This window comes from Muntiacus reevesi, chromosome 1 (genome assembly GCF_963930625.1).
Source record: "Muntiacus reevesi chromosome 1, mMunRee1.1, whole genome shotgun sequence".
In the NCBI taxonomy this organism is placed as follows: Eukaryota; Metazoa; Chordata; class Mammalia; order Artiodactyla; family Cervidae; genus Muntiacus; species Muntiacus reevesi.
This window is the reverse complement of record NC_089249.1, coordinates 66,227,049-66,348,944: the sequence shown is the minus strand read 5'-3', so window position 1 is coordinate 66,348,944 and position 121,896 is coordinate 66,227,049. Positions and strand designations below refer to the sequence as shown.

At 45.1% G+C, this 121,896-nt stretch overlaps 1 protein-coding gene across 3 annotated transcripts; it reads left to right on the top strand.

Annotated features, from left to right (window-relative positions):
- Nucleotides 1-4,849: 4,849 nt before the first annotated feature.
- On the top strand, nucleotides 4,850-78,755 carry UCK2 (uridine-cytidine kinase 2). Of its 3 annotated transcripts, none has more exons than XM_065946467.1 (7): nucleotides 4,850-5,200; nucleotides 57,207-57,366; nucleotides 58,169-58,265; nucleotides 65,625-65,767; nucleotides 71,501-71,598; nucleotides 73,347-73,395; nucleotides 74,725-78,755. In XM_065946467.1, the coding sequence occupies exons 1-7, from the start codon at nucleotides 5,102-5,104 to the stop codon at nucleotides 74,862-74,864; spliced, it is 786 nt and encodes a 261-aa protein (XP_065802539.1). In that variant the 5' UTR covers nucleotides 4,850-5,101; the 3' UTR covers nucleotides 74,865-78,755. The 3 variants fall into 3 exon arrangements, with proteins under 3 accessions (XP_065802539.1, XP_065802519.1, XP_065802529.1); XM_065946447.1 differs by lacking the exon at nucleotides 4,850-5,200 and adding an exon at nucleotides 5,624-5,798; XM_065946457.1 differs by lacking the exon at nucleotides 4,850-5,200 and adding an exon at nucleotides 34,144-34,199.
- Nucleotides 78,756-121,896: the final 43,141 nt, after the last annotated feature.

Below are 121,896 nucleotides of genomic sequence, written 5' to 3'. Positions count from 1 at the left end.
ACTGGGCACAGAATAAAGGTACATGGCTTAGAACACGGAGTGTGAACAAAACAGGGATGCTGGAAGCTTGCTGGGCAAGACAACTGAACTCCTGACTTTATTTTCATAGAATCACACTAACAAATCATGTTATAAGGTAGGGAAAGAAAATAAATTGCTATAGGACTAAAATCTGTATGTTAACTTTTTCAAAGTCTGGGAAGAGTTCTGGGGGCATGTGGGATTTCTGAAGTTGGGCCAACTAAAGTTTAAGGGCCCTTGTATGACTATTATCTTTCTGAGGAAGGGGAAGGGCATATGTGCAAAAATCAGTATACTGAATATAAAAAAATTAATGACTTGCATTTGGGCACTGTTTTAAAGGTTACAAAATCCCCTAACATTGTCTTTTTAGCTCTGTCTTTTTTTTCCCTGTGCCTTTGTCATTTCTGCTACCAATTCTGAAAAACCTCTTTCCCCTCCTAGACTGCAGGTTGAGACCTATTTTTTGAAACTGCTCTACTAAGATATAACTTACATACCATATAATCCACTAACTTATGTGATTTAAAGGTTCTTATGCAAAAGTTGCAGAACCACCAGACAATTTCAGAACATTTCCTTTGCTCTAAAACTGGACCCATTAGCCGCCACTCTCCATTTAGCCCCGACTTCTCTAAATGCAGGCAAGTGCTACGTGTAGAGTTACCTATGTTGGACATTATCTTTTTCATTTTAGTTTAAAGTGTCCATAGGGATTAGAAGTCCTTACCTTTGGAACTCCTAATCTCTAATGGTGCAATAGTTAGAGACTTGTGACAGAAATAGGAGGGAAAGAGAAATGATACCTATGTAACAACCATTATATGTATACTGATAATATCTTCATTATTTTTTACAACCATCCTATGAGCCAGGTACCATTTAACAGTTAAAGAAACTGAGGTTTATAGACAGTAACTTGCTAAAGGTTATAATGTGAGTAAGTAACAAAGCAAGGATGTAAACTGTGCTTTTCTAACTAGAGCTCACACTGTCCTCTTTCCACCAAGTCAGTAGTGCTCAAACTTGGTAAGCACTTGAGTCATGTGTAGTTTATGAAAGACAAATTTCCTGGCCCACGAAGTTTCAGGTTTACTACTTCTGGGGAGGGGACCATGGATTTGCCTGCTATGTCCTGCTGCCTAACAGCATCTGAGAATGTGACTGATTAAGATCACAGACCATGAGATGGTTGGATGGCATCACTGACTTGATGGCCATGAGTTTGAGCAAGCTCTCGGAGTTGGTGATGGACAGGGAAGCCTAGCGTGCTGCAGTCCATGGGGTCGCAAAGAGTCAGACACGACTGAGCGACTGAACGGAACCAAAGGTCACAGAGCCAGATGTTGAAGGAGCTTTCATGTCATCCGGTCACCTTCTCAGAACAGAACGTATGACCTGTCAAGGTAACTGCTGGTTAGTAAAAGACAGGAGGTAAATGGAAATGCATAACAGGGAACTAACATGCTGCAGAAGACATACTGAAGTGTGAGAACGTGTTTTTCTGGTTGGGAAATGTGATAAGCAGTTAGAGAATTAGCTACGGTGTGTGAAGCACGTGTTGGTAGCATTTGTCAATTGGAGGCAAAATGTAAGGCTGCTTGTCTAGCTCAGAACTGTAGCTACTTTAAGGGTAGAAGGGAGGCAGAGGACTGTCAGGAGCAAGTTCTTTTCTTCTTTGGCTACAGCTGTAGTTGCACATTCATGCTGACTTTATTCCCAAATGTTAACTAGGCCAGAACTTGATCAGACTGAAATCTCTGTACGTATGAGAAAATTCTCACAGATACCAAGAAAATGTATTCCTGTGCATCTGTTCTAGCTCTGGATTTTATTGAAAACATTTGACTTTTTTTTTTTTTTTCTCCTTAGTGGGAGGGGAAGGAGGGCATCTGGAAATCACTTAATTCAGAATCTGCAGTGTAATTGCTGCAGGAGGCTCAAACGTGGTTTGAACATCCTAAGCTGTGGGGTTTGGTGACCAGGCTCCCAAGAGGGGATGATACAGCACTGGGAATAGCACAGACAGCCTGCCTTGCTTTATAGAAAGCAAGGATGCAGACGTCCTTGCTGAGGTCACCAGTGCTGAGAATATTTTCAATAATTTAAATGAACAGGGGTACTTCCTTCTGTGTAGGTGAGCCTGCCCTAGGGAAAATAGGAAAAAAGAAAACAGCAAAGTGAAAACAGGGAGTGCAGAGAGCAGCTGGATTAGGCCTTATAGATAGCTTTTGTTTTTTTCAGAGCACTTTTATGTATATTAATTCATGTCAAATATTATTATTATTAAACAGGGTGCAGATAAGTGTAATGAGTTAGCTCAGTTAATGAGTTAGTTCAACTAGTTAACAGATACACATACTAGGATTAGAGGTAGACAGTTACTTGGAATGACAGGAAAAGAAAACATTCAGAAATAATAGTAACCACATCAATGCAATCTAGGGAAAACCACATTTTCTTCCAAAATGGTGGAAGTGATATTTACTTGTTGATATTTGGGCTTCCCTGGTAGCTCAGCTGGTAGCCCTGCCTGCAACGTGGGAGACCTCGGTTCCATCCCTGGGTTGGGAAGATCCCCTGGAGGAGGGCATGGCAATCCACTCCAGTATTCTTGTCTGGAGAATCCCCATGGACAGAGGAGCCTGGCAGGCCACAGGCCATGGGGTCACAAAGAGTTGGACACAACTGAGCGACAAAGCACAGCACAGCACATTTTCTTACCTCTTTCATATTTGTTCATTCATTCATCCAATATTCAACAAACATGTATTGTGTGAGTGCCTCCTACCTCCAGTTATTCTGTTCTGTGGGCCTTAAGAATGTAGAAATGAGATATGGTGTCTCTTTACTCCCTAAGGCTATGTGTCAGAAACTGTTTTAGGTGCTAGGGATAGAAAACAAACAGACAAAGCAAGAAATGTGTAAACCAGTTTGTAGTAAGTCACTTTAAGAAAGGGGTACAACATTGTACCTTTAACAAAAGGTACAATGTATAGATGTGATAAAGCAAGTATAATACAATGTTAACAGCAGAATCTAGGTGTGGCTATAGCAGTGTTTACTGTAAAATCTTTCAACATTAAGTCTGAAAATTTTTATGATTAAAATGTTGTAGAAAAAAGTTATTGGAATGATAAAGAAGATGGGAATTTGGGAAAAGTTCGTGGAGGATGTGGCATTATTTTATTATTCTTCTTCCTATCAATTACCTAATATCCCCTTAGCTATGAGTCCACCAAGTTCCAAATTCCAGTTGGCGTTTTATTGGCTCTGAAAAGCTCTGCCATAACCCTAAAAGATCGTTATCTTTTCACTGGGGGAAAAACTTGTAGGAGAAGAAGCCGCCTTATGAATCAGCCTGAAACCCAGCCACCCCTCAGCAATCTGATAAGGCTTCTCCCTGAAAGAAAAGAAAGAAAGTGAAGTCGCTCAGTTGTGTCCGACTCTTTGCTACCCCGTGGAGTGTAGCCCACCAGGCTCCTCTGTCCATGGGATTTTCCAGGCAAGAATACAGGAGTGGGTTGCCATTTCCTCACTAACCTCTCCCAAATGCCTGCCTCTGGGTTCCAGGAAGCTACTCTCCCCAGCTTCGTTTCTTGTCTGAGCTTCTGTGGAGTTTGGTTGGGGATGGTAACCTGAACTATTTAAAAAGTGAAAAGAATATCTGTTTTTTCTAATACTCTTCATTTTCTTTAGTAATTTTTTCAAAGTAATTCAGAATTTAAGATAATTTACTAAGTTTTGAAAGAGAATGCAATAGACTTAAGTTCTCCTTTAGATGGTAGGGCCTAAAGCTCATTGGTACCAGTCCTGGGTTCACAGGAGCAGAGGTTGGAAGTGACTAGTCTAGTCCTCCCTCTATTTCCTGTGCTTCAACAAAGGTTCCTTTTCCAGCTTGAGCCCTTTAGGGGCCTTTTCTCACAGCACCTTTATATAAAGCCTTGCACTTGTGTCAGGCACTCTGTTAATACTTTAAATAAAAGTTCATTTTAATACAATAATCCTAGCATGTAATTGCCACTATTCCCATTTAACAGATGAGAACATTGAACAAGGGAGCTTGAGTAACTTGCCCAGGGAACTGCAGCGAATACAGAAATCTGGTTCCAGAGGTGACTCCACTCTTGGTCACCAGCAGCTACTGTCTTTTGTAACCAAGTGCCTAACTGCCCACCTAAACCAGTTCACTTAAAGGTATTAATAAATCAACATGTATTGTTTTAACGTTTCCACGCTTAACTCCGCAGGAACCTCCGGGTTTGGGATTTCAGACTATCCTTAGAAAGGGCGTTGATGTTGGGAGGGAGGGCGTTCTTCAGAGCCCCCTCAAATTTTCTTTCTTTCGGAAGAAGGGCTCCAGAAAGTCGCCTGTTAAGTTAGAGGATGGTGTTTGGAGATTTCCAAAAGAGGAATTATTTAAAGCCAGAGGCTGAAATATTATTTTGGCAAACGGGAGGGGGAAAAAATTTCATTTTCGGAGCACAAGTTTTTAGTCTGGATAATGGATAAACGATATTAACTCTTTGTTTCATCTTACTCTTTCAAGCTTGTTCTTATTTTGCTTCTCAAACCTGAGGCATGCCCTCTATTATTTGATCTGCCCTTTTAGCTTTTTGTCCCTTTTGAAATAGGTGGGGGCATACCCAATTAAAACGTGCAGAAGGCTCCTTTCTTCTCCCTTGGTCCTGGCAGGCCGTAGTCGCTGATAGGGTTAAGCGGGTGGGTAGGGAGGAGGGTCGGGCTCACACCTTTCCCTGAGCCCTGGGGCGGAGGCGGGGGCCAGACGCCTCGCCGCCGCCGCCTCGGCGAATAGCAGTGCGCTGCCCGCCCGGATTGGAGCAGCAGCATCACGCTGACCTCTGCCTGGGATGTAAACCGGGACGGCCGCAGCGGGCAGAGGAAAGCTCTGCGCTCCTCAGGGAAAGGCAGCAGCGGGCTCCGAGCTGTACGCAGGGAGCGGCGGCAGCCTCGGCCTGGGCAGCGCCCAGTGGCGGCTGCGGGAAGCAGAGGGAGCCCGGCGCGGGCGGGGAGCGTGCGTCGGTTCGCACAGGCAGCGGGAGGAGGGGCCGCGCGAGCCATGGCCGGGGACAGCGAGCAGACCCTGCAGAACCACCAGCAGCCCAACGGCGGCGAGCCCTTCCTGATCGGCGTCAGCGGGGGCACGGCCAGCGGCAAGGTACGGCGGGGCCCCGGGGCCGCGCTCTCTTCCCCTCCTGGGTCCCGGCCCCGCGGCGGCGCATGTGGCCGGCGGCCGCGGGCCGTGTCAGTTACTGCAGCCACCGCGTGGCCCGCGCGCCTCCGCTCCTGGCAGCGCTCCAGTACCGAGCCCTCCCTGCGCGGACTACGGGCGCCGCGGCGGGGGACGGGCGGGCGAGGACGCGGGCCACCCGAGGTTCCAGAGGTACCCCGGCTACCGATCGCAGGGCTGGCACGCTCCCCGGGCGGCCGTGACTCGTGGCCGGGGTCCTGTGGGGGAGGGGCAGAGAAAACGGATGCTTATTGTTTTGCAAGTCAGACGTGGGGTCCAGGGCTTTAATCAGGGTCCTCTACGAACCCCCGGTACACCCGTCTTCCCCTGTCCTGGCGTTGATGCGCTCGCTCGGCGGCGCAGCCCGGGTGCCAAGGGCGGAGCGAGCCGCGTAGCCCTACTGGGACGGCTGCGAGAAAGCACGAGGCGGCGTCCAGGGGAAGAAGAGGAGCCCCGCTTGGACTGGATGCCGGGGCCGGGGATTGCAGGGGTTTCCGGGGAAAATCCTGAGAGCCAAATAAGCGAGGTGACATCAATGTAATGATCATAGCCGCGGCTTTTCTCTCTCTCTCCCTCTCCGGTTTTAAGAGGAAACGGGGTCAGCCTCAATGAGAAAGTTGTACTGGCCCCGTGCTCTTAAGATGTCTGGGGCCGTAGGCGTATCCGCGGAAAGTGGTCATCCTCTGGGTGTCTGACCCCTCTCGCAGCCTGCTTTCTTTGTTTTTTCAGCAAAGCTAGGGATCTGCGTTCCTAGCTTTACCCCCGGCTCCTTCTGCAGGTGGAGAAGGGTGGAGTCCTCACAGATGTTTCTTTCTTTGCTCCCCTTTAAGATGTGGCTACTTGTTTCCCCTACTGTTTAACAATCTCCAAGTTGATTCGGCGCACGGGCTCAAGGGGAGCCTGCGAGGCGTGGGTGCTGCGCGCCGGCTCTGGCGAGGCGAGATGATGCCTCCTAGGGTTGGGGAGAGCGGAGTAGGAAGGCTGGTTGGCGCCATGAGAGGAGAGCCACGAGGTTTTCGCTCCGGATCTGACTCCGCCGGAGCCCCTCCTCCATTTTGGTTTTACACGTTTCCCTCCAGGTCTGGACTGCTTTGGCGCGTGGGGCCCAGACGCGGCAGCTGGCGCTGTGGAACTTCTTTTATTGATTAGTTAATCTCGTCCGTAGCTCCCAGGGTTAGGAAATCTGCCTGCTTTAGGGCCCAGAAGTTTATGTTGAATTTGCCCCTGGTTGAATGCCTTTTTTCAATTTTGAAATTTTTTCCATATTAAGCCAAAGCCAAACCAGGATGCCAGTTCTTTTAGGAAGTTAACTGTTACATTAGAACCAGCACCCCCCACCCCCACCCCCACCCCGAGCACATTCGTGTCGCTCGCCTTCTTTTTTGTTGATGATGGCTGTATTCCCGGCGCTCCCAGCACAATACCTGGCGTGTGTGTGTGTGTGAGTCGCTCACTCGTGTCCGACTCTTTGCGACTCCATGGACTGGAGCCCATCAGGCTCCTCTGTCCATGGAACTCTGCAGGCAAGAATACTGGAGTGGGTTAGCATTCCGTTCTCCAGGGATTTTCCCAACCCAGGGATCGAACCCGGGTCTCCTGCATTGAAGGCAGATTCTTTACTGTCTGAGCCACCAGGGAAGCCGTCGTGGCGTATAGCTGGACTCTAATATTGACCTGAGATCCAGCCCTCCTAGGGGTAGGGAGACAAACTGACATATGAGTGTCGAGTTTTAGAAACAAAATGACCTTGGTAATCAGCTAAATAATTTAGTTATTACAGAGGTAGAAGTTGAGATCCTAACAGGTGAAGTGACTCCTTCTGGTTTTTGTGTTCCTCAGTGATCACCCGTTCTCAGGTACCTGTAAGTGTTACTTTGGTAATGTGTCCAGTAGGAGCTAGTAAAGAGCTCTGGAGGAAACTCTCTCATCCCTGCTTCTAATCAAGGAAGAAGATACTCCCGAAAAAGGGTCTGCTTTCACACAGTTTTAAATCTTCGGCTGTGTTGAGTGGCATGTGGCATTTTTGGTCCCTCAGTAGAGATCAGACATGCACTCCCTCCATCTGCAGCATGTGGAGTCTTAACCATTGGACTGCCAGGAAAGTCCCTCATGCAGTTTTTAGAGCATATTGTACCTTTTGGGCATTGACAAATAGTTTGTCATTGTTCAGAGTTATTTTGTAATTTTTTTGTTACTGAAAAAGCCCCAAGGAGCGTTGGACTTTGAGAATTTTGTGTTGTAGTCAGTTTGAGGCAATTATGTCATGATTCTATATTCCAGTCCTTACCATCTTTCTTTGAGGACTTTGAATTTTTGTGTTTTTTGGGGAGTTGTTTTTGTTTAAAGAATGGTCCCCATTAACAGATGGGACCTCCTTTGGGAGTCTCAAGCCTGAACATTTTAGTACAGGGGGCTCTGGAAGCAAGGTTGACACTCTGCTTCCTGGGTATTTGCTGTGGGCTTGTTAGAGGAATTTGGGAGAAGGCAAAGGGTCCAAGGGCATCAACAGAAAATGACAGTTTTAGAGCTAGCAGAAATCTCAGAGGTCCTGGAGTCCAGCACTTCATCTCATCACTGATGGATGAAGAAAATGAGTTCAGGTCATGTATTTAGTGGTGGAGCCAGAACTAGATAGGGATTGCTCTGTCCTAGCCGTTGTTCTGGTTTAAGAAGACTTGACTAAGGCACGCCTGGAGAACACAAATTTACACCTTCAACCGGGAAAGGGGCTACTTGGAAATGGCTACAGAATGGTTTCAGAGGTACTTGACCCTAAAGGAAATGGAAATGCATGTTGGCCCCATAGTATAGATCTTCACTGCTCTCTCCCCTGCTTGATAAGAGAAGACAACTCTTTGTTTAGCTTCTCTGGAGAGCTCTAATTTGCCTAAGTGTTGTGGCTGCCCTGAGTTGCAAGTATTTTATCTTAGCCTAAATTATTTTGGTTGTGGAAGGCAAAAATAGTGATTGCTGCTCTATATATCATATTTCAAAAGTTTGTTTTACAAATGAAGATGAATTAGAACTCTAGAGTAAGCTTTACTAGGCTGACATGACAAATCACTGCTAAAAATTCATCTAAAATTGTGGTGGGTTGAGAAAGTAATCTGGATGTTTGTTAAAGCTGATTCTCCTATTTCCTCTTAAAGGACAGGTCTGCTAGAGAGAGCAACAAGTAACCGTGGTTGGTGGGAAAGATGACAGTTTAAATTTCTTTACTGCATACATACCCTTGACTTTAGCTGCTGTTCCCTGTCCTCTTCAGTTTTGCCGTTTACTGCCCTGGGGCTTCTTCCTCGGCCGGTTAAAATAGTTTCTTTCTCTGCACTGTCCTCAGAGGTCTTCTTCAGCTTGGTGCTGACTGGGTCACTCTTCTTTTGGGAAACCTTGGATGCGTCTCCATCTCCCAGACTACTAGTCAGGTGTTTCAGCACACTGCACAGTTCCCTGCCCCCAAGATGTGGCCCCAGACTGTTTATCTTTCTACCGTTGTCCTGCTTCTGCACACCCAAATATACGCCACACATCTGTGGAACTGCTTTCAGCTATACTTTTAAAAAAAATTCATTATTTATTTATTGGGGGATAATTGCTTTACAGAGTTTTGCTGTTTTCTGTCAAAGCCCAACGTGAATCAGCCACAGGCACACACATGTCCTCTCCCTTTGGAAGCCCTTGCTTTCAGTTCTACTTTTGCTCCTGCTCTTTTCTCTGGAATGGCCTGTAGCCCTTTTAAGTCTTCAGTTAGGTTAATACTTCCCCCAGGGAACCTTGTTATCCACATCCTTAATCAGAATTACTTTTTATCTCTAATGCTTCCGCAGTTTCACCACATTTTGCCTTTGTTGTTTAGTTGCTAAGTCTTGACTTGACTTGCTTGACTCTCTGAGACCCTGTGGACTGTAGCCTGGTAGGCTCCTCTGTCCCTGGAATTCTCCAGGCAAGAATACTGGAGGGGGTTGCCATTCCCTTTTTCAGGGGATCTTCCTGACCCAGGGATCAAACTCTTGTCTTTTATGTCTACTGCATTGTCAGGTGGCTTCTTTACCACTAGCACCACTTGGAAAGCCCAAGAATACTGGAGTGGGTTGCCATTTCTTTTTCCACCAGATCTTCCAAAGTCAGGAATCTAACCCATATCTCCTGCATGAGCAGGCAGATTCTTTACCATTGAGCTTCCAGGGAAGCCTCCAATTGCTGGCGTTATTTGTTGACTGCTTCTCTCACTATAATAAAAGTTCTGTAAGAGCAACTCATTTATTTTTGCTTTAATGCCCGTTACAGTGTTTTATACAGCACTGTCATTCACATTTGTTGGACTGAGTTAGGCAAACCATAATTTATAATTACCCTTTTATTCTTTTCATTCATGACTATTTGAATTAGGCTTTTGAAGCCACAGTTGAAACCATTTTTAATTGTCCTATTTGTGTTGCAATGACTAGACAATAAAAAGCCCACCTGAACCCTAACTCATTGGTATTGCTTATTCAGAGTCTAGTATTTATTTAATGTGTACTAAATGGATATTTGCTGAATGTCATTGTGCAGAATACTCTATCAAGTGCTTGGACTTGAGAGGAAGTTAGGAAATAAGAAAATATGAGAGAAAGTCTCTGTCAGTATAGTTTAAAACTGCTTAAGCAGTTTTTACCAGCCAGCCAATTTGGCATTAAAGCATTTGATTGTCTCTTCCCTTTGAAGTGGGGCAGGTACCTTCCCCATTGATGGGTAACAATGGGAGACGTCATGTAGCTAGTCAGTGACACAAGCTGGATAGGAATCCAGGTTTTTCCTTTACTTAACCTGTTCCTGTTTTGGACTTTCTCTGCCAGCAGAGACTAGCCCTCAGAGGTATTTTAAGGCAGGTCAGTTGGACAGCGTATGAATAATACAGCCCAAGAGAGGACATTGCAGTCCCTTCAGAGGTGGGAGCTGTCAGCTTGGCTTGACCATGAGTCAGCATCTGCTTTTGGAGCGCCCTGGAATGCTCCCCGGACCTGGGTCTTGGAACCTCAGCAGCCATCCCCATCCAGCCAGATCACTTATTCCATACCGTCCCTTCATCAGGTGCTTCCAGAACCATGGGACTGCTTCAGTCCTGCCGTGAGAAATGGAGGTGACATTGCTTTGTACTGCCCCAAGCTGCTGCCAGAGAGGCCCTGCTGATCTCCTGCCACTCTTCTCTCTGCTCTGCATTCTGGCCACACTCCTGGCTTGGTCCTTCAGCCTCCCTGCCACCCCGACACCCGGGGCTCTTCACACTTGCTGTTTGCTCTGAACAAGTTCTCCTCTTGTTCATTGCACTAGCGCGCCTAGCACGTGCCTACTAGAACGAAGCCCAGACAGCAGGTCGTGCTGCTTGCTGTTGCCTTCTTTGTTTCTTGTTGGAAAGTCTTTGAAGTGTGTTTCTGGTGCACACTGTCTGGTCACCTAGCTCCAGCTCACCATACCTATAGCATTTGCTTAGGTCTTCTGCCTGATACTATTTTAAATTTTTTTTTTTAAGTTCCCACCAATAATGTAGGAGGGTTCCCCTTTCCCCATGCCCTCCCCAGCGCTTGTTATTTGTAGACTGTTTTATGATGGCCATTTTGATTTACATTTCTCTGATAATTAGCAATGTTGAACATCTTTTCACGTGTCTTGTTGGCGCTTTCTGTATCTTTGGAGAAATGTCTGTTTAGGTTTTCTACCTTTTTTTTTTTGTCTCAGACATTTTTGTAATACTTTATCTTTTTCTTCTACCCATTTTTTGATTGTGTCTTTTCACTGATACTGTTTCGTCATTGAGTCTTGTTCTCAAGATATCTTGTGATAGAGACAGGTTGTAGAGATGGTGCTGTTGGATTTGCTTAAGATCCCTAAGATTTTTTAAACATGTGTTTCAACTTTTTAGTTTGAGGGTGTAATCCGTGTGTGTGTTTGTGTGTGTGTATGTATGTATGTATGTATATGCTTTCTTGTCCAGCAAACTTTTTATCACTAAACTGATTTATCAGTAAAGCATTTGATTATGTTGTTGTAAAGTATCATGTACCTGTATATGTAAATTATATCAGTATAATTAACATAATTCAAAACAAAAATAGGGATTATGGAATGATAAGAAAGATGAGATATACACTTAAAAATGTGGCTTCTTTAACAGTATAAAGCCTTTTGGTTCTTACTGAATGTTTGATTTTTAAAAACCTTACTTAAATGGGATGATCACGATCTTGGTGATACTACTCTTAATGATAATATAAGGCTGAAGGTTTGGTTCTGTTAATAAGTCTCTCAAATCTTGATTTAATGACTGTATTTGGAAAAAGTTATTGCCCAAAATGATCCAGGTACAAGAAACTCATCATTTGTAGTATTTATCCACTCATGAGAGTCCCATCCCCCAACTATAGCAAGGAAATTTTCATCTTCTTTGTTGTCCACCAGCTGTTCTTGCAAACCAAGGTGCTCTGTTTATTTTTTTTTAACTAGGGGATTCAAAACCCACTGAAAGCCCTCATTTGGAGTTATTTACAGGTTTTTACAAGTTTCTATTTATGAGATTTATAGCTGCACACATAGTTTTTGACAACTAAGTTGCTTAACAATGGAAACATTTTCAAAGTATTACTTTTAACATTTAATTTGTTAATTTGATTTTAATACATGTATTCATTTTCCTTCAGCAAATCAAAAACTTCTTTTGAAAGTGGAATATTTCCAAATGCACTGAAAAATTTACATGAAGATAATAAAGAAAAGACAGACTTTTTAAAAAAATATTTATTTTTATTTATTTATTTGGCTGCACAGTGTCTTAGTTGTGGCATGTGGGATCTAGTTCCCCAACCAGGGATCAAACCCAGGGCCCCACCATTGAGAGATCAGAGTTTTAGCCACTGGACCACCAGGGGAGTCCCAAAAGACAGACTTTCTAAAAGACAAAGTAAGAGGTATAAAAATTGTCAGGTGTTCATGATAATCCAAGCCCTATGCCCCAACAGGTAACACTGAAGAAGCTGAAGTTAAACAGTTCTATGAAGACCTACAATACCTTTTGGAACTAACACCCGAAAAAGATGTCCTTTTCATTATAGGGGACTGGAATGCAAAAGTAGGAAGTCAAGAAACACCTGGAGTAACAGGCAAATTTGGCCTTGGAGTACGGAATAAAGCAGGGCAAAGGCTAATAGAGTTTTGCCAAGAGAAATGCACTGGTTATAGCAAACACCTTCTTCCAACAACACAAGGGAATACTCTACACATGGACATCACCCGATGGTCAACACCAAAATCAGATTGTTTATATTCTTTGCAGCCAAAGATGGAGAAGCTCTATACAGTCAACAAAAACAAGACCGGGAGCTGACTGTGGCTCAGATCATGAACTCCTTATTGCCAAATTCAGACTTAAATTGAAGAAAGTAGGAAAAACCATTAGACCATTCAGGTATGACCTAAATCAAATCGTTGATGATTATACAGTGGAAGTGAGAAATAAATTTAAGGGACTAGATCTGACAGAGTGCCTGATGAACTATGGATGGAGCTTTGTGACATTGTACAGGAGACAGGGATCAAGACCATCCCCATGGAAAAGAAATTCAAAAAAGCAAAATGGCTGTCTGAGGAGGCCTTACAAATAGCTGTGAAAAGAAGAGAAGCAAAAAGTAAAGGAGAAAAGGAAAGATATTCCCATCTGAATGCAGACTTCCAAAGAATAGCAAGGAGAGATTTAAAAAAGCCTTCCTCAGTGATCAGTGCAAAGAAATAGAGGAAAACAACCGAATGGGAAAGACTAGAGATCTCTTCAAGAAAATTAGAGATACCAAGGGAACATTTCATGTAAAGATGGGTTCGATAAAGGACAGAAATGGTATGGACCTAACAGAAGCAGAAGATATTAAGAAGAGGTGGCAAGAATACACAGAAGAACTGTACAAAAAAGATCTTCACGACCCAGATAATCACAATGGTGTGATCACTCACCTAGAGCCAGACATCCTGGAATGTGAAGTCAAATGGGCCTTAGAAAGCATCAGTACGAACAAAGCTAGTGGAAGGGATGGAATTCCAGTTGAGCTATTTCAAATCCAGAAAGATGATGCTGTGAAAGTGCTGCACTCAATATGCCAGCAAATTTGGAAAACTCAGCAGTGGCCACAGGACTGGAAAAGGTCAGTTTTCATTCCAATCCCAAAGAAAGGCAATCCCAAAGAATGCTGAAACTGCTGCACAATTACACTCATCTCACACGCTAGTAAAGTAATGCTCAAAATTCTTCAAGCAGTCTTCAGCAATACATGAACCATGAACTTCCAAATGATTTTATAAAAGGCAGAGGAACCAGAGGTCAAATTGCCAACATCCACTGGATCATTGAAAAAGCAAGAGAGTTCCAGAAAAACATCTATTTCTGCTTTATTGACTATGCCAAAGAATTTGACTGTGTGGATCACAATAAACTAAGAAAAATTCTGAAGGAGATGGGAATACCAGACCACCTGACCTGCCTCTTGAAAAACCTGTATGCAGGTCAGGAAGCAACAGTTGGAACTGGACATGGAACAACAGACTGGTTCCAAAGAGGAAAAGGAGAATGTCAAGGCTGTATATTGTCACCCTACTTATTTAACTTCTATGCAGAGTACATCATGAGAAATGCTGGGCTGGAGGAAGCCCAAGCTGGAATCAAGATTACCGGGAGAAATATCAATAACCTCAGATATGTAGATGATACCACCCTTATGGCAGAAAGTGAAGAAGAACTAAAGAGCCTCTTGATGAAAGTGAAAGAGGAGAGTGAAAAAGTTGGCTTAAAGCTCAACATTCAGAAAACTAAGATCATGGCATCTGGTCCCATCACTTCATGGGAAATTGATGGGGAAACAGTGTCAGGTTTTATTTTGGGGGCTCCAGAATCACTGCACATGGTGATTGCAACCATGAAATTAAAAGTTGCTTACTCCTTGGAAGGAAAATTATGACCAACCTAGATAGCATATTAAAAAGCAAAGACATTACTTTGCCAACAAAGGTCCGTCTAGTTAAGGCTGTGGTTTTTCCATTGGTCATGTATGCTTGTGAGAGTTGGACTGTGAAGAAGCTGAGCACTGAGGAATTGATGCTTTTGAACTGTGGTGTTGGAGAAGACTCTTGAGAGTCCCTTGGACTGCAAGGAGATCCAACCAGTCCATCCTGAAGGAGATCTGTCCTGGGTGTTCATTGGAAGGACTGATGCTGAAGCCTAAACTCCAAAACTTTGGCCACCTCATGTGAAGAGTTGACTCATTTGCAAAGAGACTGATGCTGGGAGGGATTGGGGGCAGGAGGAGAAGAGGATGACAGAGGATGAGATGGCTGGATGGCATCACCGACTCGATGGGCATGAGTTTGAGTAAGCTCTGGGAGTTGGTGATGGACAGGGAGGCCTGGCGTGCTGTGATTCATGGGGTCACAAAGAGTCGGACACGACTGAGCGACTGAACTGAGCTGAACCGAACAGACTCATCAACATTCAGTAAAGTCTAATAGGAGAGTTGACTCAGAAAACAAATTATTTACAGTCACAGAAGTACCATCAGTACAATATTTAGCCTGAGAACTATAAAGAATCCTATGAAATGGTGGACTTTTAGGCCTCATATAAGCAGTTCTTTCATTAGGTATGAGGGCACTGTTTCTATTTTTTCTTTCATCCAATCTGTGCAGCCTGTGGGATCTTAGGTCCCCCGCCAGGGAATGGACTCAGGCCCCCTACAGGGGAAGAACAGAGTCCCAACAGGGGACATTGGTTCTAAAATGAGTCATATATGCTTGGAGAGTTTTGAATGATGATGGAAGAGGATGATAACACTAAAAAAGATAAATTTGCATTGGTACCTGGCTATTAAAAATGATCTTTTCAGAGCATAGCGTTCTTTTAAAAAAAAATTTTTTTTTTTAATTTATTTATTTGACTGCCTTGGGTCTTAGTTGCAGCATATAAGATCTTCTTTGGGGTGCATAGGGATGCGCGGACTGAGCTGTTCAAAGAGAGAGAGAGTGAAGTTGCTCAGTTGTGTCAGCCTCTTTGCGACCCTATGGACTGTAGCCCACCAGACTCCTCCATCCATGGGATTTTCCAGGCAGGAATACTGGAGTGGGTTGCCATTTCCTTCTCCAGGGGACTTTTCTGACCCAGGGGTTGAAGTTGAGTCTCCCACATTGCAGGCAGGCTGTTCACCATCTGAGCCACCAGGGTTTGTTCAGAGGCAAGTGGAATCTTAGTTTCTGACTAGAGATCAAGCCCGCATCCCTTGCATTGCAAGGCAGATTCTTAGTCACTGGACCACCAGGGAAGTCCGGCATAGGGTTCTTTTATTAATAAAAAGCAGTTATTTTCACATGGACACCTCGTGTGAAACTGCAGGAAAAGTGTCAAGAGTATCTCTGAACCACTCATACTTGCTATAGCAACCTTGAGTGCCTACATAGTAGCCTTGAGTGCCCTAGGGTGTCCAGCAGTGCCTTTTATTCCCATCCTGTGTGGTCCCACATTCATTTTGGTTGAGCATTCATTTTCACAATAATGGTGACAGAAGATTCTACCACTTGGCCTGTTGTATGACTTGTAGAGCTTCAGTAAGGTGAGACTTTTTGTCTAGTACACACATGGAAGCATAAGAATATTTGTATGTGTCCTTGAAGTTGAGCTGTGCTTCTCTATTTCTTTAATCACTTTAATCAGTCTGTAAGTATGCTGTCTGGTCTGATATCTCCCCTCCCTTCCCCTCCTCTTCCCTCCCCTCAGCTGAAGAGCTGTTGCATCATAGTTCAGCAAACATCCTCTGTTTGCCTGCCTGTCCTGAAGGAAGTCCAGAGTTCTGCAGGTGTCTCCAGAGTCCTCTCTTCCTCGATGGCGGAGGGTGAGCTCTGTGCATGGTGGCATAGGGAGCGTGTAGCGTACTGGGTGCTAAGAGTGCTGACCTGCGATTTTGGACTATGACCTTTGAATGTTTGCATACATTTCTGCTAAGAGAATTTTGGAGAATTCTTTATCCCCATCACATGGTTTTTCATCACATAAGTAGAATAGCAAATCATGTAATTTTTGATATGTTGTAAATGTTGATGTTTTAAAATAACAATTATTTCATTCTTTTAAAATGAATCTAGTGGGCTCTAAATACTGTTATGAGTTGACCTATTGTCATCCATTTACAAAATACATGACTAAGCTTTTCATTGAATCAGAAATGTTAATTTTTCATTTTTTTCTCCTTGAAATGATATTTCAGTTCCACTTCCTCCACAAAATGTTAATTTATTTTTATACTTGAAAATCTTTTATTGATCATTCTGTCATCCTTCTGCAACAAAAATATGAAGTGATGGGAATGATTTTTTATTTTCTATCCTCATAAGTCTCTTCAGTGTTAATTTCTTTTTGTTTGTATCAGTATGGTTATTAACATAAATTAATCAGAACAAGTAGGTGTACATTTTGGATAAGTAATGAAACATGAAAAGTAGAATTATGTTGGAAAGCAGCTTGAGACAATTGGAGCCCCAGCACCGAATTATTTCATGTATTGAGGAATGATTACTCCTTAATGCGAGAATAAGGTTTTTGCTTTGCATAGATGTAAAATTTGAGAAGCCTTGTTGACAGAAGTAGAAAGGATCAGAAGAACTTTTGTTGTATCAGGTTCACTCATTTTTATTTTTAACTGGAGTATAGTTGCTTTACAATGTTGTGTCAGCTTCTGCTATAAAACCACATAAATCCCCTACATGTATACATATATTCCCTTCCTCTTGAGCCGCCTCCTTGCTCTCCCCCTAGCACCCCAGCCTTTTGGCTCATCACGGAATACAGAACTGAGCTGCCCATGCTATACGGCGGCTTCCTATTAGCTGTGCATTGTACATGTGGTGGTGTGTACATGTCAGTGCTGCTCTCGGTTCATCCCCCCCCGCCCCCGTCCACAGACCCATTCTCTGCATCTGTGACTTTATTCCTCCCCTGGTCACTTAGTTTTTAATCTTTTAAATTATATGTCGAAACCTGATGTGTCTTTGTGAATCAACCAACTCAACACTTACCTCCCTTTAATTTTGTCGAAAGGGGAAAACTGGAAACCTCCAGAATTGTAAAAGGGTTTGTTACTCCCTAATTAGGTCATTCAATTTATAGTGTCAGCACTAGTATTTCAAATCACCCCTCTTGGCCACTGATTTAGGAAACTTGGGCTCCAGTCCAGCTTTGCCAGTTACTTATTAGGTATGTTCGAGGGTCCTGTCAGACCGTAGCATTTCACAATTCTGCAACTTGCCTTGAGTGTCCTATAGTTGTTTTCTCACCACTGATCACCCAGATGAGGTACTTCTCCAATTCTCAACTCCGAACCTGCATGAGCACTTGTAATCTTTTGATGGCGTTCTGAAAGACTGATTGATGTCTCTTGCCACTTGCCAGCATCCACCTGAAACTGGATTTTTCCAGTTCAGTAGGTCCTGGGGCCATGTGTATTTTCCACCTGAACTGGATTTTTCCAGTCCATTGCTCAGTTTTCGCTTCTAATGCTAGTTTTCAGCCCTAAACCCAGTTGCTTTGGCTATTGCTAGGAGATCATTCCTTTGCTGGTGACATTTGTGCTTCCTCTCCTTGAGCATCTCTTCACTAGGATTGGATTATAGGCACATTGCTCAGTTCAGCATCCTTGTTCATGGTAGATGGCTTAGGTGCCTGTTTAAGAAGGAAGGAAGGAAGGATGGAAGGAAAGTTGCTCAATCATGTGCAACTCTTTGCGGCCCCATGGACTATACCAGCTTATAGTTAACTCTTTGCGGCCCCATGGACTATACCAGCTTATAGTTTGATCTCCTTGCAGTCCAAGGGACTCTCAAGAGTCTTCTCCAACACCACAGTTCAAAAGCATCAATTCTTCAGTGCTCAACTTTCTTTATGGTCCAACTCTCACATCCATACGTGACTACTGGGAAAACCATAGCTTTGACTAGACAGACCTTTGTAGGCAAAGTGTCTCTGCTTTTTCATATGCTATCTAGGTTTGTCATAGCTTTTCTTCCAAGTTGCAGGCGTCTTTTAATTTCATGGCTGCAGTCACCATCTGCAGTGATTTTGGAGTCCCCCAAAATAAAGTCCGTCCCTGTTTCCACTGTTTCCCCATCTATTTGTCATGAAGTGATGGGACCGTATGCCATGATCTTAATTCTCTGAATGTTTAGTTTTAAATCAGCTTTTTCACTCTCCTCTTTCACTTTCATCAAGAGGCTCTTTAGTTCTTCTTCACTTTCTGCCATAAGGGTGCTGTCATCTGTGTATCTGAGGTTTTTGATCTGTCACTCTTGATTCCAGCTTGTGCTTCCTCCAGCCTGGCATTTTGCACGTGGGACTCATGCTGGTCAGTCCCCCACAATGCTTCGCGGCTCTCCTCCGCCTCCAGGCTTGCTGCCAGGACTGCCTCCCACCTGGGCTTGTGGCTCAGTCTCTCCAGCCGCACTCTGTGTCCCCCCGTGGACTGTGCCTGTCCTTTCCTACCCCGTCATCAGCTTCCAGTTCCCAGATCTCAGAGAGCTCGCCTCCATGTTTCCGTATGTGTGCCTGCTTCTGTTGGCCCCTCCACTCTTGTCTGTTCTCTTCAAAAGCAGGTGTTCTCTGTCAGCTGTGCTCTGAATTGAGGTTCCTATCCTGCGTTCTTCTCCCTCTAGCGTGGTGTTCGCTGTCCCCCGTCCTATGGAAAACCGGTAATCAAGTCCCACTGGCCTCCAAAGTCACGGTCTCTGGGGTTCCTAGTCCCTCTGCCGGATCCCCAGGCTCAGAGCCTTCACAACAGTGGGAGAACTTCTTAGGTATTATTGTTCCCCAGTTTGTGGGTCACCTACCTGCTGTGTATGGGATTTGATTTTATTGTGACTGTACCCCTCCTACCGTCTTGTTGTGGCTGCTTCTTCGTCTTTGGACTTGGGGTATCTTTTTTTGTGGGTTCCAGCATCCTCCTGTTGATGGTTGGTTGTTCAACGGCTAGTTGCAATTTTGGTGTGCTCGAAGAATAAGATGAGCACATGTTCTTCTGCTCCGTCATCTTGAGCCACCAGCCACCAGCAGGCTGAGCAGTGTCTTCTATCTCTGTTTATCTACCTGTGCCTAGGAGATCATAGGTACTCAAAAGCTGAGTGAAAATAATGAGTTGGGTTTTTTTTGGCCATGAGTATAACATTAACTTATGTATGGATTTATCTGGGTAAATTTTTTTTCATTCTAACATCACAATTTGAGGTCTGAAAAGTTAATCTTACATATATATATAATTCTTGGTTGATCTTCATGGTAGTTGTTCTCTGCAGAGCTGAATGTTAGACTAATGTTGGTAGGACCTGTACTAGCAGGAGCCATGCTTACTGATACTGCATATGGTTGACCCCCTGCTCCGCCTGCCACATGAGTGTTTAGCCGTGTGGAGGGAGAAAGGCAGGCATTAGGATGGCAGATGGACTGTGCACTGATGTTTTGGAACATAGGACTAGTGTGCAAAACTTTGATCTCATGAGTTTAAGAACTACTAGTGCATGTCAAAAGTTACTACACATGACCGTGGAAAAGAAAGTCAGCTTTAAATGAACTCTGTATTTATAGGAAAAAACCATTACTCTTCTCTGTGCTCTTAGGTAGATATTTCAGTTTCAAGTTGTTGGGCTCAAGTATTTTGAGGGTGGCACAGTCTTTTAATTTGTTAGAAAGAACAAACTTATCTTTTGCTACTTCTTTTTTTCTTAATCAAAAGTAGCACATGTTCTTGTAAGACATTCACATGACCTGTTGGAGTGCCTGCAATCACTCTATTCTACTACCTTATTTTATTTTCCTTGTATTACTTAGTACTATCTGAAATTATTTGCATGTGTGTTTCTTACTATTTCTTTTCAAAACACTTTTACAAATAATAGGGAATATTTTTCTGAGCACTGACTATGTGTGTTCCAAGTGTCATATATGTATTAACTCCTTTAATCCTTTTAAGAGCCCTGAAAGATAAATTACTGTAATTATCCCTGATTTCCAGGTGAGGAGCTTATAGTACAGAGTAGTTAAGAAAGTCTTAAGTGCATAAGCAGTATATGGTGGGAATGGAATTTAAATCCAAGCAGCCTGTCTGGTGGCTCAGTGGTAAAGACACCTCCTGCCGATGCAGGAGGTGCAAGACATGAAGGTTTGATCCCTGGGTTGGGAAGATTCCTACTAGAGCTGGAAATGGCAACCCACTCCAGTATTCTCGCCTGGAAAATTCCTAGACAGAGGAGCCTGGTGGGCTGCAGTTTATGGGGTCGCAAAGAGTCAGACACGACTGACCGTGTGCACATGTGCACACATGCACCCCGACTCCAGTGTCTGTCTCTCTCACACACGGACACCCCGACTCCAGTGTCTCCTTCACACACACACACAAACACACATAATCACACCCCTGATTCCAGTGTCTCTTACACACACGCACACCCCGACTCCAGTGTCTCTCTCACACACACACACGCCTGACTCCAGTGTCTCCTTCACACACACACACACACACACACACACACACACACATAATCACACCCCTGGCTCCAGTATCTCACACACACACACACACACACACACACACACACACACACACACCCCTGACTGCAATGTCTCTCTGACACACATACACACACACTCACACACACACCCGACTCCAGTATCTCTCTCACACACACACACACGCACACCCCGACTCCAGTGTCTCCTTCACACACACATACACAAACACACACATAATCACACCCCTGGCTCTAGTATCTCACACTCACACACACACACACACACCCCTGACTGCAATGTCTCTCTGACACACATACACACACACTCACACACACACCCGACTCCAATATCTCTCACACACACTCACACACACACCCTGATTCCAGTATCTCTCTCTCCCTCTCACACACACTCACACACACACTCACATGCACATATACACACACCCCCGACTCCAGTGTCTCTCTCTCTCTCTCACACACACACACTCACACATACACACCCTGACTCCAATATCTCTCTCACACACACACACTCACACACACTCACACACACCCCGACTCCAGTATCTCTCTCTCTCTCTCTCACACACACACACACACACACACATCCCTGACTCCAGTGTCTCTGTCTCATACACACACACTCACACACACCCTGACTCCAGTATCTCTCTCTCTCTCACACACACACACACACACACACGCACCCACACACACCCCTGACTCCAGTGTCCCAAACCCTACTCTGCTCTGCTGAGTCTCAGTATAAGCTCTATAGGACAGGCGGCTGCAGCTCCCAGCATGATGCTCTGCACTGGTGCATGGAATGAACATGAAATATACCAAACAAAAAGTAAGAATGAAGTATTTTTTCAGCACCCTTCTACAGTGCAGTTTGGTTGTTTTCCTCACAAAGCGTTTTCTTTTTAATTATAAGCATACACTTACTCACAGATAAAGTCCTTTTACATAAACATTGGGAAACATTTCTATTCCTCCACAACCACTTGGAGACTATGTCCCTTGAAATGTGACATTGTCTTAGCTATGCAAGAATGGACAGGACTGAGATTATTTTATGTTACCTGAATATTAGTCTCCTTGAGACGTGGGGGGCAGTTTAGCCTCATCAGCAATATCCTGGGGAGAGGAGTGCTCCTCCAGATGGCTGCTGTCACCTTTTTTCTGTTGATTCTCACTGGGAGTTGTCATCCCTGTAAAGAAAATTAATGGTGCTAAATTCTGAGGGTATACCTACTTGGAAGGGGCTTCCCAGGTGGCGCTAGTGGTAAAGAACCCCTGCCAGTGCAGGAGAGATAAGAGATGTGGGTTTGATACCTGGGTCGGGAAGATCCCCTGGAGAAGGGCAAGGCAACCCATTCCCGTATTCTTGCCTGGAAAATCCCATGGACAGGAGCCTGGAGGGCTATAGTCCATGGGATCGCAAAGAGTTGGACACAACTGAAGCGACTCAGCATGCGTACGTACTTGGAGGTTTGAGTGTTGGTTACTGACTCTGATCTTTTCCCAGTTCTTATAGTTGTGCTGATGAAAAAAAAAGACGGCTTAAAATTTTCTTTTGGGGACTTCCCTAGTGGTCCAGTAGCTAAGACTCCACTCCCAAAGGTGGGGGCCAGTGTTGGATTCCTGCTCAGGGAACTAGATTCCACATGCCACAGCTAAGAGCGTGCGTGCTGCAACAGATTGAAGAGCTTGCATGCTGCAGCTAAGACCCAAAACAGCCAAATAAATTTTTAAAAAATTAAAATTATTTTTCCTTTGTGTTAATAATGTTTTATGATAATGTTTGCGAAGTGATTCTTATCTTTCCTTCTGTTCCCCTCTAGTGGGAGCAGAGGGTTTCCCTGTGGGACAGGGACTCTTTAGGTTAGCATGGGGTCAGTTGCCAGAAGACCATCAATTTCTTAAACTATGTAGCATCTTGTTAAGTGTGCATGTTTTGCTGGAGGAGCTTTCTATCCCAGAATCAAGCGTGAGGACACAAAAAGCCCCTTTTGATAGGGGTATTAACACACTCCCATTCTCTGGCTACGAAGATCCTGGAGGCTGACTTCATTTAGATTGGAAGTACATTTCCTAGTCTGAGAAAATGAGGTGTGTATGAGTAAAACTTCAGAGAGGGTAGTTTGGACTTTTCCTCATTAGGACACAGAGGTTCTCACTGATGGAGGGAATATGTGGGCTCAGCCTGAGTACAGGGGGCACCTGTTCAGATTAAATGACCATTTTGGTGTGAGAGCAGTGTCATGCCTGCTCTTGTCCCCATCTGAGCCTTCCGTCATATAGATGGAAGTAGCGCACACCCTCACATTTAACTGGCTATTTTTATTTCCAAATGCTGCTGCTTGTGTGCGGGCATCTGACTGAAAATTTAACCTGTATATTGCTATGGTAAAAGTTAAAGAAATGTGTTTGATACAAAAGACAATTAGTCCTGCCTTAGCTACGCTACTACCTAGTCTTGGGCAAAGTTGCTTGCTCTGCCTCATTTTCCTCATCTGTAAAGTGGGCACCAAAATGGTCCCTCTCAAAAGAGGTGAAATAATACGTGCAGTAATGATACAGACTGAAATGTTACCTGATGTATAGTAAACAGCCAATAAATGTTAGCTCTTAGGAAGAGGACGATGACAATGAGGATAACTACCCCTTCAGCATAGCTTATAACCCCTAGTAAGGAGTCCTTCCTCCCCTACGCCATCCTTTTCCCCAGAGATAAACACTTTCAATTCTTTTGATTATTTTGCTATTTTAGAAAATCACATGTTCACTGATATTTTTCTGCTTTTCTCCCCTCCCAATATTAAGCGTGCTTTATTGACTTCCTCCTGTAGATGGTGGGGTTTTAGCTAGCACTTAACCTTTTTCTCTCCTAATATAGTTACGTGTATCATTTTGGTTAGAGCAACATTTAGAGTTTCATATTATTATGATCATATAGACTTTGTTCATACTGAGTTGTGGGATCCTGTTTGAGAGTGTTGGGTGTTACCAGATTTTTCAAGTGCTATGCTGAGTTGAAAACAAATGAGTAGGTTATTGTCAATTTGCTGTTGCTTATGAAGTTAAGGGTTGTCATATGGTTGCTGGCTGTTTTAGAATTATTTTGTGACTTGCTTGTTTTTCTCCTCAGCTGTTTAGTTTTACGTTATTTGTTTGTATGACCATACTACAAATCTGAGAAAGAATTGGTAGAGGTTAAACTTTGAGAAGAAATGTTGGGCTTTAGATAGACTGGGAATTTGGAGCAGACATGGATGTATGTGAGTCTGTCAGCGCTTGTTGCTCGCTGCCTTATCCTTAGGCTTCAGAAAATACAGCAGTCACAAGGGAGTAGAAGTTGGGACTGCCCAGGTGGATGTAGACCGAAATGAGCCCAGTGTGGGAAAAGACAGACAAGTAACAGGATTATGAGAAGGAAGTACAAGTGATGGTGGGGAAACGCTGAGTCTTCAAAGTGCACTCAATAGAATGACTGGGCAGATTCTCATGGATGGAATGTCTGTGTTGATTTACTTCTACTTGGTACAGTTGGCCCAGCGTGGGGGGAGGGCGGAGGGTAAGGACAAAGCTGGAGTTGTGGTCTTGTGGATCTCAAGTGTTTACCAGCAAAGCAGGCCCAGGAGGTCAGGCACTGTGGTGCCTCTCTGCAGAATCCCGGCTGGAGACAAAGTATTGTCTTTGTCTCACATGGTGAAATTGTGGGTTCTGGATCTAGGAGAGGATTGGGGGAAAACTACAACCAAAGCAGAATTTCTCTCTGGAGTTGCAGTTAATCAAGTAGTCCTAAAGGGATCCTGGCCTCTGAGATGTAGAGGGGAAGGGGCAGGGCCATGGGGGTGGTAAGGTGGAGAGAGGAGGAAGCCAGTGGTCTGGTACTAATTACTGTTTTATGTAGAATGGTCAGATCTAGCATTGAGTCTGCTTTTCTCATCTTTAGCTCTAACCTTTTTGTGTTGGAGGTTAGTGACCAGTTTTATTCGGTGATTGTAGTGAGGGTTTGTAAACACAGGAAAAGCTGTTTTTAGCTGGAAAAGCATGTCTCTTGGAGTGAGTAGCAGAGGGCTACACAGTAGGCGTGGGTTCACAGTAGGAGTTCTGTTCTTGGGGGGATGCCTTCCTCCACATTTTTCATCCAGCCTTTGCCAGGTTTTTCTGAATAGTTACTAGTAAGTCATAAGCATCTGTAAGTTGGTCGGTCATTTTTTATATCGTGGTGGTAGTGGTGCTGGTGATTTAGTTGTTAAGTTGCGTCTGAGTCCTGGTGATCCCATGGAATATAGCCCACCACACTAATGTCCATGGGATTTCCCAGGCAAGAATACTGGAGTGGGTTGCTGTTTCCTTCCCCAGGGGATCTTCCCGATCCAATGATTGAATCTCATCTCCATTGCAGGCAGATTTTTTAACGATTGAGCCACCAGGGAAGCCCTCTTCCATATCAAACAGGTATAATTACGAACACTCATTATTCAGAGAGATGGACTGAATTAACAGGTGAGAGGTGTGACTGCCATGACCCAGAAGCAGTATGGAAAGCCAGGAAAAGAATCTGCGATTGCTCCGTATCCCAAACAGACACCTTGCTTCCTTAGGAATTTAGCCCTAAAAGTCCCTTCCAGGTCACATAGTACCACGTTGTCGGGAAGGTGAGCCCACGATTCTCTTCCCTCTCTGATGTGTCTCATTTTTGGAGCTGACCGAGTACACCTGTATCTGCGATTAGGTCATCCTGTCAACCCCTGGGGGGAGCATTGTGAGTGAGGATGGTTCTCTCTGGTTTGTTTTTTTGTCTCCTGACTTCACAAGCACGCAGATTCTCAGGCTCTTTCCTTTGTCTTAGTTTCCTTTTGAATGTTTGGAAGGAAGCTTTTGTTTTGTGGCCCTGGTTTTTGTTTTCCTGGATCTGAGTGGTTTTTAGGGCCGACTTCAGTGCCCAGACTGGATGCCTGGTACAGTCTGGCTTAATAAGTGGGACATTCTGAAAAGTCCTCTTAGAGAATGCTGAGAGTCAAACTCAAGCTGGTGCAGCTCTTGTTGTGATTTTGAGTCAGACATCTCTCAAATATCGAAGCGAGGTCTCCCTCTTGAAGACTCTTGTTCCCCAGGCTGTGCCCCTCCCAGGGCCCCGACTCTAGCTTCTTTTCTCTCAAGTTGCCCCTTCCGCTGTGTGAGTTACATGTCGTGTGAATATCTGGGTCCCAGTCCTGAGTCTGGGAGCTCCAGGGGCCACCAGAGAACTGACAGGTCTATGAAGCCCTAGGGCTGTCCCAGCTGGTGTAGCTGTGTGCCCCCTCCGCCAGCCCCCACCCTGCCTCTTAAACTGTACGTTGCTAACTCAGCCTCCTTTTTGAATCTTTATAGATTAAAAAAAAAGAAATCTGTCTTATGCTTTGTTGATGTCCTGATTTTTGTTCAGCTCTTCACCCTGAAGCAGCTCCCTGCATCCATAGCTCTTACTTCACCATATTTTTTTCTTTTTTTTTGGCTGTGCCATATCTTTTTGAGTCTATAAATAATACCTTACTTGCTTTATTTTAGCCCCCAAATTCTTTTCTTTATACTTCTGTTTTTCCTACAGATCCTCAGCACTTATTGGAGCCTCCTTTCGAAAGACATAGGTAAAAAGGTTTTATCTGCATTTGAAAAGTTATGTAAGTCTCTTCTGAAGGTGAAATTAATAGTTTGCTAGGTCTTTATCCCTGGAATGATGTAGGGTCTAGCTAGCTCTCTTCAGGACCTCTTTCCATGAATCATGGGCCTTAGCATGTAAAGGTGAGTTCCAGTGAGTCAGGCTTTCTGAATTCATTCCATAGATACCTGTTTCTAGTCTCTTTGAATCTCCCATTTATTTTGCAGCAAAGATGTCCTCCTGTAAGGCACTTATATATAGCAGCAGATCCTACTTCCTTGCATCTTGTTTCAGAACAGCTCACAGTTGAATACATTTCAGCCAGCACAGAATCCACTTGGTAGGAAGTAAAACTGTGCTCGCGTATGGGTTCAGTCACTTCCCAGTTTCTGCATTTTCTGTCACAAGCGCCTTCTGTCCTGACTGGGACCCACGTGACCTCTGTCAGCTGAATTGCACACCCCAGGATTTCTGTAGATGCCTGAACACCTGCGGGGTGGTAGAAGATGTGCTGTTTGAGACTTGCTTTGGGTGATGTGCTGGGGCCTGAGACTGGTGTGTGGAGGCGGCCCCCGTGATGTAGACCATGAAAAGTGGTGAGAGCAGAGTGGGTCAGCGGGCTGGGAGAGGGCCTCGTGCAGCCTCCCAGAGCCAGCCTGCTTGGGAGAGGCTTGGAACGTTGCTTCCTGGGAAGAGCCACAGAGCAGAGACGTCGAAATGCTCTGAATCTGCACTCTGCTCAGCCTCTGGTATGCTGCAGTGCAAGTTGACTGAATTCCCAGATGTTTGATCATCTCTGTAAAGTGGAAAGGAATCCACTCTGAGTATAGCACCCAGGAGTCAATGAAAATAAAATGTGAAATGTGAAAATGTTTTTAAACCCGAAAGAACTCTCCATGATAAAGCAATAGGTGTTTTTCAGTGTAGAGGGTGTTATATATTGTATGTTCTGCATGCATGGTGAGTCACTTCAGTTGTGTTCTACTCTTTGTGACTCTATGGACTGTGTAGCCTGCCAGGCTCCTCATCCATGGCAAGAATACTGACCCAGGGATGGTGTCTCATGTCTCCTGCATTGGCAGGCGGATTTTTTTTTTTCACCACTAGCGCCACCTGGGAAGCCCCATTAGGTGTTCTAGACAGTATGTTAAAACTAAGGCTCAGAAATAAAAATGTCTTCCCTAAGCTTGTTCAGCTAGTAAATGGCATAGCTAGCACTTGAATCTTGCCTTTGGAACCTGGTTTCTACTAAGCTAATCAGGGTCCATAAGAGGAGTAGGCAACTTACAGTACTAGGTGCCGTCTGATACTTTTTTCCAGCAATGTGTTGTATCACTAATACCTGGCATTTTAGGTGTTAGGTGAGTTTCGTTGCCTTTTTTCAATTTTTTCCCCTGTGTAACTTGTCATGATCTTTAAAGACACTGAGTTTAAAAAAATTCTTCTTCTTTTTAACCATTCCACTGTTGATTTAATTGCCCAGGTGATGATTTAACTGTTAACCTTCCTGACTCTCAAGCTTTGGGCTTAGGGATTTATTTTTTTAATGGAAGGATTATTTATAGAATTTTGTTTTCTATCAGATATCAACATGAATCAGCCATAGGTATACATATGTTCCCCTACTCTTAAACCTCCCTCCCATCTCCCTACCCTAGACTTTCTTTTTTAACATCTGGCAACGTGTCAACAGAGATGAGACTGAGGTCTCACACATGGACTGTGCGTCTGTTCTGTGGAGAGAATGTTGTCAGGGGCTTGGGAAAGCATCTGGACTTTAGAGTGCATGAACACTTCCAAGAGTTTTTTCATATCTGCTTTCTTGAAATACTGAGGTCAGTTGCAGTCATGGTAGGTAGATGGTATTATTCATCCCTCCTTTTTTCCCTGTTCATTTCATTTATTTTTTTTTTATTGGAGTGTAATAGTTTTCATTCCAATCCCAAAGAAACGCAATGCCAAAGAATGCCCAAACTACCACACAATTGCACTTATCTCTCACACTAGTAAAGTAATGCTCAGAATTTCTCCAAGCCAGGCTTCAGCAATACGTGAAATGTGAACTTCCAGATGTTCAAGCTGGTTTTAGAAAAGACAGAGGAACCAGAGATCAAATTGTCAACATCCGCTGGATCATTGAAAAAGCAAGAGAGTTCCAGAAAAACATTTATTTCTGCTTTATTGACTATGCCAAAGCATTTGACTGTGTGGATCACAATAAACTGTGGAAAATTCTGAAAGAGATGGGAATACCAGACCACCTGACCTGCCTCTTGAGAAACCTGTATGCAGGTCAGGAAGCAACAGTTAGAACTGAACATGGAACAACAGACCAGTTCCAAATAGGAAAAGGAATATGTCAAGGCTGTATATTGTCACCCTGCTTATTTAACTTATATGAGTACATCATGAGAAACGCTGGACTGGATGAAGCACAAGTTGGAATCAAGATTTCCGGGAGAAATATCAATAACCTCAGATATGCAGATGACACCACCCTTATGGCAGAAAGTGAAGAGGAGCTAAGGAGCCTTTTGATGGAAGTGAAAGAGGAGAGTGAAAAAGTTGGCTTAAAGCTCAACATTCAGAAAACTAAGATCATGTCATCCGGTCCCATCACTTCATGGCAAATATTTGGGGTAACAGTGGAAACAGTGAGAGACTATTTTGGGGGGCTCCAAAATCACTGCAGATGGTGACTGCAGCCATGAAATTAAAAGACACTTACTCCTTGGAAGGAAAGTTATGACCAACCTAGACAGCATATTAAAGAGCAGAGACATTACTTTGTCAACAAAGGCCCATCTAGTCAAGGCTATGGTTTTTCCAGTGGTCATGTATGGATGTGAGAGTTGGACTATAAAGAAAGCTGAGCCCAGAAGAATGGATGCTTTTGAATTGTGGTGTTGGAGAAGACTCTTGAGAGTGCCTTGGACTGCGAGGAGGTCCAACCAGTCCATCCTAAAGGAGATCAGTCCTGGGTGTTCATTGGAAGGACTGATGCTGAAGCTGAAGCTCCAGTGCTTTGGCTGACTCATTTGAAAAGAGCCTGATGCTGGGAGGGATTTGGGGCAGGAGGAGAAGAGGATGACAGAGGATGAGATGGCTGGATGGCATCACCAACTTGATGGACATGAGTTTGGGTAGACTCTGGGGGTTGGTGATGGATAGGGAGCCCTGGCATGCTGCGGTTCATGGGGTCGCACAGAGTCGGACACGACTGAGTGACTGAACTGACCTGACTGCTTTACAATGTTGTGTTGGTTTCTGCCATAGAACAAAGAGAATCAGCTGTGTGTGTGTATATATATATCCCTTCTTCCACCTCCTTCTTTTAATATATGGAAAACTGAGTTTCAGGAACGAGTGTCTCTCCAAGTGTCTTCCCTGGTCACACACATACAGCTAACAGATGATAGAGCTGGTGCTTGAACCCTCTTCTTGCTGAATCCTGGTTTCCAGTAAGCTGATGAGGCTCCATCAGAGCAGGAGGTAAGCTATGATACTGAGTCATCAGTTTATTCAGCCAATGTTGAGAGCCTGTTGAGTCCCTTGTATCTGGCCAACAAAGATGAGTAAGGGAACAGGAGAAGACAGATAAAATGCAAGTGACGACAGACTGTGCAGTTGGGTAAGTGACACGGTGTGGAGCGCAGAGTACGTTGGAAACACCCAGAGGGAGACGTCAGCGCAGGGCTGGAGAGTTGGAGAAGGCGGGGACGACGGCGGAGCTGAAGTAGGAAAGATGAGCAAGGGCTTGCCAGAGTGGAAAGATGGGGGACACCTGCAGGGTGGTGTTCCAGACAGAACCGCAGGGCTGGGATCAGCAGAGTGTGCTTAGGCCCGGTACGTGGCGGGAGCGAGCGGCAGGGGCAGCTGGTAGGCGCAGCTTGGCCGCTCTGCTCCAGGCAGAGGCGCACAGTGATGTCCCGTTGCCAGGGTACCCCACATGTCCTTCACCTGCTGCTCTGGCTGCTGTCTGTCACTCTGTCTCCCTTTCCTTTCTCCTTTTTTAATCCTCCTCTCCCAGCCCTTTTCTTGGACTGTCAGCGTCAGTCTCCCACAGTAAAGGGTTACACCGGGGCTTTCCTGGTGACTCAGATGGTAAAGAATCTGCCTGCAATCCAGGAGACCCAGGTTTCATCCATGGGTTGGGAAGATTCCCTGTTGAAGGGCATGGCAACCCACTCCAGTACTCTTGCCTGGAGAATTCCGTGGACAGAGGAGCCTGGCGGGCCACAGTCCCTGGGGTCACAGAGTCAGATGGGACTGAGCGACTAACGCACTGGACACCCTCTCACCAGGCCAGCTCTCTCCCTGCGTGTGTACCCTGGGGGTTAGAGACAGCGGTTCAGGAGGAGTTCTGAGGATCTTGGCCTCTAGAATCAGCACTCTGAGAAAGTGAGGAAGTGAAAGGTAGGGGGACTGGAGAAAGGTTTGCTTTCCAAACCATTGCAAACAAATCTTACGTTAGGGTAGGTACGTGAGGTGTGTGCATGAGGTTGGTGTGGGAGCTCAGCCACCAGCATCGCTGAGCTTTCGAGGCAACATGCAGGGTGCACCTAAAGATGAAAAGTTGCCCGTTTGTTTTTATCCTGAGATGTGAGGTTCTGGTCCTCTGTTTCAGCGGAGGGAGTGGAGACACAGAGAGGTTAAGTAACTGCCTGACGTTGCTCAGCCAATACGGGGTGGACCCAGGCATACAGCTCTCCCGCAGGCCCTGTGCCTGCCGCAGGTGTCGGCGGGCCTGGCAGCTGCCCTGCGTGTCCTGAGAAGGCAGCTGCGGTTCCTCAGTCTGCCCCCTTGGCGGCCTTGCCTACGTTAGCTAGATTTTGCTGACAGATGAACAAGCCAGCAGCAGCTGCTCTGGTAGGCCTGGGAACTTGTCCCTGGAGGGACAGGCCGAATCCAGGAAGGTTATACCAGGCCTTCAAGCAGAAGTGTCTGGACGCATCACAGAATCTGCTGAACTAGCAGTGTCCGTTGCAAATCCCATTCTACAAGTTTACAGGTGATGCTGGCGCTAACTCCCTGCCTTTTGGTTTGAAGACTGAGAAAGAGAAGGCAGTTCATTGTGTTGTGACATTTATGACACAGTGATTGGAGGACTGTAATGAACTCTATACAAATTTCTACATACAAACCTCCCCTTGCATTTCAGACCCAAACTGCACCTGTTGGCAGGATCATCTGGAGTGAAGGAGAAAGTCCTTTCCAGACTCAAACCTGGGGGGAGGCCCCTCACCCCCTCCTGTGCACACTGCCCTCCCCACCCGCCTTGCCTAGCCTGGGACAGTGGCTGTCTCCTTCCCCGCCCCTAGCCTCCGTGGAGGCTGCTGTGTGGGGCCAGGCTGTCTGGATTCATCACTCCCAGGTTTGGGTCAGCTCACTTCACCATCACACTGGTGGTAGGACAGACCTCACCAGTTCCACGGGAGCACTGAACTTTCATCTGAAGCCTTTCTGTACCTTAACTCCAAGTTTGCTGTGCTGGCAGAATTGAGATGTTTGCCCTGGGCCACTGTCTGCTGTGTTTACCACCTGCCTTTCGGGATCCACACCTTCGTTGTTCTTTCCCCCTCCTTTTGTGCCCCTCCTTCCTGAAGTTAAGGCTGTGATACCACCGCCGTTGAGCTGTCTTCTCTATTAAAGTCTTCTCAGTGTTACTACATGGAGGACTATGACCAGAGGTCTCTAGCTCACCTCCCTACAATTACACATGATGTTTATGTACAGTAAATTCTTAATCTTATCTAAAATCTAATCTTATCCAATATTCCTTGTTAATACCCTTGGGATTGTGATGATAAGCTCTACATGATTTTCCATAAATGCCCATACTTTACCAGGAAGAGTAAGTGCTTAAAACTCCTTTTGCTTAAAAAAAAAGAAAAGAACTTGTCAAGTATAGTTTGTGTCTTAGCACCAGTAAAATGAATTAGCTCTGGCTTATTTAATGCTTATATGTTCATATAAGATAGGTGTCTCCTACCTGGCCATCTGGTGGATGAAGAAACTGAGGCTAAAGAAGGCAAATGCTTTTGCTCAAGGTCAGCCATCCACATCCAGATTCAGACTCAGATCTGTGAGCAAGCCTGTTTTGTCCTCACTGTGCTCTTCTGCCTCCAAGGAAATACATCCCAATTTCCTGAAGCCACTTGTAAATTTCAGTAAATTATGTTATCCTTTTCATTAAACTGATTGATAATTATTAATGGCCCTCGAGAGAGGAGTTCTGATAAAGACCCTCATCATTTTTTTTTATTCTTTAATGGTTCCCCCCCTTGAAAGCTCTTGGTTATAGAAAAGAAAGCCATAAAGTCCTCTTTTCAGCCTTGGTAGAGATCCTTACTAAACACTGGGGGTTGTGCTATTCTTGGTCTCTATTCTTATGCGTAGTCTCTTAGTCTGTCTTGCCTTCCTATTGAGTGATCTCTGATGGTATAATTCTCAGACGGTCGTCCTGCCACCTGTCTCTGCAGTGCCTCTTCTCGCTGCCCCACAAATGCTCAGGGAAGCTCGAGGTTTCCCGTGTTAAGGCAGCCTGGGCCAGGAGGGATGCGTCCGCATCCGATGGCCCCTGTAGGGCTGAGACTTTCCTGCTGGCCAGTGGCTAGTACTGTGCTCTCAGAGCAGGGGGACCGTGTTCGATCCCTGGTCAGGAAACTAGACCCCCTATGCCACAGCTAAAGATCTCATGTGCCATAGGGAAGATTGCAGATTAGCATGCTGCAACTACGAGCGGGTGCGGCCGAGTCTGGCCACTTCACCGCTGCTCCGGGAATGGTGCCTTATGCTGCCTAGTAGGAGTATGGGGTCCTTTGGAGTAAAAACCCCGACACCCCCGCCCCCAAACCTGGAGGCTGGCACATTTCAGAGAAACCCGGGTAAGTACCAACACTTTGGGAAAACTTAATTTTAGGGAGAAATGAGTTAAAAAAAAAAAAAAAGAAACTCCCAAGCACCCTCTGTTTGCATAAGGAGCAGTTAGTGAATGGGCTGCTGCAGTCTGAGACTTGTGTCAGCTTTTTTTTTTAACTACCTTACCAGTGCACTCAGCTGGCTGCTGCCTCCTGGCACCGACTGCCTCCTCGGACTTGAGCCACCAGATGGGGTCGAGTTTCAGGTCATGGGCCCTATGTCATTGCCGAGTGGCCTTGACAAGACACTTAAAGGCTTAAGTGAGAATAAAATAGTGCCACACAGGGGCACTCAGCAATTGTTACTGTCCCTTTGAACTGAAATCTGGAAGGGAAGCTTCTTAGTTTTGTGGGTAAAAAGAAAGAGTAAATAACTATAATTGAGGATTTCCCTGTGTAGAGAAAGCAGAGTTTTATCTAAATCTGGGACCTTGCTAGGCATTTGGCTGCTTAGAGATAATTTTACTGTCTGGTTCTCAGCTGCCCTCAGCCAGATCTGAAACTTGGGAAACATGTAATTATGTGTGAGCCTTTGGGCCCCGAGGAAAGAACTGTGCAGCTATTGGCGCCTCCACCTAGAGGGCGCTCCCTCCCGTGCTAGAGATGTGTTTTGCAGATTGGCCCTGAGAGGGGTTTATGCACTTGCGGGCTCATCTCTGGGGACGCACAGAAAACTGGTGAGACAGTGAGGTTTGGCGTAGGGACCCCTGGAGAGATGTGGCCAGACTGTGTATTGGAGAGCCAGTCCCGCTGGCCGTTTTCTGTGAGTGGCATGAAGAACAAAGCTTCCGAAGCACAGGTTTGTGCCCTCAGGCACCAGCAGGCACTCAGCTGTTTCAGCTGTGCTGGTGTTCTTCACCTGAAGTTTAGACTTGCAGCGGTATTGCTTTTTCTGATTTGTGGACAGATCATCATTACGGGTTAAATGACAGTAGAAACGATGCTGGGAACGGAGTCCTCACTCATTTATATGGAAAAATGTGTTTTACTTTTGCACAGCCATTTAGGTGGCAGTGTGTGTGTGTGTGTGTGTGTGTGTGTGTGTGTGTGTGTGTGTGTGTGTGTGTGTGTGTGTTTAAGTTTGGGGATTGCTTGTAGGATATTTTGTAAAGAAGGAAAGATTCTTTTCAAGCCAGGACCTTTTGTGGGTTAAAGGGAAGTCATTGGAACCAGATGCTAAAAAAGCATGCTTGAAATTAGTTTTGGACTCGATTGTAGTATGGTTGAGCCTGAACGACTTCCAACAGAGTGTTTAGAAATTCAGAGTATTAGTAGTAGGATCATAGAGATCATCTTGTGCTTCCTAATTGCTGGTTTGCAAACCAGTTTGGTCTGCAATAAAGACTAAGTTCTGAGTGTCTGAAAGCTTATATGGTGTGCATCAGTTACTTTATGTATTTGTGAAATACAGCAATCACCTTACATTATACTATAAAAAATTGTCTTTTATTTTTTTAATAGTTTCTCCTTTATTTTTCCAACAACAGGTAAGTGACCCCTCATATCAGGGTCCTGGATCTGTCTCCTGTTTTTGTGCATTCTTTGGCTTTTTTAAAGGTCAGATACAGGGTGCCAAACGAGAATAGGAAACCGTAGGATTTTTTCCATCTCTCCCTTTCCTAGTGATCATGGATTGTGAACCTTACCAGAGTGTACAACTTTTCCTTTTAGCAATCTTTCCAAAATAAATAGACTAAATTTTAAAGTGGCATTTCAGAAACAAATGTCATTTTATGTTTATGCTTGAACTTTATCATTTAGTGTATAAAAAGAAGTAAAAATTGTATAAGGAAGAAGAAAAGTGTTTTGTATTTGGCTTCACCCACACCTAACCATTGTTAAAACTATTAAATTTCTTTCTGAATTTAATATATACATCCATAGAACTTATTTTGGTTTTGGACAAAATTGAGAAAAACATAGCTTTTTAAAACTTATCCTGAGAATTTTCCCATATTACCAAATTTATTTTTTGCAGACATGGCTTGGTACTTGTATTATATTGTGTGTGCAATATTCCAGGATTTATTTAATAAACCCACCCCCCTCATTGTTGACTAAGTAGGTTGTCATCAACTTTTTTGCAGTGATGAACATCTTTATATAAGTTTTGCGTTCCACTTTGATTATTTCCTTAGGATAAATTCCTTAAAGTTGAATTATAGGTTAAAAGGATGAACATTTTTCATACTCTTGCCAAAGTGGGAGCGGAATCCTTCGTGTTTGCTGTTGGCACCACTGTGAGTAGACCCAGGACAGCTGGGTCCCAGATGCAGTGTGTTGCTGGCACAGCAATGTAGTAAGCTAGTTCCTGGGCAGGCATGGTGAGCGCAGCAGTGAGCACCGCAGAAGAAAGAGCTAGAAAAAACTCTTGCTTCTAGCATTTTTTGCTCTTACATTTTTTTGGGATGGAGTGGGGTAAGTTCTTTCTTAAAAACAGCCTCAATTTATATATTCCTTATTTTTTCATGTGAAAAGAGAGACCTGTATTGTTTTATTTACTTATTATACATACATGCATCTATTCTTTTTCAAATTCTTTCCCCATTTAGGTTGTTATAGAATATTGAGCAGAGTTTCCTGATTAACAGTAGGTCCTTGCTTGTTATCTACTCTAAATATAGCAGGATTATCATATCAAGTGGAGTAAGTCAGACAAAGAAAGACATATAATATCGCTTATATGCAGAATGAAAAGAATGATACAAATGAACTTATTTACAAAGCAGAAAGCAGACTCAGGAGGACAGGGGAGATTTGAGTTTGTGACTGACATGTACACACTATATTGTCTTTTTTAAAAACCTCTCTTGAACATGAAAAAGCGAGCCGCTGACTATACATTCCATTTCTGTAGGAAGCTCTGTAGGACGTTTCCACCATGAGAGGACAGTAGAGGTGATCCGAAAGGAACCAACCTCCCATCGTAACCAAGGACCCTGTGAAAGAACTGGGAAAAGCAAGTGGGTGGTTAACTCTGGTGATAGCGGCCATAACTAACTATAGAACACGCATCTCTTCAGACTCTACTTCCACCAGTGGTGGCAGGACTCAGTGCCAAGATTTTTGCTTTTATATAGGTCTGAGACCAAGCCTGCCGCTTCCCACCTCCTTAGCAGAAAGATCTAATCCTTTTTCAGTAATCCGGGCATTGTTCATAGGAGTTGGTGTGTGGCTGGAAACTGAGGAAGGGTTGCAGAAAACTGGTTAGCTAGTATGGGGAGTATGGGGAGGGAGAAAAGGAGGAGGAGGGAGGAAGGGCACTTTCTAGGTGCAATCTTTCAAGTCTTCCTGGAAGAGGAAGTTAACTCTGGAAGATTAGAGTATACGCTGTGTTTTTAGGATGTACTGGGAATTAAGTGGGCTTCCCAAGTGGTGCTAGCGGTAAAGAACCATCTGCCAATGCAAGAGGCATGAGACAGGGCTTTGATCCCTGGGTCCGGGAGATCCCCTGGAGGAGGCATGGCAACCTATTCCAGTATTCTTGCCTGGAGAATTCCATGGTCAGAGGAGCCTGGCGGACTGTGGTCCATAGGGTCACAAAGAGGCAGACACTGAAGTGACCCAGCACGCATGCTTTAAGTTGATAAATAGCAATGCCAGCTGTTGATTTTTATTTTATTTTTTTGTTAAATATTTGTTAGTGAGAGAATTGATGTCTATAACTGATATGGTGTGTATGTGTGTGTATTTCCACATCAAGGTTTCAGGGGCTACCTTTCAGTACTCTGAACCTGGAAAACATCTTGGTTTTAGAATCTGCTTGAGAAATGTGACTTTGACTTAGTATACTTTTATTGAGGGCTTGGCACTTGGATAGGTGTACAAAGATGAATGAGATCAGACCCTTGCCCATAATTGATGTAGTTTGGTGATAAGAGATTAGTAATGTAAATAGATAAGTTTTTACTGTGGTAAAATATATGTAACATAGTATTTGCATTTTGAACCATTTTAAAGTGAACAGTTCTGTGGCATTAAATACATTCACATTGTTGAATGCCATTACCACCATTCATCTCCAGAACTCTTTCACCTTCTCCAGCTTGAAATTCTACCTGTTTAACAGTACCTCCTCATTCCCCTTTCCCTCCAGCCCATGGAAACCACCATTCTACTACTGCTAAGTATGTCATAAGTGAATCATATGGTATTTGTCTTTTGTGGTTGGTTTGTTTCATTTGGCTTAATTCCTCCAGGAATTAAGGTTCATCCATGTTGTAGCATGTGTCATAATTTCCTTCCTTCTTCAGGGTAAACAGAGACTCCATTGTATAGTTTTATAGCATCACATTTTGTTTATCCATTCATCCATCGATAGATACTTTGATTGCTTCTACTTTTTGGCTATTGTGAATAATGCTGCTTTGAACATGAATGTACAAATATCTGCTCCTTGCTTTTGGTTCTTTTGGGTATATGTTTAGAACTGGAATGCTGGGTCTTATGGTAATTCTGTGTTTAGTTTTTTGAGAAGTTACTGTACTGTCTTCCACAGTGCTTGCGCTATTTTACAGTCCTTTGCTACATTTTACAGCAGTGCCCAGGGTACCAGTGCCTCCATATCCTTGTCAACACTTGTTATTTTCTTCTGCTAATCGCCTTCCTGATGGGTGTGAAGAGGTGTCACTGTGATGTTGGTCTGCATTCCCCTAATGATGAGTCATGTTGAACATCTTTCCTGTGCTTATTAAGCACTCATATAGTCTTAGGAGAAGTGTCTGTTCGATTCTTGATCATTTTTTTTTAATGAAAATTTTTGTTGATATCTCAGTTTTTCCACCCCCCCTGCCACCCCCCCCCCCCAGTTTTATTTATTTGTTTATTATTTGGCTGAGCTGGGTCTTCACTGCTGTGTGCGAACCTTCTCTAACTGCGGTGAGCAGGGGCTGTCCTTACTGGGGTGTGCAGGATTCTCACTGCGGTGGCTCTTGTCATGGCCTTGGACCCTAGGGCGTGTGGGCTTCTGTCGTTGTACTTCAGCATGTGGCTTCTTCCTGGACCAGGTGAAACCCATGTCCCTTGAATTGGCAGGTGGATTCTTAAACCACTGGTGCACTAGGAAAGTTCTTGATCATTTTTTAATTGGTTTTTGTTGTTGTTGTAAGAGTTCTTTGTGTATTCTGGGTACCAATCTCCTATCAGATATGTGATTTGCAAATATTTTCTCACATTCCTTAGGATGCTTTTTTACTCTGTTGATAGTGTCCTTTGATGCTCAAAAGGTTTTACTTTTGTTGAAGTCCATCTTATTTTTTTTCTCTTGCTGCTTGTGGTATTGGTATCATGTCTAAAAAAAGTCTTTGCCGAATCCAGTGTCAGGATGCTTTCCTCCTTTGTTTTCTTGAAAGAGTTTGGGATTTGTTGTTTCAAATCTTAGATTTAGGCCTTTGGTCCATTTAGAGTTAATTTTGGTACATTGTATAAGGTAGGATTCCAGCTTCATTTTTCTTTCTCTTTCTTTCTTTTTCTGGCATGTGACTGTTCAGTTTTCCTAATGCAGTTAGTTGAAAGATAATTTTACCATAGGAAGGAAGATGCTTAGCTTCAACTCACAGGAGTTAGTGAGTCACGGTCTCTGGCAAGAAGGTTCCATTTGAATGATCTTGGAGGAAGCGGTTCAAGCCTCTCGCCGCATTATGGCGAGGGTGCACACTCAGGAAGCTCCCCTGAGGGAACTTCTGTGCACTGTTCCCTGGGTATCTGTAGGAGCTATTTCAGTTGAGAAAGGGGGAAAGGGAAGGAGATTAGAGAAATGCAAATCAAAACTTCAGTGAGGTATCACTTCACACCAGTCAGAATGACAATAATCAAAAAAATCTGCAGACAGTAAATCCTGGAGAGGATGTAGAGAAAAGGGAAAGTGCTTGCACTGTTGGTGGGAATGTAAGTTGCTACAGCCACTATGAAGAACAGTGTAGAGATTCGTTAAAAACTAGGAATGAAGCTACCATATGACCCAGCAATCCCACTACTGGGCATATACTTTGAGAAAACCATGATTGAAAAGACACATGTAAACCCACTCCAGTGATCTCGCCTGAAAAGTCCCATGGGCAGAGTAGACTTGCGGGCTACAGTCCATGGGGTCTCAGAGTCGGACACCAGTGAGCACCTGAGCACACGTGCATGCACCCCAGCGTCCCTAGGAGCACTGTTCACAACAGCTCGGACGTGGAAGCAACCTAGATGTCCATCAACAGGAATGCGTAAGAAAGACGTGGGGCTTAATAACAATGGAGTATTACTTAGATACAAAAGGAACAAGTTTGAGTCAGTCCTAGTGAGGTGGATGAACCTAGAGCCTGTTATAGAGAGTGATGTAAGTCAGAGGGAGAAAAATAAATATATATAGAATCTAGAAAAACAGTATTGATGAACCTGTTTTCAGGGATGCAGTGGGGACGCAAATGTAGAGAATGGACCTGTGGGCACAGTGCGGGAGGGAGAGAGTGGGATGACTAGAGAAAGGAACTTCAGCCTATATACAGTCTCATGTGTAAAGTGGATAGCCAGTGAGGACTTAGCCCAGCCTGGCTGTCTGTGATGACCTGGATGGGTGAAGAGGAGAGAGGCTCCAGAGGGAGGGGAGATATATCAGTTCAGTTCAGTCCCTCAGTTGTGTCTACCTCCTTGCGGCCCCATGGACTGCAGCACGCCAGACCTCCCTGTCCATCACCAACTTCCAGAGCCTGCTCAAACGCATGTCCGTTGTGTCTGTGATGCCATCCAACCATCTCATCCTCTGTCGTTACCTTCTCCCGCCTTCAATCTTTCCCAGCATCAGGGTCTTTTCAAATGTGTCGGTTCTTTACATCAGGTGAAAAAATATTGGAGTTTCAGCTTCAACATCAGTCCTTCCTATGAATATCCAGAACTGATTTCCTTTAGGATGGACTGGTTGCATCTCCTTGCAGTCCAAGGGACTCTCAAGAGTCCTCTCCAACACCACAGTTCAAAAGCATCAATTCTTCGGTGCTCAGCTTTCTTTATAGTCCAGCTCTCACATCCATACATGGCTACTGGAAAAGCCATCACTTTTGACTAGACACACCTTTGTTGGTAAAGTAATGTCTCTACTTTTTAATATACTGTTTAGATTGGTCATAGCTTTTGTAGCAAGGAGCAAGCATCTTTCAGTTTCATGGCTACAGTCACCATCTGTAGTGATTTTGTAGCCCAAAAATATAAAGTCTGTCCCTGTTTCCATTGTTTCCCCATCTATTTGCCATGAAATGATGGGACTGGATATCATAATCTTAGTTTTCTGAATGTTGAGTTTTAAGCCAACTTTTTCACTCTCCTCTTTTCACTTTCATCAAGAGATTCTAGTTCTTCTTTGCTTTCTGCCGTAAGGGTAGTGTCATCTGCATATCTGAGGTTACTGATATTTCTCCCACCAATCTTGATTCCAGCTTGTGCTTCATCCAGCCCAGCATTTTGCAGGGTATACTGTGTATATAAGTTAAATAAGCAGGGTAACAATATACAGCCTTGACGTACTCCTTTCCCGATTTGGAACCAGTCTATTGTTCCATGTCCAGTTCTAGCTCTTGTTTCTTGACTTGCATACAGGTTTCTCAGGAGGCCAGTAAGGTGGTCTGGTATTCTCATCTCTTTCAGAATTTTCCACAGTTTATTGTGATCCACACAATCAAAGGTTCTGTGGCATAGTCAATAAAGTAGAAATAGACATTTTTCTGAAACTCTCTTGCTTTCTGGATGATCCAGCGGATGTTGGCAATCTGATCTCTGGTTCCTCTGCCTTTTCTAAAACCAGCTTGAACATCTGGAAGTTCACGGTTCACGTATTGCTGAAGCCTGGCTTGGAGAATTTTGAGCATTACTTTACTAGCGTGTGAGATGAGTGCAATTGTGTGGTAGTTTGAGCGTTCTTTGGCATTGCCTTTCTTTGGGACTGGAATGAAAACTGACCTTTTCCAGTCCTGTGGCCACTGCTGAGTTTCCCAAATTTGCTGGCATATTGAGTGCAGCACTTTCACAGCTTCATCTTTTAGGATTTGAAATAGCTCAACTGGAATTCCATCACCTCCACCAACTTTGTTGTAGTGATGCTTCCTAAGGTCCACTTGACTTCACATTCCAGGGTGTCTGGCTCTAGGTGAGTGATCACAGCATCATGATTATCTGGGTCATGAAGATCTTTTTTGTATAGTTCTTCTCTGTATTCTTGCCACCTCTTCTTAATATCTTCTGCTTCTGTTTGGTCCATACCGTTTCTGTTCGTTATTGTGCCCATCTCTGCATGAAGTGTTCCCTTGGTATCTCTAATTTTCCTGAAGAGATCTCTCTCTAGTCTTTCCCATTCTATTGTTTTCCTGTATTTCTTTGCATTGATTGCTGAGGATGGCTTTCTTTTCTCTCCTTGCTATTCTTGGAACTCTGCATTCAAATCTTTCCTTTTCTCCTTTGCCTTTCGCTTCTCTTCTTTTCTCAGCTATTTGTAAGGCCTCGTCAGACAGCCATTTTGCCTTTTTGCATATATATATATATATATATATATATATATATATATATGTTTGTGTGTGTGTGTGTGTGTGTATATATATAATTATGACTGATTTGCATTGTTGTATGGCAGAAACCAACACGATATTGTAAAGCAATTTTCTCCCAATTTAAGTAAATTTAAAAAAATAACTTGAGAATACATGATATTTAATGTCCTTCTTAATCTACTATCTTTAGTTATATTTGTGTTCTTTATAGGAGGTTGGTTTGGCCTGAAGTTCCCCATTAGTTTGTGGAGGGTTTTTTGTGAGGATGTGTGTACTTATATTAGCTGTTTGCCCCAGTAGAGAAGAAACAGGATCTCACACTGTTCATGGAGTACCCTGTGTGAGGTGGGGAAACACCTTGTGTTTGAGAGAAAGACCACTTTACACATGGCCTTAATCTGTGATGGACTCTAAACCTGCTGCAGATTTTTGCCCTGAAAGTCGTGCCACAGCTCGAGTCTGACCTCACCCTCTGTGCAGCTGTGGGCCAGAGGCTTGAAAACAGATCCTGTCTCTTTCAGGATGAATTCCAGAGGGACACAGCTGCAGGTTTTTCTGTAGCTCTTTGTATGTGCGCAGGAAGTTTCTTACAACCCACTCGGTTAGTTCTCGTTTCCTTTCCGTTGTTTGCCCTGGGTGGTCCCTGGGTGTCCCGCCTGTGGCTTCAGGGTTCAGAGAACCGCTGGACTGGGGCCCTCTTGTGGTCCTCCTTTGAGCTGGCTCCATCTTGGGAGTTGAAGGCAAAGAAAGGATACCTGAGAAGAAGAAAGTTTGGGAGAGTTTACTGTACATTTCTGCGTGATAATATCTTCCTGACCCAGGGACAGAAGTGATGTCTTGGCCGTCTCCTGCATTGCAGGCAGATTCTTTACCACTGAGCCACCTGGGAATCCGCATAGATGCGACTTTTTAAAGTAGAACATGATAAAAGTTTTTACAAAACTAGTCAATTTAACTGTACAAATAAAAATTTTCTTTAGGAAACATCACAGTTTTTAACGGAAAAAGGCAGTTCACTGGAAAGGTTATTTGTGATACAAATGAGAAACGAGTCTGTTTTCTTAATAGAAATCAAGAGCTTTTCAATGAGGAAAGACCAGCAACTTAACAGAGAGTGAGGATAAGATATCAACAGACAGGTTTCAGAGGAAGAAAAACAGAAGGCTTATGATGCTTTTCCTCATGTAAAATAGAAATGTAAATTAAATAGGTAGAGAGGATTAAGTTAGAATTTCAGATATGAGTATCAGTCAGTTCAGTTCAGTCGCTCAGTTGTGTCCGACTCTTTGCGACCCCATGAATCGCAACACGCCAGGCCTCCCTGTCCATCACCAACTCCCGGACTTTACTCAGACTCAAGTCCATTGAGTTGGTGATGCCATCCAGTCATCTCATCTTCTGTCATCCCCTTCTCCTCCTGCCCCCAATCCCTCCCAGCATCAGAGTCTTTTCCAGTGAGTCAACTCTTTGCATGAGGTGGCCAAAGTTTTGGAGTTTCAGCTTCAGCATCAGTTCTTCCAATGAACACCCAGGACTGATCTCCTCTAGGATGGACTGGTTGGATCTCCTTGCAGTCCTAGGGACTCTCAAGAGTCTTCTCCAACTCAGATGGGGAAACCGTGGAAGCAGTGTCAGATTTTACTCTTTTGGGCTCCAAAATCACTGCAGATGGTGATTGCAGCCTTGAAATTAAAAGATAGCTTACTCCTTGGAAGGAAAGTTATGACCAACCTAGATAGCATATTAAAAAGCAGAGACATTACTTTGCTAACAAAGATCCATCTAGTCAAGGCTATGGTTTTTCCAGTGGTCATGTATGGGTGTGACATATAAGTATAGGTATGTGTAAATAGGTGTATGTAAATAATTGATGGTGGGGGCTATCTGGGTTTATGTATGGAAATTTTAAAAATACAGATTCTTTGCCCTAGCAGATCCAGTACTAGAAATTTATGTGACAGGTGTTGGCCTAAAAAAAGTATTCACAACCTAAAAGTCGAAGAGTTCTGTTTCACCCCGTGGGAATATTTAGGACCTCGAGCCTGGGAAGCAGCATCTCAAGTAACCCCCGAGAGAACCTCACTGAGGAGGCCAGAGAAGATCCATGTTGTATAGAAGTTTTGCAACAAAGGAGTTGCAAAAAGTATCAAAAGATGATTTTATCTTATTTATTTTCGGCTGTGCTGGATCTTTGTTGCTGCACTTGGGCTTTCTCTAGTTGTGATGAGCAGGGTCCGCTCTTGGTCGGGCTGCACAGGCTTCGCGTTGAAGTGGCTTCTCTGGTTGCGGAGCATAGGCGCTAGGTGCCTGGGCTTCAGTAGGTGTGGCTCTTGGGCTCTGGAACACGGGATCAGCAGTTGTGGTGCGTGGGCTCAGTTGGTCTCTGGAATCTTCCTGGACCAGGGGTCTAACCTGTGTCCCCTGCTTTGGCAGGCAGATTGACATCCACTGCACCACCAGGGAAGTCCCAAAAGGTGGTTGTTAGTGAAAGAAGACCAGGTATCCCCAGTTAACGAGCGCAGTGCTTTTCTATGTGTGGGAAGATACAGGAATCTGGGCCCACTGAAACCATGGCTTTGATATGTGCCTCCGTTTTCTGGGCCAGGATCCTGTTTCCACGTCTCCAGTTTGCTCAGGGCTCGCTGGAGGCAGCGGCAGCAGTCTGATGACTGGCATTCTCTCCTTCTTGAGTTCCCTCGGGTCACCAGCTCCCCATCTGTGGCTGCAACTGCTGGGGACTGTAACATTCTTGGTTTACTGGTGTGGCAGGAAATACCCCATTTCTCACAGGTGTATACATATGGCCATACAGAGTGCTTGTTTTAGAAAAAGTTGAGCACAATTAAAATGCTTATCAGTGGAAGACTAGCTGCAATTCCTTCTTACAGTGGAATGTATGTACTTGTAAAGGAAGTGGCCTTAAGTGCACTGGGAAAATCTTCCAAATATATGAGTAAATGAAGGTACAGACAGCATTGTATTACTGGTTTTTTTTTTCCTTTCTGAGGAATTGTACACGCTTATGTTTTTATGTGACGTGACCACATCTCAAAGGATGTACATGAAAACTGAAAACAGTGGCTACAAGGAAGTCAAAGGTGGTTGGATGTGGGGTGGGAAAAAGGCAAATTCACATTCTGCTATTTCATACCTTTTAGATCTTGTACTATGTACCATAGATATTGCCTCTTAAAAACCTAACTGCCTTGAAAAGGGTAATAGAAATAAGTAAGTACACACAAAAAAACCAAGATTAAAACTAAAAGCAAAGAATATAACCCAGAATTTCAGCTCAGATTTTGTTTTTAATTTTTTAAACTTTTAATTTTATATTGAAGTATAACCAGTTAATAATGTTGTGGTAGTCCCAGGTACTCAGTGATACATATACATGTATCCATTCTCCTCCAAACGCTGCTCCCATCCAGGCTGCCACATAACTTTGAGCTGAGTCCCCTGTGCTATACACTAGGTCCTTGTTGGTTATCCATTTAACATAGTTGTATAAATATATAAATACTTGTATAAATGAAAGTTTAAGGAGATTTAGAGGCAAGAATAATTTTTATTGAGCATTGTATTTCTGTTAGCCACTGTTGTGTATATTAACTTGATAACACCTAGAGCGCATTTGTGGAATGGTTGTCAGTCCCACTGTATAGTTAACAGTCTGAGAGGTCAAGTTTTCTGACATTTAACTGGTGTGGTACAGTCAGAAATCAAGCCAGGCCCTATGTGCCCAGCCTGATTCAAAAGATCCATTTTTCACCTTTTTAAAACTTTGTGGTTAGTGGGGAGTTTTTGTCCATATTGGCCTTTTTTTTTTTTTAAATCAATCTGCTCAGAAACCAGAAGCTTAGGGTATTTCTCTCAAGATACAAAATGGTACTTTTTGTATATCTTCAGCCTAGTAATTACTACTCATTTTGAAGACCCTAAAGCACATTGCTAGATCTAAAAGCAAGTTCTTAGTTACCAAGGAAACAGTAGATTTAGCCTATTAGTCAGTATGGCTTCTTTTAAGAAACCTTTGAAAATTGAGTCTGTTTAGCATGTATGATAATTATTAACCAGGATATTTGATGAGTAGACACTCCTATATGCCACCTAGTAATAGTTTACAGTTAGAACAAACATAAAATACCAGGAAGAACCCTGCAGAAAAGATTGTAGAATGAAATGATATGTATCCTTATGGCCTGTATCCTCTGGGCGGGAAAAATTATGTCCAGGAATATACATAAATAGAAGTTAAGGACATGCTTATATTTTCTGTGATTTAAAAAGAGAAATTGAACCCACTTGTTGAAAAATGTCAAATGTATTAGTTTACTGGGGCCACAGTAACAAATCATCACAAAGTTGGTGGTTTAAAACAATGGAAATTTATCCTCTTGTATTTCTGGAGGCCAGAAGTCCAAAATATAGATGTTAGACAGCCTTGGTTCCTTCCGAAGGAGAATCTGGTGCATGCTTCTCTCCTAGCTTCTGGTGGAGCTCCTCAGTCTCCAGTTCTCTCATCTCTCCAGTTCTCTCATCTCTCCAATCTCTAGCTTCATCTTCATGTGGCATCCCCTCACATCTGTTTCTTTCTTTTCTCTTTGTTACGAGGACACTTGTCGTTGGTTTAGGGTTCCTCCATTCCAAGGATGGCATCAACCTCATCCTCAGCCTCAGTTGCATTTGCAAAGAACTTTATTCCAAATAAGATCACATTCTGAGATTCCAGGGGTTAGGACATGGTCATAGCTTTTGGGGGATCACAATTCAGCCCATGGCAGTAGTTGAATCACGAAAGACGGATGGTCATTGATTTTTTTTTTTTTTATAAATAAACTTTTTGTGGGAGAGAATTGTAGATTCATACTACAAGTTGTAAAAAAAATAAAAGAGATCCCGTGTACCCTTTACTCGGTTTCCCCAGGGGTAGTATCTCACAGGGCCCCGACGTGGATAACGTGAAAACACAGAGCGTTTCATCACCACGGGATCCCTCCTTAATATTGCCCGTCATTAGCCATCCCTGCCTTCTCCCACCACTGCCCTTCCGCCTCATCCCTCATCCCTGTCAGCTGGTAACCTCTTCTCTGTTTCCACAGTTCTGTCATTGCTGGAATGTTGATATAAACGTGAGCACACAGTCTGCAGCCTTTTGGGATTGCCTTTTTTCCTCCTAGCATAATTCTCTGGAGATTGCTACAGGTCGACGCTCATTCCTTTTCATAATTCAGTGGTGCTCTGTGGTGTAGATACACCAGTTTGTTTAAGCACTCACCTACTGGAGAAATCTGGGTGATTTCCAATGTCTGACTGTTACGACTGAAGCTTCTGTGGACATATGTGTACATGTCTTTGTGTGAACATGTTTTCATTTCTCTGGGATAGATGCCCAGGAAGGAGTACGATTGCAAGATCATATGGTAGATGCATGTTTAGTCTTTAAAGAAAGTGTCAAATTGTTTTCCTGGGGAGGCGAGCCACTTACATTTCTTTTCTTTTTTCTAAACTATTTAAAATTTTTAAATTAGTTAATTATTTTTGCCTGCGCTAGGTCTTCATTGCTCATGCCGCTTTTCCTAGTTGCGGCAAGTAGGGGCTGCTTTCTGGCTGTGGTGTTCAGGCTCATGCCTGTGGTGACAGCTCTCCTGGAACACCGGCTCTGGAGCGCAGGCTTAGGAGTTGTGCTCCAGGCTGAGTTGCCCCGCTGCCTGTGTGATCTTCCTGGGTCAGGGATCGAACCCGTGCCCCCTGCATTGGCAGGCAGGGGACACCAGGGGCGTCCCCTCACTATGCTGCTTTATAGAGTAACATGGTCTGTGTAGCTTTGGGAATTCTTCTATTTATTTACTTGGTTTTGGATTTCAGAGGGCCAGGGAGGTGGCTGATGAGTGATGAATCCGTCAAAATCTGGAAAGGACAACTTGAGGAAGTTGGATCTCTTAGGAGGAGATTTGAACCCCTTTCTTCAGAGGCTGTAAAGGATGAGTGGGAAGTTGGGTTTTTGAGGACAGTGGAAGAGCCTTCCGGAAAAGACGGGGAAGTGGGTGCCTGGCACACACTGGGTTTCCGCTCCCTGCTGGGCTGCAGACAGACATGGGTGCTGGAGGAAACTTAAAAAGAAAATTTAAAAGAACAGTCTTTTGAGAGCCAGATAGTCTGACTTCTGGTTTTCCACAATTTGGATAAGGACTGCTGGAAAGGAAGGGTTAACTCAAACATACTTCGTACAATAAAGCACTCTTGTGCTGTTCAGTCCTTGTTAAATGTTTACTCACATGTGGCCTGCAATTTGCAAAGACTCAGCCGGGGACCCAACTGGCACATTGTGCTTGCCTTTATTCGTCCACTTTTCTAAGAACAGAACGGAGTAAGTAGACTTTCTCTTTGTGCTTATCTCCAGAAGGACTTCAAGTCTTGGGCCATAATTTTTGCAACAGGCATATTATCCTTGCTTCGTAAGCCAAACTGTACCAAATGGGTGGGTTTTGGTACACCTTGTCCAAGGATGTGCTCGTTTTCCCGCCCAGCAGGGAGTTCGGTTATCTGGGTTTCACCCTCTTAGCTTGCCTCCTGCCCCTCAAGTCAAAGGGGAAGGAAAGAGACCCAGCTTCACGTGTATCCACAGGGCAGTGAGAGCTGGCCCTCCAGCACCCCTCCTCTTGCCTTCTACCTTTTGCAGAGGGCTTTGTCAGGAGCAAATTCATCAAAGCCAGCAAGAAGCCCAGATGCATTCAGTTTGGGGGGAGGGGAGAGTGGAGGCGGTGTCTCTTGTGTATGTCCTGTGGGGAATACAAAGAAGTGCCCACAGATTGTATATTCAGGTTCAAAATCGGCACAGGAGGTTGAAGTCAGCCGCTGTTCTGTACTGACTGAGTGTAGGCCAGCGGTGAGGCCCGCGTCACCGCTTGAGCACAGGTCCTCTCTCTTCCTGACGCTTTACCTGGGTGGATGGCCCACCGGATGGTGGATTAAAGTGGGGCTTGGCTTCACATGAGGACTGTGGGCAGCAGGCCCTCTCCTGTTTTCTTCCTTATTGAAAAATAGGAAAATATGTAGTTTCCCCTATATAGGAAAAATATAGGAAATACTGTATTTCCTAATAGGAAACAGGAAATAGGAAAAATAGTTATTTTACAATTTTGTGTTAGTTTCACATGTACAACAAAGTGTGGGTCAGAAGTGACTTGTCCTATCCTAGTAAATATTTCTCAGGAAAACTAACTTCTAAGGAAGTCCAGCAAGCCTGTGCTTTGCAGAGCCCAAGGAGAGGAGATTACAGAGCCTTGCTGAGAGTGTTCGTTCCCAGCAGCTCCTATATTATTCTCTGTGGCCACTGCACCTGTGTGGTGGGGTCCCTGTGTCTCTCATGAAGAGAAGAGGTCCGTGTCCCCTCTAATGCAGTGGCAAGGTAGGCGGTGTGTGTGGTTGTTGAGGTCTGGCGTCCTGAAGCCAGCCTGCATGAGTTTGAAGACCAGCTCAGCTGCTCTCCTGGTGTCTGATCTTGGGCCAAGTCAACTTAATCTACCCCTCTGTGCCTCCATTTCTTCTGTGTGAACGATTGATTTGAAGGTTAAATAGCGTAGTGAATGTAAAATCCTTAGAACAGCCCCTGGCATCTGTATGTTCACTATTGTTCGTCATCCCTCAGTTGATTCTGATGTAAGTGTTCTTTGAGGGAGTTTCTCTTTCGGGGTTCATGACTCCAAAGAGAACAGAGCCAACTCTGTAATTTTACAAACCTGGAAGTGAATTATTTTAAATGTCTTTGCTAGGAGTAGAGCTTTGATTCAGAGTTAATTGAAAAGTCCTGGGAATGTGTTTATATCGGTGACTGTTGATCAACCAGAATTTTTCTCAGGTACAGGCTGACACCTGGGATTTTCTATGCTGGACTGCCTTTTTAGTACCAACATGAATCAGGTATTAAAACCGAGAGTTTCTATCATGGGAAGTTTTTCATTTAGTACTGTTTATAATCGGGTTTCCCCCCTCCCTCCTTCTCAGAGGAAGTCATGGCTTCCTCTGTGGAGAGCTTGGCCCGCAACACAAGCAAGGTGCTGAAAGATGGGGATGATATTACTCTGACACGTCAGGATTAATACACAGAGAGAGGCTGGCAGGTGGCAGAAATGTACCCAGGGGTCCGGGACACTGGTCACCTTTTAAAACAAAGAAATTATTTGATTGAGGGGATGCTTGTGGCAAATTGTGATGAATAAGGCACCCTCTTGGCCCAGGACAGGAGAATTACATAGCTTTCAAGAGAACATTTGCACTAAGGTATACTGGATATGTGGGTGGACATTAGTGTTGGACATTAGTATTATTTAAGTTGAAAGTGACGGAAAATTTCAAACAGTAGGGTTTAAGCAAGGTAATTTACCTCATTACTCTATTAGTTCTATGATCTGGAGTCTGTGGCTCCTTTGTTTAGCTGCTCCACTACCTTAGTTAGCATGATATTGATTTTACAAAGTGGCTGCTTGAGCTCCAGCCATCGATTCTTCTTCTAGCCAACAGGAAGGAGAGGGTCAAAAGGGGACTCTTATCCTTTAAGGAGATTCCAGAAACTTTTGCTTCACACCTCTACTTGCCTAATTGGTCAGAACTTAGTACAATCACAAGCTGTAAGGGAAGCTGGGAAATGTAGTCATGTACTCAGCTAAGACTCAGGGACTGAGATCTGGCTACACAACTAGTTATCTCGGTTTGAGTATGTTATGTACCACAGGATGGAATCAAGACTGATGCTAAGGGTGAACAGGGCAAACTGTATTTTTGAAACTCCAGATCTGAAGGAAAAAGAAAAAGATACTCTGCTGGATATCAGTTCACACATTCCCTGTGTTCATTCATCTAACCATGTTTGAGTCAGCCCACGAGGTGTCAAGGCCTGCCAAGCCCTGGGATAAAAGCTGAGTCACAACTGGTTCCTGTGCCCCAGGAGCTCTTAGTTATTATGTTATGTAGCCAGTTGGCGAGTTTCTGGTTTAGATCTCAGGGTGTGTGTGTGTGTGTGTGTGTGTGTGTGGTGGTGATAACTGCATGGGAGCTAGCAGAACCACTTTAGCAGCGCGTGGGTTCTAGGGTCATCCACGGCTCCACGGTTGGTTGGCCTGACAGATATTCCCAGGGAAGCATTGAGCGGCACCTCCCTGTTGCTTCCGCATAGCTGGTTTGGCCAGGAATTGAGTCAGCAGGTTTGAGCTTTGTTCTGTCTCCGGGCAGATTACTGGGGCTTTGGTTTGCTCATGCTTGTGAATTAGAGCTTCTGAGCTGCATGCAGAGGAACCCCTGCCTTCAAAGGAGTGATGTAATGTCTGGGGGCACGCTGGACACCGTGTAGGTTAGTGGTGTGTTTCTTACTTAATGATGGTGGCAGGGAAGGCTTCTGTGAAGACTTTTTGAGGTGACTTATGCCCAGTCCCAGAGTGAAGGAGTTAGGCAGGGTCTTCCTGCCTGAGGAGACTAAGCATCTGTCCTCCCGCACTCTGAACTGCTGGCTGGTGCCTTCAGGGCAGGTATTAACTGATGTCCACAAGCCATCCCGAAGGGCTGGGAGGGAGGGATGCCGCAGGTGCCTCCACTGGAGCAGGCTTGTTTTAAGCCCCAGGCTGTGTCACTGCTAGATTTTCCTCCACCTGAGCTCTCTCTCATGATGAAGCAGCTTACTCTGAGCAGGACAGACAGCTTGATGGAATCCTGCACTCTCCTGTAAGGTTGCCTTGAGAAATACCTACCCCGTCTCCTGAGGACATACCCAGCCTGAAGCCCTCTGCGCTGCGGAGCTGTGTTGCCTTGAGCTGACCAGCTGGGGCTTCTTCCAGGTTATGTGTTGGGGTGGCTGGTGATTCTTCTGCTCTGTTTTCCTCTTTTGGCAGTATTGGGGTTGGACAAGAGGATCTTAAGGAAGATCTTGGAAGACACACACACACACACACTAGAAATGTCACAGTAAGATGGTGTCTAGGCTATCTGAGTCCCTCCTCCCCCTGTGAGAATCAGTTTAGAAAATCACTGTACTGCTTAGAGCAAAATGGGAACCAGTGAGGGCTCAACAGCCACCCTGTTGGAAACCACTGGCTGGAAGGGTCCATGGATTCGCTGGTGACTGACCTCCTGGGGCTTCCCAAGTGAGAAGCGTCTCTGGGAAGAGAGACTGCCACGCCGGTCAGTACATCTTTGCACTGGCCTAACGATGAAGTCCAGGCTTGGCGTGTTCTAGAAACTACAGTGCAGGAACGAATCTGAAAGTCATCCTGAGTTCTCCATCACCATAGTTGTTTGTGAGACTTAATCCTATAGACTGCAAAGAATTTTCTAGGCCCCCAACATTACTGGCTGGATTCTTTAAACACATTCTTTAAGACTAAATACCTTGAATGTGTGTGTGTGTGTGTCTGTGCGTGTACTTTTTAGCTTCTTTTTGATATACAAATCACTTCACTGCCTTGAAATACATGAAATTCTGTGAAAGTTGACTTTAATAATACAGTGTGATGAAACAGTATTACATTTCTAAGTAGTTCCCTCCCTGTTCTCTGGAAGTGGAGTAAATTTATATAGAATATTGGGGGTGATGCCAAAAGCTGCTTCAGTTCTAGATAGAATAGTGAAAAGAATTGTGCCTTTGCAATTAGAAGATCTGCAGTTAGGCTTGAGATTCAGCTCCATGACCTTTGAGCAAGTTGTTTAGCTTAATTGGAATCTCTAAGCTTCAGTTTCCTCATTAAAGTGGAAAAAAGATAAAACAATATCTTTTGTAATAGAATTAAGTGAGATAATATCTTCAAAATGGCATAGTAGTGAAGAAATTGTAAATTATCTTCACTGATTCTTCCATTTAATCTTTTTTCTTTTTCTAAAAATAACCTCATATTGATCTTAATTTTGTGTTCAGACAGCAACCCTAAGCTGACTTGTCACTGTGTGTCCCTGCAACTCCGCCCCCCGCCCCCCGCCCCCCCTTAAAATAGTGTGCTAAAAGTGGCAGGGACAGGATCTGTTCGGGATACACTGCACTATGGTGGAGATACCAGGCAAAACTGAGTTTACCTCCAGCTCCATGAGTGGTGCATTTGCTGGTGAGGTTTAGCTGGAAGGAGAGTAAGCGGGCTCCAGAGTGGGGCCCCTTGGGTGAGGACCCTGGCTCCACTGCAGCTTGCCTTGGGCAAGTCACTCTGCCTCTCTTCACCTCAGTCTTCACTGAGCGGGTGTAATAATAATGGCCAGCAGACAAAGTTGTAATAGGAAATGGAGTGATTTAAAAATATTGAGCCCAGTGCGGGCTTCCCAGGTGGCTCAGGGGTAAAGAACCTGCCTGCCAGTGCAGGAGGCGCAAGAGACTTGGGTTCAGTCCCTGGGTCGGGAAGTTCCCCTGGAGGAGGAAATGGCAACCCACTCCAGTATTCTTGCCTGGGAAGTCCTGTGAACAGAGGAGCCTGGTGGGCTACAGTCCATGGGGTCACAAAGATTCCAACATGACTGAGCACTCCCCACACAACTAGCACATAGGAAGAAACTACCTCTAAAGGCACATTCTTCTTATATGAATGATTATTTTTAATTGTGATAAAACATACATATTAGGTTGGTACAAAAGTAATTGCAGTTTTGGAAGTGAATTTTAAATCATTATAACTAGGCTCAAACACATTGTTATTAATGAAAATAGGAACCATTATAATCAACACATATTTGCCAACAAGAAATAAGTTTGTTTATCCCTGTAGTGTAAAAATGGAGAACTGTGCATTAAAATGATGTATAACATAACCACATTTAACAATGTATTCCAATATCAAACAGCAGAGTTCAGTAGTGCAAAACCACATTTACTTTGCACCAACCTAATAGTATAAAATTTACTGTCTTAAAAATCATATTTAAGCATGTAGTTCAGTAGTGTTAAGTATATTTGCTTTGGGCCCCAATCTCCAGAACTTTTTCAACATGTAATAAACTATATCCATTATGCAACTCACTCGAGCCCCTGGCAGTCTCCATTCTACTTTCTATGAATTTGACTACTCTAGATACCTCCTGTAAGTGGCATCATATGGTACTTGTGTTTTTGTAACTATAGTTAGTAATAAGTCTTAGCTCACCACAGCAATTATATTCTCTCCCATTTTTAGCATTCTAGAAGCTCATGATTGCTTGCCTTCTTCTGAAACCCTAGTCATTAATTTTTTTCCTGTCTCAAACCCTTTCCTAAGAGAAGAAGACGCCTTGCAGCTCCATTTCATCCTTTTGAAGAGGGCGGGATTAGAGAAAAGGGAAATTAACAGTGAAGGAGACATTAAAGGAAGGGCTTAAGTATTTACTCATTGCAGAAGTCCTCTGTAACACTTCTTCCTTCTGACTGTGTAGAGATTGAGACCTAAGCGCCAGGAGACAGAATAATACAATGAACCTCTCCCTGATTCAGCAGTTATCTAGATATTTGGGGCCCATTTTTAACAAAAATTTCAGGGAGAAGAAAATACTAGAAAAATCTAGATTAACTTAGAGGCTGGTGTTTCTTTGCTTGTTCATGCAGTGGTGTTTATCTCCTGAATGATAAAGGGTTTCTTATGCCTTGGAACTTTCTCTTTTTTTAGTACTTAAAAAACTAATTTTGTGTATTTACTTGTTTCTGGCTGTGCTGGGTCTTTGTGACTGCACAGGCTTTTCTCTGCTTGCAGCAAGTGAGGGTACTGTCCTATGGTGGAGCTGTGTGGTGACTTCTGTTGTGAAGCATGGGCTGTAGGGCATGCAGGCTTCACTAGTTGCGGCGTGTGGGCTCCATAGCTGTAGCTCTCAGGCTCCAGAGCACAGGCTCAGGGACTTAGTTGCATGTGGGGTCTTCCTGGACCAGGGATGGAAGCCTGTGTTTTCTGCATTGGCAGGTGGATTCTTTACCACTGAACCATCAAGGGAGCCCCACCTGGAAACTCCTGATTACCTTCTTTTTATTTATTTATTTTTTTGGAGTATAGTTGTGTTAGCTTCAGGTATGCCGCAGAATGATTCAGTTATACTTCCGTTTTCCAGATTCCTTTCCTCTGAAGGTTTTACAAGATACCGCCTGTAGTTTCCTGTGCTATACAGTAAATCCTTATTGTTTATCAATTCCATGTATAGTGGTGTGTGTATGTCAACCCCAAACTCCACATTTATCTCACTTCCTCCTGCTGACTTCCTTTTAAAAGCTTTTTTATTTATGTATTTATTTTTGGTTATGCTGGGTCTTTGTTGCTGAGTGGGCTTTTCTCTAGTTGTGGCAAGCAGGGGCTACTCACTAGCTATGCCACACAGCCTTCTCATTGCAGCAGCTTCTCATGTTGCAGAGCACAGGCTGTAGGCGCGTGGGCTTCAGTAGTCGAGCATATGAGCTCCAGAGCACAGGCTCAATAGTTGTAGCACTCATTGCTCTGAGGCATGTGGAATCTCCCCAGATCAGGGATCAAACCTGTCTTCTGCATTTCATTTTGAATCTAGTTTAAGTCATATGCAAGCTTTATATCTTCCTATGATTATTTTTTTTTTGGTGGCACATCTGTCATTCCAAAAATCCCAAGTAGTTTAAGTGTTTTATTTGTGTATTAATATGCAAAAATGTCATAAAAGTAAAATAACTTTCTAATAACTAACAGTTGAGTCAAAATATTATTCTCCCACAGATCCTTATAAAATATCAGTGTGTTTCACAACTTATAAAACAGGACATACTGTGCCAAATAGTTTTAATTTACATTGAGTAGTACAACAGGAATAGCGAGTTTTCCTTATGCTTGGACAAATCGAATACATTCTTCAAATGAATTGTAACTTTTAATGAAAAGTTTCCTGGTTTTTCCCCGTTAAAATCAGTTGGTAAAATAGTCTCAATTGTGACCTATAAGACTGAGCCCAAGAAACCTCTAAGTGTGCTCATTCTTTCATTGCTTGTAATCACATCAGCCAGTTCCATAAGGGGACTTCCATTACATCTTCTAGAGGTTTTGTGTTGTAGACATTCTTATTTTTCAGTTAATCTTTGTAGCAAATGAGAAAGAAATCAGTTATTTGATAAATAAAATCCTTCACTATCTCATTTTTAAAAAGATCTTTACTGATGTGGGCCATTTAAAAATTCAAACATTTTTGTTTTATTTTTTTAAAACTTCTGGCTGCACTAAGCCTTCGTTGCTGTGTGTGGGCTTTCTCTAGCTATGGTGAGCATACCTCAGTAGTTATGACCTACAGGCAGCATGTGGGGTCTTCCTGGACCAGGGATCGAACATGGTAAGAGGCAGGCAGACCACTGGACCACCAAGGAAGCCCTAAAACTCTTTATTGAAGTTTTTACAATATTGCTCCTGTTTTATGTCCCCGCCCCCCTGGCCACAAGGCACATAGACTCTTAGCTCCCTGACCAGGGATCAAACCCACGCTCCCTGCGTTGGAAGGCAGAATCTTAACCACTGGACTGCCAGGGAAATCCCGGCTGTCTCATTCTTTTGAGTGCACTTGTTTTTATACTTTTCCTTTTACAAAGAGTGTAAGTTCATTGGACAGAAAATAAGTCAGATATGTGTATTACAAGTATGTAGGTTCAAGTTCATTGGGAGCTGGTGTCCCTACTCTTAATTAGAATGCCCCTAAGTTGCTTCCAGTATTGGTGATGTTCACGTCTCCAGCTCCATAAGTGGGGGCATACACCTGTGAAAAGGCTGCCTGGTGTACTGTGTGGACCATGATGTCCGTGGCTGTAGACCAGAGCAAAAGACTGAAGTAGGATGGAAGCCAAGGTCTTAGCTGGCTGGCACTGAGTGAGGCCGAGATTCCTCTGATGTAAAGAGATGTGTAGGGGCATTCTTATAAATGCTCAGTCATTTCATGACCCAGCAGCCCTTTGGCCCATCAGCACATCTTCACTGTGTCCTTTCCCTAATTTCTACTGTCTTTTTTGTCTAGTATCTCTCTATACTAGGGTGGAAGTAAAGAAGGATAAAATAGCATCACCTTTTATTTGCGGCTTTGGGGAAGGCTTTATGAAATAGAAATAGAGATTACTTCCCTCCTCCCCATGTCATCACTGTGGATGCTTCAGCATAGTAATTTGTGTTAAGGAAGGGGGGAGGAAGAGACTTCCGGGCCCCCTGAATTCCTTCTCAGCAGACACATCCTCCCTTCCCCTAACCCATCACCCACGGTGGTAGCCTTTGCGTTCTTCCTTCCAAAGGCTCTTGCTGGGGCACACACAGTCAGCTCGGTGCCTGGACCTCATCTGTGGTCTGTGGTGTCCTCTTCTCTCCTTACAGTCTTCCGTTTGTGCTAAGATTGTGCAGCTTCTAGGACAGAACGAGGTGGACTATCGCCAGAAGCAGGTGGTCATCCTGAGCCAGGATAGCTTCTACCGTGTCCTCACGTCAGAGCAGAAGGCCAAAGCCCTGAAGGGCCAGTTCAATTTTGATCACCCAGGTGAGTTGGGGCATTGGAAGGGCGTGTGTGGGGGTGTTGATCAAAGAAGTTGCTTAGCCTCTCTGAGTCTGTTTCCTAGCCATTGAATGGAGGACTCTTAGGTACCTTTCAGGCTTGTTGTGGGTTATAGGAAGGAAAGGCTTCCACAGTGGCTTCTGTAATGCTTGGCTCCTTACGTACTGATCGAATCTGTGTCTGAACAAGGGTGACTCTTGGAGAAACCCATGACTCAGGGCGGGACAGACACAGGCCAGAGCAGCTGGTTCTCCTGCCTCCTCTGGTCCACAGCAGCCTGTGTCACGCCCTGCCGCCACCACCTGGCACATGGCTGTACACAGCTTGTGCGTTAAACTCACCCAGAGGCAGAAAGGGAGATTGCGGGCCCAGTGATTTTTGCCCTTACAGTTCCAGGGCAGCACATGGCCTCTTTAACTGGTTTAGGGTTCTTTCTATTGCGGGAGTCAAAATTGCTGTAGTGCCTGCTGCCATCACCTAGTTGTGAGGTTATCTATCATACCCTGGGTTTAGAGAGAGGCAAGAGATGCAGGCCAGGGATGGGACATTAAGGCAAAAGAAAAGAATCCACTTCCAGTTCTCAGAACTCACACATTTTGGTTTGAAATGCAGAGTTTGCATCCTGCTTTGGGTTGATTGAAATTAGACTTTTTGGGAGAGAGGGGGTGCTTATCTAGGGTGTGATACATATATGGGTAGAACACAGGTTTAGAGGGATGCCTGTTCATCATTATAGGAGAAATCATTTTACAATTAGCAAGCATCTTAGCAGTTTGATTTCCTTCAGATGCCTTTGACAATGAACTCATCTTCAAGACACTCAAAGAAATCACGGAAGGGAAAACGGTCCAGATTCCTGTGTACGACTTTGTGTCCCATTCCCGGTAAGTGCGCTGTTCCGGGCTGGGGATTGCCGCCTGCTGCTTCTCAGAAGTTCCAGTCTCCTGCCCCCTGCCCGCCGCCTGGTGTCCGCTATAGCCTGTCTGTGGTGGGGCAGTGACATCAAGCGTCCACAGATGCACAGGTCAGGAATTCGTCCGGGTGCTTCCTGACCAGTCCGATCATGATCATCCTGTTTTGTTACTCTGAAGGATGGATTTGTGATTTTGAGCCCTGGTGAGGGACTGCAAATTCACCCTCATCCACATGCCCGAGATGTTGTTCCTAGAATAAAAAGCAAGGGGGCAGGGTGGAGGAACAGGAAGAAGAACAAGGAAGCTGTTATTTCTGCTCCCTGGTTTACTTCGGGTTGGGCTGTGTGGAGAGATGTGAGGGGCCTGAAACCTCCAGAACTGGACCGTCTAGGGAGTTTCTCAATCAGGTCAGATTTGTCCTTCCATTTGTCAGTTTTCATGCTTCTATTTGAAGCTGAAGCTCCAATAATTTGGCCATGTGATCCAATGAGCTGACTCATTTTAAAAGACTCTGTCTGATGCTGGGAAAGATTGAGGACAGGAGAGAGGGCGACGGGATGAGATGGTTGGATGGCATCACCAACTCGATGGACATGGGTTTGAGCACACTCTGGGAGATAGTGAAGGGCAGGGAAGCCTGGCGTGCTGCAGTCCGTGGCACGGCCAAGAGTTGGACACAACTGAGCGTCTGAGCAACAGCAGTAATGCTCCTGATCAATAGAGGAGCGGGCTGACTTCCATCGCAGCCCTCTCCCCTCTGAGCAGTGGAAAGCAGCTTCTGGAGGACTTCCTTCCTGTGGCCTAGCTCCTTCAGAGCTGCCCAGGGCGCTCTGCTCCCTGTGGGGCCTCCCAGGCACATCCGACACTCCCAAGCGGTGTGTTCGACCACGTACAGCTCCTTCGTATCCTGGGCTTAGTAATGGCTCAGTAAGTGTTGTTTTCAGCTCTGGGCTGGTTTTGAAAGTTTCTCCCTCCCACTTTTCATTTTCCTTCCTAGTTCCTTTATCTTGCTCTCTCTTGAGTTGATTTTTTTTTTTTCTTAAATGGGAAATTAAATCTCGTGCAACTGTTACTACCAAATATTTCTATGATTAAAAACTTGATCTTGTTTAATTAATTTACCTTTTAATCAAAGGATCATTGTTTTACAGAATTTTGTTGTTTTCTGTTATCAGTATGAGTCAACATGAATCAGCCATAGGTCCCCTCCCTCTTGAACCTCCTCCACACCCCACCCCTCCAGGCTGATACAGACCCCTGTTTGAGTTCCCCGAGACACACAGCACATTCCCCTTGGCTGTCTGTTTTACATACGGTAATGTCAGTTTCCGTGTTACTGTCTCCATACATCTCACCCCCTCCTCCCCTCTCCCCAGGTCCTTAAGTCTATTCTCTGTGTCTTTTTCTCCATTAAAAGCCTGATCCTTATCTCCCTGTGTGTTCCTTTAGGACACATCTCAGCTTTTAATGCAGTTTAGCTCACACGTTCTGTGCTGCTCTCTGGAACTGTCTCAGAACTTGAGGGTGTGGCAGAGGTTTGGTTGGAGGAGGAGAAAAGAGATGGCACATTGGGATGGAAAGTCCAGCTGCTTTGGTTCTCACCTTCATACCTCTCTGGTTTCTATGGAAGCACTTCCTATTATGAACTCAGTTCTCCTGACATTCAGAGAGCAAGATACCCCTCCTGCATCTGCCTCTACAGACTGTGCGGGAATAAAGGGATGTTTAGATAGGAATTGGAACTAACATAAATAATGCGGGGCTGGGAGAGTGAAGATCTGGGAGGCTGCAGGTGAAGAATCAGAGAAATCAGCTCCCACTGATGGCAGACTGGGCCCCTGGAAGAGAAACTATGTTCATGGCAAGTCCACGAATCTGCATCTGGGCCCACAGCCTTTTTTTCCCTGGCTATAGCTGTACCGTGTCTTAGTCGCAGTATGTGGGATCTAGTTCCCTAACCAAGGATTCGGGGGGCATTCAGAGTGTGGAGTCTTGGCCACTGGACCACCAGGGAAGTCCCCACAGCCTTTCTGTGGAGTGTCCACAGTTGCCTTGTCTAGCTGTCACGGTCTCCTAAAAACTTTAGATTTTGTTTCACTTTCATCTTCTAAGTTTTCCTTTGGCAAAGTAGCTGGGACCATTTAGGGAAAGAGATTCTGGAAATTGTAGTTTCTAGCCTTAGCAGAGATTGGTGGTGATGTCAGGTTGACAAGAGACAGTCAAGCCCAGCCCCCTTTTCAGGTCTAGGGTGGGGTGCTGCTGCAGAATTAAAATGCAGCCTGACAGCTGAGGCACAGGCCTGTGGAGGGATGTAAAGGAGGAAGGAGGCTGGAGTAGTTAGCGCAGGCACCTGTATAGGAAATGATACTTAAGCTGTGCATTGAAAAGCATAGCAAGTTGTGGAAAAGGATCTCCAAGGTGGTGGGTAGGGAGGCATTTCAGGGGCAAGCTTGGTGGAAGACTGCAGTGGGGTGGGTACTGAGGGAAAGGGGTCGGTAAGTGGGGAGAGTGGCAGGAGGTGGAGGAGGCTGGGAGGCAGCTAGGCCTCAGGTCAGGAAGGGCACAGACCTTAGAGCCTGGGCACAAACGTGTTGGCAGCAGGGAGCCAAAGATGGATGTTACGTAGGAGTGGAGAGGTCATTCCGGTGGCAGGAAAAGAGGATGCACAAGGCTGTGTATGAAGCCCTTGGAGTGGCCCCAGTGAGACACCGATAAGGGCCCGATGGAAGGGAGTGGAGTGAGCGGAGCTGGGCGGAGTTGGGGCCTGACCAGTGTAGTCAGGTGGCAGGAGGTGAAGATGAGTATCTTCTCTGCATGAGCTCCATCAAGTTCATGTATTAACAAAAAACCCCACAGAGTTGCACATCCAGATGTGTTTTACTTTTTTTCTCCTAATTCCGTTCTTTATTTTAAAATCCTGTTCTTTAGTGGCCCAGAGTCCAACTCTTCTGTGAGGCTTTGTGACCATCTAAGACCCCAAATCAGTCCTGGGTGTTCATTGAAGGACTGATGCTGGAGCTGAAACTCCAGTACTTTGGCCACCTCATGCGATGAGTTGACTCAATGGAAAAGACCCTGATGCTTGGAGGGATTGGGGGCAGGAGGAGAAGGGGACAACAGAGGATGAGATGGCTGGATGGCATCACCGACTCGATGGGCATGAGTTTGAGTAAAGTCCGGGAGTTGGTGATGGACAGGGAGGCTTGGCGTGCTGCGATTCATGGGGTCGCAAAGAGTTGGACACGACTGAGCGACTGAACTGAAGACCCAAACAGTCCCCCCAGCTCTCAAGGGCCACTTGCAAGGGACCCATCCATTCAGAGTTAACTGATCCCGTTCCACCCTTGGGTTTTTTGTGGTGACTACAAACGAATGTTGGGCGAAAACTGAGAAGTCACCTATTCTCTGTAAATACCTGTCTCTGATCTTCCCTTCTTTATTGTAAGGAATAATTCTCAAGTGAGAAGGGTGTGCTGCGTTGTCCCAAACACTCTAATACTCCAGGTTTCTTCTGTGAACCTCTCAGCCCGTCTGTAAACTCCTGAACAGAACATCGCACCATACGTGGCTTCTGGCACATCTTGGGCTAGTAGCTGCTCAATAAATGTTGCTTTTAGCTCTAAACCGTTTCAAAATTTTCTCGCACCTAGAGCTTCATGTAAACTAGGGAAGTGATTGATTCCAGCTTCCGAGGGCACCACCCATGGGGCAGGCAGTTCTGTTCTCCTTACTGTCCCAGGACTGAAGAGGCATGACCAAATCACAACCGTCAGCAGTCTTCTTAGTCCTTATCAGTTAGGCGAGCGCTCAGCACAGACAGTGTCATTGTAAGCGCAGCACCGTCTGTGTGTCTTCCAGACGGAACCCTAGAAATCCCAGGAAACACATGTTTTCTTTGTTTCTCAGCAGAGCCTTTCCGCCCTCGTCTTGGTCCAGGGCAGCTGTCTAGAGTGACTCGTTATTTCGCCCACTTGTTGATCTCTTTTTCTCTCCATCTTGCTTCCAAATTCTGCCCAGTTTGCTTCCTTATCCTGAACCACAGTGGGCACCGTTTTTCCAGTACCTGACATTATCCCAGAGACTGATACGTCTCAACCCTGGCTGCAGACATAGCTGGGGGAGCCTTTTTTTTTGTGACAACCTTGGTGGACCTAGAGGGTATTATGCCAAGTGAAATCAGTCAGCCAAAGACAGATACTATATGATTTTATATATTATTAGACTCTAAAACAGAGACGGCAATGGCACCCCACTCCAGTGCTCTTGCCTGGAAAATCCCATGGATGGAGAAGCCTGGTGGGCTGCAGTCCATGGGGTCACGAAGAGTCAGACACGACTGAGCGACTTCACTTTCACTTTTCACTTTCATGCATTGGAGAAGGTAATGGCACCCCACTCCAGTGCTCTTGCCTGGAAAATCCCATGGACGGAGGAGCCTGGTGGGCTGCATGCAGTCCATGGGGTCTCGAAGAGTCGGACACGACTGAGCGACTTCACTTTCACTTTTCACTTTCATGCATTGGAGAAGGAAATGGCAACCCAGTCCAGTGTTCTTGCCTGGAGAATCCCAGGGACGGGGGAGTCTGGTGGGCTGCTGTCTATGGGGTCGCACAGAGAGGACACGACTGAAATGACTTAGCAGCAGCAGCAGACTCTAAAATCAAAACAAATGGACAAACAAGAAAACAGAGACAACGGTCATAGGTACAGAGAACGAACTAGTAGTTGCTGGAAGTGAAGGGAGTAGGGAAGAAGAAATAGTCAGGGAGATGAAGAGGTACAAATTTTTAACTACAAAATAAATGAATCACAGGTATGAAGTGTACAGTGTGGGGAATTTACTCAATAATAATATCATTGTGTGGTGACAGGTGATAACTAGACTTACCATGGTAATGATTTTGGAATGTATAGAAATATCAAATCACTGTGTTGTGTGCCAGCAGCTGACATAGTATTGTAGGTCGATTATACTGCATAAAAACAAACCAACTAACTAACAGAAAGAGAGATCAGATTGTTGCTACTGCCGCAGGGGGTTGGGGAATGGGGAGATAGGGTTTGTGGAGGAGGGAGAATTAGATGAAGATAACCAAAAGGTACATGCTCCAGCTTGTAAAGATAAATAAGAACTAGGGATATAATGTACAATGCAATATAGGCAACACTGCTGTATGTTCTGTGTGAAAGTAGTTAAGAGTAAATCCTAAGAGTTCTCGTCACAAAAATTTTTTTCTGTTTCTTTGATATTTATTTTATATGAGATGATGGATGTTCACTAACCCCATTATAGTTATCATTTCATAATGTAAGTCAAATCATTTTGTGTATACCTTAAACTTATACAGTGCTTTATATCTTAATAAAATCTGGAAAAGCAAATGTAAATTTTAAAAAAGTAATGTATAAGTATGAAAAAAGAAATTACTTCTAGAAATGGGAAACACAATGGCAAAATTTTCAAACTCAGTAAATGTATTATCAGCAAAGTGGAAAAAAAAACTCAATTCAGACAATAGAGGATTGATGTGAAGAAATCATCCGTTAATGCATTAATGCCTTAATGGGTGAAGAAGGAAAAAGAAAAAAAAACAAAAAAGATTAAGAGATGTGGCCGGTAGTTCAGACCTGAAAAATATTTTATCAGAAGGAAAGGGAAGAGAATAAAGGCAATATCTGAAGAGATAATAGCTTAATTTTTTCCCAGAACTAATGAAACCAAATCCTTAGATTTCATGCCCTACAATCCCAAACAGGAGAGAGAAAAAACAAAGGTACAAATGAGTTCTACTTTTGGAATTGATTAATTCCAAATTAATTGTGGCCTGACAGTTAATTTTCGTGCCTGCTGCAGTTGTATTTCAAAGTTTTGTACAAAGTCGTGTGTATACTTAAACCACATATTTTTGTTAATTGTGTTAGACTTTCCATTTCCTTCTTTATCTGTCAGTTTCTAAAATAAAGAAGTTAGAAGTCTCTCCAGTATGAATGTGGATGCAGTTTGTCTTGGTATTTTTATCTGCCCAATATACTGCAAACCTCTCCTGTTAAGTAAATAAAGTTTCATGACTTTAAAAAAAAAGAAAGGAAGAAATACCTGGGGAGCTTTTAAAAAGTACTGATGCCCTAGCTGCACCCTAGACTAATGAAATCAGAGCCCCGGGGGAGTAGGGTCCAGGAATAAGTATTTGTAAAAGCTCCCCAGATGATTCTTTGTGCATCAAGAGTTACACCACTGTTCCAGAGTCTCCTGACTGCTCTAACCTGGCCCTTTTCTGCCGTCTTTTATGCTCCCTGTTCTCTGCTGCAACAGTGCTGCCTTAGAGTTTAGACCCGAGCCCAAGGGACTGAGCCAATAAAGAATCAAAGCATGTTTATGGGAAGGAAGTTCCTCCTTAGCGGGCAGCTGCTGTTGACTTCCCTATGTTTGCAAAATAAAGCCTATCATCTTAGGGAGCTTTTGAAATGAACGTTTGGTTTTCTTCACGAGTGTCTGCCGCTCTGCCAGTCAGGGCCAGCGGTGTCCTCACTTCCCTTCCAGTGAATTCTGAAGTGCGGTGCAATGTGGTTTTAGGACAGAAGCAAAGATGAAAGAGTGCAGTGAAAGTCGAGGCAGGGCAGAGGGAGGCCCCGTCAGGCCCCTCCGCTTGTTTTCACTGCCCCAGCTTTTGAAGAGTCATGTTTACCTTAGGATCTCTCTGCCTTGGGCTTCCCAGCCCCGTGGGCGGGTGGATGATGTAATGTGTGTCTCTGCTTTGCTGAGGAAGAGCCAAACCAGGCAGGTCTGGGGCTGTTTTCCTCCTTCCACAGAGATCCTTCCCGTCCCCGTCTCTTATCTAAAGCTTTCTCATCCCTACCTTTCCCTCTGCCCCTTCTCTCTTCCTCCCAGTTGCCTCAGCACTGGGGGAGGGGATGGGCTTCTTGGGAGAACACGGAGTTTCTGTTTTTGAAAGTTCAGAGTATGAGGTTCCACACATGCCAGGACTCAGAGCGTTCCTAGGGATGCCTCGGGGCAGGGGGCGGGGAAGTGCTCACATCTCCTTTGTCTGTCTTTATTCTTCATTTAACAGCAGGTTTTTTTTCTTCCAAGGAGAGGGACGTAGGCCCTCTATTTCTGCTTTATGGTGAAAGCTCGAAAGAGCTGGTTACGGGAGACCTTTGCCCCAGCCGTGCTGGCTCTCATTCTTAGGTCCACAGTGGTCCAAGGGCTCTGTGAGGCTCTGCTTAAACTCTTTCGGCCCCGTTTCAGTCCAGGGGATGGAACTCCAGACTCCCTCTGCCCTGCTGCTCCCACCTGGCCCAGCCCATCTTCTGCCCTCTGCTTTGCAGGAAGGAGGAGACGGTTACTGTCTACCCCGCAGACGTGGTGCTCTTCGAAGGGATCCTGGCCTTCTACTCCCAGGAGGTGCGAGACCTGTTTCAGATGAAGCTTTTTGTGGACACAGATGCGGACACCCGGCTCTCCCGCAGAGGTGCGTTCCAGAAGCCGCCGACGGCCCAGGTGGCCTGTGATAGGTCCCTGCCCTCCCCGAGTCTGGGGCCCAGGCTTCCCCCCGGGTGGGCTTGTGTCCCTGGGGCCCACCCCGGCCAGTCACTCTTGCCGCAGGGATGTCCTGCTGCCCAAACACTTGGTGACATTTGAGAAGGGGTTAGTTTCACTCAGTATTTTGTTAAAGGTTTGTGAGGTCACAGACATGAAATAAGAAGTTTACCTTATGGTTTTGCTGGGGAGAAGTTTGGCTCAGTGCTCGGTTCCCTGTGATTTCCCCATAGGTGGCCCAACCAAGATGGGGACTCACTGAGGCACATCTGCAGGCAGGAGCACCCTCTGCTGGCAGCTCTGGGCAGCTGGTCCCATCTGCCCATTCCCCTTGCCCTTTGCTGTCCAGAAAGTTCTGTGAAGCTTTGGTCACTCTGTCCAGCCAGCCTGGGAGCACGGTTGGTTGTCCCCTCTGAATACCTTGCTTCAGCATGTGCGGAAGAACCTGAAATGCTAGTTGGCAGGAAGCGGAGCCCGTGGATTCAGCCCCGGGGCCCAGAGCAGAGAGCAGGCTTCGTGGGATAAGCGGGGTCAGGACGTGGATGTGCTGGGCTGATGGCGTAGGCAGCCCGAGAAGGCTGCGAACATAGACACTGTGGCCGGTTAGCACTGGATGACGGGGAGGGCTGTCGTCTGCGGGTGGCATCTTGGGGCATGAACCATTGAGGAGAGATGGGGAACCCAGCAGAGCTGGAGCCGACAGGACACAGCCTAGGCAGCGGGGTGGACGTGACTGAGGAGAGGGATGAAGGGTGACTAAAGTTTTAGTCCCATCATGTGGAGGCGGGGCGACACAGGACACTCCAGGCTTAGCCCTTAGTCACAGAGCAAGTCAGTAGCAGATTCAGATTTCATAAGCCCCAACCCAGAGCCTTCCAACCTCAAAGTGTGAGAAGTTTTCCCTTTTCCAGTTCCTGAAACAAATTTGTTGTTTATCCAGTTTAGTGTGCTTATCGCAAGAACTGTAAATGGAAATGGCACAATCTAGAGACATGAGTCCCTGGGATTTGCTCTCCTAAGAAATAATAGGATTCCTACTCTGTAAGTCAGGGAAGCTGTACTTCACCTCCCAGGTAGCATGGGGGAGGAGGATAATCCGATGGAATGAAGAGAATTCTAGTCCCAGCAGAGCTTCCCCCCAGCTTTGTGACTTTGGTGGCTCTTGTGACCTCCTAGGCATTTATTTTTTTTTAGTGGGTAATATGAAGGAAACAGTCCTGTTTTTTAGGGTCTTGACACAGGCCAGGTAAGGATTGCATGGTCTTTTTTGACAGATAATTGAGACTTGAGCCTGAGAATCTCTTAGGCATCTGATCCCAGGGTCTGGTTCATAACTTCACCCATGAACCCAGAGGCAGGACTCTCAGCTCATCTGCTTGGATATCCATGTTAGCTTGCCCAATTTGGGAGGCATCATTGGGGGGAAAATGGGAGTCAGATGAACTGGACTTTATTTTAATCCTGGTTTTACCATTTAGATCCCCTGAAGAAGGGAATGGCAACTCACTCCAGTACTCTTGCCTGGAGAATCCCGTGGACAGAAGAGCCTGGCGGGCTAAGTCCATGGGGTCACAAGGAGTTGGACATAACTGAGTGACTAACACTTATAGCCTCTTTCACTTTTCACTGTTTAGTAGAAGTGTGACTTGGAGCAGGTTGTGTTTTAACCTTTTTGTACCTTATTTTCCTACTGGTTGATCATGTAATGATTAGTTAGTACTCCTAGGATAGTTGCGCTGTTAGAGGTAATGCCTGGTGATGGCCTTAGTTGATAAATGTCAACGTGGCAGATCAGAAACCTGCTTCATTTGAGATGGTAGCTGATGTTCTGTTTTCCCTAGTGTTCTGTCAGGACTTGTCAGAACCTCAGTAGACATGTCCTCGGGAGCTGGTAACACCTGGGCTGATATCATCATTAGTCCAGCAGGTGGTACTAACGTCCCAGGGGATGGAGTGATGCCTGAGAGAGAAGCTAGTACAAAAAATGTGGAAATTGGAACCATGTTTTGTGGTGTGACGCGTTTGATTTAGATGGATGCTTGTGGGATAGATTGGGTAGATCTTACACTAGGACCCTTATGTGAGATGGGGGAGAGGCGTGGGTAACAGTGGCCTCTCTTGGGTTTTTCACGGCCAGCTCTGCACCCTTGCCTGGCCTGGTGCCCCTGCGGCAGCTCACTGTCTGCTTTCGGATCCGCCATCCTGTCACGTCACCTACTGTCGAGTTACTCTCCTGCTGGTCTAGCGGGACTTCCCAAGTGTTGTTTCTACAAACTCACTCTCTGTCTGCGTAGGACAGGAAAGCGCGCTGTGTGGGCTGGGGTGGGGTGGGGTCAGGGAGAGGGAAGGAGGGTCGGTCAGGAGCTATGGAGCAGGAGAACACTCCTGGGGACTCGGGCGAGTGCCATGGTCTTACTGTCTGTGGGTCACGTCCTCCTGGAAAGCAGGGAGGTCTGCACCAAGTCTCACGGCCTTGGGAAGGACTTCCTTCCTTCCTGAGGGCCCCTTGGTGTCTAGGGACTTGGTCTCCTCCCAGCAAAGCCTGCCGTGCCTCCCTCTCTGCGTGAGTGTAACCTACCCTTGGGTCAGAGAGGGCCGGCGGTGGGGCTCTGGACTGCTGGCCTCAGGCCCCTCCTGCCACGGCTCTCTGTGCAGTTTACACAGAATTAGGGCTTCACTGAGCCTTGACGTAGGTGGTTTGTTCTTTTACTAGAATAACACATCTCCCCAACTGATCTTTAGAGGGAATTGACAGCCGTGGAGGAATTGTGTTTATTCTGGGCCTTCTACGTTTGATTCTTGGCTCTGGCTGACCAGAAGCAGCACAGGCTGATTTGGAAGGGCGGAGTGGAAGCCAGGCGGGGAAGAGCAGGCCTGTGGTTTCCTGCCCTCTGCCCTGCAGGGCACGCTGAGATGACCTGCCCGGGCCCAGCAAGTGTGCCGGGGTCGGCGCGGTGACCAGGGCCCGGTTCTGAGTCTCTGGAGACTCCGTTTGTGCCAAGGTCTTGTTCTGATTCAGTGGTTGGCTTGGTTACGTTTCCTGACTCTGAGGAGGAGGGCATTTCAGTGTCGTGAACTAACTGGTCCCAAGTTGTCCTGGGCTCAAGGAGGGGTCCCGTCTGCCTAAGGTGATAATTTGATGGAAGGCTCTTGGGAGCAGAGGTGGGCGATGCCTTCTGGCTTTGCGAGTTCCTGGTGTCTGGACAGCGTTCTGGCCCATTGCTGTCTCCTCTTCCAGCGTGGAAGCTGCAGGATGTCTCCTTCCTGTCTGCCTGTTTCTCTCCACATGTCTGCCCTCCCCTCCCCACTGAAACCCCACCCGCACCTTCCCAGCTACTCTCTGGGACTCCCACCCCCACCCCCACCGGGTCCAGCCTGCTTAGCTGAGTTCACAGTTTGTGTCCTCTTGATGGTCTGCTCTATCAGGGAGCCATCCCTCTCCTGAAGCTTCCTCAGGTCCTGTCACCTTCATAATTGTAGTATCTTAGGCTTACTGAACACACACCATGTGCCAGCCACAGTGCTGAAGAATTTTCTGCACGTTTCCAATCTTCCTAAGTGACAGCTTTGTGAGACAGGTTGCTGTTGTGGTCTCTGCTTTACAGTTAAGGAAAATGAGCTTTTTGTCTGAGGCCACAAAGGTAGTAGTTAATGGGGTCAGGATTCAAATAGGGTCAGTTTTGCCCCCATCACTCCAGATGATGGGGCAAGAGCAGCTTTGGGCTCCAGGGCAGAGGCAGGTGTGATTCACCTGCTCCACCTGCTCTGTCCCCTCCTGTTCCTCACTCCTGTGACATGACGGGTGATGTTCTAGGTCCTCAAGGCACAGGAGAGCTGCAGATGTGGGCTGAGGGCAGCGGCAGAGCATTTTGAAAGTTCATGAGTGTGTGTGTCCTGGGGGAGGATGGAGATTTCCACAGTGCTGAAGCTGTCGGCAGTTGTGTGAAATGCGTGTCTTGCAAAACAAATCCAACATCGGGCTTTTGCAGGGTTTTGAGTCAAAGCTGCTGAAGTGCAGGCATGTGTTTGCTTTTTATTTTTCCCCAGCTCTGATGCCCTTTTGGTCTGACTTCTTTTTTTCTTTGGGCTTTATCTGGAGACATGTGAAGAGCTGGAGGCCACACGGGCTGTGTGTTTTGGCGAGCTCAGCCCCTTGGCCCACAGGCCCGCACTCTGGAGGCCCATGGGGCTGAGCCACGTGGCAGACTTTGGAGCTCCTACTTGGCCGCCGAGTGTCCCTGGCAGAGCAGCGAGAGCAGCTGGAGCAGCGCCCCAGTCCAAATGCCCGAGAAGGCCATTTCCTGGCTGGGTTGGGCTGGGCATGCAGGCAGTGGGGTTTGTGAGGCAAATCCTGACAAGTTAGAGACCAACCAACCATTTTATTACCAGGGCTCATGGGGGGAAGACCCTTGTGAATTGCAGAGCTGGAAGTCAGTGATGGTAGCAGTGTATTACCTGGGTTTCTGGAATGGGGTCTTCCTGACAGTTTTCTAGCCATCTGATCTTATAGACTTCACACCAGCCTGGACTGTAACCACAGACACTCTCTGTTTCCTGCCCCTGCCCACGTGCGTGTGTTCCTGTGTGTGTGCATACACGTCAACAGAATTATTTACAGACACGACTTTCCAGAAATGCACTGACAAGTATTCCCTGTGTTGGTTTACAGTGAGTTTCATCCCATGCTGAAGCGATTACTTGAGAAGTGATTGAGGGGAGCCAAGGGTTCACTGCAAATGATTGTAGATCAATTGATACCTTTCTGGGGTGGGAGGGAAAGAGTTTCATAGCCATGATTGAAAACATTTGTAGGGAGGGGTTGCTTTTGATATGGGAATCAAACTTACTTGCTGAGTTTCAGAGAAACTCAGGCCCAGGGAGGCTAGTGTCCAGTGGCAGAACCAGGATTCTGGACCCTTTTCTGTGCTTTGACAAAAGACTGTTAAAAGCAGCGTTTGATGCGGTAAACACCCCCCACCCTCAAGGAGGAAGGAGGTGGGAGGAAGATGATAAGTTTGGGTCCCTCTGGGCTGCCTCACAGCTCTGGCCCATGGTCTCTGACACCTCGTTTTCTCAGCTTTTGCTTAGTGGTCTCCTCTGTGTCTGAGGGGGGCCGGAGTGGCCGGCCACAGCTGGGCCCTCTGCCCTGCTTCTGCCTGGTGGAGGGGAGCCAGGCCGACAGAGGGGGCACATCCACAGAGGGCTGCCAGCCCGAACACAGGTGAGTACATGCAAGGGTAACGGATAAGGACGGCAAAGGAGACACCTCCTGGGAACCTGCCCCTCTTGCCAGGAAGCCCCACCACTTCTCTGGGCCCAGTCTACTTCCTGTTATGAGCTTGTCCTACCTTTTCTGGGGGTTCACAGTGAAGTTTTATTTGGGTCAAGTGTTGCTTGAAATGAGAAGACTAATGGCCTTTCCCGGAAACCTTTTGCTTCAGAGAGCGTTTTGTCATAGCTGAATTTGACTGTACAAGACGTGAAAATGCAACTTGTTTTTCCCAAAGCTGCTGCTGACTGGCTCTTGGTCCAGTCTCAGGAATCTGGCATGTGAATCATCCAGAGCCCTTGTGGAGCTTGTATGGTCCTGATCCGCCTCGCGAAGGGCGGACATGTGTTGACTCATGCACCGTTTTCTTGATTCTTGTTTTTCTTTCTCTTCTAGTATTAAGGGACATCAGCGAAAGAGGGAGGGACCTTGAGCAGATTTTATCTCAGTACATTACATTCGTCAAGCCTGCCTTTGAAGAATTCTGCTTGCCAGTGAGTTGTTCTTGTTTTTCACTGAATTTAGTCTTTAAAATGTAGTCAAACATAAGAAGGTCTGTCCATCGAGCTCCCCGGCCAGGATCTCACTCACTCCTCTGGCCGCTCCTCTGTCCTCGAGCCCTAAGAAAGGGCAGTCCCTGGTGCTTTGTCTGCCACACGGGGGTCTGTCCTGCCACTCGGTTTTGGGGTGGCCCTTCAGGCTCCTGCTGTCCGATATTCCTGTCAGCTGCACACTTCTTGCTTGGGGAGCTCATGGGGAGGCATTTTATTGAGGGCGCATCATATCCAAGGGTAGACTTGACCACTTGGGTCTTCAGAAGATTGGTGATGGTTGGCATGCTGGTGCCTGAGACCTCAGCTGCAGAGTCTTCCCTTCTGAATCTCTTCGGCCACCACCTTTGAGCCCTGTTTTGAGCTTGTCCCTATGTGAGTCCCCCTTTGGGAGGTGTACCATGGAGGAACAGGCTTCCTGTACTTCTACCCTGGCCCAGGCTTGTCAGGCCTCCCCGTGAGCTGGGACCTCTCTAGCGAGATGACTTTCAGAGAAGGAAGGGTAGGGACTGGGCAATGTGCAGCTTTTAGTGAGTCAGCCCTCAGCCTAGGAAACAGTCCAGCTTCCTGCGGAAAGTCAGGTGACCGTCTGGGGAAGGCTGTCAGGGACAAGAGGTGTGGCGTGGTGGGAGTGTGAAGGAGGAAGGTGTGGGAGATAGCCTAGCTTTGGTAAGAGTTTTAACTCAGGAGACTCATCCCTCCTCATACATCTCCTTTGGGCTGGCCACACCATGTTCTCACTCCTTAAGAATTTAGAGCTCAGTTCTGAGAGAGTGAGAGGGGCTGGGTCTTCGCCCGGTCTTGGCTGATGCTTTTAGGGAGACTGGCTCATGTGGGGCTACTGGGAAGCAGTGTAGGGTGGGAACTTCTCTACTTCTCTTAATATTAATAATTAACTTCTTTCTTCTGTACTGGAAAACTATGACCCCAAGCTGTCTTTGTTTCTTCAAGTATGTTAGTAGGTTTTGCTTCAAAACCGACTTGACTTTTGTTTCAGATCCAGAACCAGGCAGGCAGTGTGAGTCAGCCTGAGTAACCCTGATGCCCTGCTCATTCCCTGGGGAGGCCTGGGTCACAGGATTAGGTTTCTGGGAAGAGGGCAGAGGTGGGTGTGACGCTCTGAAATCCTATCCATCCATCTTAGGACCTCTCTGCTCTTTCTAGCTTAATATTAAGAATACAAAGTATTCTTCTTGGACATAGATTAAGTTTACTGCCAACTTCTTGCCGTTTAACTTGGTTGTAGTGGAACTCAGAATTTACGTAAGTATTTTCTAGGTTGTTTCCACTCGTTCCTACTGTGCAGCCCCTGAGCCCAGGGAAGACCAGCTCACTCTGCATAAGCCAGGAGCTGGTACCTGGTACATCATCTGCCTAGTTCAAGTTGGGCCTCAATGGCCATTCAACAGCTGTAGTCTGCTATAATTGGTTTCCAAGACCATGTTCATTGTGCAGGTTGTAAGCTGAAAAAGTGTTACATGTTAATGAGAACTCAGGAAAAAGCTGATCTATTATAAATTAGATAAAGTGGATAAAATATATTACATTTGAAGTCACAGATTATTGCCCTACGGGATTAGTAGGCGAAGGCTGGCCCTTTCTCCACATTCCCTTGGAGAAGGGCTTGAGCCAGCTTCTCTCTTTAATGCATTGTAATCCATCTAACATGTTATAAACATCTTTCTCCACAGACAAAGAAATACGCTGACGTGATCATTCCTAGAGGTGCAGATAATCTCGGTGAGTCCTCGTGGGGTGCCATGCATGGGGCATGACTCCTCCCTTTGTCACTTTTACTTTGGATAGGATGTGGTGACCAAACAAGGCTCTATAGGTGTGACTGAGGCCCTGGCTGCTGCTGTGAGCCAGAAAGGGATTTATTTATACCTACACACCCGGTGTTAAGGACAGGCCACTGTGTTTATGCATATACATAAGCGGGGACAGACATGAGCTTGTTCTTGCTTCTCTGGCAGTGATCAGAGGCCAGTGGATACCTTCTGCTGTTGTTCCCAGTGATACCTGGGCACCATGTATCTAAGGCCATTTTTTAGTTGAAGCAGAGTTCCTTCTTAATTTCATTTAGAAAGATCAAGGTAGCTTTTCCTGAGGGGAAAAGGATTTTTACTACTGTGTATTTATGCATTAGCTTTGCCTTGTCTAGAAAGTAGGAATATCTCTGGATTTAGGCATAATGGGGCAGAGTTGAATTGGGAGAAGACCCTGTTTTCCTATTCTCTTTATAATTTATTTCAGTTTTCCTCTGCTTAAAAAGTTGATTTTTTGCTGAGCCATTTGGGAGTTAGTCACGGCAATGAAAATTTCACTATGTATTTCTTCATTCAAGCCGCAGCGTGCTCATCACATCCAGGACACTTAATACTGACTTAATCTCCTTTAACCTTCCTCAGCCTTTCTTTGTTTTTTGTGACACTACATTTTTGAGGAGTACAGGCCTGTTTTTATAGAACAGCTCTCAGTTTGGGTCGGCCTTTGTGATTGGCTTCAGCTCATACAATGTGATGAATACCCTGGGGGAGCTGTGTTCCTGGGGCATCACCCCAGAAAGCACTTGATGTTTATCTTGTTTTCAGTGATGTTAACATTGATCATGTGCTTGAAGCATATGATTTGTTTCTAAGGCTAAGGAAGGAGAGTCCAGTCTTAGCTTTGGAGGAGGGGGCCTTCTGTGGGGTTCCCTGTCTTTGGGGTGGGGAACTGGTAGGCTCCCTGGTGGAATGGTGTCAGAACAAAGGCCAGTCCTCATGCCTGCAGAATTTGGGTTGATTGCTTCCATCCAGTTCGTGCCTCTGATCGCATCTTGATAAGAAGCCTTATGTTCAGGGCTTACTGTGTCCCAGACTGTTCTACTCTGAGAACTCTCCTGCGGGGTCATATGAGCCCCCATAGAGGTCTGGGGAGGTTGGGGGACTTGCCCACGGGCAGCGGAGCCAGCTTCCTGGAGCAGTTTTTCATCTCCGGCTCCGGTGTGCCCTCCACCCAAACAGCCCTGCAGACCTGCCCCCTCCCGCGCGTGCCCCTGACGCTCTGCCCTCCTCTGCTCCGCAGTGGCCATCAACCTCATCGTGCAGCACATCCAGGACATCCTGAACGGGGGCCTCTCCAAGCGGCAGACCAACGGCTATCTCAACGGCTACACCCCTTCACGCAAGAGGCAGGCCTCAGAGTCCAGCAGCCGGCCCCACTGACCCTGTCTCCAGGGGCCCGGAGGAGGGGGCAGGAGGCACTGTGCACCCATGCATATGGTTTCCTGTGACATTGCTGTATTTAAGAAAACACCATGGAGATGAAATGCCTTTTTTTTTTTTTTTTTTTTTGGGTACTTTGAAGCGACGAATTGAAACACAAGTTGACCCTGAGCTTAAATGACAAACTGTGCCAACTACTACTGGTGATGCCTAATTATGAGTCCAACGTGTAACCAGTTATAAATACATATATATATATATATATGTATATATATATAAAAGGATCTATTTTTGTGTAAATGTACAAATACTGTACAGCTGTTTGCCGTAAGTATTCTGCAGGAGGGCCTGTCCTTGAGTGTGTTGGGGGCTGGACCTGGGGTTTCACCGGAGGCCTGGTGCCCGGCATGTGCCCCTTGGGGCAGGTTCGGGTGGCTGTGGACGGGAGGCTCGGGGCTCGTGGCTCTCAGCATCTGTGTGACTCACTGGAAATGGAGTTTGGAAACTTTGATCGCCTCCCCTGCCAAATGCTACCTTCTTGGAGCTGGAGCTTTAGGATAATGTGGATAAGAGATCCTCTTTTATTTTTTCTTCTCTCTCTCTCTTTTTTTTTTCTGAGTTGAAATTAGGCAAGACCTCAATTAAAAAATCAAACTCAGGGAAGAAGCCCACTGCGGGGCATGAGTCTTCTGTGTTTTCTTCCTGCCCCCACCCCACCTCTGGCTGCTCAGGCAGCTCTCTGTCTCCTTCCTTACTCACCCGCTTCCAAAAACCAGAGCGGCTCCTCTCTCCTTGCCTGGTGGGGATGCGATGGGGTCACTTCCTAACAGAGTGGGGAAAGAGGGACTGTACCCGTCACGGTGTGCCTGAGATGCTGACGTCTTCCGGGGAGGTCACCAGTGATAGTCCTCGGGCTTTCCCCCAGATGCTGGGGTGCACAGTGGACCCTCGCAGCCTGAGCTTTGGTTGAGGACCTCTCCTGGCAGCCGGCCCCTCCCAGGGCAGCCAGGGAGCTCTGCTGTATGGGGAGCTCTCGTGTTTGTTCCTCAACCTGAGGGGTTTGCAGTGAGGTGAAGACAGCAGGGGCTGTGACAGGCAGCATCCCGGCCATGCAGATTCACTTATCTACCATGCGGCCCCGTCACCCGGCGGCTGGGCACAAGAGGCGGGGAGGAAGAGTAGCATTTTTAAACTACAACTTGGAGTCTTAGGCTGAAAACATTTGGGGTGGAGAATTCTAGCTTTCCCCGAGGCTCCCTCTTGGTGGAAACTTCCTTCTTTGGAAGCAGTACCGATTCCTGAAGACTCCTGGTCGGGGGGGCTGGAGGAAGCAGCGGACCTAGTGAGATGGAGAAGCTGTGAGTATAGTGTGCTAAAGCCTCATCTTTGAACTGCAGGAGAGCCAGAACCTTTTCATCTCAGTGTGGACCATCTCAGTGCTTGATAGGCTATGCCCTTAGTTATTCCCTTGTGGCTGCCACAGTCTGAAACATTTTGGGGATCCCCTCTCCTTCCATTGTTTTTGTAGCCCCTTGGAGCCATTCTGATAAGTCCAGCACCATTAACTCGAGGCACATCGAGTTGTTCCTGTAGGCTCAGCCTCACCCGGTTTGCTTCCCCCTTTCTGGACTCCATTTGACTCCAACTCTGTTGGGCTGTGTCTAAAAGTTGAACCTAATCCTCAGCAGGGCTTTGCCACCCCTGAGACCTCCAGGAGGCTGGACTGCGCTGGAAGGCTCTGGAAGGAGCCCCCGAAGGCAGCAGCTGCCGAGCTGGAGCAGGGGAAGGCCCCTAAGGTGCCTGCTCTGAAGGCCAGTGCCTGGCGGGTTGGCTGAGCCCTCATTTCCAAATCAGTGTTGATTATCTTTCCAGTCACGGCTTGTGTAGCTCTGGGGTGAAGGGTGGATGGCGGGCCTGCGTTAGCCCCCTGCTCTGTGGGGGCCTGTCTGTGCTCAGGGGAAGGCCCTCCCTGTCTCGGGGAGCCTTGGCCCTTTGGTGGGTAGCACGCTTAACTTTACTTGAAGCTCCCAGGTGCCAAACCATTCAGTGCCTTGGCTGTCTATCCTACTGCCTTGGAAGATGGAGTCTTCTCATCTCTGAGCCTTGACTTACTTAGCTGCTTTTTCATCTACTTGTGGTGTTGGGACCAAGCCTCCAGGGTTTTCCGAGTCGCCCTGTCCTTGGTGGGAAACAGTTCTCAGGCTGCCCTGCCTCTCGGTAAAGTCAAGTGTTAGTCACTCAGTCGAGTCTGACTCTTTGCCCTCCAGTGGACTGTAGCCCACCAGGCTCCTCTGTCCATGGAGTTCTCCAGTCGGGACTACTGGAGTGAGTAGCCATCCCCTTTTGCAGGGGATTTTCCAGACCCAGGGTTTGAACCCAGGTCTTCTGCATTGCAGGCGGGTTCTATTCTGTGTGGGCCGCCAGGGAAGCCCCGCCTCTTGCTATCTTGGCCCACTGGCTGGGGGCTCGCTGGCTGTGCCAGTGACTCCTCTGGTTCTATGACACAGAAGGTCTGGGCCAAGGAGGGGATGGGAAGCTCTGCCCTGTGGGGACCCAGCATTTAGCCAACTGTGCATCTATCTGAACTTGCGCTTTCTATGCGGCAAATCCTGGAATTGGTATTTTAAGAGCCACTGGATCTCTGTTTTTGCTGGAGCATCGGATAGAATTATTAGGCCAGAGATGGATACTGTTTGCTGTCTGGGGAGGCAGCACGGATGAGCAGAGAAGGGCAGGGTTGGCTGTGTACACACGGGAGCTTCTTGGCTTCAGAGACGCCCGGTGGCACCTGCTTCTCACACTGTGCAGGTCTTGTCCAAGGACCACGTGTGTACAACAGGTGTTGTGTCGTGGAAAGTCCTGGGCCCACACTCCTTCTCGCTAATGGAACTTCTCCCTTCCTGGGTTTCTTGTTCGTGGGCAGCCTGAGACCAACAGGAGCAGAGAGCTGGGAGTGTGTATAAGGAAGATGCAGTGTTGTCACCTCAGGCATCATTGGATTTGGAGTGGGCAGAGTGGGCCCTTGAGAGGCGACGGTCTGTGAAGAGCAGGCCGTGGAGGGTAATGCAGAAGTCTCCAGTTCACGCTTCAGAACCTGTGAACTGCAACAACCCACTGTGGTTTTGGCTGCTGGATGGTCAAGGACTTTGGCTTCCTGCCTCTCCTGGGCTGGCCTGGACGCTCGTCGTGGTGCCCGGGGTGGGATGCCAGCCTCTTGTGAGGCTGCGAGGTCCGACTTGCTGCAGGAGGCGCTGGAGCCCAGCTGGTTCGCGCATCACCTCCTTGGCCATTGTTGTGTGGCTTCCCTGATTCAGCAGCCTTGACCTGCCCCAGGGCCCAAAGCCATTGGCAGAAACTCGTAGCCTCTTGCAGGGAAATGTTCTCCTCTACCCTGAGTCTCCCACCTGCCTGTCAGTGACCACATGGGTGAGGCAGGCGAGGGTGGTTCCAGGTCTCAGGGCTGGGCTTCTGGAAAGGGCTGGCTTCTCTGCCACTCCTACCCTTCGCCCTGACCTCAGGGTAGAGTGGGCAAAGTCTCAGTGTCCCAGCAGATGAGAGAGAGTGACAGCATGCTCGGGTAGCCGTCGGGGCGAGTCTAGAGCCGAGTCCCCCCTTTGAACTTGGTCTCTGCGCCTTCTGCGGCCCTCCTCAGGCCGTGGGCCTGTTCAAGGCACTGTCTGACCACCTTAGAGGTGGCGCATGCCTGGCTGGCCCTGCCTCAGGAACAGGGTGAGTAGGTAAATAGAGACGTAGGCCTTTTTATTTTTTGTTTTTGGTCTTTCAGATGCTTGCACTTTCTTCTTTTCCTTCTACTGCCCTGCACTTACTTGTTAGCACTTACTTAAATGACCACATACTCTGTACTTTGCTGTAAATAAAGACTGAACAGAAAAGAACCCACTCTTGCCTCCTTTGTGGTGCTTGTGGAGGAGGAACAGTGACTGAGGCCAGTGGCTGACAGGAGGGATAGCGCTGTAGGGGTAGCTGGCTGGATATGGGCACCAGCCTGTTGTCGCTGAGCTTCTCCATCGTCTGCTGCGCCGCAGGCCTCCATGCGTGCACTTCTGCTCCATCCCTGAAGGCCAGGCCAGTCCCTGGGAGGCTTCTGTTCTCTGGCTCTGGCTGGCTCTGCTTCCTCTGAGGTCTTCCAGTTTGTGCAGTGTCTTCCCTCCCTCCCCTCCCTCTGCCGTCCCTTCCTCAGCTCCAATAGTAAAAGCCAAAACAAAACCTTCTAAACCCTTATTGCGTGGAGGAGCGTTGGCATTATAACAATGAACAACTTCAAGCTGAATACACATACATACATGTGTGTGATTACCTTAAGTGACTATATCTATTTAGTTTATAGTCATGCAATCAATGCAGATAACCATCGACCTCCTTGTTATTAAAAGATCTAGGCCACCCACCGCCAGAGATCTTAAAATAACTAAAATAATTGGCTTTTGCCCTCTTTGTAGCACACAGTCCCCCTCACCCCCACCTTCTCAGTTTCCCTTTCGTCCCTTCACCCGCTGTTCCCAGGCGCCTCATCACCCTCATCGCTGTGAAAAGCTGCCCTGCTGTTCCCAGCCACTCGTCCCAAGGACAGGGGGACCCACCGAGGAGCCTGGGTCCAAAAGAACTTGAATTTCAGAGGAATCCATCTCAGAAGGCTGCTGTGTTTTTAAGTAACACATAGGTGTGTGTTATCAAGCTTGGTGATACCTGCAGGCAGATGAAGACCTCGTGAGCCATAGTTTTACAACCACTTTAGCTGTGATCTGGCTTTCTCTGTGCATTGCTCTCGCATCTCCCCGGGCTGTGTGCCGTGTCTGGAGCTGAGTGCTTTGCTTGGCTCTGCTTCCGTACAAGGGGGGCAGTGCTGCAGGCCAGTGAGCTCAGCTCTGCTTCCTTGCCGTCCGTGGGGGGCAGTGCTGCAGGCCAGTGAGCTCAGCCCTGCTTCCTCGCCGTCCGTGGGGGGCAGTGCTGCAGGCCAGTGAGCTCAGCTCTGCTTCCTCGCCGTCCCTGGGGGGCAGTGCTGCAGGCCAGTGAAGCTCCTGAGCTGCCCGCTTTCCCTCCCGAGCATCTGTCACAGTGTCCTTTGAGCCACCCACTGCTCCGCAGCCTGGACCCACTAGTTTGATGACTGCGTAAGTGCTGCTTGAGCCAAACCAGCTCGACTCAGATTGAAAGAAACCTGTGAGGACCTGCATAAAAGTTCTACAGATGAGAGGTGGAGGAGACCTAGGATGTGGGAAAGTAGCTTTGAGAGGAGGGGCCACAGGGATTGATTTCTGTCATCCTCTGGTGCTGAGGGCCGTTTAAAACAGTTTAAATACATTCATTAAAACCCAACATGAAGTTAACTTTCCATGGTTTATCTTCTCAATAAACCATAAACCAAAACATCAAATTAGCCAGTGGAATCAATTTGAGCCAAGACTAAAGATTTATCCGGGGCTTTCTGAGTGGCCCAATGGTAAAGAATTCACCTGTCAATGCAGGAGACACGGGGTTTGATCCCAGGGCTGGGAAGATCCCCTGTAGGAGAAAATGGTAACTCACTCCAGTGGTCTTGCCTGGGAAATCCCATGGACAGAGTAGCCTGGCGGGCTACAGTCCATGGGGTCACAGAGTCAGACACGACTTCGCAACTAAACAGCAACTTCAAAGATTTGTTTATCCATATATCTCGAATGAATGTGTAGGAGAACATGAAATTGTGTATTACACAAACTCATTTTTTACATAGGGCAAATCTATGCTTGGCATGCCCTTTTACAATGAGGTGCCCATAATGTGTTGCTGAGTGAAGAAGTGGCCTTGTGTTCACCACCGTTGAGTGCTGACTCCGTGGGCCAGGGAAAGCCAGCCTAACCTCTCCTTACAGGCTCACGTGTCACATGGGGTTTTATCTGACGGGCCCAGGAGGCTCTTACCAAGGGAATTAGAGTTGAGGATATTTCCAGATTCCTCTTTATCAGTGAGTGCCATGTACACCATGTACTTTCTTTTCAGTTCCTGAAATTCCTGACTTTGATGATAACTCCTGGGACTTTACCAGTCTTCAGTCCTGCAAAGTATGTAAGCAATGTGGTCCTGCTCCAGTTTTACAGAGGAAGCTAGGAAGTGGGTCAAGCTGTAGGATGAGGTTGTCTGGCATATGTCTGCCATCTAGTGGTAGAACTCATTTCTCACCAGGAGATGGCCTTGGGTTGTTGGACAAATGCTATTTATGAGAGTTGTCCGGCCTAGAAGTCTAGACTTTTTTTTTTTTTTCTGGAAGATCTTTATTAAAGTCTTCACTAGGGAGACAAGGAGCATCAGCTCCTACTTCTTAGTTTCTCTATTGCTACAATCTACTGTGGGGTTTCCCAAAGTTGGCCATCATCACTCAGTTCAGTTCAGTTCAGTTCAGTCGCTCAGTCGTGTCCGACTCTTTGCGACCCCATGAATTGCAGCACGTCAGGCCTCCCTGTCCATCACCAACTCCCGGAGTTTACCCAAACTCATGTCCATGGAGTCGATGATGCCATCCAACCATCTCATCCTCTGTTGTTCCCTTCTCCTCCTGCCCTCAATCTTTCCCAGCATCAGGCTCTTTTCAAATGAGTCAACTCTTCACATCAAGTGGCCAAAGTATTGGTGTTTCAGCTTCAGCATCAGTCCTTCCAATGAACACCCGGGACTGATCTCCTTTAGGATGGACTGGTTGGATCTTCTTCCAGTCCAAGGGACTCTCAAGAGTTTTCTCCAACACCACAGTTCAAAAGCATCAGTTCTTCAGTGCTCAACTTTCTTCACAGTCCAACTCTCACATCCATACATGACTACTGGAAAAACCATAGCCTTGACTAGAGGGATCTTTGTTGGCAAAGTAATGTCTCTGGTTTTTAATATGCTATCTAGGTTGGTCATAGCTTTCCTTCCAAGGAGTAAGCGTCTTTTAATTTCATGGCTGCAATCACCATCTGCAGTGATTTTGGAGCCCCCAAAAAGAAAGTTTCTCACTGTTTCCACTGTTACCCCAAATATTTGCCATGAAGTGATGGGACCAGATGCCATGATCTTAGTTTTCTGAATGTTGAGTTTTAAGCCAACTTTTTCACTCTCCTCTTTCACTTTCATCAAGAGGCTCTTTAGTTCCTCTTCACTTTCTGCCATAAAGATGGTGTCATCTGCATATCTGAGGCTATTGATATTTCTCCCGGCAATCTGGATTCCAGCTTGGGCTTCCTACAGCCCAGCGTTTCTCATGATGTACTCTGCATATAAGTTAAATAAGCAGGGTGACAATATACAGCCTTGATCTACTCATTTTCCTATTTGGAACCAGTCTGTTGTTCCATGTCCAGTTCTAACTATTGCTTCCTGACCTGCATAGAGGTTTCTCAAGAGGCAGGTCAGGTGGTCTGGTATTCCCATGTCTTTCAGAATTTTCCACAGTTTATTGTGACCCATGCAGTCAAAGGCTTGGGCATAGTCAATAAAACAGAAATGAATGTTTTTCTGGAACTCTCTTGCTTTTTCAATGATCCAGCAGATGTTGGCGATTTGATCTCTGGTTTCTCTGCCTTTTCTAAAACCAGCTTCAACATTTGGAAGTTCACAGTTCACGTATTGCTGAAGCCTGGCTTGGAGAATTTTGAGCATTACTTTACTAGCATGTGAGATGAGTCCAATTGTGCGGTAGTCTGAGCATTCTTTGGCGTTTCCTTCCTTTGTGATTGGAATGAAAACTGACCTTTTCCAGTCCTGTGGCCACAAATTTGGCTAAGTTTTCCAAATTTGCTGACATATTGAGTGCAGCACTTCCACAGCATCATCTTTTAGGATTTGAAATAGCTCAACTGGAATTCCATCACCTCCACTAGCTTTGTTTGCAGTGATGCTTCGTAAGGCCTGCTTGACTTCACATTCCAGGATGTCTGAGTCTAGGTGAGTGATCAGACCATCATCACTGGGGCTCGTTAAAGATACTACTATGATCTATTCCTGAAGATTCTGATTCTGTAGGCCTAGGGAGAGGACCTTTTATAACAAACTATAAGATCAGATGTACAGGCCAAATTGAAGCCTTGTATATTTATTCTTATAGACTGTTCACAGCACTGGGGAGCCCATTTCTCCCCAAAATGTCATCTGTGCTGTTTAAAGCTCTTCCCTGCCTGATGGGACTGGAAAGGGGGGGTTAAATTTTGCTCAGAAATAGCACTGCCCTCTTAGGTTGTTAGACATCTTCACCCCACACCCCATCACCAAGAGACACTAGAGTATGGCTGTCCTTGGAGAGTTCCTTGGATGTCCTGGCGAGTGGGGCAGGCTTTCGGAAGTCATACAGTCCAACGTGCTTTTAGTCATGGAACCCTTCGTCAAGTCTTCCTTGGAGTCTCAATGTTGAAAGCAGAAATAGAGCATCTCCCTTGAGAATCCTCAGGGTTTTCTTTGAAACCACTGAAGTCCAATCCCTTCATTTCACAGATTTGGAACCTAGGGCCCATAGGCAAAATGACTGGGTCCAGATCCCACTACGGGACTGTAGGTCTGCAGTGGATTTGATTTGGGATTGGAAACAAAAGCCCCTCCTCCTTTTAGGGCTTCTCCAGGGCAAGTGTTGGTAGCAAAAGTTGAGGCTGCTACTGGACTGATTCTTTTTGCAGCTACAGGAAGAAGGGCCTGGCTTGGAGAACAGAAGGAAGAGACAGATTCAAGCATCTTTTAAACATTGCATTTGGTTCATGGAGTCAGCTGTGTTCTGTAAAAGGGCTTCCACCTTCTGCCCATTGATTTCAGTGTTGTCTGTCTGGTTTCAACTCAAAGGGCAGGTAGCCTGTTGGGGGAAATCACTCTGGAGTTGACAGATTTAGTTTAAATGTTGGCTGCTTTCTGTAATGGCTGTGTGGTCTTGGGCAAGCTGTGCTGTAGGGATAAGGGCCCCTGCTATATGCTCTGTGTTGAATGAGAGCTGGTGCACAGAGGCAGGACTGCCTGGGCATACAGGGTCCTGTGAGGGGCAGCTTTCTTTACACACTTAGTAGTTGAGCTCCATGGGTGCAAGTGAGTTCCTAGAAGGCCTTTTCTTAGTAGCCTCAGGGTACCTGGGAGAAGTTGGCTGGTGGGGAAGAATCCCTCAACCATATTTCTCTGTAGCTTTTGTCAGAGCCCTGCCCTCAGGCTAGTTGCCAGAGTGTAGCAAAACCAAAATAGGATTATTGTCATGCACAGACCAACCCAAAAGGGTTCAGAGCTTTAGCCCACCCCAACCGTGGGGCTGAGAACATCCCAGGCTGTACCTACTCTTACGCTAAGTTACAGTTCAGTCGCTCAGTGACTTGACGGACCTTTGTTGGTAAAGTAATGTCTCTGTCTCTGCTTTTTAACATGCTGTCTAGGTTGGTTGTAGCTTTTCTTTCAAGGAGCAAGTGTCTTTTAATTTCATGGCTGCAGTTACCATCTGCAGTGATTTTGGAGCCCCCCAAAATAGTCTGTCACTGTTTCCATTGTTTTCCCATCTATTTATCATGAAGTTATGGGACCGGATGCTATGATCTTAGTTTTCCAAATGTTGAGTTTTAAGCCAACTTTTTCACTCTCTTTCATTTTCACTAAGAGTTTAGTTCTTTAGTTCTTCGATTTCTGCCATAAGGGTGGTATCATCTGCATATCTGAGGTTATTGATATTTCTCCCGGCAACCGTGATTCCAGCTTGTGCTTCTTCCAGCCCAGCATTTCTCATGATGTACTCTGCATATAAGTTAAATAAACAGGGTGACAGTATACATGCTAAGTAAACCCTCCCATTTCTGGGCCTCTTGTTCACCCTGACCCCAGTGTGAGGCTCTGAGATGGGAGACAGATCAGGGATGGAATAGGAAGGACATCTGTTGTACAATCATTTAGTAATTTAAAATGGATTCAAATACTTGATGATCTGCTCTTTAGGACCTCAAAATGGTGAATATCAAAAAGTCCTTGCACCAAACCAGAGGTCAGATACTATGTTCTCTTATTCTGTAGCTGAAGAGTCCGTGGGGCAAACACTGAGTGGCACCAGGCATCTCCAGGGGGACAGCCTCGGTTGTCCTGGCAGCCCCTTCAGGGTGGGGCTTCCCTTAGACTCAGGGCCTGCTGGTACCCCTGCCAGTGAAAATGGCTTGTCTTCCTTGACTGGATTTTTGGTCTCTGTGTATGTGTGTGTGCGCTATGGACCCCTCTAGCAGTCTAAGGACCACTTCTCAATAATAATGTTTTTATGCATATGAAATAGCACCAGAAAAACATTTAAGAAAATAAATTATACTGAGACATATTTACCAAAATATAAAAGCAAATCTATGGTATAGTATTAAATGTGCTTCTTTATTAACACATCAGATAATAAGATCCAGTGATAGGTCTTAAAACTGCCACAATGGTGTTGTAGTGATGAAATTAAATGGTGTTTTGAAACTCCGCAACAAGAAATTAAATGGTATTTTGAAACTCCGCAACAACTGTAAAGTGTTAGGAAAATAACTGATTTCTACTGCTGAGAAACGAGTACAGCTAGTGTTCCAGTGGCTTGTTGCCTACACTCACAGTGGAAGGAAATGGTAACATTTCAGGTAGAGACTAGTGAAAACAAAGACGTAAATTTTAAAGTTTAGGGAACTTCCCTCGTGGCCCAGTGGTTAAGACTCTGCTTTCAGTGGATGCAGGGAACTGGATTCCTGGCCAGAGCACGAGGCCACACTCTGTGGCCAAGTTCATCTGCTGCAGCTGAAGACCTGGCACAGTCAGATAAATATAAATAAGGTTCACAGACCACCTGGGTTCTGCCCACGGCTTCTGTCCTTAATCCTCAGACTGGGAAAGCCTGGTCTAGATCCATATCTTCCAGGTTGCCTGGTGACTGAGGTACCTGTGACTGTGTGTCTTGGGTGAGTCAGGCCCAGCCACGGTGCTGGGCTTCTTGTGTGACATATCTGGGTGCTGGCCAGTGGACACACAGTTAGCAACCCCAGTGTAATTGAAACTGTGTTTGGAACCACATTTAAAACTGTAAAAAGGAGGTGAAATTGATTTTATCATTATATTTTATTAACCCAGTATATCCAAGTTACTATGATTTCAACGTGTAATCTATGTTTCCTTTCTCACACCATCTGTTATCCAGTGTCTGTTGTATGCTTGGGACCCATTTCGATTTGGACTGGACACATTTCAAGGCCCCAGTGGCCTTGCTAGTGGCTGCCTGTTGGACAGCACAGGTCAGTTTAGTTAGAATTACACTGTGTCTGTGCCAGCTAGGGGCTCCAGAAGAGTCTTTTACCAAAATGGGTCCTGGGGCCCAGAGAGGAAGCAAACTGCCCAAGGTCATGGTTAGTTAGCTAGAGAGCCAGGCTTTGTTAGGCCCTGGTCTAGTGGGGATTCTGCCATCACATTGCCCTACAGGAAACCTTACATCTTTTTCCAGCCCTGAGTTCCAAAGGCCTTGAGTTCTTAAAGAGAGGCCCAAGAGTTGGGAGTGCCCCCTCCAAAAGCCTTGTGAAGAAGGCCAGAAAAACAGCTAAAGATAGAAAAGCATGGGGGAATGAAGGGGAATTTGGTGATGACAGAAATGGGGGGGAGTCACTGCACAGCAGGAAGTCCATATGCTGGTTAAGCAATGGATGAAGATGAAATGACCAATTCAGAAATGAATGGGAAATAAAAAGAAAACTGTCAATAAGTAGTATGGAAAGGCAAAATCTTTGAGATGATAGTGAATAACTGGGGAACACATTAAAAAATCCATTTATCCCATGGAGGTTCAAAGGAGATGATTATAAAATGGAAGGTGGATATGACTGATAATGAAAGGAGAAAAAGGGTAATTCTCAGAATCTGGTTCTTTCCTAAAAACAGACAAGGTAAGATATCAGAGAATTGTCTTAAACTGCAGTTTAGTAACTATGTAGACACCAATGAATTGTCACAAACCATAGCTCAGTCGCTCTTATCCTTGATATTGTCTGCATGTGGTAAAAAGCTGTCTCCTGCTTGGGGAGCTCCTTGAGAGCCAAGAGCATGTCTGGCTACTCTTAGTATCCCCAGTGCTTGACGCGGCATAGTTCTGCGACAGAACAAGTGTCTGACAAATTTTCTAAAAGGGGGAATAAACAAATGAAGCTGGAGAGCTCTGCGTGCAGGATGGGTGCAGAGTCAGGGAACCTCGTCTGGTCTGAGGTTCTGTCCACTCTTTCCTTGGGATGCTGGCAAGTCATATTGCTTCTCCTGCCAAGCATCTCTGCCCTCCTCAACTTAATGGCTTAGTAGATCATGTGAAAGTATAGCTATAACATGTGAAAGAATAGCTATAACATGAATTAGAACAGTAAATGCTATCATACCAACACAAAATGTGTTATTTGTTTTCAGTGGAAAGTGTAACTGGGCCAAAGTAGTATTAAGAAATGATCAAGTTGGACTCAGACCAGTTGCAGGTGAGGAGAATAGGCTGTTGTCCATAGCCAGAAAGGAGGTGAGAGCAGATGAAAACAGCAAAGTGGCTTCATGGAGTGAAGCCTTGTCAGCCACTTGGAGAGTATGCCTTAGGGGCAGTGTCTGTGAGCCTGCAGGAAGCGTGAGACCGTGTTTGTTTCTGGTTGAAGTGTCTGCTTAAAGTGTCAATCTGTCACAAGATCTAACCTTTCCAAAGTCTGAGGAGTAGCTCCACTATACTAAGCATCATTGAAAGAGGCTCTACCAGGATTAGGTTCAGCTGAATATAACAACAAAACAAACTAAAAATGCCCCAAATAATTAACTTTAATCAAGGTAGTCTATTTTTCCCATGAAGATCACTTTGTGTTCCAGAAGTCTGCTGGAGCTAGTCAGCAAGTCTGCCTTCCACAGAGAGGACAGGAAGGCATGGCTTATTCTTGTTAAGAAAGACTGTTCAGAAGTGCACCGTGGTAGAATATACTGCCGACATCTCATTTGCCGGAACTTAATCTATGTCTGTATCTACCGCCTAGAGAGATTGGGAAGTGTGATCTTTCAGCTGAGTCATTCCTACTCTGAATAAAATAGAAACATGCAAACATAATACAACCAGAAAACCAACCAAGCATGCTGAGCTCTAGATAAATGATGGCTGTTAATTTTTTTGTTTTATTTTTTAAAACAGAGCTTTATGCCGGTATAATTGACATACAATAAACTGCACATAAAGTTTACAATTAGACAGATTTTGACATATGTATATTCTTGTGAAACCATCATCACATTTGAGATAGTAAATATATCCATGTATTTACTATATCCAATATATTCCCTGAAAGTGAAAATCACTCAGTTGTATCCGACTCCTTGCGACTGCATGGGCAGTAGTCCATAGAATTCTCCAGGCCAGAATACTGGAGTGGGTAGCCATTCCCTTCTCCAGTTGACCTTCCCAGCCCAGGAATCAAAGCAGGATCTGCTGCATTGCAGGTATATTCTTTACCAACTGAGCTATCAGGGAAGTGTTTCCTCCTAGACTTTCTCACTATAGACTACTTACTGTGTATTTCTAGAATTAAATAAATTGAATATTTTGAATACACATCCTTTTCAAATATGTACTCTGTGAGTAGAGTTGACCCTTGAACAACATGGATTTGAACTGTGTTGGCCCACTTAGGCATGGATTTTTCCCCACAAATACATACTAAGGTATTACAAAATTGCCTAGTTGGTTGAATCCACAGATGCACAACACTGTATATGGAAGGCTGACTCTAAGGTAATACATGGATTTTCAACTGTGTGGAGGATTGGTGCCCCAACCCCCATGTTATTCATGGGTCAGCTGTATTTTCTCCCATTATTTGACTTGTCTTTCTGTTTTCCTATGACAGTGTCATTCCATGTGCCAAATGCTAAAAAATCTGATGGTCTGATTATCAAATTTTTAGTTGAAATTGCTTTTGGTATCACATCTAAGAAATTTTTGCATAGTCAAATGTCACATTTCCTCCTGGGTTGTCTTCAAGTTTTACAATTTTAGGTTTTATGTTTAGGTCTGTGATCCATTTTGAGTTCATATTTGTGTATGGCGTGAGGTATAGATGGAAGTTCATTATTTTGCGTGTGGCATCTAGTTTTCAACAGCAGCGTTGTATAGAGGACAATGCTCCATTGAATTGTCTTTGCATTTTTGCAAAAACTCAGTTGTTTATATTTGTGGTTCTGTTTCTGGACTCTGCTCCACTGATCTATTTATCTATTTGATGGCAGTACTACATTGTCTTGATTACTATAGTCTTACGATGTGGTAAAATTAGGTTGTATAAGCCATTCAATTTTGTTCTTTTTCAAAATTGATTTGGTTATTCTAGTCCTTTGCATTTCTATATGAATTTTAGAGCCAACTTGTCAATTTCTACAAAAGTCCTGCTGGAACTTTATTTGGGATGGCATTGAAGACTTAGATTAATTGGGGGAGAACTGACATCTTAATGACATTGTGTCTTTCTACTGTCAACAAGTCACCAATAAACAATCTATAATAGGAATAGGAAAGAGTTTTATTTGAGCCCAGCTGAGGACTATAGCCTGGGAGATGCAAACTCAAGAAGCACTTGAGTTGTGTTCTGTAAACTACAAAATGGGGGAGGCAAATATAGGCAAAACCCTCAAAGTTATATAAATTGCTTGTTAAGAATTAGGATCTGCCACTGGTAAGAGGTAAGGGTACTTGTTACACAAGAAACTATTAGTATCTAGAACCATCACACAGTTACAATGTTGCATCTGGAAGTTGATAGCAGATACTGTTTTGAAAACAACTGGTGGTCCTTGAGTTTGATACAATTCAGAAGACTTAAGTTCTCAGTGATGCAAGAACATGACTGAAACCACATCCACTGTGGCCACCTGGCTCCATTTCGAATGCCTGAACATCAGTTATTCCATTTTGATTTTTAAATGATCTTAAATATGTCATCATGATCTATGAGCAAGGTATATATCTCTACTTATTTTGCTCTTTTTTGATTTCTCTCAGCAATACTTGGTAGTTTTCAGTTTATGGATTTTATACATTTTAATCAGATTTTTTCATTTGTATTTCATAATTTGTGGTGCTTTTGTACAAAGTATTTTAAAAAACTTATTTTTTTGGTTGCACTGGGTCTTAGTTGCAGCATGTGGGATTTAGTTCCTTGATCAGGGATTGAACCTGGGCTCCTTGCTTTGATAGCATGGAGTTTTAGCCACTGGACCACCAGGGAAGTCCCCGAAGTATTTTTTAAAATTCTGATTTCCTATTGTTTGTTGCTAGCATATAGCAATAGAAATGATTTTTGCATACTGGTCTTTTATCTTGCATCCTTGCTAAACTCACTTATTAATGTTAGTACTATTTTTAGAGTATTTTCAGGAGGGAACAGAAATAAAACAGTGATTCCATCTACCATATTTAATGAAAAGTTCTTAAAATTTCTGTGTTCTCTTTCAGCATCTCTACAGGTTTGGAAATTACACATATTTTTCTTTGGTGATTATCTTTTAAAATTGAAAAAATCTCTAATCTTCTATCAAGCAATATAAGAGCTTTAGAAAGTTTTATTAATAACTCAGATTGCACAGTCCAGCTTACATGTTAGTGTTGCTAAGAGTTTTATTTCTATCTTGCTTTAAAAAGAATAATTTTATGTATTTATTTTATTTTTGTCTGTGCTGGGTCTTCATTGCTTCGAGGGCTTTTCTCTAGTTGCAGCAAGTGGGGGCTACTCTCTTGTTGTGGTGCTTGAGCTTCTCATTGTGGTGGTTTCTCTTGCGGAGCACGGGCTTCAGGGCACAGGCCTTCAGCAGCTGCAGTTCCTGGGTTCTAGAGCACAGGCTCAATAGCTGCGGCGCACGGGCTTAGCTGCTCCCCAGCATGTGGGATCTTCCCGGAGCAGGGATTGAACTTGTGTTTCCTGCATTGGCAGGTGGATTCTTTACCACTGAGACATCAGGGAAGCCCTTCACCTTCCTTTTTAATAAAAAAAAAAAAAATTAAAAATGTTTATTTTTACTATTTAACGATTTTATTGAAATGCAGTGGATTTACAGTGTTTCAAATGTAGGGCAAAGTGATTCAAAACATATGTATATTTATATATGTTGGTAGTAATAGTTTAGCTGCTAATTTATGTCTGACTCTTGAAACCCCATGAACTGTAGCCCACCAGGCTCCTCTGTCCATGCGATTTCCCAGGCAAGAATACTGCAATAATTGCTATTTCCTTCTCCAGAGGACCTTCCCCACCCAGGGACTGATCTTTCATCTCCTGTGTTGCAGGTGGTCTCTGCATTGCAGGTGGATTCTTTGCCTCTGAGGCACTAGGGGAGCCCATATATCTATATCTATCTATCTATCTATCTATCTATCTATCTATCTATCTATATATATATATATATATATATATATATATATATATATATATGTATGTATGTATTCTTTTTCAGATCTTTTCCATTATGTCCACCTTGCTTCTATATCCCCTAAATGAGTAACCATTTATTTTATTAAAAAATCATTACTTTTTTATGTTGTCAGCACTTGTTTTGTATTCACGGAGTTTTATTAATGCCTTTGCTCACTATGCCATTTTTGCATTGTTCTTGGTTCCAGATTCAATTTTTTCCCTAAAGTACACCCTTTAGCGATGCTTTTACAAAGGGTGTTGGTGCTATGCTCTTTGTTAGAAAATGCCTATTTTACTTTCCATTTTACTTTCACATTTGAAAGATAATTTAGCTGTATATTTCTTCTCAACATTTTGAACATATTTTTCTGCTTTTTTTTTTTTTTTTTTAAAAGAATACCTTCTCTTCGTCTATGATGTTCTGCAGTTCACCTTGAAGTATTGACATGTGGATCTATTTTTATTTATCCTACTTGTGCTCCCTAATTGGCAAGATCTATGTGTGTCATACTTTCTGGAAAGTTCATAGCTATTATCTTTTCTAACGTGTCCCTCACCTTTTTCCCTCTGGATCTGTAGTCACTTATATTGAAAGTGAAAGTGAAGTCGCTCAGTCGTGTCTGACTCTTTGCGATCCCATGGACTGTAGCCTACCAGGCTCCTCAGTACATGGAATTTTCCAGGCAAGAGTACTTGAGTGGGTTGCCATTTCCTTCATTGTAGGCAGACGCTTTACCATCTGAGCCACCAGGGAAGCCCAGTTACATATATTAGGACCTTTTCCCTCTAAGTCTCTTACTCCCGTTCTATTTTTCTTCCTTTTAACTACAATTTTGCAAAATGTCTCAGATCTATTCTGCTGTCTAAAACATGCCTATTGAGTTTTTAACTTCGTTGACCATATTTTTATTCATTTATTTAGGCCGCCGCCGTGCAGCATGCAGGATCTTAGGTTCCCCGACCAGGTATAGAACCTGTGCCCCCTGCAGTGGAAGCACAGAGTTCTCAGCACTGGACCACCGGATAATTCCCTTGCTGACCATATTTTTAGCTTTTAGAAAAACTATTTCACTTTATTACAAATCTGTTTTTCTTCAGTGTCTTATCCCTATATTTTCAGTTTCTATTCTTGGCCACTGTAAAAAATTATAATTTTCTTATGTATTCAACTATGCATTAAGCTATATACATATATATATGTGTGTGTGTGTGTGTATATACACACACACACATATATAATATATTTTTATTTTATCTAGAATTTCTAGTATTTTATAACAAGAGAGTTTTCTATTTTTCTGAATATAAAAGTATCCTATTGATCTTTTCAAATGTTTTTTCCCCAGAAAAAAATTTCACTTTGTCTACAGGACTGAATGTTACTTGGAGTCCTAAAACTTCCATTTTTCTAAGCATGTGAGTGTGCTGGGATGTCTAGGGTGCGGAATTAAAGTGTAAGCTCTTAAATCCCAGGAGCTGGAAATGTGCCTTTCACGTATCTTCATGGGCTCTCCTGCATAGGATCAATACTTGTCCACATAACTGAGTCTCAGTAGTTGCCTGTTTATTTGACTTCTGTTTTGGAGCCAGGGCCAGTGCTGCCATGAGATACACACATATTTTTAAAGAATCTGCCTGCAACACAGGAGACACAGGAGACATGGGTTTGATCTCTGGGTTGGGAAGATGCCTTGTGGGAGGAAATGGCAACCTACTCTAGTATTCTTGCTTGGAAAATCCCATAGACAGAAGAGCCTGGTGGGCTATAGCCCATAGAGCTGCAAGAGAGTCAGACTTGACTGAGCACCCATGTGTGTATACATAGGAAGGAGTGATACTGAAGCTGAAGCTCCAATACTTTGGCCACCTGATATGAAGAGCCAGCTCATTGGAAAAGACACTGATGCTGGGAAAGATTGAAGGCAAAAGGAGAAGGGAGTGGCAGAGGATGAGATGGTTAGATTGCAACACCAACCCAATGGACATGAGTTTGAGCAAACTCCAAGAGATAGTGAAAGACAGCAAATTCCAGGAGATCGTCCATGGGGTCACAAAGCGTTGAACAGGACTTAGCACCTGAGCAACAACAAGCCAATCCGGCAGCACAGCCACCCCCAGGCCACTGCCCACTCTTCTGGTCAAGAAAAACTCAGACAGACTTCTACGACATTTTAAAACTATGTGTGCATCTCATGCTAGCACTGGCCCTGAACTGTTGAATTGTTAGTTGCTCAGTTGTGTCTGAGTCTTCATGACCCCACAGACTAGACCCCAGGCTTCTCTGTCCATGGGATTCTCCAGGCAAGAATACTGGAGTAGGTTGCCATTTCGTCCTCCAAGGGATCTTCCTGACACAGAGATCGAACCTGCTTTTCCTGTGTCTCCTGCATTGCAGGCAGGTTCTTTACTGCTTGAGCCTGGGGAAGTCCAAATGTATATTCAGGGTTGATTTGCTTTAGGATTGACTGGTTTCATCTTGCTGATTGGCTAGGGGAACTCAGCTTCATCTGTTCTGTTTCTCTTAGAATTGGCCACTAGATGGCGAGAATGAGCCACAATACACAAATCCTGCTTTAATTTTCAGAACAACTGAAAGAGCCAATTCAAAAACATTGAACACCTGTCCTGTGCCAGATACTCTGCCAATCCTTTTCTGCTTTTAGGGACCTCATAAATGGCCAGTAGTCACTCATGTATAGACACAGAGTTGGTTGATTCAAGTTACACCCAAGGAGTCTCAAGAAGGAAGAACCACAGATCTTTTCCCGTCAGGACTCAGGCTGGTCAGTTTGTGAGACAGAAGCCTCTGGTAGCGAGTTGTTTCATGTTATCTATCTTGTTGTTCCCATCAGGTTTTCCCCCTCGGCCCTGCTTTGCAGTTGACTAGTTATGTGACCCTGGATCAACTGTTCTCTAAGCCTCAATTTCATTTAGGCAGCATAATGCCAGCCCAACAGAGGATGAGATGATTGGATGGCATCACCGACTCAGTAGACATGAATTTGAGCAAATTCTGGGAGATAGCGAATGATAAGGAAGCCTGGCGTGCTACAATCCATGAGGTCGCAAAAAGCTGGACATGACTTAGCAACCAAACAACAATCCTGGTCCTTACCATCTCCCAGCCTTGTGTCACACTTCAGTGAAGTAATAAATGTTAAAATGCTTTGAAAATTCATAAGTGCCATAGACTTAGGAGGCATTAAAATCATTGTTCATATAGCTTTCTCTAAAATTCCTTCAGGGAAAGTTAGGCCCACTTGGGCATTGGTTGGACAGATTAGAATGTAAGCTCTTCTGGAAGAGGAGGCCCACCACTGGTTAATGGGCACCAGCTGGTTCAGAGCCAAGGAGATAGCGGTGTCGTTGAAGTGCTGGGCTAAGCCTTGTGCTTTAATGTTTCCTGGACCTGGTGCAGCCTGGCCCAAGAGAGGGGGTCTTCCGCGGCAGAGTTCTTACTTCAGGTGCTGTGGGAGGGGTCTGCCTCAGCCTGGGGAGAGGGTCTCTTTTCCTTCCTCACGCAGGGGCCTTGAAGAAAATGACATCGAGGGTGGAGTAGGGCTGTGTGGGGGAGTGTGAAGCCGTCCTATCCCCTGAAACAAGCTCTCAGGAGGAAAAGCCACTGTCCCTTTTCAGGACCAATGTGATGAAGGCTAGTGACGGTTTTCCTGTCCCACTCCCTGCAGAGGGAAGGGGACCAAGTCCTCCAGCTGCTGGGAGACACCAGGTGTCTTCCCATGGTCCGAGGGAAGAGGACAGCCTGGAGACATGTCACCATAGCTATCTTCCTGTCCCATCAAGGAACACATGTCACCAGAGTTAGTTTTCTGCCCCATCCCCTGTGGGGATTCTCAGGTGTTTGTGTGGTTTTTGTTTTTGTTTTTGTTTTTTTGCCACCACAGTCTATTTTAAAAACAACGTGTGAATCCACTTGATCACAGTCAGTGCTTTTCAAGCTTCAGTTAAAATGAGATTTCCCTCCAGACATTTAGGTGTGGGTGAGTGTGTGTGCCGGCCGTGACATTGTACACTCACACGGTCTCCTACATGCTCCTTCCATTCTCCAACGTGCTAGGCTTCACAATTCCACTGGGGGGCGAAACTGAAATTTCTCCTAATCTTTTCATTCACCAGCCATGTACCTAGCCTCTACATATGTCTGTCACTTGAATACATTACTTTGTTTTAAACGTCACTTGACTTCTAAGGCATGGATTAGATTACCCCACTTTCCATAAGGGAACTGAGGTTTAGGAGAGGTTAAGTAAATTATGCTAAGTTGGCAGTGCACAGAGTTGCTGGAATTGGAACCTGTGTTTTTCTGATTGCAGAGCGTCAATTCCGTATCTTTCACTCTGCTGCCTCCTCTGTGGCCTGCGTCCCCAGGGCTGGGTTCTTGCCAGTCTTTGCAAGAACTCTCCCGACTCTCCCCAGCTGGATAGCCTTGCAATGCTGCACCGCTCTCCACTCACCCAGCCCCTCGGAGGCCCCTGCTCGCCTGACCGGGAAGCAGTTACCTTGGCCCCCTGACCTGGGCCTTGTGTTCCCAGTAACACCCCCGTTTGGGACAGTTTCCATTACAACGGCACGTTAGAGTCCCTCCTCACCGACCTTCCCCTCCGCCTGCGGTTCTTTGACTTTCCTCAGCTCTGTGCCTTGCCTGGCTCCCTTCAGGGGGCCCCTCCCGGAACTCACAACAGCTTCACAGGGAGAAGCAGTCCTTCACTAGACTGATTCCATCCAGTCAGGATGGCCAGGGAAGGGGAGCAGTGCCTTGATGGGTGCTGCCTGAGACAGTCGGGGGTTGATCTGGTCCTGAGTGAAAGCACACACAAAAAGTAAGATTTGTCAAGAGTGAGTGGACTGTAGAATTCTGTATTAAGGATTTGGCCGAAATATGATTGGGGGTGAGGGAGCAGGGCATGTCAGAACTGTGTTACTCAGGGTTTCAGAAGAGGCCAAGCTGATCACTGTCTCAGCAAAGTTTATGCTTCTTTTTTGTTTTTGTACCAGAATATAGACTAGGGGGCTCGATGGGGGAGTGGAGTGTGTGTCATAATGTTCTGTTGACAAACTGGAGTCTTTCTATTTTGCAGAGACTGTATAGTTTTCTTCATGTTTCTCAAAATAAAACTCTTAGCTTTGAGAATATGGTTAAATCTGTTCAAGGACACCAGTCAGGGCTGTTGGTCTGCTCTTTCCTAAAGGACAGACTTGTTAAATCACGTGTTTCTGAAGATGGGATGTGGGGAACCTCACTGACCTACAGTCTAGCTGCAGATCCTATCACCGAGCCCAGGGAGGGACCCTGCCTGGAGGCAGGCAGCTCCCACACCTGTTTCTAGAGTCCGCTTCAGAGCTGTCCCCTGTCTCCTGGTGCCAAGGACACTGCAAGAATGGCACAGGATGGGATGTGGCTGAGGAAAACGGCTCTGGCAATGTGGGCAGACCCAGCTGGACCGGGGAAAGTCCATCTGCGCACTCCTGCATCCACTAAAATCCTGGCCTCAGGATCCCACAAACCTGGGTGTAAATCTCAACTCTGAAAATGAATCTGTGGGCTCAGAAGTCAGCAGAGTGCTTAGCTTCGGGAAGAAGGGAAAAGAAAGTTTGGGGAAGGGGCTGGAGAGGGACTTCAGAAGGATGAGATTTGGTTTCTGGACCTGACTGGTGGTAACTTGGGTGTAGTCTCTTTGTGATGATTTATCTACCTATATACTTAGGATTTCTAATCTTTTCATATTGTGCTATTCTTCAGTACATTTTTTAAAAATTTCATTTAATTTTTATTTTATACTGGAGCATAGTTGATTTACAATGTGTTAGTTTTAGGTGTACAGCAGATTGACCCAGTTATACATATACAAATATCCACTCTTTTTTAAATTTTTTTTCCCATCTAGCTTATTACAGAATATCAAGTAGAGTTCCCTGTGCTATATAGTATGTCCTTTTTGGTTATTTAGTTTAGATATAGTAGTGTATGTATGTTAATCCCAAACTCCTAATTTATTCCCCCTCCCATTTTCCCCTGTGGTAACCATAAATTTGTTTTCTAAGTCTGTGAGTCCGCTTCTGTTTTGTAACACTTAAGATTTGTAATCTTTTCTGTATGTGTGTTATACTTCAATAAATTTAAAAAAAACTTAAATTTTACTTTTTAGTAAGTAATCTTGGTGGGTCAAGTCACTTAAACTCTCTGAGCCTGTTTCCTCACCCCCTTACAACGGGGCTGCTTCCCACAGTAGGGAGGGCCAAGTGACCTTTAAGCTCTCTGCACAGGGCTTGCCTGGAACATTGCTCAGGAAGAATTAGTTGTTTCTGCTGCAACTCGCATTGCTCAGGCTCCACAGACTCCCTCGCACAGGACTCTTTGGGGCCCATGCCTTCGCACACAGGCGTGCCTCTGCCCACACACTGTTGTGCCCCTGGTCCTGTTCAGGGCACTCACCGAAGGCCTTTTTTGGCCCTTTCCCTTACTCCTGGCTTCATCCTTTGCTCTCTCTCCTGTGTCCTCCAGCCTCCCTTGCTACCACCAGGCTAAGAGCACAGTGTCCTGTGATGAATAGCTTGGCCCCCCAGCCAACGCTTGGCAATCAAATGCTCAGAAACATGAGCTGAAACGAGGCATCCCCAGCCTCTTGGTGTGACACATAGTGTGGCTCCCTGAATGTGAGGGCGTTGAAGCACCTCCCCCAGCCATGTGCCTTTGCTTTATCATCTTGCATTAAAGTGGCATGTGGTGCTATTTACTACTGAGGAAATGTCATTTGAAAAATACACAGCAAGCTTTAGATGGTGCATCTGGCCTGCCATCTTAATGGGGGATGGATGGGGAACCCAGGACAGTTCTGAGGCTGGTTACTGGGCTTCCAGAGGGACATTCTGGTTGCTCTGATGCCTCTGATGCAGAGGTCCCTGGCCAGGGTCAGGGAACTGCTTCCAGAGTGGGCTCAACTCTCATGGACTGGTCACCTCCCATGTGCACACTCATCCTCCCCTCCCTGCTCTAGGCTTTGGGTTCCTTTTCTGCTTCTGCAGATAAAACCCACCCTGTTGCCTTCTCAAGTGGGTTGTGAGAAGCCCAGTCCTGTTGATTCCACCTTTGCAATAGATTTAGAATCCAAACACTTCCCAGCATCTCCATTCTCATCTGTCAGATGAAATATTCTTGCTTTATAAGTGGACTATGATTCTGCTTCCATTCTTACTTCTTACCCTTTAGAACCTGTTCTCACCATAACAGCTGCAGCCGTATTTTAAGAATGTAAATCAAATCAAGCCACTCACTTGGCCCATAATCCCTTCATAATCTCTCAGATTCCAACACATTTAAGAAAAAACATCAAGTGCTTCTCGTGACGAATAAGGCTTCATGTTCCCTTCTCCACCTCCCCAGCTCTAAGACCTCACCTCTTACCATCCTTCTTCTTGTCCTTTTGCAGTCACAATGTGCTATTACTAGTCCTTGATCACTGTACTTCTGCCTTCTCAAGAAATTTGCTGTTCCTTCTGCCTGGAATGCCCTTCCTCTGATACTCGCATTCTCTCACTTCCTTTGAGTCTCTACTGCACGTGACTCTCAGAGCTTCCATCCTAGGCTCTCTGTCCATCCTTTAATCCTGATTTCATGTTTTCATTGAGATTGTCTATGGCTAGGCCTAGATACACCTACCTGTCTTTCCTTCTATAGATAATTCTTTGGGGTCTGTCACTTCAATAGAATGTTTGCTTTTTGTGGGCAGGGACTTTGGGTTCCTTCTTGCCATACCCTCAGCCGATTGTCCAGCATACAGGCATGCTCAACACATATTTGTTGAATAGTTGAATGAATAAAATGAGATAATGCATGAGAAATGGCTCTGAAAACTGGACACATTACCCATTGGTCAAGACTGTTCAACAGTGCCTCTGCTTCCAGTGGCAGGAAAGCGTCTCCCCTGTAAGCTGGCAGTAAGAACCTGGGCTTTGCAATCAGCTAACTTGGGCTCAGAACCCAGCTGTGCAACTTGCCTGTGGTGTGAGCTCAGGCAGGATTCCTGACCTCTTTGGCCTCAGCTCTTCTTCTGTAACAGATAAGAATCACACCTGCCTCGGGTCTCCTGGGTGATTCTTGGAAATTAAAAATGGTATATCCCTCAGCCCCGAGTGCCATGCATGAATGCAGGAGGGACTTACTAACTTCACTGACCACAAATTCAATCCAGGTTCTCTACCAATTGAACTGATTTTGTTTTATTTTATTTAAAAAAAAACTTAAAATTTAAAAAAATTTAAAAATTAATACACAGAAATCCCTTGCATTCCTATACACTAATAATAAAAAGTCAGAAAGAGAAATTAAGGAAAACATCTTGCTCACTAAAAAGAATAAAATACCTAGGAATAAATCTACCAAAGGAGACAAAAGACTTATATGCAGAAGACTATAAGACACTGATGAAAGAAATCAAAGATGACACACAGATGGAGAGATATGCCATATTCTTGGATTAGAAGAATCAATATTATGAAAATGATTATACTGCCAAAAGCAATCTACAGATACAATGCAATCCCTATCAAATTACCAATGACATTTTTCACCAAACAAAAAAAATTTTACAATTTGTATGGAAACACAAAAGACCCCAAATAGCCAAAGCAAACTTGAGAAAGAAAAAGAGCTGGAGGAATCAACCTTCCTGATTTCAGTCTCCACTACAAAGTTACAGTCATCAAAACAGTACGGTACTGGCACAAAACAGAAGTATAGACCAATGGAATAAGACTGAAAGTCCAGAGATAAACCCACACACTGATGGGCACCTCACCTTTGATAAAGGAGGCGAGAGTATACAATGGTGAAAAGACAGTCTCTTCAACAAGTGGTGCTGGGAAAATTAGACAGCTGCATGTAAAAGAATGAAATTAGAACATTTCCTAACACCATACGCAAAGATAAACTCAAAGTGGATCAAAGACCTAAATGTAAGGCCAGATACCATAAACTCTTAGAGGAAAACAAAGGCAATATGCTTTTTCACATAAATTGCAGCAAGATCCTCGTTGATCCATTTCCTAGAGTAGTGAAAATAAAACCAAAAATAAACAAGTGGGACCTAATTAAACTTAAGGAAACCAAAGAAAACTATAAACAAGATGAAAAGACAGCCCTTAGAATGGGAGAAAATAATTGCAAATAAAGCAACTGAAAAGGATTAATCTCCAAAATATACAAGCAGCTCAAACAACTCAATACCAGAAAAACAAAAAACCAAGCAAAAAATGTGCAGAAGACCTAAACAGACATTTCTCCAAAGAAGACATACAGATAGCCAACAAACACATGAAAAGATGCTCAACATTGCTTATTACTCAGTCAGTTCAGTCTCTCAGTCATGTCCAACTCTTTGCGACTCTGTGAACTGCAGCACATCAGGTCTCCCTGTCCATCACCAACTCCTGGAGTTTTACTCAAACTCATGTCCATTGAGTCAGTGATGCCACCCAACCATCTCATCTTCTGTTGTTCCCTTCTCCTCCTGCCTTCAATCTTTCCCAGCATCAGGCTCTTTTCAAATGAGTCAGCTCTTTTCATCAGGTGGCCAGGGTATTGGAGTTTCAGCTTCAGCATCAGTCCTTCCTTCCAGTGAATACTCAGGACTGATTTCCTTTAGGATGGACTGGTTGGATCTCCTCACTGTCCAAAGGACTCTCAAGAGTCTTCTCCAACACCACAGTTCAAAAGCATCAATTCTTTGGTGCTCAGCTTTCTCCATAGTCCAACTGTCACATCTATACATGGTTACTGGAAAAACCATAGCTTTGACTAGATGAACCTTTTTTGGCAAAGTAGTGTCTCTGCTCTTTAATATGCTATCTAGGTTGGTCATAGTTTTTCTTCCAAGGAGCAAGCATCTTTTAATTTCATGGCTGCAGTCACCATCTGCAGTGATTTTGGAGCCCCCAAAATAAAGTCAGCCACTGTTTCCACTGTTTCCCCATCTATTTGCCATGATGTAATGGGACCAGATGATCTTAGCTTTCTGAGTGCTGAGTTTTAAGCCAACTGTTTCACCCTCCTCTTTCATTTTCATCAAGAGATTCTTTAGTTCTTCTTTGCTTTCTGCCATAAGGGTGGTGTCATCTTCATATCTGAGGTTATTGATATTTCTCCCATCAATCTTGATTCCAGTTTGTGCTTCATCCAGAGAAATGCAAATCAAAACTACAATGATGTATCACCTCCTACCACTCAGAACGTCATCATCAAAAAATCTACAAACAATAAATGCAGGAGAGAATGTGGAGAAAAGGGAACCCCCTTGCACTATTGATGTGAATGTAAATTGATACGGCCACTATGGAGAACAGTATGGACATTCCTTAAGAAACTAGGAATAAAACTACTATATGACCCAGCAATCCCACTACTGGGCATTTACTCTGAGAAAACCATAATTAAAAAAGATGCATGGGGACTTCCCTGGTGGCACAGGGGTTAGGAATTTGCCTTGCAAGGGACATGGTTGGATTTCTGATCAGGAAACTAAGATAGCACATGCTCACACAAGCCTTGTGCATGCTGCAGTGAAGGATCTCCTGTGAGGCAATGAAGGTCTCACATGCCACAACAAACGAACAACAAAAAACAAACACAGAAAAACGAACAACAAGAAAAAGATACATGTACCCGGTGAACTTTGATACATGTACAAGGTTAATAACAGCACTATTTACAATAGCCAGAAGATGGAAGCAATCTAGACATGCAATGAGAGATGAATGGATAGAGAAGTTGTGGTACATATACACAATGGAATATTTCTCAGTCATTAAAGGAATACACTTGAGTCAGTTGTAGTGAGGTGGATGGACCTTGTTATACAGAGTGAAGTGAGTGAGTCAGAAAGAGAAACACAAAACATTGTTTATTAACAGATACATATGGAATCTACAAAGATGGAACTGATGAACGTATTTGCAGGGAAGCAATGGAGACGCAGACATAGAGAATGGACTGGTGGACACAGTGAGGGGAGGAGAGGGAGGGATGAATTGAAAGAGTAACACTGAATCATACATGCTACTGTATGTAAAATAGATCGCCAGTGAGAATTTGCTATTTGAGGCAGGAAGCTCAAGCCCAGTGCTGACAACTTAGAGGCGTGGAATGGGGTGTGGGGTGAGAGGGAGATTCAAGAGGGAGGGGACGTATGTATATCTGTGACTGATTCATGCTGACGTATGGCAGAAATGAACACAACATTGTACAGCAATTATCCTCCAATTAAAAATAAGTTTTTGGTTTTTTTGCTGCACTGTGAGACATGTGGGATCTTAGTTCCCTAACCAACCATCAAACTTGCACCCTCTGCAGTGGAAGCATGGAGTGTTAATCACTGGACTGCCAGGGAAGTACCCTAAACTGATTTAAAATATCCACTGCTTCATTTTTGTCTTTTTTCTTAACCAGTACTAAGCTCAAAAAGGGAGGACGGGAATATTAGTTACTGGCCCCTCTAAGTACGTGGTTTTATTTGACTTTCACAAGAGCTTCCGGAGTCAGGCAGGCCTTAGTCTCCTCCCCCTCTCGCAGGTGAGTGAACAGAGGCTCAGAGATGACGTGTCCCGAGTAAGGTAGAGCTGGGGTCACACCTGAGTCACCTCGCTCTCAGCCCGAGGCCCCTTCCCTCTCACCGTGTGCTTGGGTAGGTGTGATATGATGATCCCATGTGCCAGGGACAGGGATGTAGAGGACAAAACTAATGTATTAATATCTTTTCTGAAGCTAGCAGTAGTGTAGTAGTCAGAGGCACCGGGTCTGAAACAGAGAAATCCAAGGCAGGATTGAGGAGCTGGAAGATGGGACGGGGGTGGAGGAGAGGGACCCTGAATCAGGAGGAGGAAGCAGCAGAAAGGGCATTAGGGACACCTGCCCCCCTCCCAGACTCCAACCTGGGCTGGGGAAGAGCCAAGGGGGCCCATTAGCTCGAACCCTTGCCTAATTAGGAGCCCCAGCTGAGGCTAAGTGGACTTGCCACAAAGGGGCAGGCAGGGGGCCGAGAAGGCCAGCGAGCCCTTCCCACCGAGGGAAGAACTGAGAAGCAGCGTTCGTGGGAAGGCTTATATGAAAGCAGAAAAATAGTGCTTGGGATAAAAAACTCTTTGGGTCTAGGAAAGGCCTTGCTTCTCTCTCGAGCATCTCTTCCTCGCTTCAGTGTGTCAATGTGAAGGCGTCTGTGAAAATGCCAGTGTCACAAGGGCTGGCGCTGTAAGCCACCACCAGCTGTGAGGCTGAAGCTTGCTCACTGGCCATCTGTGCTTCAGTGAGGCCCAGGGTGAAGCCTGGAAAAGTGGCCCTGTTGAGGTCCTGAGTCAGAACCAGCTGGTTTGGACCTCTGAGCTCTCAGATGAGGTGACTGCCTGGGTCCAGGGAACACCTGAGATGTTCTCACCCACCATTGGCTCAGGGGGGTCCCTACTGCCTGGCTTCTTGCTTTGATGGCTTCAGCTCCACCCTTCAGTCTAGGGCTTTGCCAGGTTAGGAGTGAAAGTGAAAGTCGTGTCCGACTCTTTGCGACCCCATGGACTGTAGCCTACCAGGCTCTTCCATCCATGGGATTTTCCAGGCAATAGTACTGGAGTGGCTTGCCATTTCCTTCTCCAGGGGATCTTCCCTACCCAGGGATTGAACCCAGGTCTCCCACACTGCAGGCAGACACTTTACCCTCTGAGCCACCAGGGAAGCCCGAGAATACTGGAGTGGGTAGCCTACTCCTGTTCGGGGAAGGAGTGACAGTGAGGGGGTGAACAAGTGTCATGTATCACTTCTACACTTGTGATGTCACTTGTATCATGTGAAATTTTAAAAAAAGCTTGTTTACAAGACAGAAATAGACTCACAGACATAGAAAACAAGCTTATGGTTACCAAAGGAGGGGTCGTGAGATAAATTAGGAGTTTGGGATTAAATATACACACGACTATATATAAGATACGTGAACAACAAGGGCCTACTACATAGCACAAGGAACTATACTCAATATCTGGTAATAACTTATGATGGAGGGGAATGTTAAAAAAAGAATATATGTATCACTTTATTGTATACCTGAGACTAACAGAACATGGTCAAAAAACTATATTTCAATACAAACAAAAAATGAACCAGCCCCTTATCAGAAAAAAAGGAAAGTGCGGGAGTGGATTCAGTGCAAACGTTAGGGGAATCCTCATCTCTCCAGGCTCCCCCACCCCATGTTTTATTAACCCTAGTTCTCCTTTCTTCCATGAGAGGTGATGGGCTTGCAATTTTAGACTTGGAAAATCCTGGTGGGTCTTTTGCTAACTATTTGACCCTTGAGAGAAAGCCCTTTAAGCTCTCTTATCCACAGATTCTTCATTTGTAAAAATTTGCCTCACTGCTATCTATCTTAGGGTTATTGTGACTTCTACAGCCCATCTCAAGTATAAATAAATGCCCCTATCTTATCTTTAATCCCCCTACATTTTTTCCGTAGTCATAAATTTCCACATCCATTATTCCCTTGGGTTAAGAAATAGTCTGCAGAAGATTTGCAGAAAGTACTTAAATTTATATTTAGTGAATCAGCGTTGCAGAAGGGCAACATCGGTTAAGATGCGCTCACTCACACCGGCCCCGGGATAGGTGATCACGTCTAGTTAGCCGTGATCAGCAGGGAGCAGGGACACAGGGAAATGGACACAGGCTGGGTAAGCACTGATGACTGCAGAGGGCCCAGACCAACAGGGGAGGTCTTAGCTTGGGAGGAGGTAACAGGGGCAGCCGCCCGGGTGAGGCTCTGAAAGCTGAGTCATGAGGGAGGGCAGTGAGAGTGAAAGAGAAAAGTTGCTCGGTTGTATCTGACTCTTTGCAGCCCCTTGGACTGTAGCCTGTCAGGCTCCTCTGTCCATGGAATTCTCCAGGCAAAAGTCCTGGAGTGGGTAGCCATTCCTTTCTCCAGGGGATTTTCCCAATCCAGGGATCAAACCCGGGTCTCCCTCATTGCAGGCAGATTCTTTACTGTCAGCCACCAGGGAAGCTCAAGATTACTGGAGTGGGGAGCCTGTCCCTTCTCCAGGGGGTCTTCCCGACAAAGGAATCTAACCAGGTCTCCTGCACTGGAGGTGGATTCTTTACCAGCTGAGCCACCAGCGAGGGCCGGAGGAGGGCTAAGGGTTGGGGTTGGCTCTGGGCTGCTGCCTCGTTGAACTGAAGCAGATGTTGGGCCGGCAGAGGCTTGGGATCGATCTGCTGTGCTGACCAGGCATAAGTTCTTGGCCGTCCTCTAGAAGAAGTCTTCACCCAGAAATTCCTCAGGCTCTCAGCTGTCCTGGGGCAGGTCTGGCAGCCCCCCCAGTGCCACTGCGTCCTCAGTGCCCACAGGGCACAACTCACGGTGGGGTCTGCTCCACGAGACACAGTGCCGCCTCCAGGTGCTCTCCGTTCCCTACCCAGCGCCACCTTGCTTCTGGCCCCAGCCAGCCTCACTTCTCGCCCGGTCACACCAAGCTGCTTTGTCTCCTGCAGCGCACTGCTTGTGATAATGAAATAGTCATAATGAAAGCCTTAATATTTAAAGCTCCAGGAGCCACAGCCCTGTACCATATTGAACTAGAGATAAATCATCCTGGTTAGCAGGCCTCACTGGGCTCCATTTTCTCTGCTCCAATTGCCTTGCCTGCTGGAGTTTTTCTTCATGAGTGGGTTGGAGGCTGTGTTTGATACATCTCCTAGGGAGAGGCTGCTGCTAAATCGCTGGGTTGGGTCCGACTCCGTGCGACCCCACGGACTGTGGCCCACCAAGCTCCTCTGTCCATTGGAGTCTCCAGGCAAGAACACTGGAGTGGGTTGCCATTTCCTTCTCCAAGAATTGCCTCTGCCTACTCTTTAATTATAACCTTTCATTTCATGTTACCTTAAAGTCTTTGAGAGTCTCTATATAGGTAATGAAAGAGAAGTGAAGTCGTAGGGAGAGGCACCCCCATTCATTTTCCTTGGGTAAATTCAACAGAAAGTTTTGAGGGCTCACCCCTGCAGGGCAGCGGTTTTTGTCTGTTTTGCTCACTGCTCTAGCCCTAATGCTTATAATGGTGCTGGCATGGAGCAGGGGGTCGAGAGCCATAGCCTCACACCTGAGTCCTCACCATGGCCTTACGGAAGCCTGTGTCAGTCTCATCCACAGACTGTAAACACAGGCTCAGGAAAAGTGACTTGCCCAAGGTCACACAGAGAAGTGGACAAGCATGCATATTTATTGCTAGATCCTCCTGAGTAAATGGGACAGTTTTTTCTTCTGTGTTGTTTTATGAGAGCAGAGTAGAGGGGTTGGGGTGGCTTGGTGACATTGTGTGCTATCTCATGGGCCTGCCAAGATGTAATCCTTGATGGACAGCCAACTTTCATTGCCTGTTAGCTGAATCCCATGGTTCTGGCATTTAATGGGTCACTTGTGAGCAAGAAAAAATGGGACAGCATGATTGGGAGTAGGTTGTCCTCCCAATATTTTGTTTTTAACCTTAAAACAAGGACTATCTTTGGTTTCTTTGTAAAGGAAATCCAGCTAAACATGATACAACAGATGTAGCAGGATTATTTTTCAAGATAGAGTTGATTCCCCTTCACCGTCTTGAAAGTGAAAGAAAGAAAGAAAGTGAAGTCGCTCAGTCGTGTCCAACTCTTTGAGACCCCATGGACTGTAGCCTACCAGGTTCCTCCGTCCATGGGACTTTCCAGGCAAGGGTACTGGAGCGGAGTGCCATTTCCTTTTGCGGGAAGTCTTCCTGACCCAGGGACTGAACCCAGGTTTCCCGCACTGCAGGCAGATGCTTTACTGTCTGAGCCGGGGAAGCCCACTGACAGGTCATTATAAGCCCCCGACAGGGTTTCTGCCATGAGCTGTGTAAGGTCACCGGGGAACCGCAGAGCAGGGCTCCTCACTTGCTTTGCGCAGGCCGTGTCATTCATTCACACAGGCACACTGTGGAGTTAGTAAAGTACAGCGGAAAACGTGTTTGTTAGGAGAACAAAGAACAGAGCCCCAAACATCCGTACCTTGCCCTGAAGAATCCCGGATGAGCCCCCAAGATGAAAGGTTGCTGCTGAACCATAGAAGATGCCGGGATTCTTGGCTTCCAGAGGAGAAGAATACAATCTGGGGTCAGTGATGAGGCTTGATCGCTCAGAGCTTTTGTGTAATAAAGTTTTATTAAAGTATAAAAGAGATAGAGAAAGTTTCTGACCCAGACCTCAGAAGGGGGCAGAAAGAGTGCCTCTATTAATGCTGCCTTATCTTTAGGTCTGATGCTCTTACAGTGAGCCATGCCAGTTCCTACCTTGGAATCAACGAGTGCTGACTGTGGTGGGGTTTTAGATAAGGAGCTGCTGTCTCTTGTGTGTGAAGTGAGTGGGAGAAACACGTCATGCCTGAGCCATCGTCAAGACCAGTAGTTTTCAAAATGCATCCTGGGACCAGCAGCATCAGCCCCACCAGGGAATATGTTCTGGATGCAGAGTCTCTGGTAACACTCCAGACTTAATCAGAAGCTCTGGGGAAGGGACCCACAATCTGTGTTTTAATAAATCATCCAGGTGATTCTTACCCACACTAAGAATGATCTGGACCACACTGACATAGACCAGGGTTTCTCAGCACTATTAACATTTTGTGGTTTAGTTGCTAAGTCATGTCCAACTCTTGTGACCCCATGGGCAGAAGAACCTGGCAGGCTACGTCCATGGGATTCTCCAGGCAAGGATACTCGAGAGGGTTGCCATTTCCTTCTCCAGGGGATGTTCCTGACCCAGGAATCAAACCTGGGTCTCCTGAATTGTAGGCATATTCTTTACCACCTGAGCTACGAGGGAAGCCCAGCTGATATTTTGGGGCTGGGTAATTCCTTGCTGTGGGGGCGGTCCTGCACATTGCAGGATGTTTAGCAGCATCCCTGATCTTTCCCCACTAGATGCCAATAGTACTCACCTTCCACTTGTGAGACTCAAGTATATCTCCAGACATAACTGAATATCCCCATGGGGACAAAATTAGTTCTACTTGAAAACTGTGGATCCAGACCTCTACTTCTCAAAATATGGTCCATGTTCCAGGAGCGTTGGCATCATCTAGGAATTTGTTGTTAACAAAGACTCTGGCCCTTACACCAGATCTACTGAATCAGATTCTGTATTTAAACAAGGTCCTCAGGTGATGCATCTGCATTTAGAGATCAACAAGCACTGATCTAAGTCAACTTCCTCATTTGACTAGTGGGGAGATAGTCTTCCAAAGGCAGCAACTTGCCTAAGGTCATGTCTCCTGCCTCCTGACCCCTGAACATCAAGTCTAGGTGCTCACTTACTGCAGTGATTTCTGAAGTTGGGAGTACTGCCTACCTGGTTCCTAAGGTCATGCTTTTTGTTCAGTTCGGATCAGTTGCTCAGTCGTGTCTGACTCTTTGCGACCCCATGAACCACAGCACACCAGGCCTCCCTGTCCATCACCAACTTCCAGAGTCCACCCAAGCTTTTTGAGGGGCCCTCAGTAGTGAGTTTCTTTCACGCTCTCTGTAGCTGAGAGTATAGGTAGCAGTTTGAGGAAAACCAGTTAGATATTTTGCAAACTGTCCTTTAATTGGGTTTTTCTGATAATTATCTCATGATTACACTGGGATATGAGTTTTGGGGGAAGACCACAGAAGAAAATTGTCATTTACCTCTCTTCACATCACAGGGTAGGTTTTACTTCTTTTCCTCAACAACTGAGCCTATTTTCCTGTAAACAAAATGCTTGGGATGCCCCACTTCCTTGCACCACAGGTCACCACCAGCCACTTTTCTCTTGCCTTGGTGAGTGCAAAGTAAATCTTGTATAATAAAATGCTTCTGAACTGTTCCAGCAGTTCCTGCCCTGAGTCTCCTATGGCTGATAAAAGCCAGTCAGGCAATATTAAAGCTGAGATTTGATGCAAAGTCCCACCTTTCTTTTATTAATGGAGAGTGATAGACAGAGCCTTTCTCTAATGAGCTGCCGACCGCTGCAGCCAACCGCTCAGCAGTTTTCCTTTTACAGTTCCATTTCTGATCCTTGTGGCTTCCTAATTAGTCAGGTTGACAGCAGCCTCCTGGGGAACAGAGCTGGCAGCCACTGACGTCAGCACAAAGGCAGAGAGGGACGTGAAGGCCCCACAAGGAGCAAGGACCCCATGTGGTCCATTCTGGCCAGGTCTCTTTAGGCCCTGGACCAGAATCTCATCCTGCATGTGACATTTACTACCCAGGGAATTCTCTCCAGTAGAATAGATTGTTGCCATTTTGACGATTTTCCAAATATTCCAACAGCTGCTCCTTGTAACACTTTCCTGCTCACACCCCACAAGAAAGACTGACATGCACACAACTTAGATACCTCTCCCCCTGTGGCCTGCCAGATTTTACAAAATTTCCTTTGTTTGAAGAAACTCCACTGAATTAAGATGATAAAGGTCTTGGTTTAAATGCAAATATTGTGAAAATATAGTGTATTCATTTTCGATTGCTGCCATTGCAAACTACTACAAATTTACAGCTCAAAATGACATAAATATATTATCTTACAGGCTGGAGGCCAGACATCTGAAATGGCCCTTATGGGCTAAATCAAAGTGTTGGCAGGTTTTCACTCCTTCTGAAGGCTCTATGAAAGAAAGTGTAAGTGTTAGTGGTTCAGCTGCGTACGAGTCTGTGCGACCCCATGGACTGTAGCCCGCCAGCCTCCTCTGTCCATGGGATTCTCCAGGCAAGAATACTGGAGTGGGTAGCCATTTCCTTCTCCAGGGGATCTTCCGGATCCAGGGATCAAACTCAGGCTTCCTGCATGCAGGCAGACTCCTTACTGCCTGAGCTCTGAAGACTAGCGGGGAATGGACTCCTTGCCTTTCTGGGTTGCAGAGACTACCTTGTTCCCTGGCTCATGACCCCTGCCTCCATCTTCAAGGTGCCCTTTGCTTTCCTCTAATTCCACTGTCATATCTTGTCTGACTCTGGTGCTTCCCCCTCCCTCTTAAAAGGACCTTTGTGATTATCTAAAACAATCTATCTCAAGATCTTTAACATAAAGTACTTTTTGTCATGGGAAGTACCATATTCCTAGGTTATGGTGATTAGGATGTGGACACGATGGAGGGTGTGTCTTATTTGGCCTGCCAAGCCCATTTACTATTCTGTTAAACTCCGATAGTAATGCTATCTATTATAAGTACTAAACTGTGAGTACTAAATGAGATGCCATGTGTCATTTGTTGGGCATGGGCCCTGGCACATGGTGAGCCTTCAGTAATTTTTAGCTGATACTAAGCAGGACTCTGTAGGACTTCTGGACTCAAATCCTTTCTGTGTCCCCCATTTTTCAGATTATAGGAAATAGTCTTCACTCAGCCTCCATGACCTTCTCTGAGTTCCAATGGGCAGTGTCAAGCAGTTGCCGATTAGTGAAGGGAGAGGATGCAATACCAGGCAAGCAACGAGCAGTCAAGAGAAGCAACAGTGCAGCTTGGGGCCAGGTCCTGGTTCCTGGTCAAGGGACACACGTAGCAATATCTTTAAGCCGTTCTGCAGATACTGAAAGCCCCTCCAGGTGGGAGGAAGGTAATGATGGCATGCTGCCCACAGCATGTAGGCCCCAGACTGGTTGGAACCTGAAGGTTGGTGATGCTGACTCCTACTTACCTCACCACTGACTGATCAGTATTTTGGGAAAGTGTGTGATTTTCTCAGTTCAGTCTTGCTGCAACAAAGATTTCAAATGACAGGCTTGGGCTTGGTTGTAGCTCAGAATTTAATTTGGTAAACAAAAATGGTACACCCCCAAGTCCTGGGTTGGGGTGGGAGTTGGGCCAACCTTGAAGGAGTGGTCTCAACCCATCTTGGCTCCCTCCTTTTATTCTTTTTATCTCCTCTCCCCCAACCTCCAGGCTGCCCTATGCATATTAGGGCTAGCACCCATCATCGATCAGGAAAGGGGCATATTTGTTTCACCTGAGGTTCCCACTCTAGTCCATGGATATTTTCTTTTGTTCCCTCTTCCTGGGCTTTTCCTCTTTCTTTGTCTGTCTTTTAACTGCTGTCCTTTTTGACTCCTTTTTCTATTCTAACTCCCTAACAAGTAGAATGTCCATGAGCTTACCTTGTCCTCTTCCAACCATTACTATAAAGCTTCTCATCACATCTCCAAATTAAGACACACAGTGTTTCGAGGCAGGACTTTGTTGTGTCTCCCCCTTTGCCTGGCAAAGTAATAAAGCTATCCTTTTCTACTTCACCCAAAACTCTACCTCTTGTCTTATCCTGCCCCCATGTACAGAGAAGATGAGCTTTCAGCACCATAACTAATGGTTATTATTAGGATAGTATATTGAGTTCTTCTTTATCTTTGACCCCTTGGTAATCATTTTATTAGCTTTTCATTTGGAAAGGCCAAGAGGTGATCAGAAATGGAGTGAGTATGATTTATGCTGGGAGTTGAGAAGAGGGGTTGATAAGGTTGAGAATGTGGGAGATGTATAGGGCAGGACAGATCCAAGTGGGGTGCTGTCAAGAGCAGGCCCTGGGAAAAGTGAGCAGGCAAGGGTGAGTATGGAGCACCAAGTAGAGGGAAACTGAGGAACTCAGGGGAGAGACACATCATTTACTTAATTGACTGTGACATTTTTTTCTCATCTCCTTGATCCCTTAATTGATAATGGCTTGTCTCAAATGTCCTTGTACCTTGCCTCCTACTCTAGCTCCTTATGTCTCTGCAGCACCAGGCAAGTCTGCTCTCTCTTCAAGTTCTGGCTCAAACATTACTTCTTCCAAGAGAGTGTTAGTTGCTCAGTGGTATCCAACTCTTTGCGATCCCACAGACTATAACCCGCCAGGCTCCTCCCTTTGTCCGTGGAATTCTCCAGGCAAGAATACTGGAATGGGTTGCCATTCTCTTATCCAGGGGATCTTCCTGGCCTAGGGATTGGACCTAGGTCTCCCACATTGCAGTCAGTCTTTACCATCACGCCACCTGCGAAGTTCTTCCAAGAAAACCTTTAGTAATCACGGTCATTACCTCTACTCCAAAGGTCATTAGGGTTTAATTCCAAGCCACTGGTGTGGCATGCCCTAGTCTAGTTTTTAACAATTAGATCATAAAATGTTACAGCTGTCAAGGTTTCTAAAATTGAAATCCTCTCTACCCCACTCTGCAATTCTACCACCAGTTTCTGATTTCCCTTCCTCTCTCTAAAGCCCCTCTCCTTTTCCAATCCCCTAAGCATGAAACCTTTTAGTCTGCATTTTCTGTATCATCCATAATGTAGAGGTAACAAAATTTTGATGATTTTCCTTTTTTTTTCTTTTCATTTATTTTTATTAGTTGGAGGCTAATTACTTTACAATATTGTAGTGGTTTTTGTCATACATTGACATGAATCAGCCATGGATTTACATGCATTCCCCATCCCGATCCCCCCTCCCACCTCCCTCTCTACCTGATCCCTCTGGGTCCTCCCAGTACACCAGCCCTGAGCACTTGTCTCATGCGTCCAACTTGGGCTGGTGAACTGTTTCACCCTAGATAATATATATGTTTTGATGCTGTTCTCTCAAAACATCCCACCCTCGCCTTCTCCCACAGAGTCCAAAAGTCTCTTCTGTACATCTGTGTCTCTTTTTCTGTTTTGCATATAGGGTTATCATTACCATCTTTCTAAATTCCATATATATGTGTTAGTATACTGTAATGGTCTTTATCTTTCTGGCTTACTTCACTCTGTATAATGGGCTCCAGTTTCATCCATCTCATTAGAACTGATTCAAATGAATTCTTTTTAACGGCTGAGTAATATTCCATGGTGTATATGTGCCACAGCTTCCTTATCCATTCGTCTGCTGATGGGCATCTAGGTTGCTTCCATGTCCTGGCTATTATAAACAGTGCTGAGATGAACATTGGGGTGCACGTGTCTCTTTCAGATCTGGTTTCCTCAGTGTGTATGCCCAGAAGTGGGATTCTTGGGTCATATGGCAGTTCTAGTTCCAGTTTTTTAAGGACTCTCCACACTGTTCTCCATAGCAGTTGTACTAGTTTGCATTCCCACCAACAGTGTAAGAGGGTTCCCTTTTCTCCACACCCTCTCCAGCATTTATTGCTTGTAGACATTTGGATAACAACCATCCTGACCGGCATATAATGGTACCTCATTGTGATTTTGATTTGCATTTCTCTGATAATGCGTGATGTTGAGCATCTTTTCATGTGTTTGTTAGCCATCTGTATGTCTTCTTTGGAGAAATGTCTGTTTAGTTCTTTGGCTCATTTTTTGATTGGGTCATTTATTTTTCTGGAATTGAGCTTCAGGAGTTGCTTGTATATTTTTGAGATTGATCCTTTGTCTGTTGCTTTGTTTGCTGAGGGCTGTCTTTTCACCTTGCTTATAGTTTCCTTTGCTGTGCAAAAGCTTTTAGGTTTCATTAGGTCCCATTTGTTTATTTTTGCTTTTATTTCCAATATTCTTAGAGGTGGGTCATAGAGGATCCTGCTGTGATTCGTGTCGGAAAGTGTTTTGCCTATGTTCTCCTCTAGGAGTTTTATAGTTTCTGGTCTTACATTTAGATCTTTAATCCATTTTGAGTTTACTTTTGTGTATGGTGTTAGAAAGTGTTCTAGTTTCATTCTTTTACAAGTGGTTGACCAGTTTTCCCAGCACCACTTGTTAAAGAGGTTGTCTTTTTTCCATTGTATATCCTTGCCTCCTTTGTTGAAGATAAGGTGTCCATAGGTTTGTGGATTTATCTCTGGGCTTTCTATTCTGTTCCATTGATCTATATTTCTGTCTTTGTGCCAGTACCATACTGTCTTGATGACTGTGGCTTTGTAGTAAAGTCTGAAGTCAGGCAGGTTGATTCCTCCAGTTCCATTTTTCTTTCTCAAGATTACTTTGGCTATTCAAGGTTTTTTGTATTTCCATACAAATTGTGAAATTATTTGTTCTAGTTCTGTGACAAATACTGTTGGTAGCTTGATAGGGATTGCACTGAATCTATAAATTGCTTTGGGTAGAATAGCCATTTTGACAATATTGATTCTTCCAACCCATGAACACGGTATATTTCTCCATCTGTTTGTGTCCTCTTTGATTTCTTTCATCAGTGTTTTATAGTTTTCTATGTATAGGTCTTTTGTTTCTTTAGGTAGATATACTCCTAAGTATTTTATTCTTTTTGTTGCAATGGTGAATGGTATCGTTTCCTTAATTTCTCTTTCTGTTTTCTCATTGTTAGTGTATAGGAATCAGGGGATTTCTGTGTGTTAATTTTATATCCTGCAACTTTACTATATTTGTTGATTAGCTCTAGTAATTTTCTGGTAGAGTCTTTAGGGTTTTCTATATAGAGGATCATGTCATCTGCAAACAGCAAGAGTTTCACTTCTTCTTTTCCTATCTGGATTCCTATTACTTCTTTTTCTGCTCTGATTGCTGTGGCCAAAACTTCCAAAACTGTGTTGAATAGCAGTGGTGAGAGTGGCCACCCTTGTCTTACTCCTGATTTTAGGGGAAATGCTTTCAATTTTTCACCATTGAGGGTAATGCTTGCTGTGGGATTGTCATATATAGCTTTTATTATGTTGAGGTATGTTCCTTCTATTCCTGCTTTCTGGAGAGTTTTAATCATAAATGGATGTTGACTTTTGTCAAAGGCTTTTTCTGCATCTATTGAGATAATCATATGTTTTTTATCTTTCAATTTGTTAATGTGGTGTATTACATTGATTGATTTGCAGATATTAAAGAATCCTTGCATTCCTGGGATAAAACCCACTTGGTCATGGTGTGTGATTTTTTTTAATATGTTATTGGATTCTGTTGCTAGAATTTTGTTAAGGATTTTTGCATCTATGTTCATCAGTGATGTTGGCCTGTAGTTTTCTTTTTTTGTGGCATCTTTGTCTGGTTTGATGATTTTTCTTTTTAACAAAAAGGTGATCTGTGTGTTCAGGTCGATTTGGGAAAACACTAGCATAGTTAATGGTAAGGATAATCCTGGGAACTAGAACTCCAGAGTTCCAGTTCCATTTCTAGGCTTAACGAACCTACATGAGCTTGGGGAAGTACCCCATCCCCCATTCCTTTGTCATCATTCTCCTTGTGTGTAGAGGGAGCCCACTGGTCCAGATGGTTGAGAAGATCCCTCTGATCGCTTGCAGCCATCTTCTCTGCGTGTTAAACCCACAATAATGAGGCTCCATCCTCAGACTGCTGACTGCTCTCTTATCTCTTATCTCTATCGTTGGAGGTATAAGGGGATGGAGCTGTTTTCAGACATTTTCAGTTAGACTGTGGCGCTTCCTCTGCAGAAGATGAAGTTACTTATTAGGAGCAATTTGCTCAGGAGACATTGATGATAATTAATGAGAGAAGAGTCAGGGTATCTAGAATGGAGTTTTTCTCATCCCTTAGGCAACCTGTCTGTCAATTCTGTGAGCTCATCACTGGCTGGTTAGGACTTAGACTGGGCAACTCAACTCAGTGGCTCCATGGCACTAGAGAGACAAATACTGGCTTAATTTTACTTGGGAGCTGCTGGATGCCCAAGAGAAATGACTGGCATGCTATTTCTTTTTTCTTTCATGTAACATTCACTCATTGTTAAGTGTCCACAATGTATTTTCCGCAACAAAAGTGGCTCTACAATCTTCCCTACCTAGTAGATACTCTTAACACAGGGGAAGAGACAGACATAGCTGATCAATAACTGAAATACAAAGCAGAATGTGAAATATAGGAAATGAACTCATTTTGGGGAAGAGGAAGGTGAGCTCTGAATTGGGTTTTGTACTGTCTCCAGGGGGCTGGTTAGCTGCTGAGCATGGACAAAGGGGTGAGAGGGTACTTGAGGTGGAGGGAATGACGTGCATACAATTGTACAAAGGGGATCATGTGGGGCAACTGAGAAATGAATGATGTTTTATTTTCTCTTAGATATTAGCACCCTAGACAGTGTGAAATAGGGTTAGGAAAAGATGTCAGGTTCAGGCTGTCTGAGACTTGAAAAGATAATGGACTTAATTAGCTGGCAATAGGGAGACACTCGTCTCTTTTGGGCATAGACCAATATGGTGTATACAGTCTCACACTAAGAAGATATTAACAAAGGAGAAGGCATGTACAACCATCTTGTTCTTCTGAGGTAAAACCAAGAAGCTGTAAAAAAGAGAAAGGAGAATCAAAGAATCTCACATTCCCAATCATTCTGTGAAAAATAAGAACTGCCAAGCTCCTTGTCACCATTTCTGAAATCTCTAATGATTCCCTGGGCCGATGGAGTGCAAAGAGGTGTGACAAGAAGCTGTTTTCCTCAAATTACTCAGCTGCCAGGTGCTACATGCATCTGGTTTAGGAAAAACAATCACATGGAGATCTGTTTCTTACTCAAAGTTCCCTCTAGGTGGACAGAAAGATCCTCTAAAAATAGTTAAATGATAAAAAAAAGAGAGAGAGAAAAAGTCAGAGAAAACATTCAAAAGTACTCAGCTGCTTAGGAGTATATGTGGCTGTTAGAAACACTTTCCTCGAAATATGTTCAAGAGGAGACAAGCCTAATCCTTTTGGCACCTATTTGCCAAAGTTCTGGTGGAGATTCTGAGGAGTGGAAGAAGTAACATCCACAGTGATTAAAAGCAAGACAAAATAACAACAAAACACAAACCTTGTTTAGCAATATTGTTCTTGTGATTGCAGATGTGCTTATCTGGGTGCAATTTCCTCATTATCTTTTCTGTTTGCTTCTTATCACAAGAGGAAAGTGATGCATGGACAAAAACTGAAAACAGTTTGCTCACAATTAGGAAAACTGACACCTGTCCACCAAGCCTTGTTCTGTTTGCTATGTGATGCCTCATCACTTCTGGATTCTCCAGGGGCTGGAGATGAGCCAACACAGGGTGCCCTGGTGGATGCAGAAAATAGCATGAGGTATCTGGGACTTCAGGGATACTGATGCAGGGTGTCCTTCATTAACCCTAACTGACCACAAGGGGGCAGTGAGTCAAAGTTGCTTTAATCAGAAGAGAGAAAGCCAGAATTCATTTAAACTAATGATTTTTGAAAGCTTGGATGAGGGGAAGTAGTTAGAATTTATCAGAGTTACCTGGAGCTTTTACAAAACAATTTTATTACAGAAACATTGAGACATATACAGAATAAACACATCTCCAAAAATGATAGAGTATGGAACCTCCACTAAAGGAATGATTAACTTGGCAAAGCTGTCAGATCAACTTTTTCAGAACTCTGGAATCTACTAAGAAACTCACGATAATCAGGGGGGATACTTAATAGGGAAAGTTGCTTCTGGAATTTGGGGAAGAGAGTGTTGTTTTTCTTGGAAAAGGGAACAGCTACCCACTCCAGTATTCTTTCCTGAAGAATTACTTGGACAGAGGAGCCTGGCAGGCTATAGTCCATGAGGTCACAAAGAGTTGGACACAACTGAGAGACTAACACTTTCACTTTTCAGAGTTGTCTTTAAGTTACCCCCTTAAAATCCCCATTTCTCATGTGGGCAGCAGCCATGAGTATGGTAATCTGCATTTCTGGAGAAGCTTTCTGGTACCAGAAGGAGCAATGTGGAGCTTACTTACAAAGAACGGTGCTGTGTGTCTTGACCCGTCTGTTCCCTGAATAATAGGCTCAAGGATTTGCCTTTGTTTCTCCTTCCCTGGGACTTTTTCAGGGTTGAAGTGGCTTCCTCTGAGTGGTGCTTGTTGAAAGCATGTAAGGTGAATATATGAGCTGCAGCCCGCTGTGGCCAGGGAGAAAAATCTGGGCAAGTAGCGACAGATAGCAAACCCTAACAGTAAGAGTCTTGGGGGAGGATGTATGAAATAAAGAAGAGCTCTATCCTGGGGGGTCTGGAAGGCCACACCCATGCTCACAGCATACTCAGAAAAGACCTGAGAAGATCCTGAGCTTTCACCTGTGCTCGACTGTTAGGGTCCATGAAAGCAGAAAGTGAAAGCTAGGGCAGATTCATAAGTGCCTGGCTAAGAACTGAATTCAATTATAGGTTATTACAAGGTACTGGATATAGTTCCCCATGCTATAGTAGGTCTTTGCTTATTTTATATAAAGTAGTGTGTATCTGTTAATCTCAAACTCCTAATTTATACAGCCTATTCTCCCCTCTGATACCTATAAGTTTGTTTTCTGCTGTGAGTCTATTTCTGTTTTGCAAATAAGCTCATTTGTATCATTTTTGAAGATTCCACATATAAATTATATTGTATAATATTTGTCTTTCTCTGTCTGACTTACTTCAGTCAACTTACTTCAAATAACTTGCTCAGTTATTTCCAAGTCTTTGTGATCCTATGGACTGTAGCCAGCCAGACTCCTCTGTCCATAGATTTCTCCAGACAAGAATACTGGAGTGGGTGGCCGTTTCCTTCTCTTAATCTGATTTTCTTACTTCACTTTATATGTTGTTCTGTAGATCCATCCGTGTTCCTGCAAATGGCATTCTTTCATTTTTTTTGGCTCAGTAATATTTCATCATATATGTTATATACCATATCTTCTCTATCCATTCATCTATCTATGAGCATTTAAGCAATGGATTCCTGAATGGGGAACACTTGAAGAAATATTTGGCAGGAGATTTTAGAAAAGTTAATCTGGAGAAGGAAATGGCCACCCACTCTAATATTCTTGGTTGGGAAATCCCATGGACAGAGGAGACCAGTGGGCTACAATCCATGGAATTGCAAAGGAGTTAGAGATGACTTAGCGACTAAACAACAACAACAACAGAAACAAGTACATCCAAGCTCTTTTTTCTTTTCCTTGGCCTGAAAGCACGGCTTGGGAAACCTTAGTTCACCAACTGAGGAATGAACCTACACCCCTGGTAGTGAAAGCACGGAGTCCTAACCATTGTGCTATCAGGGAATTCTGCCTCCAAAACTTTTTGCATGTCATTCCATTGTCCTGTATCATCTTCTCTTGTAAGACTGTTTCTTTTACATTCTTCAAGACTCAGCTCAGCATTCCCAACTAGACCTTATATCTTCCTTTTTGCTCCCAATATGCATTTTATTATGATACCAAATCATATTAAAACTATGAATGTGTTGATGCCATGGAATAGACTTAAAGCTTTTTGAAGTCAGCATCTTGGCCATATTTATGTTGGTAGTTTTAGCTTCTAGGTTGGTTGAGAAGTGTCTTGGCCTCAGTTTCCTAGGAGACAGAGTCTGAAAAAAAACTTATGAGTTCATGCTCTATAGAGATTCAGGAAGTGACAGTGAGGCAGAAAGGAAAGTGAGACAGAGAGGAAGGGAAAGCAAATGCAAGGAGGTGCATTACCAAACTGGTTAAAGAGTTTACCAACAAGCATAACTATTGATCTAACAGACAGGAGGTTTCTGGAGGGGTTGTACAGAAATAATGAGTCTGGTAATAGTCTGTTGGTAGGAGTAAAGGAGGAGAATTGATCCTCTATTTTCTTCTTATCCTCTATCTGTGACAGCTTCAAGTTCTTCTTAACTCCTTCGTATCCCTAGGTTGTGTTGCCTGGCTCCTGTGGGCAGCTGCTGGGGAAGCCAGATTCCATTACAGAGAGGGTGGTATAGGCCAGTGTCACACCTCCTTCCCTGCCGGCCTACAACAGAAGCTTTGTGGGCCGGCCAGGGTACATGTATAGGGGCTCAGTGGGGCTCAGTGGCTTCTCGGCATCAGGGGTGGGAGAAGGTCTGGCTTGTGAGGCATGAGGTGCACTGGGACCTTGGGCTTTGAGCAGCATGGGAGGCTGGAAGCAGCTGTAGCAGCGGATGCAGTTGGCCGTGAAGGTAAAGCACTACAGTGATGTGGCCTCTGCCATGAGTAATGGAGTTAACTGAATAATTCTAAAACCATGGCCAAGCCCTCCTCTCTGTGGCCTGGAGGACTCTGTAGGATCATCAGTAATGCTGAGCCATCCATGGCCAACCTCACCTCAGGACCCATACAAACTGGGTCCCGTGTGATAAACATGAACTTAAGGGGCATGGTCATTGTAGGAAGCAGAAACACAGAAAGAAGAGCAGGACTGAGTCCCTTAAAGAGCAAAGGATGCAACTGCAGTATTGGTTCCCTGTCTCTTGCTTATAGATCGTGAGCTTCTTGAAGCTAGGGCCATTGTCAGGTCTTGACACTGAATGCAGCATCTGACACACAGTAGGGGCTCTCCAAACAAAGTGGTGGCAGTTTAGTCACTAAGGCAAGCCCAGCTCTTGTGACCCTATGAACTGTAGTCCACCAGGCTCCTCTGTCCATGGGATTTTCCAGGCAAGAATACTGGAGTAGGTTACAATTTCTTTCTCCAATAAACAAAGTGAGGAGGGGACAAAGTGAGTCTACCTAGGAAAAGCCCTGCATGCCCTACTATGCTGCATCTGAGCACCTTTGCAGTGAGGATAAATGACTCCAGTGCGGATGGAGGCCTGCAGTGTTTTCCAGAGCCATGAAGTGGGGGGAGGGGTGTTGTCCCAGGGCTGGTGGCTCCCTGTGTGGAGTTGTGATTTACAGTATTTTATAGCCCTGTTTTCAGATGTTCACTCACTGTTTACTGCTCTCCTGCTAATAAACATCTTGTCATAAATGATAAACAGGGCAACTTGAGGGGGACGTGTGAGCCATGTTCAAATAGACTTGGTGTTCTGCAGAATGCCTGTGGATTAGGTGGTCACAAATTTATTTTTTAAAGTCTGTCTCTATTTTTTTATGTGACTAGAATTCAAGAGAGGCAAACCGTGAGTTTTGTTAGGAATCTCTGAAAGGAATGGACTGCCATGGCTGCCGGGTCTGCAGAGCCTGCAGGGAGCTGTCCAGGGTCCTGAGATGAAGAATACTGGCCATGTCTAACCAGGAGGACATGGGAGGCCTCCTTGCCGGCAGATTTCCTGAGGTTCCAAAGAAGGAAAATACTACATTCATCAGTGCTCAACTGCCCGATTTGAATGTGAGTTGAGACAATTGGGAATAGCTTGGCGCTTATGGTACCATGACAGGTGCTTCAGGCAATGACAGAGAAACTTCCCTTGGATTCATGTTTCTGAGACAGAACTGATGCCCTGTGCTGCCGCCCTGTGGATTCAGTCTTCCGTTGGCACTCTCTTGGCCTTTCTTCCCACCCTCTCCCCTCCTTATGTCCTCTCCATCCACTCCGCTCCTTTCTACCGTATCCAAGCTTTACACCTGCTCCATGCTGGAGGGCTGAGATGGGAGAAGGACCAGGTTGCAGCAGTCGCTTGCAGGTGGGTTCTGTGTTGTTCAGACTGGAAGGAAAGGAAACATTCAAAGGCAAATGGAAAGTCTCAAAGTGTCTGGCAACTGAAAGGAGGTGAGTTTGGGCTTGCCAACTGTGGGCTCAGGCAGATGTGAGGCAGCTGCTGAACCACCTGTTGCCCATGACACTTGCATCTGAAAAATAATGAGGAAAATGTAGAGATAGCAGTTCCATTTATCTTGGAGTGTCCACAGGCCTCACTTCTTTCAATTGAGGATTTCATTTGAAAATGATGAGAGATATACTTTTTCTCCAATATCATCTGGAATGGAAAGAGAAAGTTCGTGATCCTGGC

What these genes read in the sequence shown, in the direction of transcription:
- UCK2 (XM_065946467.1), top strand. Translation starts at nt 5,102, where the DNA reads ATGGCCGGGGACAGCGAGCAGACCCTGCAGAACCACCAGCAGCCCAAC. An exon ending in GACTTTGTGTCCCATTCCCG is followed by an intron (nt 58,266 to 65,624) that starts GTAAGTGCGCTG and finishes TCTGCTTTGCAG; the next exon opens with GAAGGAGGAGACGGTTACTG. An exon ending in CACCCGGCTCTCCCGCAGAG is followed by an intron (nt 65,768 to 71,500) that starts GTGCGTTCCAGA and finishes TTTCTCTTCTAG; the next exon opens with TATTAAGGGACATCAGCGAA.